The 144179-nt window shown below is 42.9% G+C and overlaps 4 protein-coding genes across 16 annotated transcripts in view; 2 read left to right on the forward strand and 2 right to left on the reverse strand.

Moving 5' to 3' along the window:
* Positions 1-4149: 4149 nt before the first annotated feature.
* si:ch211-152p11.4 (uncharacterized) lies at positions 4150-17407 on the forward strand. The gene is made up of 6 exons (XM_036971670.2): positions 4150-4814; positions 5926-6727; positions 7612-7661; positions 8649-8779; positions 14436-14602; positions 15464-17407. Exons 2-6 carry the CDS (start codon positions 6203-6205, stop codon positions 15632-15634), a joined length of 1044 nt encoding a protein of 347 aa, XP_036827565.2. The 5' UTR covers positions 4150-4814; positions 5926-6202; the 3' UTR covers positions 15635-17407.
* Positions 17408-21609: 4202 nt separating this feature from the next.
* Positions 21610-72006, reverse strand: LOC110487864 (alpha-tubulin N-acetyltransferase 1). Of its 13 annotated transcripts, none has more exons than XM_036971679.2 (13): positions 71381-72006; positions 65945-66005; positions 65752-65843; positions 65052-65109; positions 45129-45242; positions 43133-43234; positions 42026-42071; positions 37765-37810; positions 33197-33271; positions 27851-28070; positions 23538-23641; positions 23200-23272; positions 21610-22596 (listed from the first exon to the last, which is right to left on the reverse strand). In XM_036971679.2, the coding sequence occupies exons 1-12, from the start codon at positions 71470-71472 to the stop codon at positions 23239-23241; spliced, it is 1044 nt and encodes a 347-aa protein (XP_036827574.1). In that variant the 5' UTR covers positions 71473-72006; the 3' UTR covers positions 21610-22596; positions 23200-23238. The 13 variants fall into 13 exon arrangements, with proteins under 13 accessions (XP_036827574.1, XP_036827573.1, XP_090083584.1 ...); XM_036971678.2 differs by having other exon boundaries at positions 21610-22617; XM_090227458.1 differs by lacking the exon at positions 37765-37810.
* A 24495-nt stretch (positions 72007-96501) lies between these two features.
* Positions 96502-99769, forward strand: tnfa (tumor necrosis factor a (TNF superfamily, member 2)). Its single transcript, XM_036971683.2, has 4 exons — positions 96502-96919; positions 97314-97341; positions 97722-97781; positions 98254-99769. The coding sequence occupies exons 1-4, from the start codon at positions 96761-96763 to the stop codon at positions 98727-98729; spliced, it is 723 nt and encodes a 240-aa protein (XP_036827578.2). The 5' UTR covers positions 96502-96760; the 3' UTR covers positions 98730-99769.
* Positions 99770-108042: 8273 nt separating this feature from the next.
* The window catches only part of LOC110487865 (gamma-aminobutyric acid type B receptor subunit 1), a 198377-nt gene continuing 162240 nt past the window's right edge, over positions 108043-144179 (reverse strand). Inside the window, exons 16-23 of the mRNA XM_090227436.1 lie at positions 134941-135073; positions 134337-134453; positions 126367-126474; positions 121813-121906; positions 113892-114019; positions 111615-111743; positions 110721-110867; positions 108043-108713 (exon numbers count right to left, since the gene is read on the reverse strand). Of these exons, the coding sequence (XP_090083562.1) occupies positions 108429-108713; positions 110721-110867; positions 111615-111743; positions 113892-114019; positions 121813-121906; positions 126367-126474; positions 134337-134453; positions 134941-135073 (1141 nt within the window). The 3' untranslated portion in view covers positions 108043-108428. The remainder of the gene's footprint in view (positions 108714-110720; positions 110868-111614; positions 111744-113891; positions 114020-121812; positions 121907-126366; positions 126475-134336; positions 134454-134940; positions 135074-144179) is intronic.

Here is a 144179-nt window from a genome sequence, read left to right on the forward strand (position 1 = left end):
TTCTGAAACACGTCAGTCTATTCTTATTCTGAGAAATTAAGGCTATTCCATGCGAGAAATTGCCAAGAAACTGTAGATCTTGTACAACGTTGTGTACTACTCCCTTCACAGAACAGAGCAAAACTGGCTCTAACCAGAATAGAAAGAGGAGTGGGAGGCCCAACTGAGCAAGAGGACAAGTACATTAGAGTGTCTAGTTTGAGAAACAGACACCTCACAAGTCCTCAACTGGCAGCTTCATTAAATAGTACCTGCAAAACACCAGTCTCAAGGTCAACAGTGAAGAGGCGACTCCGGGAAGCTGGCCTTCTAGGCAGAGTTCCTCTGTCCTGTGTCTGTGTAATTTTGCCCATCTTAATCTTTTATTAGCCAGTCTGAGATATGTTTTTTTCTTTGCAACTCTGCCTAGAAGGCCAGCACCCCGGAGTCGTGTTCCTGGAAGAGATCCCAGACCAGCAGCTCTCTTCTTACCACCGCATGAGGAGGCAGCTGAAGAAACCGACCTACCTGATCTGGCTCAGAGCTGGGGAGCACACCGGGATCTTCTGGCAGAAACTCTGGGTGGCCATGGAAACCAGGGACTCTATCTTCACCGGGGTGGAGAGACAGTGACAGACATTAACTAAATGTAATAACCTTTTTAACCTAGATGTTCTGAACTTTATCAGAAAAGTTATGATATTAACATGACAACATTATAGACAAATGTCCTTCCATTTTATATTTATTCTGAATTTAAAATTAATTAGTTAATAACATTTTATTTTTGTGTCAAATTGTCAATTCATCCCTTATGGGCTTAATTGCCACATAAACAAACATTACAATAATTCACTATGGAAATTAAATGATAATTCTCTATAATTAGAAATTCAGCTAATATCCTTGAATTAGGTTACATGCCTACCCATCTAGGTAAATATTGAACAACATGTGAGTAGGCAACTGGAATTGTTTTTATACATTTGCTTAGCTTTGCCTAATATCATTGGTGTTTTTTTCTTCATGTATAATTATTTATGTATAATTACAGAGTTCTACCTTATTTTCGGTTGTTAATTTGTGGAGGGAAATCCCTTTTGACTTGTAATGTTCATGACGAATAAAAGTTTGTAAAAAGTTTGTCATTTATGCTTCATTTGAACTAGCAAGCCACTTAGCTAGCTAATACTCGCTAGCTGACAAGCTAATGAAGATAACAAATGAACGCTAAGCTAGTTGACAAGCTAATGAAGATAACAAACGCTAAGCTAGTTGACAAGCTAATGAAGATAACAAACGCTAAGCTAGTTGACAAGCTAATGAAGATAACAAACGCTAAGCTAGCTGACAAGCTAACAACGCAAAACACTCAGAGGAAGATAGGTCACTAAACTATCAAATCAAATTGTATTTGTCACATGCACCGAATACAACAGGTGTAGGTAGACCTTACAGTGAAATGCTACCTTACAAGCTCTTAGCCAACAATGCAGTTTTAACAAACCCCCCCCACCCCCCAAAAAATAAGAAATAAAGTAACAAATAATTAAAGAGCAGCAGTAAATCAACAATATCTAGCTAGTTTGCTAGGTTAAATCCACGTGATGATCTTGATGTCATTTTAACTACACACACTATCCGGTTCAGCCTCAATGATAACAACAAAGGCAAGCATAACGATGCAGAACAGACCTCCTCCAAACGACAAAAGCGCCCTCTGACATCACGATTTCAGTGTGTAGAGTGGCCAGTCTACCACTAGAGGGAACGCCATCTCTATACATGTCAAGTTCACCACACTCTGTAACTTCAAAAGCCTGTCTGCTTTGGAAACGTAAACCCCCAAGTACAGTGATTGTAGACTTGGAAACAGTTATGAACACTGTCGTGTTGCCTGTGTTGTCGATGTTGAAAGACTCTCAGAGAGGGTAGCTACCTCCTGTGGCTCCCTCTGCTCATCCACCTGCCACAGAACCTCAGATATGCACACAACACAATGATTATGCAACTCCATTTTTCCCCCCTTCGAAGATGGTTTAAATATTTACATTACCTTGAATTATATTATGTGAAATAATTAATTTGTCTAGGGTGGTAGTTGGATAAGGAGCATCAGCGTTGAGCTCACTGAACTGTTGGATAGACACTACCAGAGATGTGCTGTTGAATAGACACTACCAGAGATGTGCTGTTGAATAGACACTACCAGATATGTGCTGTTGAATAGACACTATCAGAGATGTGCTGTTGAATGGACACTACCAGATATGTGCTGTTGAATAGACACTATCAGAGATGTGCTGTTGAATAGACACTACCAGAGATGTGCTGTTGAATAGACACTATCAGAGATGTGCTGTTGAATGGACACTACCAGATATGTGCTGTTGAATAGACACTACCAGAGATGTGCTGTTGAATAGACACTATCAGAGATGTGCTGTTGAATGGACACTACCAGATATGTGCTGTTGAATAGACACTACCAGAGATGTGCTGTTGAATAGACACTATCAGAGATGGGCTGTTGAATAGACACTATCAGAGATGGGCTGTTGAATAGACACTACCAGATATGTGCTGTTGAATAGACACTACCAGAGATGGGCTGTTGAATAGACACTACCAGAGATGTGCTGTTGAATGGACACTACCAGAGATGTGCTGTTGAATAGACACTACCAGATATGTGCTGTTGAATAGACACTATCAGAGATGTGCTGTTGAATAGACACTACCAGATATGTGCTGTTGAATAGACACTATCAGAGATGTGCTGTTGAATAGACACTATCAGATATGTGCTGTTGAATAGACACTATCAGAGATGTGCTGTTGAATAGACACTATCAGAGATGTACTGTTGAATAGACACTATCAGAGATGTGCTGTTGAATAGACACTATCAGAGATGTGCTGTTGAATAGACACTATCAGAGATGTGCTGTTGAATAGACACTACCAGAGATGTGCTGTTGAATAGACACTACCAGAGATGTGCTGTTGAATAGACACTACCAGAGATGTGCTGTTGAATAGACACTATCAGAGATGTGCTGTTGAATAGACACTACCAGAGATGTGCTGTTGAATAGACACTACCAGAGATGTGCTGTTGAATAGACACTATCAGAGATGTGCTGTTGAATAGACACTATCAGAGATGTGCTGTTGAATAGACACTATCAGAGATGTGCTGTTGAATAGACACTATCAGAGATGTGCTGTTGAATAGACACTATCAGAGATGTGCTGTTGAATAGACACTACCAGAGATGGGCTGTTGAATAGACACTACCAGAGATGTGCTGTTGAATAGACACTACCAGAGATGTGCTGTTGAATAGACACTACCAGAGATGTGCTGTTGAATAGACACTATCAGAGATGTGCTGTTGAATAGACACTATCAGAGATGTGCTGTTGAATAGACACTATCAGAGATGTGCTGTTGAATAGACACTATCAGAGATGTGCTGTTGAATAGACACTACCAGATATGTGCTGTTGAATAGACACTACCAGAGATGTGCTGTTGAATAGACACTATCAGAGATGTGCTGTTGAATAGACACTACCAGAGATGTACTATTGAATAGACACTATCAGAGATGTGCTGTTGAATAGACACTATCAGAGTAGTCTAGTCCACCACCCATCTCTTTTCTCCTCCCTCTCTCTCTCTCTCTCTCTCTCTCTCTCTCTCTCTCTCTCTCTCTCATGGTTGGTTTAGGGCCAGGGAACTCAGGGATAGCGGAATACTGATTGTAGCAGAGAATTGGCATGTAGTGGGATGAACATGATATCTGTGTAGTTATCATGCTCTTGAGTGGTGTATGCCTGAGTATGTCTGCTGGATAATTGCATTACTCAATCAGGAATGTCTTTGAAAGCATTACAGGCATTGCAGCAATAGATTGTGCGCTACAGACGACCATAGAACAGATCTACCATTTCTTAGATTTGATTTCAATGAGAATGACAGATCTATAACCCACATTTCTATGTGAATTTGTCCAAAAAGGTACACATTTCAGCTGTTAATGGAACCGCACCCTAGCAGGCTATTGTTGCATCTATTTTCTATGCAAACTTTCTAAATGTCGACAACAACAAAAAAAAAATCACTGGACAAGTTACCCGGAAACATAGCTAATGATTCCACCCATAGCAAGCCCACCCCAGTGAGTTCCTCCTAAGTGGTTTATTGCGGTTTTCCTGGACACACCTACAATTATGCTCCAAGTGACAACGGCAAACTGAGACGGAGTTTTTGGTGGCGACACAGACAAGAGGCGCTTCTGGGTCATTCACGTGTGAAATAATTACAAAACAGCTCTGCGTGTGAAGTTTGAGGTAGAGAAACTTTCTCGGTGCTAGTAATTTCCTTCGTGTGTCGGTCCGCTTGTTATTTATTTGCAGCTATTCGGTAACACATGGAGCGTCAGGACACTGTTAACGATTGAGAGTACTTGGTGGAGGGAGAGAGAGAGTGGGCGTCCGCGAATCCGCTTCTTGCCAGGGGTGTAATGATTAGTCCAAAACGTTTTGGAACGAAAATCGTTTATTCCAAACGGGAAACGGGAGTTTCTCAATAGGCACATTTAGGAAGGTCCTTCCCCTTTTCGTTCCATTTTCTTCCGTTTGGTTTCTAGTGAATACACCCCTGGCAACGCTCCGAAATCACAAGTGAGACGCTCAAGCTAAACCAAACGTAATCGAACTGAGACTTAACATATGGTTCAAACAGAGGACTTACTTCCCGGGACAGAGAACCCTTTGGAGCCGAAGTCATGAAAGCACAGGTGGCAGAGTAACCGCAGGACATCGAGGTAATACATTTTACCCCCCCGGATCTTTTTTTGTTTGTTTACACTGTAGTGTTTACAAGAGGGAATTAATAAACTCCCCTTCCGGTGGGATTGAGATAGAGATACGACTTCTGTGTAAAATAGTCAGCAGCAGTAGTCAACAGTTATGTTACATACACTGGATAGGTGCAGTGAAATTTAGCTTTACAGAGTCAGTCAGCCATAGTACAGTACCTCTGGAGCAAATGATGGTAGATGCCTTGCTCCAGGGCATATCGACAGACTCCCCCCTCCCCCACAACCCTTGTGGGTTCGGGTATTCGAACTCGCGACTTTTTGGTGACTGCCCAATGCTCTAACCGCTAGGCTACCTGACACTCATGTAATGCCTTATCGGCAGCCCAGGTTTTAAAGATTTTATTTATACCCAAGATAAACACGGAATGTTTAGCAGATGTTACCGCAATAACATCTGCTAAACACGTGTATGTGACCCAATACAATTTGATTTGAGAGTTATTACTTTAATACACAATGTTGAAAACATGTTGCTGTTTAAATAAAATCAGTCTCACTCACACGTGATCTTTTGTCACAATACTGTATGTCATTTAGATGTGGGTCAAGTTGGAGGGAGACGATGCACTCAAATCAGTACAAATCTGAACACGCATCAGTAGACGGCTACAGTGTATCTAATTATTGCAGCCAAGGGGCCAACACATTTATGTTGAGGTCTTTTCATTTCAGTTGAAAACTAATAGGTGCTTTCAATATGTCACGTGAATATCACGGGAGGGGGGGCAACGACAGCAACGGACATGGTACTCCTGATCATACATACTCATGATCTCTGTTCAAAAGTAGAACACTATTTTAGGGAATAGGGTAGCTTTTGGGATTCGGCCCTGTGTTTCTACCTGTAGCTGTACAGACTTGTGAGCATGTCAGAGTGGCTGGCTTTGACTCAGCAGCTTGCAGACATAACTCTGTAAAAGTGTACCTTAACTCTGTAAAAGTGTACCAATGATATGAAACGGTAGACCCTGATGAATTTCTACATTTTCTGTGATTGTCCGATTTGATCTTCCTCCCGTCTCTGTTTTCTTTTAAACACTGTTCTTTGCTGCAGTCTTTCCTCCAGTGTCTCTCCTCTCTCTCTCTCTGTCTCTGTCTCTCTCTCTGTTGCTCTCTCTGTCTCTCTCTCTGTGTCGCTCTCTCTCTCTCTCTCTGTCTCTGTCTCTGTCTCTCTGTCTCTGTCGCTCTCTCTGTCTCTCTGTGTCGCTCTCTCTCTCTGTCTCTCTCTGTCTCTCTCTCTCTTCCATTTCCCATACCCGCTTGGCTTCCCTTCTGTGGTTCCCTACCTGCACCTATATCCCTCCTTCCCTCCATCCGGCGGCGCTGCCATCATGCGTCGGTTCAGCTCCGAGGGGTCCCTATTGAATATGGACTTCCTGCCGTGGAAGAAGGTGGAGCTTAAGGACCAGAACTACCACAGCCGGGACGGGGAGTCAGGCACCTACACCCCACACCTGGGAGAGGACACACTGGATGGGCGAACCACCTCTCTCCCCCCCACGCCCATCATCCTGGAGCCTGAGGCCAGCCCTGGGAGGACACCGAGGAGGGGGGAGCTGGGCAAGGAGCACAGCGTCAGCGTGGAGAACGTCACAGAACTGGGGAGGCCAGAGGGTAAGGGTCATCTGAGAGTGGTGAACCTCAGCGAAGGATGCAGGGCGTACAGTGACGGCCAGTTGGCGCCGGCGACTTCGGGTAGCAGCACAGAGAGCGTGGGCAGGCACGACCGGCCTCCGCCCTCTCCCTCGTACTCAACCTTTGACTCCAGCCCCTTTTCCTTCAAGTCACAGCAACGGTCCCACGCCAGAGCCAAGCTGTCAGCAGCCAAGCTACATCTGAAGAGCCTGTTTGGGCAGGTAAAGAGTGACGTGGGAGGTCAGGGTCACTAGAGGAGTGGTCTCTGACAGTGTGTTTGGTATTGGATGTGTTAGGCTGGATGTGTGGGAATGAATAGCTTGTGTGTGTGATGACTTTTGACTACTTTAGTTCTAGCTTAGTTCTACATTAGTTCTAGATCAGTTCTAGATTAGTTCTACATAAGTTCTAGTCCCCTGTAGTGTCCTGCACCCCCTGTAGTGTCCTGCACCCCCTGTAGTGTCCTGCACCCAGTGGTGGAAAAACTACCCAATTGTCATACTTGAGTAAAAGTAAAGATACCTTAATAGAAAGTTACTCAAGTAAAAGTGAAAGTCACCCAGTAAAATACTACTTGAATAAAAGTCTAAAAATATTTGGTTTTAAATATACTTAAGTATCAAAAGTCAAAGTAAGACATAATTAAGGATTTCATATTCAATCACATTTACATTTTTAGTCATATATTCAAAATTTGATTGAGATTATGCGTAACTCATTAAGCACTCTTAAAATCCATAATTTTATCCTTTGTATAATAGCATCTGATCTGCTAAATGGCAAAAGCAATGAATACCAAGTTTGGTGGTGACAAGTCCTTCTCCTATTGGCACACACATTGAGTTCAACCACAGTCTTTCCCGGAGGCAACGTTGTTTTCTTATGGCGACGATGACGGAAAAATATTGCTCAAACAGAACTTCCTTAAATTATATATTACGATTGGGCCTAAAACCAAGGTCATACCGCTGAGGTGTGTGTGTGTGTGTGTGTGTGTGTGTGTGTGTGTGTGTGTGTGTGTGTGTGTGTGCTGCCTGCCTGTTAGTGTGTGACACATGCCGATGATTTAAATTTGGAAATAAACTAATCGTGTCTCTATTTTCAGAGTCCCCATTCGTCACACTCCAACCTGTTTAACCCAGAGCAGAAAGACCGGTAAGCTCATCAATGTGCCTGGGCATTGCATTCCGATGGTCATCCAAAGTCCGTTTGGGGGGGGGGGGGATGTTTTGATCTTCAACGCTGATGTCACACGGATATACTAAAATATCCTCGTCACTTCATTGGTATTCAGTAACTGTCTTAGCAATCGCTCCGTACATTTCCTCCACTGTGGCCAATAGCATGGGGACGAGGTTTCTTTCAAAGAGGAAACGACATAGGGAATAGGGTGCCGTCTGGAACGACATAGGGAACAGGGTGCCTGTCTGGAACGACATAGGGAATAGGGTGCCATTTGGGATGTACAGTAAGAAGTTCCGTTTGGAAGAATGCCACCCTTGAGGTTGTAATGATACTGAGCCAACCAGTTGTGGAAATGAGGGTGGTGTCGTCATGGAATCAGATCCAACCACACCAAAACATACTCTTATCTTGTCATCCATCGCCTTGTCTCTCTGTCTGTCCTCATCTCTCTGTCTGTCCTCATCTCTCTGTCCTTGTCTCCCCCTCTCTCCTTACCCCCCCTCTCTCCCTGTCTCTCTCGCTCTCCCTGTCTCTCTCTACTTCTCATTGTCTCTCCCTTTCCCTGTCTCCCCCTGTCTCCTTACCCCTCCTTTCTCTCTTTCCCTCTCTCTCATTCTCTTTCCCTGTCTCCCCCTCTCTCCATGTCTCTCCCTGTCTCCCCTCTTTCCATGTTTCTCCCTGTCTCCCCCTCTCTCCATGTTTCTCCCTGTCTCCCCCTCTCTCCATGTTTCTCCCTGTCTCCCCCTCTCTCCATGTCTCTCCCTGTCTCCCCCTCTCTCCATGTCTCTCCCTGTCTCCCCCTCTCTCCATGTCTCTCCCTATCTCCCCTGTCTCTCCATGTCTCTCCCTATCTCCCTATCTCCATGTCTCTCCCTCTCTCCCCCTTCATGTCTCTCCCTCTCTCCCCCTTCATGTCTCTCCCTCTCTCCCCTCTCTCCCCTGTCTCTTCCTCTCCAGTGTTAAAGAGCAGCGGTCCCGCCTCCCGTTCCTTCGCCAATGGAGTCAGGTGGGCCACAGCAAGGTCCAGTTCAGCCGGGAGGAACTGGATAAGTGGGCTGAGTCGCTGGACGCCCTCCTGGCTAGTCGGAGTAAGTAGACCAGGCCACCCTCCTGGCTAGTCGGAGTAAGTAGACCAGGCCACCCTCCTGGCTAGTCGGAGTAAGTAGACCAGGCCACCCTCCTGGCTAGTCGGAGTAAGTAGACCAGGCCACCCTCCTGGCTAGTCAGAGTAAGTAGACCAGGCCACCCTCCTGGCTAGTCGGAGTAAGTAGACCAGGCCACCCTCCTGGCTAGTCGGAGTAAGTAGACCAGGCCACCCTCCTGGCTAGTCGGAGTAAGTAGACCAGGCCACCCTCCTGGCTAGTTGGAGTAAGTAGACCAGGCCACCCTCCTGGCTAGTCGGAGTAAGTAGACCAGGCCACCCTCCTGGCTAGTTGGAGTAAGTAGACCAGGCCACCCTCCTGGCTAGTTGGAGTAAGTAGACCAGGCCACCCTCCTGGCTAGTCGGAGTAAGTAGACCAGGCCACCCTCCTGGCTAGTCGGAGTAAGTAGACCAGGCCACCCTCCTGGCTAGTTGGAGTAAGTAGACCAGGCCACCCTCCTGGCTAGTTGGAGTAAGTAGACCAGGCCACCCTCCTGGCTAGTCGGAGTAAGTAGACCAGGCCACCCTCCTGGCTAGTCGGAGTAAGTAGACCAGGCCACCCTCCTGGCTAGTTGGAGTAAGTAGACCAGGCCACCCTCCTGGCTAGTTGGAGTAAGTAGACCAGGCCACCCTCCTGGCTAGTCGGAGTAAGTAGACCAGGCCACCCTCCTGGCTAGTCGGAGTAAGTAGACCAGGCCACCCTCCTGGCTAGTCGGAGTAAGTAGACCAGGCCACCCTCCTGGCTAGTCGGAGTAAGTAGACCAGGCCACCCTCCTGGCTAGTCGGAGTAAGTAGACCAGGCCACCCTCCTGGCTGGTAGACCAGGCCACCCTCTACTGTGAAATAACTTGTAAATGGGACTTTCTCCATTCTGATTGTGTGAGAATGTAATGGGGCTTTCTCCATTCTGATTGTTTGAGAATGCAATGGGGCTTTCTCCATTCTGATTGTGTGAGAATGCAATGGGGCTTTCTCCATTCTGATTGTGTGAGAATGCAATGGGGCTTCCTCCATTCTGATTGTGTGAGAATGCAATGGAGCTTTCTCCATTCTGATTGTGAGAATGCAATGGGGCTTTCTCCATTCTGATTGTGTGAGAATGCAATAGGGCTTTCTCCATTCTGATTGTGTGAGAATGCAATGGGGCTTTCTCCATTCTGATTGTTTGAGAATGCAATGGGGCTTTCTCCATTCTGATTGTGTGAGAATGCAATGGGGCTTTCTCCATTCTGATTGTGTGAGAATGCAATGGGGCTTTCTCCATTCTGATTGTTTAATACTGTTCAATCAAACTTCAACCAAACGTTGATCTAAAACGAGATCATTTCTACATTGCCACGTAAAGGCTGCATGATATTTTTAACCAAGTGTTGCAATTGCGATTTGCCAGCTCCACTTTGATTTAGAAGATACTGATACACAAACATGCTGATTTAGGCCTCCACCAGTACCAGTATCAGGCTGTATTAGCTAGCTACATTTACTCTGACTCAGTACATTTTATTAGCTAGTCAGCTAACTAGCGATTAACATTAGCTGCTAACATGATTTAGTGACAATTTGCAAAGAAAGTGTAAACTAGCTGTAAGAAATACAAACTAATATTTTAATTATAGAAGCAAAGTGGATTTATATTAAGAAGCAAAGTGGATTTATATTAGGAAGCAAAGTGGATTTATATTAGGAAGCAAAGTGGATTTATATTAGGAAGCAAAGTGGATTTATATTAGGAAGCAAAGTGGATTTATATTAGGAAGCAAAGTGGATTTATATTAGGAGGCAAAGTGGATTTATATTAGGAGGCAAAGTGGATTTATATTAGGAAGCAAAGTGGATTTATATTAGGAAGCAAAGTGGATTTATATTAGGAAGCAAAGTGGATTTATATTAGGAAGCAAAGTGGATTTATATTAGGAAGCAAAGTGGATTTATATTAGGAGGCAAAGTGGATTTATATTAGGAAGCAAAGTGGATTTATATTAGGAAGCAAAGTGGATTTATATTAGGAAGCAAAGTGGATTTATATTAGGAAGCAAAGTGGATTTATATTAGGAAGCAAAGTGGATTTATATTAGGAGGCAAAGTGGATTTATATTAGGAGGCAAAGTGGATTTATATTAGGAAGCAAAGTGGATTTATATTAGGAAGCAAAGTGGATTTATATTAGGAAGCAAAGTGGATTTATATTAGGAAGCAAAGTGGATTTATATTAGGAAGCAAAGTGGATTTATATTAGGAAGCAAAGTGGATTTATATTAGGAAGCAAAGTGGATTTATATTAGGAAGCAAAGTGGATTTATATTAGGAAGCAAAGTGGATTTATATTAGGAAGCAAAGTGGATTTATATTAGGAAGCAAAGTGGATTTATATTAGGAAGCAAAGTGGATTTATATTAGGAAGCAAAGTGGATTTATATTAAGAAGCAAAATTGATTTATATTAGGAAGCAAAGTGGATTTATATTAGGAAGCAAAGTGGATTTATATTAGGAAGCAAAGTGGATTTATATTAGGAAGCAAAGTGGATTTATATTAGGAAGCAAAGTGGATTTATATTAGGAAGCAAAGTGGATTTATATTAGGAAGCAAAGTGGATTTATATTAGGAGGCAAAGTGGATTTATATTAGGAGGCAAAGTGGATTTATATTAGGAAGCAAAGTGGATTTATATTAGGAAGCAAAGTGGATTTATATTAGGAAGCAAAGTGGATTTATATTAGGAAGCAAAGTGGATTTATATTAGGAAGCAAAGTGGATTTATATTAGGAAGCAAAGTGGATTTATATTAGGAAGCAAAGTGGATTTATATTAGGAAGCAAAGTGGATTTATATTAGGAAGCAAAGTGGATTTATATTAGGAAGCAAAGTGGATTTATATTAGGAAGCAAAGTGGATTTATATTAGGAAGCAAAGTGGATTTATATTAGGAAGCAAAGTGGATTTATATTAGGAAGCAAAGTGGATTTATATTAGGAAGCAAAGTGGATTTATATTAGGAAGCAAAGTGGATTTATATTAGGAAGCAAAGTGGAACTTTACTACTTTACTTCTGCCGGTGAATTATTTGTTACTTTTATTCACAATGCTTTAAGAAGTTAAGATATTAAGGGCTTGTAAGTAAGTATTTCACTGTAAGGGCTACACATGCCCCACGCACCATACATTGATAGGTATATGGGGCTCCCGAGTGGTGCAGCGGTCTAAGGCACTGCATCTCATTGCAAACGGTGTCACTACAGTCCCTGGTTCGAATACAGGCCACATGTCTATTAGAAATATAAACTCCTATCTGAGGGATTGAATGTCATATAGATCAACTGAAAGTAGTTTCTTTATTTGATTTACATTCGCGCGCACACACACGCACGCACATACACGCACACACACACACACACATACACACATATACACACACACACACGCACAAACACACACATACACACATTCACACACACACGCGCACATACACACACACACACACATACACACACACACACACACATACACACATACACACACACACACACACACACACATACACACACACACACGCACACACACACACGCACATACACACCACTCTAATGTTAGTAATATGTATACAAGAGCCGAGTACACAATCTTGAATACGTAGTGTAAACACATTGTGAACTTTAAAAGGTTGCTCAAGCACTTAGTTAAAGGTCAATAGCTAGAGGTTTTGGAAAGCATGCAGTGATTGTGGTGGCCAAGCTTAGTCTGACAGTCTGCACAACTTTAACACCACGTACAGCCTGTTTTGAGAGGATAACTTTAACATAGAGGCTGTTTACGAGGATAACCACTGTATAATAACCACTGTGTCCGCAATCTGCTGCCCTCTTATATTTCCTCTTTGCACAAAAATATGTTGTAACCCAGTGTCTAAGCAAAAACAAGAAGTGAATGAGAGAGAGAAAGAAGTGGGGGAGGGAGAGAGGGAGGGGAGGGAGAGAGAAAGAAGTAGGGGGGAGGGGGAGAGAAAGTAGGGGGGAGGGGGAGAGAAAGTAGGGGAGGGAGGGAGAGAAAGTAGGGGAGGGGGGAGAGAAAGTAGGGGAGGGGGAGAGAGAAAGAAGTAGGGGGAGAGAGAAAGAAGTAGGGGAGGGGGAGAGAGAAAGAAGTAGGGGGGAGAGAAATAAGTAGGGGAGGAGAGAAAGAAGTAGGGGAGGAGAGAAAGAAGTAGGGGAGGGGGAGAGAGAAAGAAGTAGGGGAGGGGAGAGAGAGAAAGAAGTAGGGGAGGGGAGAGAGAGAAAGAAGTAGGGGAGGGGAAGAGAGAAAGAAGTAGGGGAGGGGAGAGAGAGAAAGAAGTAGGGGAGGAGGGGGGAGAAAGAAGTAGCGGAGGGGGAGAGAAAGAAGTAGGGGAGGGAGAGAGAGAAGTAGGGGAGGGAGAGAGAGAAAGAAGTAGGGGAGGGAGAGAGAGAAAGAAGTAGGGGAGAGAGAGAAAGAAGTAGGGGAGGGAGAGAGAGAAAGAAGTAGGGGAGGGAGAGAGAGAAAGAAGTAGGGGAGGGGGAGAGAAAGAAGTAGGGGAGGGAGAGAGAGAAAGAAGTAGGGGAGGGAGAGAGAGAAAGAAGTAGGGGAGGGGGAGAGAAAGAAGTAGGGGAGGAGGGGGAGAGAAAGAAGTAGGGGAGGAGGGGGGAGAAAGAAGTAGCGGAGGGGGAGAGAAAGAAGTAGGGGAGGGAGAGAGAAGTAGGGGAGGGAGAGAGAGAAAGAAGTAGGGGAGGGGGAGAGAGAAAGAAGTAGGGGAGGGGGAGAGAAAGAAGTAGGGAAGGGGGAGAGAGAGAAAGAAGTAGGGGAGGAGGGGGGAGAAGTAGGGGAGGGGGAGAGAAGTAGGGGAGAGGGGGGAGAGAAGTAGGGGAGAGGGGGGAGAGAAGTAGGGGAGGGGGGAGAGAGAAGTAGGGGAGGGGGGAGAGAGAAGTAGGGGAGGGGGGAGAGAGAGAAGTAGGAGGGGGGAGAGAGAGAAGTAGGAGGAGGGGAGAGAGAGAAGTAGGAGGGGGGGAGAGAGAGAAGTAGGAGGGGGGGAGAGAGAGAAGTAGGAGGGGGGGAGAGAGAGAAGTAGGAGGGGGGGAGAGAGAGAAGTAGGAGAGGGGGAGAGAGAGAGTAGGGGAGGGGGAGAGAGAGAGTAGGGGAGGGGGAGAGAAAGAGAAGTAGGGGAGGGGGAGAGAAAGAGAAGTAGGGGAGGGGGAGAGAAAGAGAAGTAGGGGTGAGAGAGAAGTAGGGGAGGGGGAGAGAGGGAGTATGGAGGGGATGTATATATGACAGATTTTAGATGGCAATAATGAAAATGTAGTGAAAAAAATCCTATGATTTGATTTTAGGACTTTTACAGTCTGTGCATATTTACGTGCTGTATCTATGTAAATATTTCTAAGTGTGTGTTTGCATGTCACTGTATTGGCCAATAGTGTGTACGTGTGTGTGTGTGCAGTATGTACGTGTTTGTTTGCATGTCACTGTATTGGCCAAGTGTGTGAACATCCCATCTGTCTCCTCTTCCTCTCTAGTGACGTCCTAAATGTGGTGTATTTTCATAAACCCTAATACTCCTCCCCCTCTCTCTCGTCTTCAACCCCCCCTCCCCCTCTCCAGTGGGCGTGTCTGTGTTTGGAGCATTCCTTCGCTCAGAGTTTAGTGAGGAGAATCTGCAGTTCTATCTGGCCTGTGAGCAGTACAGAAACTCCTCCAACAACTTCAGCCTGCACAGACGGGCCAAGGAGATCACTGTCACCTATATCGAGGCGGGGGCACCGCGAGAGGTATACAGACTTTGTCTATGCATTGACTTGGGCTGGCTTGCGGGCTGGCTGGCTGGCTGGCTGGCTGGCTGGTGGACGGGCCTGTTTCTGTCTGTGGTCCTCCCTGCCTGGCTGGCTGTCCGTCTATCAGACTTTGTCTATACATTGACTTGGGCTGGCTGGCGGGCGGGCCTGTTTCTGTCTGTGGTCCTCCCTGCCTGGCTGGCTGTCCGTCTATCTGTTGTTCCGGCTGGCTTTTATATCTGTCAGTGTCTCCATCCATCTACCAGGATTATGTTGCCATGGTTATCTTTCCTATCTACTACAACCTGCATGGAAGTTTATTAATCAGTGTCTTTTTAACTTATCTGGACCCAGTTCATTCTCGCTCTCTTTTCTCTCTCACTCTCTTTTCTCTCTCGCTCTCTTTTCTCTCTCGCTCTCTTTTCTCTCTCGCTCTCTTTTCTCTCTCGCTCTCTTTTCTCTCTCGCTCTCTTTTCTCTCTCGCTCTCTTTTCTCTCTCGCTCTCTATTCTCTCGCTCTCTATTCTCTCTCTATTCTCTCTCGCTCTCTATTCTCTCTTTTCTCTCTCGCTCTCTATTCTCTCTCGCTCTCTATTCTCTCTCGCTCTCTATTCTCTCTTTTCTCTCTCGCTCTCTATTCTCTCTCGCTCTCTATTCTCTCGCTCTCTATTCTCTCTCTATTCTCTCTCGCTCTCTATTCTCTCTTTTCTCTCTCGCTCTCTATTCTCTCTCGCTCTCTATTCTCTCGCTCTCTATTCTCTCTCTATTCTCTCTCGCTCTCTATTCTCTCTCGCTCTCTATTCTCTCTGCTCTTTTCTTTTTTCTCTTTTCTCTCTCGCTCTCTTTTCTCTCTTCTCAGGTGAACTTGGACAGTAAGACCAGAGATCTAACCACACAGCTCCTACAGGCCCCATCACACACCTCCCTGTCTCACGCCCAGAAACGCATCTACTCCCTCCTGGATACAGACTGCTACCCTCGCTTCCTCCAGTCCACCATCTACCTCACCTTGCTGGGCCAGGCTGACTAGAGACTAAGGACTCCAGTCAATCCATATCGCAGAAGTTCAGCACTATAGTGCAATTTGACATTTTTAATGGCAATGTTCCTACGTTCGCGGAGAATTCACGTTAAACGCTACTGCACATTTTGTCTCAATCTCTGAACTTCCACAATACAAAATGAATGGAGACCTAAAGGCCGCATCCCTGTGGCTGCATCCTTATTCTCCGCTCTTCATCCTTTCTCCCAAAGTACTTTTGTAGATACGGAGCAGTGGTGGGGACAGTTACAATGCAGAGTTAAAGAGGGTTTAAAGGGGTTTAAATGCCAGTAGATGAGCAGGCTGGTGTTTCATTCATTAGGGAACAGAAGCACTTGACATTTTTTGTTTGTTTTGCAACAGAAGACAAGAGTGTTTTTTTTAATTGGACAAGTCCAGATAGTCCCTCCACTGTTTCAGTCAGGTTTTCTTAATTCGATGCCTAATGAACATGACCCAGGTGTTTGTACTGCTTGGGGTGTGAAAGGGGCTTAAGGGAGGTAAAAGCAGGGAAAGGGGTTTGGATGGATGGAAGGAGCTTGCCAAGCGATAAACTCGGGTTACGAGACAGGGGTCTGTTTTTTTCCATGACTTAGAGAGGTGCAACCCGAGGTGGCGTGAAACTATGCAGATCTCAATGTTTGTAATCATTAAACGTCCTCTTTTTAACTCGATAGGTCCCCCACGGTCCAATGAGCACGTACGGAAAAGCGCCAACAGAAAGGAAAAAAAACAGCCAAGACGGAGCTCTAGTTAAAGAACTGAGTTACTTGCAGTGCCTTCAGAAAGTATTCATACCCCTGTCTCTCTGTCTCTCTCTCTCTGTTTGTCTGTCTCTCTCTGTCTCTCTCTCTGTCTGTCTGTCTCTGTCTGTCTCTCTCGCTCTCTCGCTCTCTCTGTCGCTCGCTCTCTCTCGGTCTGTCTCTCTCTCGCTCTCTCTTGCTCTCTCTCTCGCGCTCTCTGTCTCTCTCTCGCTCTCTCTCTCTCGCGCTCTCTGTCTGTCTCTCGCTCTCTCTCTCATGTTGTTGTTACAACCTGACTTGAAAATGTATTAAATAACTTTAAAAAAAATTCTAACCCATGTACACACTATCCCATAATGACAAAGTAAAAACAAATATTTTTTTAATTATTTTTTTTACATAAGTGTTCACACACCTGAGTCAATACTTTGTAGAAGCACCTCTGGCACCTCTCTGTGTAAATCTCTAATAGTTTTCCACACCTGGATTGTGCAACATTTGCCCATTATTCTTTTTAAAATTCTTCAAGCTCTGTCATCCTTGCTAGACAAACATGTTCAGGTCTTGCTGTAGATTTAAGTCAAAACTGTAACTCGGCCTCTCAAGAACATTCACTGTGGCTTGGTAAGCAACTCCAGTTTAGATTTGGCCTTGTGTTTTATGTTATTATCCTGCTGAAAGGTGAATTCATCTACCAGTGTCTAGTGGAAAGCAGACTGAACAAGGTTTTCCCTCTAGGATTTTGTCTGTGCTTAGCTCGATTCCATTTTATTTTTTTTTTATCCTGAAAAACTCCACAATCCTTAATGATTACAAGCATACACATAACATGATGCAGCAACCACTTTGCTTGAAAATCTGGAGAGTTTATCCCGAACATATCACTTTGTATTCCGGACAAAACGTTATTTTCATTCTGTCAATTAGGTTCGTTTTGTGGAGCAACAACAATGTTGTTGATCCATCCTCCGTTTTCTCCTATTAAAGCCATTAAACTCTTTAACTGTTTTTAAAGTCACTGGTCTCATAGTGAAATCCGTGAGTGGTTTCCTTCCTCTCTGGCAACTGAGTTAGGTAGGACACCTGTATCTTTGTAGTGACTGGGTGTATTGATACACCATCTGAAGTGTATTTTAACAACTCCACCATAACTCAAACAGATATTCAAATGTCTGAGTTTTAAAAACATTTTTAACCCATTTACCAATAGGTGCTGTTTGAGGCATTGAAAAACCTCCCTGGTCTTTGTGATTGAATCTGTTTTGAAATTCACTGCTGGACAGAGGGACCTTCCAGTTATGTGTATGTGTGGGGTACAGAGATGAGGTAGTCATTTAAAAAATAATGTTAGTCTCTACTTGGGTACAAAGTTATGTGACTTCTTAAGCACATTTTTTACTCCAGAACCTATTTAGGCTTTTCCATAACAAAGGGGTTGAATACTTATTAACTAAAGACATTTCAGCTTTTCATGTGTAATTCATTTAAAAAAAACATAATTCCACTTTGACATGATGGGGTATTTTGTCAGTGGCCAGTGACAATTAATTATTTATTTTTTTCATCTTAATTGAATCCTTTTGAAATTTCAGGCTCTAACAACAAAATGTGGAAAAAGTCTAGGTGTGAATACTTTCTGAAGGTGCCGTTTTGTGTGTAGTGTGTAGTGCATGTGAAACCCAACGCAGTTCACACTGATAGAGGCCCGCTCAAGGAAGTAGCCTTTTTAAAGACTCTGGGGGGGGGGGGGGGGGGGGGGGGGGGGAAGAGCAGGAGCAGTTTCCTTCAAATACATCCCTCAGATGAATGGTTTTTATTAACACATCAAGACAGATCATTTGTTGCTAGATCGTAAATAATTTGGCACTACTAGATAATTCAAAAGCTGTATCGCTTCCAAGTAGGCCATCTCACCGTAACGTTGTACCCAAGTAGGCCATCTCACCGTAACGTTGTACCCAAGTAGGCCATCTCACCGTAACGTTGTACCCAAGTAGGCCATCTCACCGTAACGTTGTACCCAAGTAGGCCATCTCACCGTAACGGTGTACCCAAGTAGGCCATCTCACCGTAACGTTGTACCCAAGTAGCCCATCTCACCGTAACGTTGTACCCAAGTAGGCCATCTCACCGTAACTTTGTACCCAAGTAGGCCATCTCACCGTAACGTTGTACCCAAGTAGGCCATCTCACCGTAACTTTGTACCCAAGTAGGCCATCTCACCGTAACTTTGTACCCAAGTAGGCCATCTCACCGTAACGTTGTACCCAAGTAGGCCATCTCACCGTAACTTTGTACCCAAGTAGGCCATCTCACCGTAACGTTGTACCCAAGTAGGCCATCTCACCGTAACTTTGTACCCAAGTAGGCCATCTCACCGTAACTTTGTACCCAAGTAGGCCATCTCACCGTAACGTTGTACCCAAGTAGGCCATCTCACCGTAACGTTGTACCCAAGTAGGCCATCTCACCGTAACGTTGTACCCAAGTAGGCCATCTCACCGTAACGTTGTACCCAAGTAGGCCATCTCACCGTAACGTTGTACCCAAGTAGGCCATCTCACCGTAACGTTGTACCCAAGTAGGCCATCTCACCGTAACGTTGTACCCAAGTAGGCCATCTCACCGTAACTTTGTACCCAAGTAGGCCATCTCACCGTAACATTGTACCCAAGTAGGCCATCTCACCGTAACTTTGTACCCAAGTAGGCCATCTCACCGTAACGTTGTACCCAAGTAGGGAATGCCCCATCAGGCCTTGGCAAACAAAACTCAGTGTTGGTTTGATGCTGTTCTTTATGACTGCAGTGTTCTGAACAGTATATGACAACAGACTCCATTTAATTGTGGGAAACCGAGAGAGACCCTTACACTTCATGCTACATTTGTAAATATTTTAAACAGAAATCTGAAGAGAATCCAACAGATAAACAAAGGATATATGATTTATTTCAAGTGTATCATTTGTTTGTACTGAACCTCATGTTAAATGTTGGTTGTCAGACTATTTTAAAGAAAAATAAATCCAGATTTTTGTACATAATGACAGTAGTCCTTGGACATTAAGCGTTGGTGCGGTTGTTCAGTGAGAACAATAACTTAACACGCTGTGTTCTATATGTTCTATGCCATGCTGTGTGACCCATTACAAATAGAACCTTTAGAATGAACCACGCTGTGTTCTATATGTTCTATGCCATGCTGTGTGACCCATTACAAATAGAACCTTTAGAATGAACCACGCTGTGTTCTACATGTTCTATACCATGCTGTGTGACCCATTACAAATAGAACCTTTAGAATGAACCACGCTGTGTTCTACATGTTCTATGCCATGCTGTGTGACCCATTACAAATATAACCTTTAGAATGAACCACGCTGTGTTCTACATGTTCTATGCCAAGCTGTGTGACCCATTTACAAATAGAACCTTTAGAATGAACCACGCTGTGTTCTACATGTTCTATGCCATGCTGTGTGACCCATTACAAATAGAACCTTTAGAATGAACCACGCTGTGTTCTACATGTTCTATGCCAAGCTGTGTGACCCATTACAAATAGAACCTTTAGAATGAACCACGCTGTGTTCTACATGTTCTATGCCATGCTGTGTGACCCATTACAAATATAATCTTTAGAATGAACCACGCTGTGTTCTATGCCATGCTGTGTGACCCATTACAAATAGAATCTTTAGAATGAACCGCCCCATTCAAGCTGTGTGACCCATTACAAATAGAATCTTTAGAATGAACCGCCCCATTCAAGCTGTGTGACCCATTACAAATAGAATCTTTAGAATGAACCGCCCCATTCAAGCTGTGTGACCCGTTACAAATAGAATCTTTAGAATGAACCGCCCCATTCAAGTCAATGATGGCATAATGGGATGGAGGTTCCTAAGCCCTTTCTATAGATTATACTTATATGGTGTGACCCCCCCCCTCTTAGCTTGTGGAAGTGTTGCCGGGATACCAAGCCTGTCTGTACAGTACGTGTCATGACAAGGGGAAAGAGCCAGATGGACGGGACGTGCTGTACGCATCATCATGGAACACGACTCCTAGACAAAAAAAACAAATAGCAAGAAAGCCTTGGAGTCAGTTTCGATGGTGATCGTGAGCAGTCTGTGTTGGTCTTTCTGTCTGGCTGGTTAATGATACAGTCATCGTGAGCATTCTGTGTTGGTCTTTCTGTCTGGCTGGTTAATGATACAGTCATCGTGAGCAGTCTGTGTTGGTCTTTCTGTCTGGCTGGTTAATGATACAGTCATCGTGAGCAGTCTGTGTTGGTCTTTCTGTCTGGCTGGTTAATGATACATGTTGACATACGCCGATTGTATAAAACATTAAGAACATCTGCTCTTTCCATGACAGCTTTCACCTGGATTCCCCTAGTCAGTCTATGATCCCTTATTGATGTCACTTTGTTAAATCCACTTTAAATCAGTGTAGATGAAGGGGAGGAGACGGGTTAAAGATGAAGGGGAGGAGACGGGTTAAAGGTGAAGGGGAGGAGACGGGTTAAAGATGAAGGGGAGGAGACGGGTTAAAGATGAAGGGGAGGAGACGGGTTAAAGACGGATGTTTAAGCCTTGAGACAATTGAGACATGGTTTGTGTCGTTCAGAGGGTGAAAGGGCAAGACAACTCAATATCAGGAAGGTGTTCTTAATGTTTTGTCCACACAGTGTACGTCTATCCCCTCTATCCCCTCTATCCATGAATTAGTAATAGCCATAATTCAAAACTTTCATTGGGTCGTACCATTCCAAAGCCGAGGAAAGGGAACTTTTAATTGGGTCGTACCATTCCAAAGCCGAGGAAAGGGAACTTTTAATTGGGTCGTACCATTCCAAAGCCGAGGAAAGGGAACTTTTAATTGGGTCGTACCATTCCAAAGCCGAGGAAAGGGAACTTTTAATTGGGTCGTACCATTCCAAAGCCGAGGAAAGGGAACTTTAATTGGATAAATCCAAGTAGTTCCTCCCTGTTTTTTCAAAATGTTCTTCCATTTGGTACCTAATGAACACAACCCTGCTTTGTACTGACATGTCTGAGGTTTTAGTGGTAGTACTGGACCCACCCAGCCAGTAAAGAGCGCTGCAGCTGGTTCAACAGACTATTATTGTGGAGGGGATTTGATTGATTCTGATTCATAATACATAACACAGGGCTAACTCATAATGCTATTCCATCAACATTAGGGACGAGTCCGTTTCTGTGATCGTCTGTGTAGCCAATTTATTTATAGAAAAAAAAAAACATTCATAGCATAGTACTTTCTCTTCAGATGTAAAAAAAAAAAAAAAACATTTGAATGAAATAGTTACAACAAAATTAATTAAAGTGCCATAAAATATGTCTGGTAAACTCAAGTCTAATGGAATTTCAAGCATGGCTCCATTGCCTTTGCAGATTTTAGGAGGTGTGTAAAACTTCGCCATTCACTGCCACATTCTGATCATTGTGCTGTAACCCCATCATGTTACACTCTCGCACGGTCTATGTACATCCCAAATGGCACCCTACGACCTTGGCTCTGGTAGAAAGTAGTGCACTAAAAAGGGTGCCATTTGGGACAGATACAACACTCAGTGATAAGAGACATCTGGCTGACTATTGCTGCGTACCGACCAAACCCCTCACTCATTCTGTCTTGTTATAAACATAGTACCACTAATTAGTGATCAGGAAAGAGGGATGAAGGGAAGTGGAGAATTGGATTTCTTCTCTTTTTATCTCTCTTTTCTCTTCATCTGTATGCATATGTGGCTTTCTTCTCTCATCTCTTTTCTCCCCAATCATCAGTCTGTTTGTCCATGTGCGTCACCAGGGTCTGGTGTTTCTATAGTCCTGCCTGGCCCACTGGGCTGTGTTACAGCAGCTCTCTCCCAGCATCCACGACCACCCTCCTGTCCCCATGTCCCTCTCAGGCTTTGATGGTCCCTTCTCAACCACCACCAGGGGCCCTCCTCCTACTCCCCAGGAGCTTCCTCCTCTACCTCGGTCCCGCTCAGGCTCCGATGGTCCCTTCTCAACCACCTCCAGAGGCCCACCTCCTTCTCCCCTACCCCTTCCTGGAAAGGGCTCTCCTGCTAACCCCTTCCGGAGCCCCTTCTCCAGCACCCTGGTCTCCGTCTCGGCCTGTCTGTCTGGTTCTCTGGTGGTCATCATGATGGTCTGGGAACGGAGCGGCTCCTTCCTGGATGGGGGCGGCTCCTTCCTGGATGGGAGAGACACGTGAGGTCCAAAATTATTGGGACAGTGACTTTGCACATTAATACACAACTGAATTTGTCCGAATAGTTTTGGTCCCCTAAAATAGGGGGACTATGTACAAAAAGTGGTGTAATTTCTAAACAGTTCACCCCGGTATGGATGAAAATACTATAAAATTGAAGCTGACAGTCTACACCTTAACCTCATAGTCATTGTATCATTTCAAATCAAAGTGCTGGAGTCCAGAGCCAAAACAACAAATGTGTCATTGTCCCCATACTTTTTGTAGCTCAGGCAGGGACCTGGTTGAAACGGAGGGATGAAGAGAGAAGAAGAGGCGATGAGTGTGATAGAGAAACAGAGAGAGTGAAGAAGGAAGATAAATAATTTGTGTGCCGCAGAGGGAGAACAAAGAAGAGGTCATTGTCAAAACACAGGTCTTCTGCCATTCTGTCATTTGTATCCGCCCACTATTCAATGCCTTTCCAATCCACTACATACATTTATGATGTACAGTCTGTGAGATGTATAACCTTCTAGTAGTGTTTCTATGTGAGGGTGAGTTAGGACTCCTTGGCTGTCAAACCTGTCTCTGTGTCCCAGTGGCTCTCTCTGTCCTCCTATGTCAGTCTCTCTGTCTCTCAACACTGGTCTCAAACCTGAGGAGACACACAGCACTAACAGGTCAGAGGTCAGAATGGACCACGCAGTACATCCATGGGCATGCTGTGTAATGTAGTTTGTCCCAAATGGCACCCTATTCCCTATGTAGTGCACTACTTTTAACCAGGGTCCCTAGGGCTCTGGTCAAAAGTAGTGCGCTATATCTGGAATAGGGTGCCTTTTGGGATATAACCCATAGTTCTTAATGGCGTGTTCTTACGGTGTACTACACACGTCCCGTAGCCAATCAAATCTGATTACCTGGCAGTTTGAAGATGTTCGGCTGTGTCTCCAACAACTGCCCAAAGCCCCGGGTGTTGACGTGGCGGCTGTAGAGGTTGCCCCTGGCAACCAGGCCCTGTTGGCTACCACGGCGATGGGAGCAGGGAAGAGCAAGGGAATGTAAAAAAAAAAGAAAAGACCAGGGGTAGAGGAGAGAACAGGGCACAGAGAATGATGTGGGAGAAATGAGGTAGGGGAGAGAACAGGGCACAGAGAATGATGTGGGAGAAATGAGGTAGGGGAGAGAACAGGGCACAGAGAATGATGTGGGAGAAATGAGGTAGGGGAGAGAACAGGGCACAGAGAATGATGTGGGAGAAATGAGGTAGGGGAGAGAACAGGGCACAGAGAATGATGTGGGAGAAATGAGGTAGGGGAGAGAACAGGGCACAGAGAATGATGTGGGAGAAATGAGGTAGGGGAGAGAACAGGGCACAGAGAATGATGTGGGAGAAATGAGGTAGGGGAGAGAACAGGGCACAGAGAATGATGTGGGAGAAATGAGGTAGGGGAGAGAACAGGGCACAGAGAATGATGTGGGAGAAATGAGGTAGGGGAGAGAACAGGGCACAGAGAATGATGTGGGAGAAATGAGGTAGGGGAGAGAACAGGGCACAGAGAATGATGTGGGAGAAATGAGGTAGGGGAGAGAACAGGGCACAGAGAATGATGTGGGAGAAATGAGGTAGGGGAGAGAACAGGGCACAGAGAATGATGTGGGAGAAATGAGGTAGGGGAGAGAACAGGGCACAGAGAATGATGTGGGAGAAATGAGGTAGGGGAGAGAACAGGGCACAGAGAATGATGTGGGAGAAATGAGGTAGGGGAGAGAACAGGGCACAGAGAATGATGTGGGAGAAATGAGGTAGGGGAGAGAACAGGGCACAGAGAATGATGTGGGAGAAATGAGGTAGGGGAGAGAACAGGGCACAGAGAATGATGTGGGAGAAATGAGGTAGGGGAGAGAACAGGGCACAGAGAATGATGTGGGAGAAATGAGGTAGGGGAGAGAACAGGGCACAGAGAATGATGTGGGAGAAATGAGGTAGGGGAGAGAACAGGGCACAGAGAATGATGTGGGAGAAATGAGGTAGGGGAGAGAACAGGGCACAGAGAATGATGTGGGAGAAATGAGGTAGGGGAGAGAACAGGGCACAGAGAATGATGTGGGAGAAATGAGGTAGGGGAGAGAACAGGGCACAGAGAATGATGTGGGAGAAATGAGGTAGGGGAGAGAACAGGGCACAGAGAATGATGTGGGAGAAATGAGGTAGGGGAGAGAACAGGGCACAGAGAATGATGTGGGAGAAATGAGGTAGGGGAGAGAACAGGGCACAGAGAATGATGTGGGAGAAATGAGGTAGGGGAGAGAACAGGGCACAGAGAATGATGTGGGAGAAATGAGGTAGGGGAGAGAACAGGGCACAGAGAATGATGTGGGAGAAATGAGGTAGGGGAGAGAACAGGGCACAGAGAATGATGTGGGAGAAATGAGGTAGGGGAGAGAACAGGGCACAGAGAATGATGTGGGAGAAATGAGGTAGGGGAGAGAACAGGGCACAGAGAATGATGTGGGAGAAATGAGGTAGGGGAGAGAACAGGGCACAGAGAATGATGTGGGAGAAATGAGGTAGGGGAGAGAACAGGGCACAGAGAATGATGTGGGAGAAATGAGGTAGGGGAGAGAACAGGGCACAGAGAATGATGTGGGAGAAATGAGGTAGGGGAGAGAACAGGGCACAGAGAATGATGTGGGAGAAATGAGGTAGGGGAGAGAACAGGGCACAGAGAATGATGTGGGAGAAATGAGGTAGGGGAGAGAACAGGGCACAGAGAATGATGTGGGAGAAATGAGGTAGGGGAGAGAACAGGGCACAGAGAATGATGTGGGAGAAATGAGGTAGGGGAGAGAACAGGGCACAGAGAATGATGTGGGAGAAATGAGGTAGGGGAGAGAACAGGGCACAGAGAATGATGTGGGAGAAATGAGGTAGGGGAGAGAACAGGGCACAGAGAATGATGTGGGAGAAATGAGGTAGGGGAGAGAACAGGGCACAGAGAATGATGTGGGAGAAATGAGGTAGGGGAGAGAACAGGGCACAGAGAATGATGTGGGAGAAATGAGGTAGGGGAGCGAGACAGAAACAGGGTCAAGGAAAAATATAAAAAGAGAAGGAATTGTGTTTTGAATGGAAGAAGAAAAAAAAGCAACAGAATTCAACATAAGAAAAACACAAAATGAAAACATAATTAGCTAAAACAAAGGTATAAGGGAATGCTTGACAACTCATACATACAATAACAAAAAGGTCAATAACCACGTGATGTCAGAATAGATGCTTAGAGTCATGGGGGAGGAGTTAGTGGAACAAGTAGTGGCTGATAGAAAAAAACATGTTCTGGTCAATATCAAATTCTAGGTAATGTTTCTTATTGGCCACATGCTTTTCATGACAATGTGTCAAGTTTTATATATAAAAAAAAAAGACTATTGTGAGAAAAATTGTAATTAATAAATAAACACGTTAACTGCTGTACAATGAATATGACTACGAAAGTCTTTGTGTTATTTTAGTAGCCTCATACATTGTTATTGAGAGTATTGAAGGTTGAAAGGTGAATTAGTGAAATACAAGCTCCAAAATGGCGGGACCAGGTTGAACAGAAAGAAATCTCACTTTTCTCATTTTGTTGGGAGATAAGTTTTAATAACTTCTTCTAGAAAACGTCAGGCGAAAAGGTACAGGCAGCATCATAAGTCCCTCAACGGGACGACCAACGCAACTGGGAAAGGTTGAACGACTTCTAACAGACATAGGGAGTCATATCCCTTCTGTTTCATAGTAAATTCATCATCTGAAATAATACTAAACTCCCTCAGGGGGCCATGACAGACAGATCGGTAGGTTGCATCCTGATCGTGTACACTTCCCGTCATGGATTTATCAATGGTGTAAACATCGTGGGGGGGGGGGGGGGGGGGGGGGTTCCACCGTTGTTAAATCCATGATGGGATGTGTGCAAGTACACACTTCAAGAGGAGGGTGGAGAATTGGGATGCAGACACAGGCTAGCTAACAGGCTAAAAACCACAGTCCTTCCTTTAAAAAAGGCGCAAACTGTGGTGGGGGGAGTCAAAAGGTGGTCAATGGAAGCTGAGCTGCGATCGGTTAAGGGAACTGTCCTCATGTTAACGATGGAGGAGGAGGAGGCAGAGAGAGGAGGATGTGAGGAAGGAGGAGGATTAGATGATTGTATTTGTGAGAGTGGACAAATGAAATAAAAGGGGATGGTGAACACAATTGAGAGAACAAGAGAAAGACAGACAGAGAAACAGTGTTTAGAAAGACAGGCCAAAGAGAGAGAGCACTTCTGGTCACACAGGACAATTAGAGAAGAGAGAGAGAGAGAGAGAGAGAGCACGTCTGGTCACACAGGACAATTAGAGAAGAGAGAGAGCACTTCTGGTCACACAGGACAATTAGATAGGAGAGAGAGAGAGAGAGAGAGAGCACTTCTGGTCACACAGGACAATTAGAGAGGAGAGAGAGAGAGAGAGAGAGAGCACTTCTGGTCACACAGGACAATTAGATAGGAGAGAGAGAGAGAGAGAGAGAGAGCACTTCTGGTCACACAGGACAATTAGATAGGAGAGAGAGAGAGAGAGAGAGAGCACTTCTGGTCACACAGGACAATTAGATAGGAGAGAGAGAGAGCACTTCTGGTCATGCAGGACAATTAGAGAAGAGAGAGAGCACTTCTGGTCACACTGGACAATTAGAGAGGAGAGAGAGAGAGAGAGAGAGAGCACTTCTGGTCACACAGGACAATTAGATAGGAGAGAGAGAGAGCACTTCTGGTCATGCAGGACAATTAGAGAAGAGAGAGAGCACTTCTGGTCACACTGGACAATTAGAGAGAAGAGATATACACACAGTGCCCTGAGGCTGGCTCTTTTGCATGGAACAATACTCTTAATGAGAGGAATGCTGTGTCCCACTGCCAAGCCTTCCAACCCTGGCAGAGACAGACAGGCCCTCAGCATAGAACACACTCTGCCATTCAGATATACTGCTGTAGCACCTCTCCCACAATCCTGGGTTCCGTTACATAGAGTTTTCAGTCAAGTAGTAGAAGTAGGGTTGCAAATTTCACGCAACGTTCCCAAAAATTCCCACGTCGGATGATTCCCTCTGCTTCTTCCCTCCTGATTCCCATGAATCAGGAATCACTCCAACCTAGATTCCTGGAAAACCAGGACATTTCGGGACCTATTCTCGGGAATACCATACCTGGTGCGCTTTGCCCTGCAGTTGAGGCTGTTGATGAGTGGAGGGTGGGGGTTCGGGCCCCTGTTGGCCCCAGGGGCAGGTGCCGGGGCCAGGGCCGGATCGGGACGCTGGCGGCCCCTGCTTGGGGAGCACGGGGAGGATACCGACAATGGGGGAGAGAGGGGAGGAGCCGCGTGGCGACACAAAGGCCAGGGAAGAGCCCTCTGCTCCTCTCGCACAGCTGTAGACAAAACCACAAGGGAGAGGGGGAGACAATACCACGAGGGAGAGGGGGAGACAATACCATGAGGGGGAGACAATACAATGAGGGGGAGACAATACCACGAGGGAGAGGGGGAGACAATGCCACGAGGGACAGTGGGAGACAATACCACGAGGGAGAGACAATACCACGAGGGAGAGGGGGAAACAATACCACGAGGGAGACAATACCACGAGGGAGAGGGGGAGACAATAACACGAGGGAGAGGGGGAGACAATACCACGAGGGAGAGGGGGAGACAATACCACGAGGGAGAGACAATACCACGAGGGAGACAATACCATGAGGGAGAGGGGGAGACAATACCATGAGGGAGAGGGGGAGACAATACCACGAGGGAGAGACAATACCACAAGGGAGACAATACCATGAGGGAGAGGGGGAGACAATACCATGAGGGAGAGGGGGAGACAATACCATGAGGGAGAGGGGGAGACAATACCACGAGGGAGAGGGGGAGACAATATGACGAGGGAGGGACAATACCACGAGGGAGACAATACCATGAGGGAGAGGGGGAGACAATACCACGAGGGAGAGGGGGAGACAATACGACGAGGGAGAGACAATACCACGAGGGAGACAATACCATGAGGGAGAGGGGGAGACAATACCATGAGGGAGAGGGGGAGACAATACCACGAGGGAGAGACAATACCACGAGGGAGACAATACCATGAGGGAGAGGGGGAGACAATACCATGAGGGAGAGGGGGAGACAATACCACGAGGGAGAGACAATACCACGAGGGAGACAATACCATGAGGGAGAGGGGGAGACAATACCATGAGGGAGAGGGGGAGACAATACCATGAGGGAGAGGGGGAGACAATACCACGAGGGAGAGGGGGAGACAATACCACGAGGGAGAGGGGGAGACAATACCACGAGGGAGAGGGGGAGACAATACCACGAGGGAGAGGGGGAGACAATACCACGAGGGAGAGGGGGAGACAATACCACGAGGGAGAGGGGGAGACAATACCACGAGGGAGAGGGGGAGAAACAGTGATGACTGTCAAACAGAGTACCACTGCTACTACATTATTCAGAATCTAACACAAACTGATCTCTGTACAGTGCATCATCACTAGGCTGACTAGTGTCTCTGACAGACATTCATAAACAGCAAGATTTGATTAAGGCTTCGTGAATTTCACTGCTCCACTCATAAACAATGGTTATATAAACTCTATCCAACTATGGTGACATTTTACTGAGGCCAGAAGACGAACCAACCAACTGCACAGAGACACTATGAAATGTGACTGGACAGAGAGGTTCTACAGTACATTTTACTGAGGCCAGAAGACGATCCAACCAACTGCACAGAGACACTATGAAATGTGACTGGACAGAGAGGTTCTACAGTACATTTTACTGAGGCCAGAAGACGAACCAACCAACTGCACAGAGACACTATGAAATGTGACTGGACAGAGAGGTTCTACAGTACATTTTACTGAGGCCAGAAGACGAACCAACCAACTGCACAGAGACACTATGAAATGTGACTGGACAGAGAGGTTCTACAGTACATTTTACTGAGGCCAGAAGACGATCCAACCAACTGCACAGAGACACTATGAAATGTGACTGGACAGAGAGGTTCTACAGTACATTTTACTGAGGCCAGAAGACGAACCAACCAACTGCACAGAGACACTGTGAAATGTGACTGGACAGAGAGGTTCTACAGTACATTTTACTGAGGCCAGAAGACGATCCAACCAACTGCACAGAGACACTATGAAATGTGACTGGACAGAGAGGTTCTACAGTACATTTTACTGAGGCCAGAAGACGAACCAACCAACTGCACAGAGACACTATGAAATGTGACTGGACAGAGAGGTTCTACAGTACATTTTACTGAGGCCAGAAGACGAACCAACCAACTGCACAGAGACACTATGAAATGTGACTGGACAGAGAGGTTCTACAGTACATTTTACTGAGGCCAGAAGACGAACCAACCAACTGCACAGAGACACTGTGAAATGTGACTGGACAGAGAGGTTCTACAGTACATTTTACTGAGGCCAGAAGACGATCCAACCAACTGCACAGAGACACTATGAAATGTGACTGGACAGAGAGGTTCTACAGTACATTTTACTGAGGCCAGAAGACGAACCAACCAACTGCACAGAGACACTGTGAAATGTGACTGGACAGAGAGGTTCTACAGTACATTTTACTGAGGCCAGAAGACGAACCAACCAACTGCACAGAGACACTGTGAAATGTGACTGGACAGAGAGGTTCTACAGTACATTTTACTGAGGCCAGAAGACGATCCAACCAACTGCACAGAGACACTGTGAAATGTGACTGGACAGAGAGGTTCTACAGTACATTTTACTGAGGCCAGAAGACGAACCAACCAACTGCACAGAGACACTATGAAATGTGACTGGACAGAGAGGTTCTACAGTACATTTTACTGAGGCCAGAAGACGAACCAACCAACTGCACAGAGACACTATGAAATGTGACTGGACAGAGAGGTTCTACAGTACATTTTACTGAGGCCAGAAGACGAACCAACCAACTGCACAGAGACACTGTGAAATGTGACTGGACAGAGAGGTTCTACAGTACATTTTACTGAGGCCAGAAGACGAACCAACCAACTGCACAGAGACACTATGAAATGTGACTGGACAGAGAGGTTCTACAGTACATTTTACTGAGGCCAGAAGACGAACCAACCAACTGCACAGAGACACTATGAAATGTGACTGGACAGAGAGGTTCTACAGTACATTTTACTGAGGCCAGAAGACGAACCAACCAACTGCACAGAGACACTGTGAAATGTGACTGGACAGAGAGGTTCTACAGTACATTTTACTGAGGCCAGAAGACGAACCAACCAACTGCACAGAGACACTATGAAATGTGACTGGACAGAGAGGTTCTACAGTACATTTGACCATGAGTGTCGGCGGTATATCCTAATGTTTACAAAGCTGTTATCAATGCTTACCCTGGTGAATGGCTCAGTGGCTTTCAAACCTAAACTGACCTAACCAGGCAGAATAGATGCCACACAGATGCCAACAGCCCTACAGCACTGTGTTTACAATGGGTGCAATGAAGTGGGAAACATCTCTACAAGTAATGATGTTTACTCCAGAGAAAATAATATGAATCTTCATCGAGCTGTCATACGATGTCACGACTGTGTATTTTAGTACAACGTAAATTGTGTCACGCTGCTACACTATATATACAAAAGTATGTGGACACCCCCTTCAAATTAGTGGCTATTTCAGCCATACCCGTTTGCTGACAGGTGTATAAAAATCGAAGCACACAGCCATGCAATCTCCATAGACAAACATTGGCAGTAGAATGGTCTTACTGAAGAGCTCAGTGACTTTCAACGTGTCAACGTGTCACCGTCAACGTGTCAACGTGTCACCGTGTCAACGTGTCACCGTCAACGTGTCAACGTGTCACCGTGTCAACGTGTCACCGTGTCACCGTCAACGTGTCACCGTCAACGTGTCAACGTGTCACCGTGTCACCGTCAACGCGTCACCGTCAACGTGTCAACGTGTCACCGTGTCACCGTCAACGCGTCACCGCGTCAACGTGTCACCGTGTCACCGTCAACGCGTCACCGTGTCAACGCGTCACCGTGTCAACGCGTCACCGGCAACATGTCAACGTGTCACTGTGTCAATGTGTCAACGTGTCACCGTCAACGCGTCACCGTGTCAACGCGTCACCGGCAACATGTCAACGTGTCAACGTGTCACTGTGTCAATGTGTCAACGTGTCACCGTCAACGTGTCACCGTGTCACCGTGTCAACGTGTCACCGTCAACATGTCACCGTCAACGTGTCACCGTCAATGTGTCACCGTCAGCGTGTCACCGTCAACATGTCAACGTGTCATCGTGTCACCGTCAATGTGTCACCGTCAGCGTGTCACCGTCAGCGTGTCACCGCCAATGTGTCACCGTCAATGTGTCACCGTCAACGTGTCATCGTGTCACCGTCAACGTGGCGTAGCGCATAAAAATAATCAGTCCTCAGTTGTAACAATCACTACCGAATTCCAAACTGCCTCTGGAAACAATGTCATGAAATGGGTTTCCATGGCCGAGCACATAAGATCACCACCGTCATTGGACTTTGGAGCAGTGGAAACTCGTTCTCTGGATTGATGAATCCCGCTACACCATCTGGCAGTCCGACGGACGAATCTGGGTTTGGTGGACGCCAGGAGAACATTACCTGCCCGAATGCACAGTACCAACTGTAAAGTTTGGTGGAGGAGGAACATTGGTGTGGGGCTGTTTTCATGGTTCAGGCTTGGCCCCTTAGTTCCAGTGAAGGGAAATTTCAACAAAAGCATTACATTTGAGATGATTCTGTGCTTCCAACTTTGTGGCAACATTTTTGGTACTGGAAGGTCCTTTCCTGTTTCAGCATGACAATGCCCCCATGCACAAAGTGAGGTCCATACAGAAATGGTTTGTCGAGATTGGTGTGGAAGAACTTGACTACCTGCACAGAGCCCTGATCTCAACCCCATCGAACAACTTTGGGATGAATTGGAACACCGACTACAAGCCAGGCCTAATTGCCCAACATCAGTGCCCAACCTCACTAATGCTCTTGTGGCTGAATGGAAGCAAGTCCCCGCAGCGATGTTCCAACATCTAGTGGAAAGCCTTTCAAGAAGACTGGAGGCTGTTATAGCAGCAATGTTCCAACATCTAGTGAAAAGCCTTCCCAGAAAACTGGAGGCTGTTATAGCAGCAAAGGGTGGACCAACTCCATATTAATGCCCATAATTTTAGAATGAGATGTTTGACGAGCAGGTGTCCACATACTTTTGGTCATGTAGTGTATGTTCCAGCTACAGTTTACTATGTACTGTACATGGGCTGGATTCCTGTTTTTTTTCTGGTTTCCTGGACACAGGTTATGCCTAGTCCTGGACTAAGAAGAATCTCAATGACATGGGTTTTAATCCAGGACTAGCCTTAATCTGGGTCTGGGAAACTGGCCCATTAGGGTTTAGCCTGTATGTGTTCCTGTCCATAGGTCAATGGTGTCTCACCTTCTCTCTCCGTTAGTGAGTAGGGCTTGATCTCTCCGTCCGGCTTTTTGGGGGGAACCTTTCTCAACTGGGCCGCTGTTGAAGAATACAGTCAGCAATGGGGAAAACATTATGGCAACATTATGGCAACCTTATGGCAACATTATGGCAACCTTATGGCAACCTTATGGCAACCTTATGGCAACCCTGGGTACAAAGTGAGTAGACCTAAACATGCCGTCTTACCTTCATATAAACAAGCATCCTACTGGACTATACCTAAACTCAGCAAAAAAAGAAACGTCCTCTCATTGTCAACTGTGTTCATTTTCAGCACACTTAACATGTGTAAATATTTGTGTGAACATAACAAGATTCAACAACTGAAACATAAACTGAACAAGTTCCACAGACATGTGACTAACAGAAATGGAATAATGTTTCCCTGAACAAAGGGGGGGTCAAAATCAAAAGTAACAGTCAGTATCTGGTGTGGCCACCAGCTGCATTAAGTACTGCAGTGCATCTCCTCCTCATGGACTGCACCAGATTCATTCATTGCACAATTCATTGCACTGGCCACATCTGCATGCTTCATGCCTCCTTGCAGCATGCCTAAGGCATGTTCACGCAGATGAGCACGGACCCTGGGCATCTTCCTTTCAGTGTTTTTCAGAGTCAGTAGAAAGGCCTCTTTAGTGTGCTAAGTTTTCAGAACTGTGACCTTAATTGCCTAGCGTCTGTAAGCTGTCAGTGTCTAAACGACCGTTCCACAGGTGCATGTTCATTAATTGTTTATGGTTTATTGAACAAACATGGGAAACAGTGTTTAAACCCTTTACAATGAAGATCTGTGAACTGATTTGGATTTTTACGAATGATCTTTGAAAGACAGGGTCCTGAAAAAGGGACGTTTCTTTTTTTGCTGAGTTTACTATAATCCTGAGCAAATGTTTTTGTCCAAGAGCATTATGGTGGGCATTTTGATGAGACATTGAATTATAGTGGGTAGAGCCATATATACACAGGTAGGTAGAGCCATATACACACAGGTAGGTAGAGCCATATACACACAGGTAGGTAGAGACATATACACACAGGTAGGTAGAGACATATACACACACACACAGGTAGGTAGAGCCATATACACACACACACACAGGTAGGTAGAGCCATATATGCACACATGTAGGTAGAGCCATACACACACACACACACACACACACACACACAGGTAGGTAGAGCCATATACACACACACAGGTAGGTAGAGCCATACACACACACGGGTAGGTAGAGCCATATACACACACACACACACAGGTAGGTAGAGCCATATACACACACAGGTAGGTAGAGCCATATACACACACAGGTAGGTAGAGCCATATATACACACACACACACACACACACACACACACAGGTAGGTAGAGCCATATACACACACACACAGGTAGGTAGAGCCATATACACACACAGGAAGAGCCATCAATACAAACATATCTCTACTAGTCTCATATGTGTGTATATGGCTCTGGTAGTGGGTGGGACTACAAACAGGTCTATTACTATCAGTGGTGTGGGGAAGGCAGCCAGGGACATTGTTAGGGGCAGTGTATCTGATATCAGGGTAACCATAGCAGCCTGGTACCTGGGAGGCTAGCTCCAATATATGATCATATATCTACAGTATATTATAGATTGTGTCATATATTGGACCCAGCATGGGAGAGAAGCAGGGTAGTGATACACGAGAGAAAACAAAGAGAGACGAGAGAGAAAGAGAGAGCGAGAGAAAGAGAGAGGTAGAAAGAGAGAGAGAGAGGTAGAAAGAGAGAGAGAGAGAGGTAGAAAGAGAAAGAGGTAGAAAGAGAGAGAGAGAGAGGTAGAAAGAGAAAGAGGTAGAAAGAGAGAGAGAGAGAGGTAGAAAGAGAGAGAGAGAGAGGTAGAAAGAGAGAGAGAGAGAGGTAGAAAGAGAGAGAGAGAGAGGTAGAGAGAGAGCGAGAGAGGTAGAAAGAGAGAGAGAGAGGTAGAAAGAGAGAGAGAGAGAGGTAGAAAGAGAGAGAGAGAGAGGTAGAAAGAGAGAGAGAGAGAGGTAGAAAGAGAGAGAGAGAGAGGTAGAAAGAGAGAGAGAGAGAGGTAGAAAGAGAGAGAGAGAGGTAGAAAGAGAGAGAGAGAGGTAGAAAGAGAGAGAGAGAGAGAGAGAGAGAAAGAGGTAGAAAGAGAAAGAGGTAGAAAGAGAGAGAGAGAGCGAGAGAAAGAGAGAGGTAGAAAGAGAGAGAGAGAGGTAGAAAGAGAGAGAAAGAGCGAGAGAAAGAGAGAGGTAGAAAGAGAGAGAGAGAGAGGTAGAAAGAGAGAGAGAGAGAGCGAGAGAAAGAGAGAGGTAGAAAGAGAGAGAGAGAGGTAGAAAGAGAGAGAAAGAGCGAGAGAAAGAGAGAGGTAGAAAGAGAGAGAGAGAGGTAGAAAGAGAGAGAGAGAGGTAGAAAGAGAGAGAGAGAGGTAGAAAGAGAGAGAGAGAGAGGTAGAAAGAGAGAGAGAGAGGTAGAAAGAGAGAGAGAGAGAGAGAGAGAGAGAGGTAGAAAGAGAGAGAGAGAGAGAGAGAGAGAGAGGTAGAAAGAGAGAGAGAGAGGTAGAAAGAGAGAGAGAGAGGTAGAAAGAGAGAGAGAGAGGTAGAAAGAGAGAGAGAGAGGTAGAAAGAGAAAGAGGTAGAAAGAGAGAGAGAGAGAGGTAGAAAGAGAGAGAGAGGTAGAAAGAGAGAGAGAGGTAGAAAGAGAGAGAGAGAGAGAGGTAGAAAGAGAGAGAGAGAGGTAGAAAGAGAGAGAGAGGTAGAAAGAGAGAGAGAGGTAGAAAGAGAGAGAGAGGTAGAAAGAGAGAGAGAGAGGTAGAAAGAGAGAGAGAGAGAGGTAGAAAGAGAGAGAGAGGTAGAAAGAGAGAGAGAGAGAGGTAGAAAGAGAGAGAGAGAGAGGTAGAAAGAGAGAGAGAGGTAGAAAGAGAGACGAGAGAGAAAGAGAGAGAGAGAGAGGTAGAAAGAGAGAGAGAGAGGTAGAAAGAGAGAGAGAGAGAGGTAGAAAGAGAGAGAGAGAGAGGTAGAAAGAGAGAGAGAGAGGTAGAAAGAGAGAGAGAGAGGTAGAAAGAGAGAGAGAGAGGTAGAAAGAGAGAGAGAGAGAGAGAGAGAGAAAGAGGTAGAAAGAGAAAGAGGTAGAAAGAGAGAGAGAGGTAGAAAGAGAGAGAGAGAGCGAGAGAAAGAGAGAGGTAGAAAGAGAGAGAGAGAGGTAGAAAGAGAGAGAAAGAGCGAGAGAAAGAGAGAGGTAGAAAGAGAGAGAGAGAGAGGTAGAAAGAGAGAGAGAGAGAGCGAGAGAAAGAGAGAGGTAGAAAGAGAGAGAGAGAGGTAGAAAGAGAGAAAGAGCGAGAGAAAGAGAGAGGTAGAAAGAGAGAGAGAGAGAGGTAGAAAGAGAGAGAGAGAGGTAGAAAGAGAGAGAGAGAGGTAGAAAGAGAGAGAGAGAGGTAGAAAGAGAGAGAGAGAGGTAGAAAGAGAGAGAGAGAGGTAGAAAGAGAGAGAGAGAGAGAGAGAGAGAAAGAGGTAGAAAGAGAAAGAGGTAGAAAGAGAGAGAGAGGTAGAAAGAGAGAGAGAGAGAGAGAAAGAGAGAGGTAGAAAGAGAGAGAGAGAGGTAGAAAGAGAGAGAAAGAGCGAGAGAAAGAGAGAGGTAGAAAGAGAGAGAGAGAGAGGTAGAAAGAGAGAGAGAGAGAGCGAGAGAAAGAGAGAGGTAGAAAGAGAGAGAGAGAGGTAGAAAGAGAGAGAAAGAGCGAGAGAAAGAGAGAGGTAGAAAGAGAGAGAGAGAGAGGTAGAAAGAGAGAGAGAGAGGTAGAAAGAGAGAGAGAGAGGTAGAAAGAGAGAGAGAGAGGTAGAAAGAGAGAGAGAGGTAGAAAGAGAGAGAGAGAGAGGTAGAAAGAGAGAGAGAGAGGTAGAAAGAGAGAGAAAGAGAGAGAGAGAGGTAGAAAGAGAGAGAGAGAGAGAGAGAGGTAGAAAGAGAGAGAGAGAGGTAGAAAGAGAGAGAGAGAGGTAGAAAGAGAGAGAGAGAGGTAGAAAGAGAGAGAGAGAGGTAGAAAGAGAGAGAGAGAGGTAGAAAGAGAGAGAGAGAGGTAGAAAGAGAGAGAGAGAGGTAGAAAGAGAAAGAGGTAGAAAGAGAGAGAGAGAGAGGTAGAAAGAGAGAGAGAGGTAGAAAGAGAGAGAGAGGTAGAAAGAGAGAGAGAGAGAGGTAGAAAGAGAGAGAGAGGTAGAAAGAGAGAGAGAGGTAGAAAGAGAGAGAGAGAGGTAGAAAGAGAGAGAGAGAGAGGTAGAAAGAGAGAGAGAGAGAGAGAGAGAGAAAGAGCAAAAGAGAGAGAAAGAGAGGTAGAAAGAGAGAGAGAGAGGTAGAAAGAGAGAGAGAGGGGAAAGAGAGGTAGAAAGAGAGAGAGGACAAGAGAGAGACAGGAGGAACAGGGGCCCTGAGATCAACAAAGGGACAGAGCAGCTAAAGGAGAACATAAAGAGGAAGTGGATGCGAGAAAGGAGGAGAAGAAGAAAAGAAAGAGATTGAGAGTTCCTTACAAAAAGCCATACATTCCCTGATCCGTCGGAGGAGAGGGAGTCGAGCCTGTGAAAGTTTGGTGAAACAAAAGCCGCGTTTGGAAACCGGAATAACAGAAAATTTAATTGGGAAATAGTGTCACAGAACAGCCCTTTCCAGGGATAGTGACTCTCCAAAAAAATGTACATTGTCCTGGAGGAGGGTGCAAATGGGGAATTGGGACGTTTTTGTTGTTGTAGCCTACTCGTGTTCATTTAATGAAAATATTACAATATAGTATAACAATATCCCAGAAAAAAGTGTTTTTCCAGCTCCTCATACTATGGAGTTCAGATCGACATGCTTCTGGGGACTGAAATACGAAATGTCTGCTACATGCTTGTATTGGCAATGTACATAAAGACAGTATTATCAAATCATAAACACGCTGCTACAGGTTTGGGTCTGGTATGAAACCTTTGAGTGGTTTAAGACCAAATACATACATTGACAGGATTATGTCAAATCTCTCTATCTGCGATGCCTTCGGAAAGTATTCAGACCCATGGACTTAAAATTGATTTGTTTTTTAAATAATACAATCCTTAATCTACACACAAAATCCTATAATGACAAAGCAAAAACAAGTTAAGAAATGTTTGCAAATTTATACAAATAAAAATGATATCACATTTACATAAGTATTCAGACCCCTTTACTCAGTACTTTGTTGAAGCACCTTTGGCAGCGAGTACAGCGTCGAGTCTTCTTGGGTATGACGCTACAAGTTTGGCACACCTGTATTTGGAGGAGTTTCTTCTCTGTAGATCCTCACAAGTTCTGTCAGGTTGGATGGGGAGCGTTGCTGCACAGCTATTATCAGGTCTCTCCAGAGATGTTCGGTCGGGTTCAATCTGGACTCTGGCTGGGCCATTCAAGGACGTTCAAAGACTTCTCCCGAAGCCACTCCTGCATTGTCTTGGCTGTGTGCTTAGGGTTGTTGTCCTGTTGGAAGGTGAACCGTCACCCCAGTCTGAGGTCCTGAGAGCTCTGGAGCAGGTTTTCATCAAGGATCTCTGTACTTTGCTCCGTTCATCTTTCCCTCGATCCTGACTAGTCTTCTATCCCCTGCCACTGAAAAATATCCCCACAGCATGATGCTGACACCACCACCATGCTTCACTGTAGGGATGGTGCCAGGTTTCCTCCAGATGTGAAACTTGGCACTCAGGCCAATGTTTTCAATCTTGGTTTCATCAGACCAGAGAATCTTGTTTCTCATGCTCTGAGAGTCTTTAGGTGCCATTTGGCAAACTCCAAGTGGGCTGTCATGTGTGGCTTCTGTCTGGCCACTTTACCATAAAGGCCTGATTGGTGGAGTGCTGCAGAGATGGTTGTCCTTCTGGAAGGTTATCCCACCTCCACAGAGGAACTCTGGAGCTTTGTCAGAGTGACCATCGGGTTCTTGGTCACCTTCCTGACCAAGGCCCTTCTACCCTGATTGTTCAGTTTGGCTGGGCGGCCAGCTCTAGGAAGAGTATTGGTGGCTTCCATTTAAGAACGATGGAGTCCACTGTGTTCTTGAGGACCTTCAATGCTGTTGAAATATTTTGGTACCCTTCCCCAGATATGTGCCTTGACAAAATCCTGTCTCATAGCTCTACGGACAATTCCTTCAACCTCGTGGTATGGTTTTTGCTCTGACATGCACTGTCAACTATGGGACCTTTATATAGACAGGTGTGTGCCTTTCCAAATCATGTCCAATCAAGTTGTAGAAACATCTCAAGGATGATCAATGGAAAACAGGATGCACCTGAGCTCAATTTCGAGTCTCATATCAAAGGGTCTGAACACTTACGTAAATAAGATATGTCTGTTTTTTATATTTTGATACATTTGCACAAAAAAAATCCCCAAAACAGTTTTTGCTTTGTTATTATGGGGTATTGAGGATAAAAAAAATTAAAAAAACATTTAATCAATTTTAGAATAAGGCGGTAATGTAACAAAATGTGGAATAAGTCAATGGGTCTGAATACTTTGCGGAGGCCCTGTATCTACCCATCTTTCTATCTACAGAAAGTATTCACACCCCTTGACTTGTTCCACATTTTGTTGTGTTACAGCCTGAATTTAAAAATGGATTCAATATTATTATTTTTTCACACCCATCTACACAGAATACCCCATAATGAAAAAGTGAAAACATTGTAGGTTTCCAAACTTTTGACTGGTACTGTGAGTATTCACACCTCTTTGCTATGACACTCCAAATTGAGCTCAGGTGCATCCAATTTCCTTTCGCCATCCTTGAGATGTCATTACATCTTGATTGGGGTCCACCTGTGGCAAATTCCATTGCTTGGGCATGATTTAGAAAGAAACACACCTGTCTATATAAGGTCCCACAGTTGACAGTGCATGTTAGAGCAGAAACTATACCATAAGATCTCAGATATAGAATTGTGATGAGGCATATATCTGGGGAAGGGTATAAAACAATTCTGTGTATGTTTCCAAGATCACAGTGGTCTCCATTATTGGGAGAGCTGGCCGTGCGACCAAACTGAGCAACTGAGCAAGAAGGACCTTGGTCAGGGAGGTGACCAATAACCATTTGACCACTCTGACAGAACTACAGAGTTCCTTGGCTGAGATGGTAGAACCTGCCTTGAAGGACACAGTCTCTACAGCACTTCACCAATAAGGACTTTATGGGCGAGTGGCCAGACTGAAGGCACTCCTGAGAAAAAGACACGACAGCACACCTGCAGTTTGCAAAAAGTAATTTGAAAATATTCTGTGGCCTGATGAGACAAACATTTAACTCTTTGGCCTGATTGCAAAGTGCTATGTCTGGAGAAAACCGGGCACAGCTCATCACCTGTCTAACACCATCCCTACCGTGAAGCATGGTGGTGGTGGCAGCATCATGCTATGGGGAAGCTTTTCAGTGCCAGGGACTGGGAGACTGGTAAGGATAGAGGGAACAATGAATGGAGCCTAATACAGGCAAATCCTTCACGAGAACCTGCTTCAGAGTTCAAACAACCTTAAATTGGGTCAAAGCAATGCTGGAATGGCTTCAGAACAGCCAAAACCCAGACTTGAATACCATTGAAAATATATGGAAAGACTTGAAGATTGCTGTTCACCACCACTCCCCATCTAATTTTAACAGAGCTTGAGAAAATATGCAAGGAAGAATGGCAGAAAATCCTCAAATCCAGATGTCCAAAGTGGTTACAGACATACCCAAGACGACGCAAAGCTGAAATCGCTGCCAAATGTGCTTCTACAAAGTATTGACTCAGGGGTATGAACACTTATGTAAATTAGATATTTAATTTTCAATACATTTGCAAACATTTCTAAAAACCTGTTTCACCTGTCATTATGGGGTAGTTATGTAGATGGGAGAAGAACAAAAAATATTTAATACATTTTGAATTCAGGCTGTAAAAAGTCAAGGGGGTATAAAGGCCTCTGCAAGCTTCAGTTCGGCTGGCCCCTATCGAAACTCGGCTTGATGAACCGAACGAGTGTGCTCGCATTCTCCATTAAAAGACCTTCGCTTGAAAAACAAGGAAAAAAAACAGTAATATACTGTTTGTCCATTTTGAGACTACATAGCTAGACGTCACTTCCTCAAAAAAGTCAGAAATCTGTTTTTGCAGAGGAGATATTAGGTGTGTAATTTTACATTAACTAAGATGTTTGGTGCAGTGTTTCTCAATGAAACAATGTGCATGAAAACGAGTCGTCTCTCGTTGAATGACAACAAAGACTTTATTGAAGAATCCCTACTGTTGACCAATCACCAACGAAGGGGCGTAGACTTCGGCTTGCCTCCAGAAAATGTTTTGCGTGCGCGAACACCCGAAAAAAAAAGTTCAAAAATCGTCATAAAATGGCATCATAATACATGCAAACTCTTCTGAACTGTTTTGGAAGAATCCGGAAGCCATAAGTCAGCTGAAAACACTCGGGTGTCTGTTTTAATGGGAACAGAGAGAGGCAGCCTACTACACATTAGACGTGCCACTAGAAGGCACCTGTGAGGGTGTGGATGCCGACGCTAGTCCAAACCATACTCCTATTACCACACCACCACAGGCATGAAGAGACAACTGTTTGTGCGGCCAAATGGCACTCTATTTCCTATTTAGTGCACAGGGCTCTAGTATAAAGTAGTGCACTGTATAGGGAAATGAGAACCATTTGGTACACAGACAGTTACACAACACTATTCATCCAAAACAACACAGATAGAATTGAGATATATAGGCAGAATATTACCTGATTTTTTGGCGAAGAAACCGTCAAACACCACAAAGTTATTGACCTAGAAAGAGAGAGGGAGGGGGGTCAGAAGAGAGAGAGAGAGAAAGAGAGAGAGAGAGAGAAAAGGGGACAGGGTCAGGAAGAGAGAGAGAGAGAAAAGAGAGAGAGAGAGAGAAAAGAGAGAGAGAAAAGAGAGAGAGAAAAGAGAGAGAGAGAGAGAGAGAGAGAGAGAGAGAGAGAGAGAGATGTGAGATGAGAGAGATGAGAGAGACTGATGACATGAAGGAAGATCAATAAATCACCAGGTAGATGATAGATACATGACATCCTGGTAATGTATTTAGTCTGTTTAACATAATCATTAACCATAGGGCCAGCATGATGAGTAAGGCTTTGGAGGTTATTAACAGAATCGTTAACCATAGGGCCAGCATGATGAGTAAGGCTTTGGAGGTTATTAACAGAATCGTTAACCATAGGGCCAGCATGATGAGTAAGGCTTTGGAGGTTATTAACAGAATCATTAACCATAGGGCCAGCATAATGACTGTATCCCAGTTTGATGGCTGACTGTATCCCAGTTTGATGGCTGACTGTATCCCAGTTTGATGGCTGACTGTATCCCAGTTTGATGGCTGACTGTATCCCAGTTTGATGGCTGACTGTATCCCAGTTTGATGGCTGACTGTATCCCAGTTTGATGGCTGACTGTATCTCAGCTTGATGGCTGACTGTATCCCAGTTTGATGGCTGACTGTATCCCAGTTTGATGGCTGACTGTATCTCAGCTTGGCGGCTGACTGTATCCCAGTTTGACGGCTGACTGTATCCCAGTTTGATATGCCCAGGGGACTAATGGAAATCTACATGTACTTTTATCTAATAGTACCATCCTGCCTGCGTCATATCCATATCAAATCATATCTTAATTGCACCAGTCATGCTTTCTATATTTAGCCCATACCCCCTTCACCTCCTGTCTTATCTCAGTCTGAAACCGTTCGTTTATGATATTTTCATAGCTATTTTCATTATATTAGGCTGTTGGTGTCAGGCCTGTATAATCATTTACCAGAGTGACGATAAGGTGTTGGGGTCGGAGAGACCGCCCCGAAATCATACCTGAGGTACACTGTTTTTCAGACAGTAATGCTTCTCCAGGAAAGAGAGGAACTTAGGGGAGGGCCTGTCGTAAGCCATCATCACTGGCTCTACCTTTTTGTGCTGAACATGGAGGGGGGGGGAGAAAACAAACGGAGCAATTACCACACGTCTCAACGAGCAAACAGACATTTGGGAAAACACCCTCTTGACAACCCTCTGTAATCTCTAGCAATATCACTTCTAGTGTAGCGACTCTGCCTCCAACACATTCCAGTCTGTGTGCTCTAGTTTTCATAGCCTGGGGTGTGTTCATTACACTGATTCTGTTGCAAAAAAAAATGTCATCTGTTGCAAAAAAAACTAAAACGTTTTGCAACAGAGACCGTTTACTCCCAAACGCTCTTCAACACGACATAAAAGCTGCTGTGTTCTTAAAGTGGAAGTGGTAGTTTAATTTTAATTGTATGGTTTCCACAAGCTGCCATTCCAATCTGAATAGTCTACAAAGTACTTGGCACAAGTTGCACATCTATAAATGATAGATTCTTCCACGGGGTTCCTTCCGAACTTCTTCCAGACCCTTATTTTTTTTTTTTTTTAAGAGAGACACGACTGAACTACAACTTCCCTTTAAGAACAAAACGGAACTCAGCGTTTACATTAAAAGGTTTCTGTTGCAAAATGTTTTGTAAAAGAATCGGCGTAATCAATACACCCCGAGTCAAACCAGACTGAGTGCTCCACTCAACATACATGAGAGCAGGGGTGTATTCATTAGTGCAAACTGTAGGAAAAAGCTTTGTAACAAAAAACTTCTAATGAAAACAAGTTTCTTATCGGACAAATTCAGGTAGGTCCCTTGCCGTTTGCTTCCTAGTGAATATACCCCAGCATTCAGTCAGGCGTAACCATTCAGTATTCATCTCTTCTGTCCAGGGTTGGAGTCAATTTGAATTGAAACATCTCAATTCAGGAAGTGATTTGAATTTACAATGGACAAATTTAAAACATTTAAAAATAAATATCTCCTTCACAGTTTATTGAGAAATCATTACTGACAAATGCAATTTTTCAATTATTGAATTGGATTTCAGTTTACTCCAATTCGAATTGACCCCGTCCCAGGTGAACCCCACCCCTGCTTCCATCCCAGGTGAACCCCACCCCTGCTTCCATCCCAGGTGAACCCCACCCCTGCTTCCATCCCAGGTGAACCCCACCCCTGCTTCCATCCCAGGTAAACCTCAACCCTGCTTCCGTCCCAGGGAAACCCCACCCCTGCTTCCATCCCAGGTAAACCTCAACCCTGCTTCCGTCCCAGGTAAACCCCAACCCTGCTTCCGTCCCAGGTAAACCCCAACCCTGCTTCCTTCCCAGGTAAACCCCAACCCTGCTTCCATCCCAGGTAAACCCCAACCCTGCTTCCGTCCCAGGTGAACCCCACCCCTGCTTCCATCCCAGGTGAACCCCACCCCTGCTTCCATCCCAGGTAAACCTCAACCCTGCTTCCGTCCCAGGTAAACCCCAACCCTGCTTCCGTCCCAGGTAAACCCCACCCCTGCTTCCGTCCCAGGTAAACCTCAACCCTGCTTCCGTCCCAGGTAAACCTCAACTCTGCATCTGTCCCAGGTAAACCTCAACCCTGCATCCGTCCCAGGTAAACCTCAACCCTGCTTCCGTCCCAGGTAAACCCAGCCTGCATCTGTCCCAGGTAAACCTCAACCCTGCTTCTGTCCCAGGTAAACCTCAACCCTGCATCTGTCCCAGGTAAACCTCAACCCTGCATCCGTACCCAGGTAAAGCTCAACCCTGCTTCCGTCCCAGGTAAACCCAGCCTGCATCTGTCCCAGGTAAACCTCAACCCTGCTTCCGTCCCAGGTAAACCTCAACCCTGCATCTGTCCCAGGTAAACCTCAACCCTGCTTCCGTCCCAGGTAAACCTCAACCCTGCATCTGTCCCAGGTAAACCCCAACCCTGCATCTGTCCCAGGTAAAGGCGTGGTGTCTGTCTCACCTGCAGCATGAAGCTAAACAGCTCCAGTCCGTAGCCGTGCCTCTGAAGGTTCTCTTTCACAAAGAAATCCAAGACACACAGAGGCTCTGTCTCGACATGCGCCCCCTGCTGGTCCTAGGGAGACATTACAATGAATTAGATTCAACACAATGTCATGCAATTTATAATTCAAGTCAATTCTCAACTGAATCTAATTCAGCTTTGACTAATCCCTTCAGGGGCAATTAGGAGTAATCAAAAGCATTATACATAGGGAAACTAGTACATTTGAATAGGCCTGTCACAATTATGGTTCTGGATGAAGACTCATGAAAATAAAATAACCGTCATAACAGGTTAAAAAAAAAAAATATATATATATACATATATATATACACACGTTTAGTTGTTTTTTGGCCACAAAGCAGCAGCACACATACAAATTGAATGAATAGAACCTCTAACCCTGGTAATATGACTGGTAAATAGAATTAATAGAACAGTCTTGGAACCTCTAACCCTGGTAAATAGAATGAATAGAACCTCTAACCCTGGTAATATGACTGGTAAATAGAATGAATAGAACCTCTAACCCTGGTAATATGACTGGTAAATAGAATTAATAGAACCTCTAACCCTGGTAAATAGAATGAATAGAACCTCTAACCCTGGTAATATGACTGGTAAATAGAATTAATAGAACCTCTAACCCTGGTAAATAGAATGAATAGAACCTCTAACCCTGATAAATAGAAATCAAATCAAATCAAATTTTATTTGTCACATACACATGGTTAGCAGATGTTAATGCGAGTGTAGCGAAATGCTTGTGCTTCTAGTTCCGACAATGCAGTAATAACCAACAAGTAATCTAACTAACAATTCCAAAACTACTGTCTTGTACACAGTGTAAGGGGATAAAGAATATGTACATAAGGATATATGAATGAGTGATGGTACAGAGCAGCATAGGCAAGATACAGTAGATGGTATCGAGTACAGTATGTACAAATGAGATGAGTATGTAAACAAAGTGGCATAGTTTAAAGTGGCTAGTGATACATGTATTACATAAGGATACAGTCGATGATATAGAGTACAGTATATACGTATGCATATGAGATGAATAATGTAGGGTAAGTAACATTATATAAGGTAGCATTGTTTAAAGTGGCTAGTGATATATTTACATCATTTCCCATCAATTCTCATTATTAAAGTGGCTGGAGTTGAGTCAGTGTCAGTGTGTTGGCAGCAGCCACTCAATGTTAGTGGTGGCTGTTTAACAGTCTGATGGCCTTGAGATAGAAGCTGTTTTTCAGTCTCTCGGTCCCAGCTTTGATGCACCTGTACTGACCTCGCCTTCTGGATGATAGCGGGGTGAACAGGCAGTGGCTCGGGTGGTTGATGTCCTTGATGATCTTTATGGCCTTCCTGTGACATCGGGTGGTGTAGGTGTCCTGGAGGGCAGGTAGTTTGCCCCCGGTGATGCGTTGTGCAGACCTCACCACCCTCTGGAGAGCCTTACGGTTGAGGGCGGAGCAGTTGCCGTACCAGGCGGTGATACAGCCCGCCAGGATGCTCTCGATTGTGCATCTGTAGAAGTTTGTGAGTGCTTTTGGTGACAAGCCAAATTTCTTCAGCCTCCTGAGGTTGAAGAGGCGCTGCTGCGCCTTCTTCACAATGCTGTCTGTGTGAGTGGACCAATTCAGTTTGTCTGTGATGTGTATGCCGAGGAACTTAAAACTTGCTACCCTCTCCACTACTGTCCCGTCGATGTGGATAGGGGGGTCCTCCCTCTGCTGTTTCCTGAAGTCCACAATCATCTCCTTAGTTTTGTTGACGTTGAGTGTGAGGTTATTTTCCTGACACCACACTCCGAGGGCCCTCACCTCCTCCCTGTAGGCCGTCTCGTCGTTGTTGGTAATCAAGCCTACCACTGTTGTGTCGTCCGCAAACTTGATGATTGAGTTGGAGGCGTGCGTGGCCACGCAGTCGTGGGTGAACAGGGAGTACAGGAGAGGGCTCAGAACGCACCCTTGTGGGGCCCCAGTGTTGAGGATCAGCGGGGAGGAGATGTTGTTGCCTACCCTCACCACCTGGGGGCGGCCCGTCAGGAAGTCCAGTACCCAGTTGCACAGGGCGGGGTCGAGACCCAGGGTCTCGAGCTTGATGACGAGCTTGGAGGGTACTATGGTGTTGAATGCCGAGCTGTAGTCAATGAACAGCATTCTCACATAGGTATTCCTCTTGTCCAGATGGGTTAGGGCGGTGTGCAGTGTGGTTGAGATTGCATCGTCTGTGGACCTATTTGGGCGGTAAGCAAATTGGAGTGGGTCTAGGGTGTCAGGTAGGGTGGAGGTGATATGGTCCTTGACTAGTCTCTCAAAGCACTTCATGATGACGGAAGTGAGTGCTACGGGGCGGTAGTCGTTTAGCTCAGTTACCTTAGCTTTCTTGGGAACAGGAACAATGGTGGCCCTCTTGAAGCATGTGGGAACAGCAGACTGGTATAGGGATTGATTGAATATGTCCGTAAACACACCGGCCAGCTGGTCTGCGCATGCTCTGAGGGCGCGGCTGGGGATGCCGTCTGGGCCTGCAGCCTTGCGAGGGTTAACACGTTTAAATGTCTTACTCACCTCGGCTGCAGTGAAGGAGAGACCGCATGTTTTCGTTGCTGGCCGTGTCAGTGGCACTGTATTGTCCTCAAAGCGGGCAAAAAAGTTGTTTAGTCTGCCTGGGAGCAGGACATCCTGGTCCGTGACTGGGCTGGATTTCTTCCTGTAGTCCGTGATTGACTGTAGACCCTGCCACATGCCTCGTGTCTGAGCCGTTGAATTGAGATTCTACTTTGTCTCTGTACTGACGCTTAGCTTGTTTGATAGCCTTGCGGAGGGAATAGCTGCACTGTTTGTATTCGGTCATGTTACCAGACACCTTCCCCTGATTAAAAGCAGTGGTTCGCGCTTTCAGTTTCACGCGAATGCTGCCATCAATCCACGGTTTCTGGTTAGGGAATGTTTTAATCGTTGCTATGGGAACGACATCTTCAACGCACGTTCTAATGAACTCACACACCGAATCAGCGTATTCGTCAATGTTGTTGTCTGACGCAATACGAAACATGTCCCAGTCCACGTGGTGGAAGCAGTCTTGGAGTGTGGAGTCAGCTTGGTCGGACCAGCGTTGGACAGACCTCAGCGTGGGAGCCTCTTGTTTTAGTTTCTGTCTGTAGGCAGGGATCAACAAAATGGAGTCGTGGTCAGCTTTTCCGAAAGGGGGGCGGGGCAGGGCCTTATATGCGTCGCGGAAGTTAGAGTAACAATGATCCAAGGTCTTTCCACCCCTGGTTGCGCAATCGATATGCTGATAAAATTTAGAATGAATAGAACCTGTAACCCTGGTAAATAGAATTAATAGAACCTCTAACCCTGGCAAATAGAATGAATAGAACCTCTAACCCTGGTAATATGACTGGTAAATAGAATGAATAGAACCTCAAACCCTGGTAAATAGAATGAATAGAACCTCTAACCCTGGTAAATAGAATGAATAGAACCTGTAACCCTGGTAATATGACTGGTAAATAGAATGAATAGAACCTCTAACCCTGGTAATATGACTGGTAAATAGAATGAATAGAACCTCTAACCCTGGTAATATGACTGGTAAATAGAATGAATAGAACCTGTAACCCTGGTAATATGACTGGTAAATAGAATGAATAGAACCTCTAACCCTGGTAAATAGAATGAATAGAACCTCTAACCCTGGTAATATGACTGGTAAATAGAATGAATAGAACCTCTAACCCTGGTAATATGACTGGTAAATAGAATGAATAGAACCTGTAACCCTGGTAATATGACTGGTAAATAGAATGAATAGAACCTCTAACCCTGGTAATATGACTAGTAAATAGAATGAATAGAACCTGTAACCCTGGTAATATGACTGGTAAATAGAATTAATAGAACCTCTAACCCTGGTAATATGACTGGTAAATAGAATGAATAGAACCTCTAACCCTGGTAATATGACTGGTAAATATAATGAATAGAACCTCTAACCCTGGTAAATAGAATGAATAGAACCTCTAACCCTGGTAATATGACTGGTAAATAGAATGAATAGAACCTCTAACCCTGGTAATATGACTGGTAAATAGAATGAATAGAACCTGTAACCCTGGTAATATGACTGGTAAATAGAATGAATAGAACCTCTAACCCTGGTAAATAGAATGAATAGAACCTCTAACCCTGGTAATATGACTGGTAAATAGAATGAATAGAACCTCTAACCCTGGTAATATGACTGGTAAATAGAATGAATAGAACCTGTAACCCTGGTGAATAGAATGAATAGAACCTCTAACCCTGGTAATATGACTGGTAAATATAATGAATAGAACCTCTAACCCTGGTAATATGACTGGTAAATATAATGAATAGAACCTCTAACCCTGGTAATATGACTGGTAAATATAATGAATAGAACCTCTAAACCTGGTAATATGACTGGTAAATAGAATGAATAGAACCTCTAACCCTGGTAAATAGAATGAATAGAACCTGTAACCCTGGTAAATAGAATGAATAGAACCTCTAACCTTGGTAATATGACTGGTAAATAGAATGAATAGAACCTCTAACCCTGGTAATATGACTGGTAAATAGAATGAATAGAACCTCAAACCCTGGTAAATAGAATGAATAGAACCTCTAACCTTGGTAATATGACTGGTAAATAGAATGAATAGAACCTCTAACCCTGGTAATATGACTGGTAAATAGAATGAATAGAACCTCAAACCCTGGTAAATAGAATGAATAGAACAGTCTTGGAACCTCTAACCCTGGTAAATAGAATGAATAGAACCTCTAACCCTGGTAATATGACTGGTAAATAGAATGAATAGAACCTCTAACCCTGGTAATATGACTGGTAAATAGAATGAATAGAACCTCTAACCCTGGTAAATAGAATGAATAGAACCTGTAACCCTGGTAAATAGAATGAATAGAACCTTTAACCCTGGTAATATGACTGGTAAATAGAATGAATAGAACCTCTAACCCTGGTAATATGACTGGTAAATAGAATGAATAGAACCTGTAACCCTGGTAAATAGAATGAATAGACCCTCTAACCCTGGTAAATAGAATGAATAGAACCTGTAACCCTGGTAAATAGAATGAATAGAACCTGTAACCCTGGTAATATGACTGGTAAATAGAATGAATAGAACCTCTAACCCTGGTAATATGACTGGTAAATAGAATGAATAGAACCTATAACCCTGGTAAATAGAATGAATAGAACCTGTAACCCTGGTAAATAGAATGAATAGAACCTCTAACCCTGGTAATATGACTGGTAAATAGAATGAATAGAACCTCTAACCCTGGTAATATGACTGGTAAATAGAATGAATAGAACCTGTAACCCTGGTAAATAGAATGAATAGAACCTGTAACCCTGGTAAATAGAATGAATAGAACCTCTAACCCTGGTAATATGACTGGTAAATAGAATGAATAGAACCTCTAACCCTGGTAATATGACTGGTAAATAGAATGAATAGAACCTCTAACCCTGGTAATATGACTGGTAAATAGAATGAATAGAACCTGTAACCCTGGTAAACAGAATGAATAGAACCTCTAACCCTGGTAATATGACTGGTAAATAGAATGATTAGAACCTCTAACCCTGGTAAATAGAATGAATAGAACCTCTAACCCTGGTAATATGACTGGTAAATAGAATGAATAGAACCTCTAACCCTGGTAAATAGAATGAATAGAACCTCTAACCCTGGTAATATGACTGGAAAATAGAATGAATAGAACCTCTAACCCTGGTAATATGACTGGTAAATAGAATGAATAGAACCTCTAACCCTGGTAATATGACTGGTAAATAGAATGAATAGAACCTCTAACCCTGGTAATATGACTGGTAAATATAATGAATAGAACCTGTAACTCTGGTAATATGACTGGTAAATATAATGAATAGAACCTCTAACTCTGGTAAATATAATGAATAGAACCTCTAACCCTGGTAAATAGAATGAATAGAACCTCTAACCCTGGTAATATGACTGGTAAATAGAATGAATAGAACCTCTAACCCTGGTAATATGACTGGTAAATAGAATGAATAGAACCTGTAACCCTGGTAATATGACTGGTAAATAGAATGAATAGAACCTGTAACCCTGGTAATATGACTGGTAAATAGAATGAATAGAACCTCTAACCCTGGTAAATAGAATGAATAGAACCTGTAACCCTGGTAATATGACTGGTAAATAGAATGAATAGAACCTCTAACCCTGGTAATATGACTGGTAAATAGAATGAATAGAACCTCTAACCCTGGTAATATGACTGGTAAAATTTAGAATGAATAGAACCTCTAACCCTGGTAAATAGAATGAATAGAACCTCTAACCTTGGTAAATAGAATGAATAGAACCTCTAACCCTGGTAATATGACTGGTAAATAGAATGAATAGAACCTCTAACCCTGGTAATATGACTGGTAAATAGAATGAATAGAACCTGTAACCCGGGTAAATAGAATGAATAGAACCTGTAACCCTGGTAATATGACTGGTAAATAGAATGAATAGAACCTCTAACCCTGGTAATATGACTGGTAAATAGAATGAATAGAACCTCTAACCCTGGTAATATGACTGGTAAATAGAATGAATAGAACCTCTAACCCTGGTAAATAGAATGAATAGAACCTCTAACCCTGGTAAATAGAATGAATAGAACCTCTAACCCTGGTAATATGACTGGTAAATAGAATGAATAGAACCTCTAACCCTGGTAATATGACTGGTAAATAGAATGAATAGAACCTGTAACCCGGGTAAATAGAATGAATAGAACCTGTAACCCTGGTAATATGACTAGTAAATAGAATGAATAGAACCTCTAACCCTGGTAATATGACTGGTACATAGAATGAATAGAATAGTCTGTAATGATTGATGTATTGTAACAGTCTGTAATGATTGATGTATTGTAACAGTCTAATGATTGATGTATTGTAACAGTGTGTAATGATTGATGTATTGTAACAGTCTAATGATTGATGTATTGTAACAGTCTGTAATGATTGATGTATTGTAACAGTCTAATGATTGATGTATTGTAACAGTCTGTAATGATTGATGTATTGTAACAGTCTGTAATGATTGATGTATTGTAACAACAGTCTGTAATGATTGATGTATTGTAACAGTCTGTAATGATTGATGTATTGTAACAGTCTAATGATTGATGTATTGTAACAGTCTAATGATTGATGTATTGTAACAGTCTGTAATGATTGATGTATTGTAACAACAGTCTGTAATGATTGATGTATTGTAACAGTCTGTAATGATTGATGTATTGTAACAGTCTGTAATGATTGATGTATTGTAATATAAACTACAGCCACAGCTAATATAAACTACAGCCACAGCTTATATAAACTACAGCCACAGCTAATATAAACTACAGTCACAGCTAATATAAACTACAGCCACAGCTAATATAAACTACAGCCACAGCTAATATAAACTACAGCCACAGCTAATATAAACTACAGCCACAGCTAATATAAACTACAGCCACAGCTAATAAACACTACAACTAATAAACACTACCGCTACAACTAATAAACACTACAACTAATAAACACTACAACTAATAAACACTACAACTAATAAACACTACAACTAATAAACACTACAACTAATAAACACTACCGCCACAACAACTAATAAACACTACCGCTACAACTAATAAACACTACCGCTACAACTAATAAACACTACCGCCACAACTAATAAACACTACCGCTACAACTAATAAACACTACCGCTCCAACTAATAAACACTACCGCTCCAACTAATAAACACTACCGCCACAACTAATAAACACTACCGCTACAACTAATAAACACTACCGCTCCAACTAATAAACACTACCGCCACAACTAATAAACACTACCGCCACAACTAATAAACACTACCGCTACAACTAATAAACACTACCGTCACAACTAATAAACACTACCGCTCCAACTAATAAACACTACAACTAATAAACACTACCGCCACAACTAATAAACACTACCGCTCCAACTAATAAACACTACAACTAATAAACACTACCGCTACAACTAATAAACACTACCGCTACAACTAATAAACACTACAACTAATAAACACTACCGCCACAACTAATAAACACTACCGCTCCAACTAATAAACACTACAACTAATAAACACTACCGCTCCAACTAATAAACACTACAACTAATAAACGCTACCGCTACAACTAATAAACACTACCGCTCCAACTAATAAACACTACCGCCACAGCTAATAAACACTACCGCTCCAACTAATAAACACTACCGCTACAACTAATAAACACTACCGCTCCAACTAATAAACACTACAGCTAATAAACACTACCGCTACAACTAATAAACACTACCGCTACAACTAATAAACACTACCGATCCAACTAATAAACACTACAACTAATAAACACTACCGCCACAACTAATAAACACTACCGCTACAACTAATAAACACTACCGCTACAACTAATAAACACTACCGCTCCAACTAATAAACACTACAACTAATAAACACTACCGCCACAACTAATAAACACTACAACTAATAAACACTACAACTAATAAACACTACCGCTCCAACTAATAAACACTACAACTAATAAACACTACCGCCACAACTAATAAACACTACCGCTACAACTAATAAACACTACAACTAATAAACACTACCGCCACAACTAATAAACACTACAACTAATAAACACTACCGCTACAACTAATAAACACTACCGCCACAGCTAATAAACACTACCGCTACAACTAATAAACACTACCGCTACAACTAATAAACACTACCGCTCCAACTAATAAACACTACCGCCACAACTAATAAAAACTACAACTAATAAACACTACAACTAATAAACACTACCGCTCCAACTAATAAACGCTACAACTAATAAACACTACCGCCACAACTAATAAACACTACCGCTACAACTAATAAACACTACAACTAATAAACACTACCGCCACAACTAATAAACACTACCGCCACAACTAATAAACACTACAACTAATAAACACTACCGCTACAACTAATAAACACTACAACTAATAAACACTACCGCCACAACTAATAAACACTACCGCTCCAACTAATAAACACTAACGCTACAACTAATAAACACTACAACTAATAAACACTACCGCCACAACTAATAAACACTACCACTACAACTAATAAACACTAACGCTACAACTAATAAACACTACCGCTACAACTAATAAACACTACAACTAATAAACACTACCGCCACAACTAATAAACACTACCGCCACAACTAATAAACTCTACCGCCACAACTAATAAACACTACCGCTACAACTAATAAACACTACCGCTACAACTAATAAACACTACAACTAATAGACACAACCGCTACAATTAATAAACACTACCGCTCCAACTAATAAACACTAACGCTAATAAACACTACAACTAATAAACACTACCGCTACAACTAATAAACACTACAACTAATAAACACTAGCGCCACAACTAATAAACACAACTGCTACAACTAATAAACACTACCGCTACAACTAATAAACACTACAACTAATAAACACTACTGCTACAACTAATAAACACTACCGCTACAACTAATAAACACTACAACTAATAGACACTACCGCTACAACTAATAAACACTACCGCTCCAACTAATAAACACTAACGCTAATAAACACTACAACTAATAAACACTACCGCTACAACTAATAAACACTACAACTAATAAACACTACCGCCACAACTAATAAACACTACTGCTACAACTAATAAACACTACCGCTACAACTAATAAACACTACAACTAATAAACACTACTGCTACAACTAATAAACACTACTGCTACAACTAATAAACACTACTGCTACAACTAATAAACACTACCGCTACAACTAATAAACACTACAACTAATAAACACTACCACTACAACTAATAAACACTAACGCCACAACTAGTAAACACTACAACTAATAAACACTACCGCCACAACTAATAAACACTACCGCCACAACTAGTAAACACTACCGCCACAACTAATAAACACTACCGCCACAACTAATAAACACTACCGCCACAACTAATAAACACTACAACTAATAAACACTACCGCTACAACTAATAAACACTACCGCCACAACTAATAAACACTACAACTAATAAACACTACTGCTACAACTAATAAAAACTACCGCTACAACTAATAAACACTACAACTAATAAACACTACCGCTACAACTAATAAACACTACCGCTACAACTAATAAACTACAACTAATAAACACTACAACTAATAAACACTACAGCTAATAAACACTACAACTAATAAACACTACAGCTAATAAACACTACAGCTAATAAACACTACAGCTAATAAACACTACCGCTACAACTAATAAACACTACAACTAATAAACACTACAACTAATAAACACTACCACTCCAGCTAATAAACACTACAACTAATAAACACTACAACTAATAAACACTACCGCTACAACTAATAAACACTACCGCCACAACTAATAAACACTACAACTAATAAACACTACCACCACAACTAATAAACACTACAACTAATAAACACTACAACTAATAAACACTACCGCCACAACTAATAAACACTACAACTAATAAACACTACCGCTACAACTAATAAACACTACAACTAATAAACACTACAACTAATAAACACTACAACTAATAAACACTACAACTAATAAACACTACCGCTACAACTAATAAACACTACCGCTACAACTAATAAACACTATAACTAGTAAACACTACAACTAATAAACACTACAACTAATAAACACTACAACTAATAAACACTACAACTAATAAACACTACCGCCACAACTAATAAACACTACAACTAATAAACACTACCGCCACAACTAATAAACACTACAACTAATAAACACTACCGCTACAACTAATAAACACTACAACTAATAAACACTACAACTAATAAACACTACCGCTACAACTAATAAACACTACCGCTACAACTAATAAACACTATAACTAGTAAACACTACAACTAATAAACACTACCACTACAACTAATAAACACTACCGCTACAGCTAATAAACACTACCGCTACAACTAATAAACACTACAACTAATAAACACTACAACTAATAAACACTACCGCTACAACTAATAAACACTACAACTAATAAACACTACCGCTACAACTAATAAACACTATAACTAGTAAACACTACAACTAATAAACACTACCACTACAACTAATAAACACTACCGCTACAGCTAATAAACACTACCGCTACAACTAATAAACACTACAACTAATAAACACTACAACTAATAAACACTACCGCCACAACTAATAAACACTACAACTAATAAACACTACCGCTACAACTAATAAACACTACAACTAATAAACACTACAACTAATAGACACTACCGCTACAACTAATAAACACTACCGCTCCAACTAATAAACACTAACGCTAATAAACACTACAACTAATAAACACTACCGCTACAACTAATAAACACTACAACTAATAAACACTACCGCCACAACTAATAAACACAACTGCTACAACTAATAAACACTACCGCTACAACTAATAAACACTACAACTAATAAACACTACTGCTACAACTAATAAACACTACCGCTACAACTAATAAACACTACAACTAATAGACACTACCGCTACAACTAATAAACACTACCGCTCCAACTAATAAACACTAACGCTAATAAACACTACAACTAATAAACACTACCGCTACAACTAATAAACACTACAACTAATAAACACTACCGCCACAACTAATAAACACTACTGCTACAACTAATAAACACTACCAGTACAACTAATAAACACTACAACTAATAAACACTACTGCTACAACTAATAAACACTACTGCTACAACTAATAAACACTACTGCTACAACTAATAAACACTACCGCTACAACTAATAAACACTACAACTAATAAACACTACCACTACAACTAATAAACACTAACGCCACAACTAGTAAACACTACAACTAATAAACACTACCGCCACAACTAATAAACACTACCGCCACAACTAGTAAACACTACCGCCACAAATAATAAACACTACCGCCACAACTAATAAACACTACCGCCACAACTAATAAACACTACAACTAATAAACACTACCGCTACAACTAATAAACACTACCGCCACAACTAATAAACACTACAACTAATAAACACTACTGCTACAACTAATAAAAACTACCGCTACAACTAATAAACACTACAACTAATAAACACTACCGCTACAACTAATAAACACTACCGCTACAACTAATAAACTACAACTAATAAACACTACAACTAATAAACACTACAGCTAATAAACACTACAACTAATAAACACTACAGCTAATAAACACTACAGCTAATAAACACTACAGCTAATAAACACTACCGCTACAACTAATAAACACTACAACTAATAAACACTACAACTAATAAACACTACCACTCCAGCTAATAAACACTACAACTAATAAACACTACAACTAATAAACACTACCGCTACAACTAATAAACACTACCGCTACAACTAATAAACACTATAACTAGTAAACACTACAACTAATAAACACTACCACTACAACTAATAAACACTACCGCTACAGCTAATAAACACTACCGCTACAACTAATAAACACTACAACTAATAAACACTACAACTAATAAACACTACCGCTACAACTAATAAACACTACAACTAATAAACACTACCGCTACAACTAATAAACACTATAACTAGTAAACACTACAACTAATAAACACTACCACTACAACTAATAAACACTACCGCTACAGCTAATAAACACTACCGCTACAACTAATAAACACTACAACTAATAAACACTACAACTAATAAACACTACCGCCACAACTAATAAACACTACAACTAATAAACACTACCGCTACAACTAATAAACACTACAACTAATAAACACTACAACTAATAGACACTACCGCTACAACTAATAAACACTACCGCTCCAACTAATAAACACTAACGCTAATAAACACTACAACTAATAAACACTACCGCTACAACTAATAAACACTACAACTAATAAACACTACCGCCACAACTAATAAACACAACTGCTACAACTAATAAACACTACCGCTACAACTAATAAACACTACAACTAATAAACACTACTGCTACAACTAATAAACACTACCGCTACAACTAATAAACACTACAACTAATAGACACTACCGCTACAACTAATAAACACTACCGCTCCAACTAATAAACACTAACGCTAATAAACACTACAACTAATAAACACTACCGCTACAACTAATAAACACTACAACTAATAAACACTACCGCCACAACTAATAAACACTACTGCTACAACTAATAAACACTACCAGTACAACTAATAAACACTACAACTAATAAACACTACTGCTACAACTAATAAACACTACTGCTACAACTAATAAACACTACTGCTACAACTAATAAACACTACCGCTACAACTAATAAACACTACAACTAATAAACACTACCACTACAACTAATAAACACTAACGCCACAACTAGTAAACACTACAACTAATAAACACTACCGCCACAACTAATAAACACTACCGCCACAACTAGTAAACACTACCGCCACAACTAATAAACACTACCGCCACAACTAATAAACACTACCGCCACAACTAATAAACACTACAACTAATAAACACTACCGCTACAACTAATAAACACTACCGCCACAACTAATAAACACTACAACTAATAAACACTACTGCTACAACTAATAAAAACTACCGCTACAACTAATAAACACTACAACTAATAAACACTACCGCTACAACTAATAAACACTACCGCTACAACTAATAAACTACAACTAATAAACACTACAACTAATAAACACTACAGCTAATAAACACTACAACTAATAAACACTACAGCTAATAAACACTACAGCTAATAAACACTACAGCTAATAAACACTACCGCTACAACTAATAAACACTACAACTAATAAACACTACAACTAATAAACACTACCACTCCAGCTAATAAACACTACAACTAATAAACACTACAACTAATAAACACTACCGCTACAACTAATAAACACTACCGCCACAACTAATAAACACTACAACTAATAAACACTACCACCACAACTAATAAACACTACAACTAATAAACACTACAACTAATAACCACTACCGCCACAACTAATAAACACTACAACTAATAAACACTACCGCTACAACTAATAAACACTACAACTAATAAACACTACAACTAATAAACACTACAACTAATAAACACTACAACTAATAAACACTACCGCTACAACTAATAAACACTATAACTAGTAAACACTACAACTAATAAACACTACAACTAATAAACACTACAACTAATAAACACTACAACTAATAAACACTACCGCCACAACTAATAAACACTACAACTAATAAACACTACCGCCACAACTAATAAACACTACAACTAATAAACACTACCGCTACAACTAATAAACACTACAACTAATAAACACTACAACTAATAAACACTACAACTAATAAACACTACCGCTACAACTAATAAACACTACCGCTACAACTAATAAACACTATAACTAGTAAACACTACAACTAATAAACACTACCACTACAACTAATAAACACTACCGCTACAGCTAATAAACACTAACGCTACAACTAATAAACACTACAACTAATAAACACTACAACTAATAAACACTACCACTAATAAACACTACCGCCACAACTAATAAACACTACAACTAATAAACACTACCGCTACAACTAATAAACACTACAACTAATAAACACTACAACTAATAAACACTACCGCTACAACTAATAAACACTACCGCTACAACTAATAAACACTATAACTAGTAAACACTACAACTAATAAACACTACAACTAATAAACACTACAACTAATAAACACTACCGCCACAACTAATAAACACTACAACTAATAAACACTACCGCCACAACTAATAAACACTACAACTAATAAACACTACCGCTACAACTAATAAACACTACAACTAATAAACACTACAACTAATAAACACTACAACTAATAAACACTACCGCTACAACTAATAAACACTACCGCTACAACTAATAAACACTATAACTAGTAAACACTACAACTAATAAACACTACCACTACAACTAATAAACACTACCGCTACAGCTAATAAACACTACCGCTACAACTAATAAACACTACAACTAATAAACACTACAACTAATAAACACTACCACTAACAAACACTACCGCTACAACTAATAAACACTACCGCTACAACTAATAAACACTACCGCTACAACTAGTAAACACTACAACTAATAAACACTACCACTACAACTAATAAACACTACCGCCACAACTAATAAACACTACCACTACAACTAATAAACACTACAACTAATAAACACTACCACTACAACCAATAAACACTACCGCCACAACTAATAAACACTACCGCTCCAGCTAATATACACTACTGCCACAACTAATAAACACTACCGCCAGAACTAATAAACACTACCGCCACAACTAATAAACACTACAACTAATAAACACTACAACTAATAAACACTACCACTCCAGCTAATAAACACTACAACTAATAAACACTACCGCTACAAGTAATAAACTACAACTAATAAACTACAACTAATAACAGATGACACAAACAACGGGATTTGTTAGCCTTTTCATGCCCTGCCTCCTCTCCACTTACTGATATCTGAACAAGAGAGCCTCATCGAAATTGCAACAAGTGGTTTTGTGAAAATTGAATTTAAATCAGAAGCCACTGCCATATTTCTGGATAGGGCTGCACTCAGAGTATCCTGCCTTGGCAAATCGCTCTGTTAAGACACTGATGCCCTTTACAACCACGTTCCTATGTGAGAGTAGATTCTCAGTTCTCACTAGCATGAAAACTAAATACAGGCACAGACTGTGTGTGGAAAATGATTTAACACTGAGACTCTCTCCAACACAACCCAACATTGCAGAGTTATATGCATCCTTTCAAGCACACCCTTCTCATTCACCTGTGGTGAGTTGTTCACAATTTTTGATTAACAAATAAGGTTTTATAAGTATAATATATTATTTGTGCCCTGGTCCTAAAAGAGCTCTTTGTCACTTCCCACAAGCCGGTTTGTGACAAAAACTCACACTCATTCTTATGTTTAATAAATGTATTGTATAGTGTGTGTGTGTGTGTGTGGCAGGCTTATAATGATGGGGAAAAACAACATTTGAGAGTCCGCTGCTCCTGGTACCACTGTGCTAGAGGTAATAACATTAGTAGTAGAGGTAATAACATTAGTAGACCACTTTATACATGTGGGTTCCAGTCCATCTAGACCTGCTCCTGTAATTCATTTTCATTGAGGAGATGCAGTACAGTGCCTTGCAAAAGTATTCATCCCTCTTGTTGTTTTTCCTATTTTGTTGCATTACAACCTGTAATTTAAATTGATTTTTATTTGGATTTCATGAAATGGACGTACACAAAATTGTCCAAATTGGTGAAGTGAAATGAAAAAAAGACTTGTTTCATAAAATGTGAAGAAATTTAAAAAAGGAAAAGTGGTGTGTACATATGATGTATTTCCACATTCAATGTTTAAAAATATATATATATAAAATCGGGGAAAAAAAGCATGATTGTTTTTAAATAATTCAAACGGAAATCGAACCAACTAAGAAAAGCACTAATCGCTCAGCACTATGACTGAGTTGTTTAAACACCATCCAAAGTGTAGTTAATAACTTCACCATGCTCAAAGAGATATTCAATGTCTGCTCTTTAAAAATGTTTACCCATATACCAACAGGTTCCATTCTTTACGAGGCATTGGAAAAACCTCCCTGGTCTTTGTGGTTGAATCTGTGTTTGAAATTCACTACTCGACTGAGGGACCTTAGAGATAATTGTATGTGTGGGGGCACAGAGAAGAAGCAGTCATTCAAAAAATCACGTTAAACACTATTATTGCACACAGAGTCCATGAAACTTATGTGACTTGTTTAAGCACTGTTTTACTCCTGAACTTATCCAGGCTTGCTATAACAAAGGAGTTGAACGCTTACTGACTTAAAGACATTTCATCTTTTCATTTGTAACAAAATAATAATAATAATAACATAATTCCTCTTTAACATTATGGGGCATCGTGTGTAGGTCAGCGATTCCAAATGTCAATTGAATCCATTTTATATTCAGGCCATAACACTACAAAAAATGTGTGTAAAGCCAAGGGGGTGTGACTACTTCCTGAAGGCACTGTATACCCCAGCATTGGTGGAATTGTGGGTGAAATGATTATCTGATGTAACATATTGATGTAATAGATTAAAACATCAGCTATATCTGCCGGTTCTTAAATGACCCGGCGGTTTAGGATTATTTCGCTGAATAGGTTGATTATTTAAACGTATTTAAAAGTTATTTGTGTATTTCCAGAACTGCTGTGGATTTCTTTGTTATTTTATTTTGTGAGACTATCTATAGGAGCTGGGTTTATGTGTTGTCTGTCAAGGCTTGTTTTTACTTGTTTTGTACACTAGAGGGCACTCACTATATGTTGGGGTCAAGGGTCGCTGGTCGTCGTGTGTGTGTGTGTGTGTGTGTGTGTGTGTGTGTGTGTGTGTGTGTGTGTGTGTGTGTGTGTGTGTGTGTGTGTGCGCGTGTGTGTGTGTGTGTGTGTGTATGTATGTATGTATAGGACGGGTTTAGCACAGGTGAGAGGAGAGCACATGCAGAGACAGAGACAGAGACAGAGAGAGAGACAGAGACAGAGACAGAGACACAGACAGAGACAGAGACAGAGACAGAGACAGAGAGAGAGACAGAGAGAGAGACAGAGAGAGAGACAGAGAGAGAGACAGAGACAGAGACACAGACACAGACAGAGACACAGACAGAGACAGAGAGAGAGACAGAGAGAGAGACAGAGACACAGACACAGACAGAGAGAGAGACAGAGACAGAGACAGAGACAGAGACAGAGACAGAGACACAGACAGAGACAGAGACAGAGACAGCTTATAGAACGTACCTTTTCTAATATGAATATGTGTTTTGGAGCTATTTATATTTTATATACGCAATAAATGGGAAGTTCACCTGAAAAGAATAACGTTTGGAAAGCTGATTCTTGTGGCCGTGTTATGGACAGCTCTCTCCTGTGCCAGTGGCTTTTCATAGGACAATCACCACTACATTATCTTTGCCAGTTTATGGATATCAAGTCCTCAATATTTACATTTTTACATTGTCTTAAATAAATCAATAATTTGGGTGGTGCTTTAGGTATGTTAATTTTCTATATATAGTAGATGATGGAATGATCACTGAAGCAGTCTGGAGGAACACCTGAATTTTGAATCCTGACAGGACGTGTCACCAAGAGCCAACAGAGGCAAAGTCCCATTAGAAATTTGTTGGTTGATTCTCGTTGGTTCTTCAATTAATTGAGTAAAATACATATTTTCAGTCGTTTTTCTATCCTTAGCAGAGGATTTATCTAGCCAATTCTTATTAAAGTCACCTGAAATAATACAATCATTTGACCAATGGATTGAATTAACAGTGGTGATAATATTGTAATGGAGTCTACTAGGGCTATGGTTATGTTATGTCTTTTCTGAGTATTTAGCTAAAATTCACTATGATTGTGTTTACTTTTCACTTTGAAGGTAAACTTTCTGTACTGATACAATTCCCTCCCCAGTCATTCCAAATGCGGAAGCTTATCCCTTGTAGTGATGAACGATTGGTTATTTCTGAACGTTCGCTTGACCTGCTAGTCAGTCCAAAGCGGACATATTTGTATGCCTGGCAATCAACAAATGTTTAAAACACACGTTTACAAGTCTAATTTCTGGCAGCTGCAATAAGTCCCCTACGCAGAACGAGACGTGAATGAGAGGCTTGTAGAATCTTGACTCTTTCATGTTTTCAGTTGATCGTTCGCCGGTAGGGAGTCCTGCGTGCTCGGGGCATTACCGACTCAAATGACAGCCTCAAATGTACTAAATGAGTCAAAAGATTAGTCATTTTGACTGAACGATTGGAAAAGATCAGAGTCAGGAAAAAGAGAGACTTCCATCACTAGTCCCTTGTTGAATAGTGGCACAAAGGGTTATGGGATATTAGAATCCTTGTCTTAACCTGTATATTATTAACCTAGATCTATTGCTGCCTGGTATTGTGATGCAATCATTTCCATGGTAATGTAGAATGTTCATTTAAAATGATCATGCAACGGAATGCATTTCGGTTGAATCAACAAATCACAGCACATGTTTTAATTCCTGCTTTGTTGCTATGGGTGTACTTGCAATGACCGCCAGTCCACCCATTATGCCATCATTGACTTGAATGGGGACTCCCATTCTATTCATTCTATTTCTATGGCAGCACATGCTCCAATCAGGAGTGGAGGACATATGCTTATTTGTTTTGCTATTTTAGCTGGCCAATTGCCATCATCCAAAATTCCAAGACTGTCACAGTCCTACACTTGAATGAACTGATCACTCCCTCTTACTGAGTAAACGTTGCAAACAGGCAACAACACACTTTTGCGTTAATAGAAACAAACCGTTTGCCTATGTTGCATCAAATACATTGTGGAAAAACCAAATGAAGAAAGTGGGACTCACAAGCAGAAATAACTTCTTATAGCCAACCTTCAGAAACCCCACCGCAAGTCCCCTTCCTCTGTGTGCGTGGGGGGGAGGAGGAAGAGAGAGAGAGAGAGAGAGAGAGAGAGTCAAGCTGCTACATTGGAAGCAAGAGGAAGGCAGAAGTCATAAAATGACTCACTTAGTTTTCCATTGGAGTGAATTCCACTGACAGAAAGCAGAAGTAGTAAACAGGTAGTGTTGGTTTCAGCACCATACCGTTTATCTACTAACTGCACCCTCTTCGTCACCTCACAACTCATTACAGAAACGAGGAAGTAAAGAAAGGAAAACATTCTGTGACAGTAGTGGACATGCCAAGGTGGCCTTGAAAAGCTCTTGCTACTGTATCAGTGAACATTAGCTCATTCTTGAAACGACTTCCAAAAAGAGAGGTCTGAACAGAAACAGATGTGCATGCATGTTCTGTTGTCGGATTCTGTTTGAATGCTGGACAAAATGTCCTCAATAGTAGATGATTACGTTTTCTAATGCAATCTGTGATGGGGAATGAGGCTTTAGGAGGCTTTTTCCCATTCTAGTAATACTATTTCTATGTTCCAGAAGAGGATAGAAACAGAGAGCTGTGCATGCATGTTCTGTGATGAGTGAGTGAGTGAGTGAGTGAGTGAGTGAGTGAGTGAGTGAGTGAGTGAGTGAGGTAGGTAGGTAACGGTACCCATTGCTTTCTCCGTCCTTAAGCAGGTAGAGATGGTGCTTGTTGGTCTGCAGCTTGGATGCACTTGTGATTGGGGCTGTCAAGTATTGGGCCTGGGGGAAAGACAATAGAGTGAATGAAACCAGAGCCTACGGCAACACCACAAATAGGACACAGCACGAACCCAACCACCCACAGTAGCTTGGCTACACACCTTGGCTGAGGCTCGTCCAAGTTCATCAATGACTGCTGCAATTTGGGGTTGTGGATCCGACCTATATTAAAGAATTTTCAAAAAAAGAAAAAGAGGAGAAATGTGAAGAGAGGAGATGGGGAGGTTTGATTCATTTCATACTGTAACAGCCAACCAATCAGGGACAGCTTTCCACACAGCGATGGAACTTCTCTAGGCTTCCGAGTGCTTTATAAACACTCCTCTTTCCTACAACGGCCGAAGACGTAACATGCTTTTCCCCAAAAAAACACCAAGCAGGGAGAACAGTCACTAACTGTGTCGTTGAGGCGTGTGTTGATACTGATTGGAACGAAAGGAAGAAAAAAAAAGGCATCGCTGCTCTCAGATCAGCTTTCTCCATTCAAAGTATTACCTTAACATTAGAATTATTCCACAATACTGACGACGGATCAGCTCCTAGAGAGTTATTATCACCTCATGGCTTATATTCTTGTTCGGTATATATACACGGGAGAAGGCAGAATGGCCTTCGGAAAGTATTCAGCCCATTGACTTTTTTACACATTTTGTTAGGTTACAGCCTTATTCTAAAATGGATTAAATCATTTTATTCCCTCATCAATCCAGACACACACACAATATAATAACAAATATAATGACAAAGCATAGACTGTTATTTTTTTATACTAATTCATTAAAAATACAACATCTGAAATATCACATTTACATAATTATTCAGACCCTTTGCTCAGTACTTTGTTGAAGCACCTTTGGCAGCGATTACAGTGGCGAGTGTTCTTGGGTATGACCCTACAAGCTTGGCACGCCTGTATTTGTGGAGTGTCTCCTATTCCTCTCTGCAGATCCTCTCAAGCTCTGTTAGGTTGGATGGGGAACGTTGCTGCTCAGATATTTTCAGGTCTCTTCATAGATGTTTGATAGGGTTCAATTCCGGGCTCTGGCTGTGCCACTCGAGGACATTCAGAGACTTGTCCAGAAGCCACTCCTGCGTTGTCTTGGCTGTGTGCTTAGGGTCGTTGTCCTGTTGGAAGGTGAACCTTCGCCCCAGTCTGAGGTCCTGAGCGCTCTGGAGAAGCTTTTCATCAAGGATCTCTGTACTATGCTCCGTTCATCTTTGCCATGATCCTGAGTAGTCACCCAGTCCCTGCTGCTGAAAATCATCCCCACAGCATGATGCTGCTACTACCATGCTTCACCGTAGGGATGATGCCAGGTTTCCTCCAGATGTGACACTTGGCATTCAGGCCAAAGAGTTCAATCTTGGTTTCATCAGACCTGAAAATCTTGTTTCTCATGGTCTGAGAGTCTTTAGGTGCCTTTTGGAAAACTCCAAGCGGGCCAACATGTGCCTTTTACTGAGGAGTGGCTTCCGTCTGGCCACTCTACCATAAAGGCCTGATTGGTGGAGTTCTGCAGAGATGGTTGTCCTTCTGGAAGGTTCTCCCATCTACACAGAGGAACTCTGGAGCTCTGTCAGAGTGACCATAGGGTTCTTGGTTGCCTCCCTGACCAAGACCTTTCTCCCCCGACTGCTCAGTTTGGATGATCAAGCTCTAAGAAGAGTCTTGTTGGTTCCAAACTGCTTCCATTAAACTGCTTCCATTAAAGAATGATGGAGGCCACTGTGTTCTTGGAGAACTTCAATGCTGCAGAAATGTTTTGGCACCCATCCCCAGATCTGTGCCTCAACACAATCCTGTCTTGGAGGTCTACGGACAATTCCTTCGAACTCATGGCTTGGTTTTTGCTCTGACATGCACTGTCAACTGTGAGACCTTATATAGACAGCTGTGTGCCTCTCCAATTAAGTTGTAGAAACATCAAGGATGATCAAAGGAAACAGGATGCACGTGAGCTCAATGTCCTGTCTCATAGCAAAGGGTCTGAATAATTATGTAAATAAGGGTATTTCTGTTTTTTTTTATCTTCTAAATGTAATTATGGGGTATTGTGTGCAGATTGCTGAGGATTTTTTATTTATTTAATCAACTTTAGAATAAGGCTGTAACGTAACAAAATGTGAAAAAAGTCAAGGGGTCTGAATACTTTCCGAAGGCATTGTTGGTAGGCTATTTATCTTTTAATGCAGTCATTTCAGTTTCATTTGAAGCATCTCTTTAACCTTTGCTTGTTTGTAATAATTGCAAAGACATTGGCAACTTCGTATTTGTGGTCAACTTCATTGTGAAGTTATCGGCCGTCACAGAGAGACAGATAAACATCTTGAGTCTATGTTTAGCGGAGATCTTCGGTGTATAAAGTGACTCAATAGGGAGGAAAAAAAACATCAACAACGCACATAACTGTTAAACATCTTGATTCTATGTTTAGCGGAGATCTTCGATGTATAAAGTGACTCAATAGGGAGGAAAAAAACATAGTGACTCAGTAGCTGTTCTATGCGTGGTCTGAGGCAGTCGGTAAATAACGAGCGTTTCAAAGTACCATTTTAGTATTGACGGTTTCGGGAAAACAGCTCTGAGATTCAACAATATGTAACAGTATAACTTTAGACCGTCCCCTCGCCCATACCCGGGCGCGAACCAGTGACCCTCTGTACACATCAACAACAGTCTCCCACGAAGCATCGTTACCCATCGCTCCACAAAAGCCGCGGCCCTTGCAGAGCAAGGGGAACTACTACTTCAAGGTCTCAGAGCAAGTGACGTCACCAATTGAAACGATATTTAGCGCGCACCGCTAACTAAGCTAGCCGTTTCACATCCGTTACAAATGCTCCTGTGAAGGTTATAACGATTAACTCAGTGCTAAGATGATTTTGGGAAACCAGGCCCTGTGCCTCAGGATCTGTGCGTTTAGAGATGTCGACGATGAGTAATGACGGGTCTGCTCTCCGAACGCCTCGATCACACCGACAGCATCATTGCATTTTTTTGGTACACCAGAATTACATTCGTTTCCAATGAAACGTTGCGTTTGCCTCGCAGCATTACGTTGCAATGCGTTCTTTGTGGTGTTGGATTTATGGAACGTATGCATCAGACTGTATGTGTAGACGGGCTTGACAGAAATGGTAGCAGAAGGTGAATGTTGAACTGTTGTTGCACACACATCAAGATGACGCTGCGTCCTGTTTGGTGCCGCTGTCGGTGTGCTTGAGGCGTAACGCCCAGGAAGCTCAGATTCAAATTCCCATTAAACAGCTTTGCAAGCGTTTCAATAATGTCAAAATAAGTTATTTTCACACCAAATATGGAGTTTCGCTGAGCAACTTTCTTAAATGTATCCCCGTTACGGCCGGTATGTACTTCCAATTTATACCTTTTTTTAGAAGTGAATAATGGCAGTAAATGAAAATAGTTGCTCAGCAAAACTCCATATTTGGTGAGAAACATATTTTGACATTAAAACGCTTGCAGAGACGTCTAATGGGAGTTTGAATTGGAGCTTCCTTGGGCATTAGAGACATCTGGGCGGCAGGTAGCCTAGTGGTTAGAGCGTTGGACGGTTGCAAGATCGAATCCCCGAGCTGATAAGGTCTGTCGTTCTGCCCCTGAACAAGGTAGTTAACCCACTGTTCCTAGGCAGTCATTTGAAAATAAGATTTTTTTCTTAACTGACTTGCCTAGTTAATTAAATAAAGGAGAAAAAAACTCAGGCATAGATACTGGGACAGGTCCCTGGAGATCTATAGACAGGTTGGCTGACACCAAAATGATGCTTGCTCATTGGTGTGGCCGGAAGCCGTGCGTCGTTATGATTCTGAACCGTCAGATAGCTACCAACAATGACAAGAAGCTGCTGCTCGTTGTATCTTGTTATTGATACCCATAAAACCTAGCTGTCAAACAAGGAAATGGTTCCAATAATTTTTCCCATAGGGGACTTTAGAAACGCTTAAAATAAGGTCTGTGTTTGGTGTAGTTTTACCCTGGCGTGACGTTTTGATAACAGTGTAAATCAATTTAGGACAAGAAAAAAAAAAAGGAAACGCTAATTAGCTGCTAATGTGGCTTTCATAAAGAACTACAAATCCCATGATGATCTGGATGAGAGACTACCGAATGAGGTAAAGGGAGGTAACTATCTAATGTTAGCTACATTTTTGTAATTAGTAAATTGGCTACACTTCTTTAAATTGACAATTCCGTGAACTGTCTTGTGCATGTTTTATATTGACAATACCTGTTAACAAAGGTGCCAGCAAAAGATGACGTGCTAGAGCTTGCAGGGATTTTTTTTGTCTTGTGTAGCCGATGTGAAATGGCTAGCTAGTTAGCGGTGGGGCGCGCTAGTAGCGTTTCAATCGGTGACGTCACTTGCTCTGAGACCTTGAAGTAGTTGTTCCCCTTGCTATACAAGGGCGGCGGCTTTTGTGGAGCGATGGGTAACGGTGCTTTGAGGGTGACTGTTGACGTGTGCAGAGCGTCCCTGGTTCGCGCCCAGGTCGGGGCGAGGGGACGGACGTAGAAGTCTGTACTGTTACACTTGCATGATGTCTACTTTGGTTATAATTAGCATTTTCAAATCAGGGAGTAAATAGAGCCAAATTTATTGTTAAGTCACCTTGTCCAAGAGAGATTTCCATGGTTATCAAAATGTCACTCCGGGGTAAGCCTACACGAAACACAGCCCTTATTATAAGTGTTTTTAAAATTCCCTTTTGGAAAAATGAATAATGGGAAAACGCTTGGAACCATTTCCTTGTTTGACCGCTAGGTTTTATGGGCATTATGACACCTCCACTGTGGGGCTCTATTGATCTCAAGTGTATTTTAAAGTATTGGTCTGATATGGTAGCCTAGTGTTTCATACTGCTTAGTGATCTTTTATCCAAAATGTTAGAATATAAATGTTGGTTACATATAGGCTTTATAGCCAGTGTGTCACTTTGCATTAGCATGCTGGGGAAGGGATTGAATGATTAGTAGAAACTCGGACATTTCTGACATGCTAACTTTTTGAATGCGGCATGTGTATTACAAGCAGTTCAGCGAGTCTGAAATGTCCTTTTCTTGTGGTGCTTTCAAGACAACTGGGAACTCGAGAGAAAACATTAGGTTAAATTCACATTGTATCTTCAGTTCGGAAAGTCAGTTTTATATAAGATGCACAAGTTTCTGACTTGGAATTCCCGAATTGCTGACAATTCAAAACGATTTTTCACAGTTGTCTTAAAACACACTGAAGTCTAAAGTCTGAGATTTCCTAAATCCCAGTTGTTTTTAACGCTCCACTAGTTCAGACTAGCACATGAACACCGCATATCGATACACTATTGACGTCATGCACAACTGTATTGGGTTGACAGGGCGGATGCTCTCTGCAATCATGTTGTAAAGAACATCACATGTAGCCAGAGGTCGTAAACTTTGCTTCAAAACATTTTTTTGCATATAATCTGCCAAATGAAAATAATTATGCTAAATGAAAAGCTGTTCTGGCTGCTGAAAACGATAAGCATAACGTTACCTTCCCAGCGATTTTCCACCTGCAATTAGGTTTTGGTCCAAAACTGTAATCGTTTCAGGGAAAAGATGGTTTACATCAAAAGTGGTTTCCATATTCTTTGAAAGGCGGCTATCTCGGAGTATAAAAACAGTTTTCCCGCAGGTCTTACTGCTCGCTAACGTGGGGGTAGGCTAGACAGCTAGAGATTTCGGCTAAACAATATCACTGCTGTTAGCAAAGCTAACTAACGACGATAGCAACATTGGCCACTGAAGACACACTGTAATTGCAAGATGATTTTACAGTCACTAAAAACCATGTTATCAATTGCCTACGAGCTACAGTATCAAAAGGCCGACCAAGCAGTGGTAATAATGTATCAATCCTGTCCGTCTATCCATTGTGTGTCTGTTGTGGACTGGAGCCACTCCCAGGTTACCCAATACCATAGTACAACCAAAAACACGGCCCACCATTTTCTGAAAACCTAGTCTACTAAAACGTTCAAAATTCAAAACATGTACATTTAACAATCGCAACATACACAATACTTTAAAATGCTTCGATTGAAAATCCGTATTAGTTCGTGTGACGCAGCCTGAAATTAAACGTGTGCATTTATACATTGCACTACGGTAAATGTTTCCGGGCTCTCTTTTTTTCCGATAACGTGGTTAGGAAAGCCAATGTGAACAAGCCCAGAGCATTCTAACATTCGCACATGTTCTCTGTCGTCAAAGGTCGCTGCAAGATGCTATTTTTTGTTGTTGTTGATAGACTGTCGGGTAAGGGGTTTTTGTCTGTCCACAAAAAAAAAACATTATAATACAGTAGCATTATAATACAGTTTTTTGTCAAACAGTTTTGTTCTATTTCAGTCTTCTTTTATATAAAGTGTAATATCAGGATACAAACTCAAAATGTAATACATTTCAACTCTATATCTGACATGGTACAGGTGTCTTCTTCTTTTTTAAGCCCATAACCATGTGTCTGAGGTGTATACTTTTGTTTCAAACTAGATTTGTTTAAGACTACCAAGAAACACTCTTGTGTGACCATGATTTAGCCCACTGCAGTAGACGGTTAAAATATAACATGTATTAATTTATGCATGGTAGGGAACGTTTTAGCATGTAGTGCTAACTTTTCACTTCCTCCTTAGTCGGTGTGCAAAATTGTGTGTTAGTGTCAACTCACAATTGGGCATAATTCAGAGATAAAATGTTCTAAATATCTAGAATATTCTCAGGTTTGGACAAAATTATAATAATTGCACATACAAAATAAAAACATTAAGTCAGTTTCCAATTTTGGATTTCACAGCATTGCAATAGTTAAGTTTAACGTTGTAATGTCAGTTGCACAAGTACAGTGAAATGTCTTTCTTGCAGCTCTAAACCCAACAACGCAGCAATCATTAACAATGTAGTATAGTGGTGACGTGTCATTCAGGGAAGGTGGGGCAAAGCCTGTTTAGTTAAACATATACATATATACATATACACATATATACACATACATATGCATGTTATTTTGGCATTAATATGTGTCACATATCAGTTTGCAAGCAAAATGGCTGCACGGGCTATATACAGTAGAAGTCGAAAGTTTACATACATTTAGGTTGGAGTCATTAAAACTCGTTTTTCAACCACTCCACAAATTTCTTGTTAACAAAGTATAGTTTTGGCAAGTCGGTTAGGACATCTACTTTGTGCATGACGCAAGTAATTTTTCCAACAATTGTTTACAGACAGATTATTTAACTTATAATTCACTGTATCCCAATTTATGACCCCCTGGAATTTACATACACTAAATTGACTGTGCCTTTAAAAATTCCAGAAAATGATGCCATGGCTTTATAAGCTTCTGATAGGCTAATTGACATCATTTTAATCAATTGGAGGTGTATCTGTGGATGTATTTCAAGTCCTACCATCAAACGCAGTGCGTCTTTGCTTGACATCATGGGAAAATCAAAAGAAATCACCCAAGACCTCAGAAAACAATTGTAGACCTCCACAAGTCTGGTTCATCCTTGGGAGCAATTTACAAATGCCTGAAGGTACCACGTTCATCAGTACAAACAATAGTACGCAAGTATAAACACCATGGGACCACGCAACCGCCATACCGCTCAGGAAGGAGACGCATTCTGTCTCCTAGACATGAACGTACTTTGGAGCGAAAAGTGAAAATCAATTCCAGAACAACAGCAAAGGACCTTGTGAAGATGCTGGAGGAAACAGGAGCAAAATTATCTATATCCACAGTAAAACGAGTCCTATATCGACATAACCTGAAAGGCCGCTCAGCAAGGAAGAAGCCACTGCTCCAAAACCGCCATAAAAAAAGCCAGACTACGGTTTGCAACTGCACATGGGGACAAAGATCGTACTTTTTGGAGAAATGTCCTCTGGTCTGTTGAAACAAACATAACTATTTGACCATAATGACCATCGTTATGTTTGGAGGAAAAAGGTAGAAACTTGCAAGCCGAATAACACCATCCCAACCGTGAAGCACGGGGGTGGCAGCATCATGTTGTGGGGGTGCTTTGCTGCAGGAGGGACTTGTGCACTTCACAAAATAGATGGCATCATGAGGGAGGGAAATAGGTGGATATATTGAAGCAACATCTCAAGACATCAGTCAAGTTAAAACTTGGTCTCAAATGGGTCTTCTAATTGGACAATGACCACAAGCATACTTCCAAAGTTGTGGCAAAATGGCTTAAGGACAAGAAATTCAAGGTATTGGAGTGGCCATCACAAAGCCCTGTCCTCAAGCTTATAGAAAATGTGTGGGCAGATCTGAAAAAGCGTGTGCGAGCAAGGAGGTCTACAAACCTGACTCAGTTTCAACAGCTCTGTCAGGAGGAATGGGCCAACATTCACCCAACTTATTGTGGGAAGCTTGTGGAAGGCTACCAAAAACGTTTGACCCAAGTTAATCAATTTAATGGCAATGCTACCAAGTACTAATTGAGTGTATGTAAACTTCTGACCCACTGGGAATGTGATGAAAGAAATAAAAGCTGAAATAAATCACTCTCTCTACTATTATTCTGACATTTCACATTCTTTAAATAATGTGGTGATCCTAACTGACCTAAAACAGGGAATTTTTACTCGGATTATATGTCAAGAATTGTGAAAAACTGAATTTAAATGTATTTGGCTGATGTATATGTAGACTTCTGACTTATATGCCTAGTCACCTTACCCCTATACATATCTACCTCCACTCCAGTATCCCTGTACATATCTACCTCCATCACTCCAGTATCCCTGTACATATCTACCTCCATCACTCCAGTATCCCTGTACATTGTTAATATGGTGCTGACCCTGTATATAGTCACCTTCCCCCTATGGGACTCCCAGAGTCACGGCCGGTTGTGACACAGCCTGGGATCAAACCTGGGCCTTAGAGTGCTGCGCGGCTCGGGAGGTCTGACCTAACCTAACCTTAAACCACTAGTGGACCAAAACTTGCCACTCACACCTTCCACTACCACCACCAGCAGCGTAACGGATACTAAAGAGAGGAAGGAGGGAAGCCACAGAGTTTCACTTAGTCAGAGTTCTGAATGCCCCTCTTATCCTCCTCCTCTCTGTCAGTTTCACTTGTCATACCATTATACCTGTGATCACCTTCCTCTCACTCCTTCCATCCTCTCTCACTCCTTCCATTCTCTCACTCCTTCCATCCTCTCACTCCTTCCATCCTCTCTCACTCCTTCCATCCTCTCTCACTCCTTCCATCCCCTCTCACTCCTTCCATCCCCTCTCACTCCTTCCATCCCCTCTCACTCCTTCCATTCTCTCTCACTCCTTCCATTCTACTTTTTCTCAAGACACAGTCATGTAAATAGTCTCAACACTGGGCTTTAGGACAGGAAGGGCTTACCGTGTCACCTTCAGGCCAACACCAAGAACAATAAAAATAGAAATGGGGGGGGGGGGGGGGGGGGGGAGAAAGGAAACACCAATACTCCACAATAATGTCTGTTCCTTCCTGCCGTGATTTCACAGTGTTGCATCTTACTGCCTAGAATGGCCTTCTATCTTTCAATTCCCCTTTTGGTTTAATGCGGTTTTAGGTTTTACTTCCCTGTCAACTCTCCTTAAATGGTCTTTTAAAAAAAGTAAGTGACATGACATGACATTGAATAAAACTTACTTAGGTTATTGGAAGTACATTTAATACCATAAATGACCATAAATGCCATAAATGACAACTGTTTCAGTTGATATCGATTTTTTGGGGGGGTAGTTTTGTATTTTTGTTATCAATGTTGAGGCACCTGACAATTATGTACATGATTTCAAGACCCAATTTTTAAATAGAGATTGAAACAGCCACTAAAAACCTCTCATGGTTCAAGTTGAATCAAAGGTAAAAAGATGGGACTTCCCCTTGTACTTATGGTGGCTTTTTGTTTTGTTAAAGCCTTATTCTAAAATGGATTTAAATATATATATTATATCACCAATCTACACATAATACCCCATAATGACAAATCAAAAACAGGTTTTTAAAAATGTTTGCAAATGTAAAAAAAAAAATACATAACTGAAATATCATATTTACGTAAGTATTCAGTACCTTGTTGAAGCATCTTTGGCAGCGATTACAGCCTTGGGTCTTCTTGGGTATGACGCTACAAGCTTGGCACACCTGTATTCGGGGAGTTTCTCCATTCTTCTCTGTAGATCCTCTCAATCTCTGTCAGGTTGGATGGGGAGCGTCACTGCACAGCTATTTTCAGGTCTCTCCAGAGATGTTCGATCAGGGTCAAGTCCACGATCTGGCTGGGCCACTCAAGGACATTTCGAGAGCTTGTACCGAAGCCACTCCAACGTTGTCTTGACTGTGTGCTTAGGGTCGTTGTCCTGATGGAAGGTGAACCTTCGCCCCAGTCTGAGGTCCTGAGTGCTCTGGAGCAGGTTTTCATCAAGGATCTCTCTGTACTTTGCGCCGTTCATCTTTCCCTCGGTCGGTTGCTGCTGAAAGACATCCCCACAGCATGATGCTGCCACCACCATGCTTCATTGTACAGATGGTGCCAGGTTTCCTCCAGATGTGACACTTGGCATTCAGGCCAAAGAGTTCAATCTTGGTTTCATCATACCAGAGAATCTTGTTCCTCGTGGTCTGAGAGTCTTCAGGTACCTTTTGGCAAACTCCAAGCGGGCTGTCATGTGCTTTTTACTGAGGAGTGGCTTCCATCTGGCCACTCTACCATAAAGGCCTGATTGGTGGAGTGCTGTAGAGATGGTTGTCTTTCTGGAAGGTTCTCCCATCTTCACAGTTAACTTTGGAACTCTGTCAGAGTGACCATCGGTTTCTTAATCCCCTCCCTGACCAAGGTCTTTCTTTCTCTCCGCTGATTACTCAGTTTGGCCGGGCGCCCAGCTTGGTGGTTCCAAACTGCTTCCGTTTAAGAATGATCGAGGCCACTGTGTTCTTGGGGACCTTCAATACTGCAGACATGTTTTGCTACTCATCCCCAGATCTGTGCCTCGACAAAATCCTGTCTCTGAGTTCTACGGACAATTCCTTCCACCTCATGGCTTGGTTTTTGCTCTGACATGTATTGTCAACTGTGGGGCCTTATATAGACAGGTGTGTGCCTTTCCAAGTCATGACCAATCAATGTAATTTATGACAGGTGGACTCTAATCAAGTTGTAGAACTTCTCAAGGATGATCAAGGGAAACAGGATGCGCCTGACTCAATTTCGGGTCTTTTAGCAAAAAGTCTGGCTACTTATGTAAATAAGGTATTTCTGTTTTTTGTTTTGTAATACATTTGTAAACATTTGTAAAAACCTGTTTCGCTTTGTAATTTGGGGTATTGTGTTTAGACTAATAAGGATGTGCTGCCATCCTGTCAGAAGGTAACAGATTATTTTATTACAATGGTTAAAAATGGATTTTCATGGAGCTTTCTGGTACCTAGAAAGACTGTAAGGAAACAGGAAGAGACACGCAGAGAAGCAGCTAAAAACAACGCTACGGTGACGGTCTTTCGGTGCAGATATTTCACGATTCAGCCTCTGAAAACATTTGTTTTTTCACAACAAACATTTTCAATATATTCATTCAAGAAAAGTCACACCTTGGGAGGTTTATTGGAGACTTCGTTGTCTAGTTTTGCATTGTAACGCGATTCCAGGACAGAATAGTGAAAGAGAAAAAAAAATCCCCACGGCGGGCTCAAGCACAAGAATAACTGCACACGGTGCTTATGTTTCTACGTTCATCAGCCAACAAAGCTTCTGATCCTAGGGAAGACCAGCAGTCTACCATGCAACAACCAGAGCCAAGTGTTCGACAGAGAGAGATGGAGGAGCCTCTTCAGCACATTGGGACCAAGTTTCAGTCTACAAGATCAAGGTCATCAAAACAGTCAAGCAGATCCTCAACGGTGAGTTCTGCAGCCGTCAAAGCACGCGACAAGGCGGACACAGCACATGCACAAGTCTCCTATGCTGAGGAAGCTTCTGTGATGAAACAAAAGGCAGAAATAGAGGCCAGCTTGTTGAAGCAAAAAGCTGACCTCGAGGCAAGTTTATATGTTCTCCAAGTTGAGAGAGCAGCTGCTGCTGCGTTGGCTGAAGCTGCTGCTGCGTTGGCTGAAGCTGCTGCTGCGTTGGCTGAAGCTGCTACGTTGGCTGAAGCTGCTGCTGCGTTGGCTGAAGCTGCTGCTGCGTTGGCTGAAGCTGCTGCTGCGTTGGCTGAAGCTGCTGCTGCGTTGGCTGAAGCTGCAGCCTTTGAAGAAGCTGTAGGATCAGAAAGCATTGAGCTTCGCGAAGAACTAGACACAGGGACACAGCCCTTAAGTCCAGTCCAACGTACTTGTGAATATGTGCAACAACATGCTAGGCCCTACTTTGCTGAACTTCCATTTGAAGTAGAGAAACAAGAGCTTAGTGTTGACCCAGCTACATGCCATAATCCAGAAAGTAGCAAACAACGGAGCATAAGCAGAGACTCTCCGTTCAAAAGGAATGAACAGCAGCATGGTGGAAATGGAAAACAAGCCCACTTCCAGTCACACACACAAAGCTTCCCTGAGTCACAAGTGTCACCAGACATCATCTAGTACCTCCTACGCCGTGAGATGGTGAGTTCAGGACTCCTGAAGTTTGATGATCGCCCTGAAAATTATTGGGCATGGAAAGCATCCTTTCTTAATGCGACCAGAGACTTGAATTTATCAGCCAGGGAAGAGTTAGATCTAATTACTAAGTGGCTTGGGGCAGAGTCGTCTGAGCAAGCAAACAGAATTAGATCTGTCCATATTTTCAACGCAACAGCAGGGCTTAACATGGTCTGGCAACGACTAGAAGAGTGCTATGGTACACCCGAAGTGATCTAGAATGCACTGTTGAAGAAAATTGATGATTTTCCAAAACTGGCTAACAAAGACAATCACAAACTAAGAGAACTAGGTGACATTCTTCTCGAACTGGAGAGTGCTAAAGTAGAAGGGTACCTGCTCACCGACCAGCCAGGTTCAACGTGTTCCGACAAACAGACTTCAAAATTCCTTCACACATCCTATCTGAGCCCTTGCCCTGACATCATCCAGGTGAAAGAGAACTAGCTCAGAAATACATCTCTCTCTCTCTACAGTGCACTCAAGAGATCCAAGCACAACTGGGATGTTCTGTGTTCGAGGACGAGACGAGGATAAACCAGCACCATCAGTGGAGGACAAAGCCTTCTTGGACATTATGGACAAACAGGTTTTCCAGGATGATGGAAACAACTGGGTGGCTCCACTACCCTTTCGCCCCGCTAGACGTCGCCTTCCTAATAACAGGGAGCAGGCCATGAACCGTCTCACATCACTTCCTAATAACAGGGAGCAGGCCATGAACCGTCTCACATCACTTACTAATAACAGGGAGCAGGCCATGAACCGTCTCACATCACTTCCTAATAACAGGGAGCAGGCCATGAGCCGTCTCACATCACTTCCTAATAACAGGGAGCAGGCCATGAACCGCCTCACATCACTTCCTAATAACAGGGAGCAGGCCATGAACCGTCTCACATCACTTCCTAATAACAGGGAGCAGGCCATGAACCGTCTCACATCACTTCCTAATAACAGGGAGCAGGCCATGAACCGTCTCACATCACTTCCTAATAACAGGGAGCAGGTCATGAACCGTCTCACATCACTTCCTAATAACAGGGAGCAGGCCATGAACCGTCTCACATCACTTCCTAATAACAGGGAGCAGGCCATGAACCGTCTCACATCACTTCCTAATAACAGGGAGCAGGCCATGAACCGTCTCACATCACTTCCTAATAACAGGGAGCAGGCCATGAACCGTCTCACATCACTTCCTAATAACAGGGAGCAGGCCATGAACGTCTCACATCACTTCCTAATAACAGGGAGCAGGCCATGAGCCGTCTCACATCACTTCCTAATAACAGGGAGCAGGCCATGAACGTCTCACATCACTTCCTAATAACAGGGAGCAGGCCATGAACCGTCTCACATCACTTCCTAATAACAGGGAGCAGGCCATGAACCGTCTCACATCACTTCCTAATAACAGGGAGCAGGCCATGAACCGTCTCACATCACTTCCTAATAACAGGGAGCAGGCCATGAACCGTCTCACATCACTTCCTAATAACAGGGAGCAGGCCATGAACCGTCTCACATCACTTCCTAATAACAGGGAGCAGGCCATGAACCGTCTCACATCACTTCCTAATAACAGGGAGCAGGCCATGAACCGTCTCACATCACTTCCTAATAACAGGGAGCAGGCCATGAGCCGTCTCACATCACTTCCTAATAACAGGGAGCAGGTCATGAGCCGTCTCACATCACTTCCTAATAACAGGGAGCAGGTCATGAACCGTCTCACATCACTTCCTAATAACAGGGAGCAGGTCATGAACCGTCTCACATCACTTCCTAATAACAGGGCGCAGGCCATGAACTGTCTCACATCACTCCCTAATAACAGGGAGCAGGCCATGAACCGTCTCACATCACTTCCTAATAACAGGGAGCAGGCCATGAACCGTCTCACATCACTTCCTAATAACAGGGAGCAGGCCATGAGCCGTCTCACATCACTTCCTAATAACAGGGAGCAGGTCATGAGCCGTCTCACATCACTTCCTAATAACAGGGAGCAGGTCATGAACCGTCTCACATCACTTCCTAATAACAGGGAGCAGGCCATGAACCGTCTCACATCACTTCCTAATAACAGGGAGCAGGCCATGAACCGTCTCACATCACTTCCTAATAACAGGGAGCAGGCCATGAACCGTCTCACATCACTTCCTAATAACAGGGAGCAGGTCATGAGCCGTCTCACATCACTTCCTAATAACAGGGAGCAGGCCATGAACCGTCTCACATCACTTCCTAATAACAGGGAGCAGGCCATGAGCCGTCTCACATCACTTCCTAATAACAGGGAGCAGGTCATGAGCCGTCTCACATCACTTCCTAATAACAGGGAGCAGGTCATGAACCGTCTCACATCACTTCCTAATAACAGGGAGCAGGCCATGAGCCGTCTCACATCACTTCGCAGGACTTTAGACAAAAAGACTGGCATGAAGCGTCATTTTATTGACTTCACGCAAAAGATGCTGGATAACGAACAAGCCGAACCTTCTCCGCCACTAGAGAGAGACGAAAAACTCTGACATCTGCCCATATTTGGTGTTTACCATCTACAAGAGCCTGAGACCATATATTTTTACCTTTGTAGAGCCTTTAGCAGACACAGAGATTTGACCAGACGTCACTGCCTTCGTCACTAAGGTTTCTGGAGCTCAACTCGGCTCTCATTGCTTTGAGAGGTTCTCAAACTGGAAAGCTCTCAATTGAGTCACAGCACGACTCATTCATGTTTCCAGATCCTTCCATGAAGGTGCGGACAACCCCACCTGCAGAGGCTGGCATGACTGTAATAAACCATGCAGTACAAGTGAGTTGTCACAAGCCATCAACAGCAATCATTCACTGTGTGCAACATGAAGCCTTTAAAAGAGGAATTCAAATGCATTGAAAAAAGGAAAAGAGTTCCCAAAACAAAGTACACTCAAAAAGCTGAACCCAGTGATTGATGAGGATGGGTTGCTGAGGGTGGGAGGCCGCTTATCCTCCGCCGACATGTTACAAGACGAAAAACACCCTCTCATCATCCCACGGACACATCATGTCGCAACTCTGCTGGTAAGACATTATCACGAGAAAGTGGCTCACCAGGGCCGTCATTTTTCAGATGGAGCTATTCAAGCAGCAGGCTTCTGGATTATTGGGAGCAAACGTCTGGTCTCTGGTATCATTCACACGTGTGTCACCTGCCGCAATGTTAGAGGGTGGTTAGTTGACCAAAAGATGGCTGACTTGCCTGCAGACAGACTCACATCTGAACCACTATTCACCAGCGTTGGACTTGATGTGTTTGGACCATGGAATGTCATCACTCATCTCACTAGAGGTGGTAGTGCAGACTCCGAGCGCTGGACGGTGCTCTTTACATGTATGTCTACTAGAGCAGTCCCATATTGAGCTCATCGAATCCATGTCCACATCCAGCTTCATCAACGAGGCGTTTTTTTTCTCTGTCCGTGGTCCAGCAAAAGTGCTACGCTCTGATCGAGGTACAAACTTTAAAGGTGCCTGCAGGGAACTGGGTATCGACACAAATGACTCAGAACTGACTAAATACCTCTCAGACAAGGGATGTACTTGGATATTTAAACCCCCACATTCATCTCATATGGGTGGTTCTTGGGAGAGACTCATTGGGGTTGCCAGACGTATCCTAGATGTTCGGTCTACAATCATTGGGGTTGCCAGACGTATCCTTGATGCTTTGCTGTTTCAGACGGGCTCCACTCGTCTCACACATGAGGTCTTGAGCACTCTTATTGTCACGCCCTGGTCTTAGTATTTAGTGTTTTCTTTATTATTTTGGTCAGGCCAGGGTGTGACATGGGTTATTATGTGGTGTGTTTTGTCTTGGGGTTTTAGTAGGTATTGGGATTGTGGTTTAGTGAAGTAGTCTAGGTAAGTCTATGGTTGCCTAGAGTGGTTCTCAATCAGAGGCAGGTGTTTATCGTTGTCTCTGATGGGGAACCATATTTAGGCAGCCATATTCTTTGTGGGTGATTGTTCCTGTCTCTGTGTTTGTTGCACCAGATAGGGCTGTTTCGGTTTTTCACGTTTATTATTTTGTATTATACATTGTCCAAGTTATCATATTTTATTAAATATGTATAAAAATAATCGCGTTGCGTTTTGGTCCGCCTCTCCTTCCCAGGAAGAACAGCGTTACACTTATGTCTGAAGTTATGGCAATAATCAATGCGAAACCCCTAGTGTCAGTGTCAACCGACCCTGACATGCCTGCCATTCTCACCCCATCCATGTTACTGACACAAAAGACCAGCGCTACCTTCAGCCCCTTCTGGATACTTCAGCATGAACGACCTTCATGGAAAACAGTGGAATCAAGTCAGCGAGACATTGGACACCTTCTGGTAAAGGTGGAGACGGGGGTACCTGACAACGCTGCAGAGACGCAGAAAATGGACAGCAGAAAAGCCAAATGTAAAAGTGGGAGATGTTGTCTTATTGAAAGACAGTCAGGCGCACAGAAATGACTGGCCAGTCGGGCTTGTGGTAAAAACCTTTCCCAGTACTGATAAAAAAGGTTAGGAAAGTAGAACTAAAAATGGTCAAGCAAGGAGCTGCTAAGGTGTTTCTGAGACCAATCTCAGAGATTGTTGTTCTTCTTTCTGAAGCATCCTAGAGACAAAATATAAAAAGGACATTATTTGTTTTCTGGACACATGTTTTATTTCATAGTGGCACAATTTCATTATACCAAGCGGGGAGTGTGCTGCCATCCTATTAGAAGGTATCAGATTATTTTATTACAGTGGTTAAAATGGATTTTCATTGTGTTCCATTGTTATTTATCGCCCCCTAGTGGATCTTTCTGGTACTTAGAAAGACTGTAAGGAAACAGGAAGAGACACGCAGAGAAGCAGCTAAAAACAACACTGAGGTGCCGGTCTTTCAGTGCAGTTAATACATGTCACGCTTCAGACTCGGAAAACATTTGTTTGTAAGTTCGATTCAAGCATATTGCTAGCGATGATAATATTGTTATTGATAGAATTGCTTACTTATCAATGTTAGTTGGTTGCATTTACTCATACAAATTGCCTTTCCTTTCATGTACGCCGTTAGCTGTATTACTTTGCTCTTCGAGTGTAATATGCTTTGTTATTGTACAGAGGTGGTTGCACATTATTAGCGTAATGAAATGAGTTAGCCAATTACCATATGAGTCACAATTAGTTATATGGTTTGGCATCGTGCCCGATACATGGTACCTTGGCACGTTCTTTGTATTTATGCAACTTCAATTTGAAATGTATAATGTACAGCTACAGTATGTCGACGTAAACTGAATACTAAAGTATATTATTTTCTGTATTTTTGCAGTTAATAAACAACAAACGTTTTCAATATATTCATTCAAGAAAAGTCATGCCTTTGTGAGTTTTATTGAAGACTTAGATAACAACTATCTGTCTAGTTTTGCATGGGAACGCCATTCCAGGGCAGAATAGAGGATTTCATTTTTTTTAAATCCATTTTAAAATAAGGCTGTAAGTAACAAAAAGTCGAGGAGTCTGCATACTTTACCAATGCACTGTATGTGAAGCTCTCTCTTTGTCCTTTCATATTGTCAGATTAGTCACCTAGAAATGCCCCACCTTCATCCCCGTTTCACCTTTCTGGTGAAGCCCACCTCAGTGGGTAATCACCTCAAGCCGTGTTCCAGCCCAGTGGTGGCCTTGATGTGGTCGGTCTGGAGCAAAACCACACCCTAGAATCATATATTACTACATTCCACTGAACTGGCAATGAAATGACGCCGTGCGTCTGCACTACATCTGGACTCTCATTTGATCCCGCACTACAACTAATGTAGGCCTACGACACAATGGTTGTGATATTTCACCAATATTTCTGTGGAATAATGGAGTTTGTCTGTACAAATTGTTTTCCACAACCAGTGTGTTGTGCATTGTCTCCACAACACTTTACAACCAGTGTGTTGTGCATTGTCTCCACAACACTTTACAACCAGTGTGTTGTGCATTGTCTCCACAACACTTTACAACCAGTGTGTTGTGCAGTGTCTCCACAACACTTTACAACCAGTGTGTTGTGCAGTGTCTCCACAACACTTTACAACCAGTGTGTTGTGCATTGTCTCCACAACACTTTACAACTAGTGTGTTGTGCATTGTCTCCACAACACTTTACAACTAGTGTGTTGTGCATTGTCTCCACAACACTTTACAACCAGTGTGTTGTGCATTGTCTCCACAACACTTTACAACCAGTGTGTTGTGCAGTGTCTCCACAACACTTTACAACCAGTGTGTTGTGCATTGTCTCCACAACACTTTACAACCAGTGTGTTGTGCAGTGTCTCCACAACACTTTACAACCAGTGTGTTGTGCAGTGTCTCCACAAACTTAAGCTCACTCCTTCCAATATTTGCCACTCACACCTTCCACTACCACCACCAGCAGCGTAACGGATACTAAAGAGAGGAAGGAGGGAAGCCACAGAGTTTCACTTAGTCAGAGTTCTGAATGCCCCTCTTATCCTCCTCCTCTCTGTCAGTTTCACTTGTCATACCATTATACCTGTGATCACCTTCCTCTCACTCCTTCCATTCTCTCACTCCTTCCATCCTCTCTCACTCCTTCCATTCTCTCACTCCCGAGTGGCGCAGCGGTCTAAGGCCACAAGCGCTGAGATTCAGTGCGTCACTACAGACATCCTGGTTCGATTCCAGGCTGTATCACAACCGGCTGTGATTGGGAGTCCCATAGGGCGACGCAAAATTGTTCCAGCGTCGTCTGGGCTTGGCCGGTCTAGGCCGTCATTGTAAATAAGAATTTGTTCTTAACTGATTTGCCAAGTTAAATAAAGGTAAAATTAATTCTACTTTTTCTCAAGACACAGTCATGTTAATAGTCTCATAACACTGGGCTTTAAGACAGGAAGGGCTTACCGTGTCACCTTCAGGCCAACACCAAGAACAATAAAAATAGAAATGGGGGGGGGAGAAAGGAAACACCAATACTCCACAATAATGTCTGTTCCTTCCTGCCGTGATTTCACAGTGTTGTATCTTACTGCCTAGAATGGCCTTCTATCTTTCAATTCCCCTTTTGGTTTAATGCGGTTTTAGGTTTTACTTCCCTGTCAACTCTCCTTCATGGGCTTTTCCAGCTAACGTGACTTTCACATTGAATAAAACTTTCTTTAGTCTGTTGAAGTACCTCCTTTTAATATCATATGACTACTGTTGTATTTGATATGGGATTTTTTGTTGTTGTCATTTTTATTTTTTGTTATCAATGTTGAGGTTATAGCATCTGGGAATGGAGGCGGAGGGGGGTGGCTGCCATTTTATGGGCTTCTAACCAACTGTGCTATTTAGTTAGCTTTTTCACATTGTTTGTGTCCACATCACCAACAAACTATCGTGGTCCAAACACACCAAGACAGTCGTGAAGAGGGCACGACAACACCTTTTCCCCCTGAGGAGACTGAAACATTTTGTCATGGGTCCTCAGATCCTCAAAAAGTTTGACCCCTAGTCATAGACTGTTCTCTCTGCTACCGCACGGCAAGCTGTACCGGAATGCCAATTTTAGGACCAAAGGGCTCCTTAACAGCTTCTACCCCCAAGACATAAGACTGCTGAACAATTAATCAAATGGCCACCAGACTATTAAATTGACCCCCCCATTTGTTTTGTACACTGCTGCTACTCACTGTTTATTATCTATGCATAGTCACTTCACCCCTACCTACATGTACAAATTACCTCAATTAACCTGTACCTCTGCACATTGACTCTGTACCGGTACCCCCTGTATATAGCCTCCATATTGACTCGGTATCGGTACCCCCTGTATATAGCCTCCACATTGACTCTGTACCGGTACCCCCTGTATATAGCCTCCACATTGACTCTGTACCGGTACCCACTGTATATAGCCTCCACATTGACTCTGTACCGGTACTCCCTGTATATAGCCTCCACATAGACTCGGTACTGGTACCCACTGTATATAGCCTCCATATTGACTCGGTACCGGTACCCCCTGTATATAGCCTCCACATTGACTCGGTACCGGTACCCCCTGTATATAGCCTCCACATTGACTCTGTACCGGTACCCACTGTATATAGCCTCCACATTGACTCTGTACCGGTACCCCCTGTATATAGCCTCCACATAGACTCGGTACCGGTGCCCCCTGTATATAGCCTCCACATTGACTCTGTACCGGTACCCCCTGTATATAACCTCCACATTGACTCGGTACCGGTACCTCCTGTATATAGCCTCCACATTGACTCTGTACCGGTACCCCCTGTATATAGCCTCCATATTGACTCTGTACCGGTGCCCCCTGTATATAGCCTCCATATTGACTCTGTACCGGTACCCCCTGTATATAGCCTCCACATTGACTCGGTACCGGTACCCCCTGTATATAGCCTCCATATTGACTCTGTACCGGTGCCCCCTGTATATAGCCTCCATATTGACTATGTACCGGTACCCCCTGTATATAGCCTCCACATTGACTCTGTACCGGTACCCCCTGTATATAGCCTCCACATTGACTCTGTACCGGTATCCCCTGTATATAGCCTCCACATTGACTCTGTACCGGTACCCCCTGTATATAGCCTCCACATTGACTCTGTACCTTTACCCCCTGTATATAGCCTCCACATTGACTCGGTACCGGTATCCCCTGTATATAGCCTCCACATTGACTCGGTACCGGTACCCCCCTGTATATAGCCTCCACATTGACTCTGTACCGGTACCCCCTGTATATAGCCTCCACATTGACTCTGTACCAGTACCCCCCTGTATATAGCCTCCACATTGACTCTGCACCGGTACCCAATGTATATAGCCTCCACATTGACTCTGTACCGGTACCCCCTGTATATAGTCTCCACATTGACTCTGTACCGGTACCCCCTGTATATAGTCTCCACATTGACTCTGTACCAGTACCCCCCTGTATATAGTCTCCACATTGACTCTGTACCAGTACCCCCCTGTATATAGTCTCCACATTGACTCTGTACCAGTACCCCCCTGTATATAGTCTCCACATTGACTCTGTACCAGTACCCCCCTGTATATAGCCTCCACATTGACTCTGTACCAGTACCCCCCTGTATATAGCCTCCACATTGACTCTGTACCGGTACCCCCTGTATATTGCCTCCACATTGACTCTGTACCGGTACCCCCTGAATATAGCCTCCACATTGACTCTGTACTGGTACCCCCTGTATATAGCCTCCACATTGACTCTGTACCGGTACCCCCTGTATATAGCCTCCACATTGACTCTGTACCAGTACCCCCCTGTATATAGTCTCCACATTGACTCTGTACCAGTACCCCCCTGTATATAGCCTCCACATTGACTCTGTACCAGTACCCCCCTGTATATAGCCTCCACATTGACTCTGTACCGTTACCCCCCTGTATATAGCCTCCACATTGACTCTGTACCGGTACCCCCTGTATATAGCCTCCACATTGACTCTGTACCGGTACCCCCTGTATATAGCCTCCACATTGACTCTGTACCGGTACCCCCTGTATATAGCCTCCACATTGACTCTGTACCGGTACCCCCTCTATATAGCCTCCACATTGACTCTGTACCGGTACCCCCTGTATATAGCCTCCACATTGACTCTGTACCGGTACCCCCTGTATATAGCCTCCACATTGACTCTGTACCGGTACCCCCTGTATATAGCCTCCACATTGACTCTGTACCGGTACCCCCCTGTATATAGCCTCCACATTGACTCTGTACCGGTACCCCCTGTATATAGCCTCCACATTGACTCTGTACCGGTACCCCCTGTATATAGTCTCCACATTGACTCTGTACCGGTACCCCCTGTATATAGCCTCCACATTGACTCTGTACCGGTACCCCCCTGTATATAGCCTCCACATTGACTCTGTACCAGTACCCCCCTGTATATAGCCTCCACATTGACTCTGTACCGGTACCCCCTGTATATAGCCTCCACATTGACTCTGTACTGGTACCCCCTGTATATAGTCTCCACATTGACTCTGTACCGGTACCCCCTGTATATAGCCTCCACATTGACTCTGTACCGGTACCCCCTGTATATAGCCTCCACATTGACTCTGTACCGGTACCCCCTGTATATAGCCTCCACATTGACTCTGTACCGGTACCCCCTGTATATAGCCTCCACATTGACTCTGTACCGGTACCCCCTGTATATAGTCTCCACATTGACTCTGTACCGGTACCCCCTGTATATAGCCTCCACATTGACTCTGTACCGGTACCCCCTGTATATAGCCTCCACATTGACTCTGTACCGGTACCCCCTGTATATAGCCTCCACATTGACTCTGTACCAGTACCCCCTGTATATAGCCTCCACATTGACTCTGTACCGGTACCCCCTGTATATAGTCTCGTTATTGTTATTATCACGTTATTTTATTGTATTGCTTTTTCTTATTTAAAAAAAATATATATTTGATAAATATTTTCTTAACTCTATTTCTTGAACTCCGTTGTTGGTTAATTAAGGGCTTGTAAGTAAAGCATTTCATTTTAAAGTCTGCACTTGTTGTATTCGACGCATGTGATAAATAAAGTTTTTCATTTGACAATTATGTACATGATTTCAGAACCAGCTTTTAAATAGAGGTTGAATAAAGGCCACTAAAAAGCTCTGATGGTTCAAGTTGATTCAAAGCTAGTCGGTAAAAATATGGGTCTTCCCCTTGTTCTTATGTGAAGGTGACGCTCTCTCTTTGTCCTTTCACGTTGTCAGATTAGTCACCTAGAAATGCCCCACCTTCATCCCCGTTTCACCTTTCTGGTGAAGCCCACCTCCTCAGTGGGTAATCACCTCTGCCGTGTTCCAGCCCAGTGTTGGCCTTGATGTGGTCGGTCTGGAGCAAAACCACACGCTAGAATCATGTATTACTACATTGATGAGGAAAATATGTGTATTTAATTCATTGGAGAATAAATATAGAAAAAAGGGGAAGGGGTCTGAATATTTTCAGAATGCACTGTAAATTCTCACATGCAAATTTCCTCATTTGCCAAATATGGGCCAAAAGATACGTGTCATGGCTGCTGTTTGTAATGGTGTATCAGTCACTTCCTTCCATCTCTTTAAACTAGGCCAAGCACACAGGGGGAGGGGGAGGGGTGGGGGGAGAGTCCTCATCAAATTTTAAGTCACCATCTCCCCTCCTCTCTAAGTATTTAATGCAAATGTATATATATAAGGCATGAGATATACTTATTTTCTTATTTATGAATTAATCATTTGTTTTTATAATCTATATCTTTGTATAGGGGAACTATAAGAAATAAAACATTTTCACTTTACTATGATATAACGTTGCTGACCGTAAAGTGTGATGTTTTGTGTCCATATTAGGACTGCCACAGTTTCATCCTGTTCTGTTTTGCCTCATCCATCTCGCAGTCACTCAGTGTAGTATTCAGAGATTATACTATAAGTGTATGTAGTATTCAGAGATTATACTATAAATGTATGTAGTATTCAGAGATTATACTATAAGTGTATGTAGTATTCAGAGATTATACTATAAGTGTATGTAGTATTCAGAGATTATACTATAAGTGTATGTAGTATTCAGAGATTATACTATAAGTGTATGTAGTATTCAGAGATTATACTATAAGTGTATGTAGCCTCGCTACTTTTATAGCCTGTCTTTTTACTGTTGTTTTATTTCTTTATCTACCTATTGTTCACCTAATACCTTTTTTACACTATTGGTTAGAGTCTGTAAGTAAGCATTTCACTGTGAGGTCTACTACACCTGTTGTATTCAGCATTTCACTGTAAGGTCTACTACACCTGTTGTATTCAGCATTTCACTGTAAGGTCTACTACACCTGTTGTATTCAGCATTTCACTGTGAGGTCTACTACACCTGTTGTATTCAGCATTTCACTGTAAGGTCTACCTACACCTGTTGTATTCAGCATTTCACTGTAAGGTCTACTACACCTGTTGTATTCAGCATTTCACTGTAAGGTCTACTACACCTGTTGTATTCAGCATTTCACTGTAAGGTCTACTACACCTGTTGTATTCAGCATTTCACTGTGAGGTCTACTACACCTGTTGTATTCAGCATTTCACTGTAAGGTCTACCTACACCTGTTGTATTCAGCATTTCACTGTGAGGTCTACTACACCTGTTGTATTCAGCATTTCACTGTAAGGTCTACCTACACCTGTTGTATTCAGCATTTCACTGTAAGGTCTACCTACACCTGTTGTATTCAGCATTTCACTGTGAGGTCTACTACACCTGTTGTATTCGGCATTTCACTGTAAGGTCTACCTACACCTGTTGTATTCAGCATTTCACTGTAAGGTCTACCTACACCTGTTGTATTCAGCATTTCACTGTAAGGTCTACCTACACCTGTTGTATTCAGCATTTCACTGTAAGGTCTACTACACCTGTTGTATTCAGCATTTCACTGTAAGGTCTACTACACCTGTTATATTCAGCATTTCACTGTAAGGTCTACTACACCTGTTGTATTCGGCATTTCACTGTAAGGTCTACCTACACCTGTTGTATTCAGCATTTCACTGTAAGGTCTACTACACCTGTTGTATTCAGCATTTCACTGTGAGGTCTACTACACCTGTTGTATTCAGCATTTCACTGTAAGGTCTACTACACCTGTTGTATTCAGCATTTCACTGTAAGGTCTACTACACCTGTTGTATTCAGCATTTCACTGTAAGGTCTACTACACCTGTTGTATTCGGCATTTCACTGTAAGGTCTACTACACCTGTTGCATTCAGCATTTCACTGTAAGGTCTACTACACCTGTTGTATTCAGCATTTCACTGTAAGGTCTACTACACCTGTTGTATTCAGCATTTCACTGTAAGGTCTACTACACCTGTTGCACTCAGCATTTCACTGTAAGGTCTACTACACCTGTTGTATTCAGCATTTCACTGTAAGGTCTACTACACCTGTTGTATTCAGCATTTCACTGTAAGGTCTACTACACCTGTTGTATTCAGCATTTCACTGTGAGGTCTACTACACCTGTTGTATTCAGCATTTCACTGTAAGGTCTACTACACCTGTTGTATTCAGCATTTCACTAAGGTCTACTACACCTGTTGTATTCAGCATTTCACTGTAAGGTCTACTACACCTGTTGTATTCAGCATTTCACTGTAAGGTCTACTACACCTGTTGCACTCAGCATTTCACTGTAAGGTCTACTACACCTGTTGTATTCAGCATTTCACTGTAAGGTCTACTACACCTGTTGTATTCAGCATTTCACTGTAAGGTCTACTACACCTGTTGTATTCAGCATTTCACTGTAAGGTCTACTACACCTGTTGTATTCAGCATTTCACTGTAAGGTCTACTACACCTGTTGTACTCAGCATTTCACTGTAAGGTCTACTACACCTGTTGTACGTGACAAATAAACTTTGATTTGATTTGAAGTGTATGTAGTATTCAGAGATTATACTATAAGTGTATGTAGTATTCAGAGATTATACTATAAGTGTATGTAGTATTCAGAGATTATACTATAACAACGTGAACAAAACACAAAAGTCCACAATCAGAAGTCTCCGCAGTAAAGATGATAAATAGCGACTGTGTATTATATCAATGAAACAATATATTTGCACATTTGTGACACAGTTACTCAGATGGCTGTCAGTCTGTGTGAACGTTAGCAATTTATTTCTTCACAATAACAATAATATCCCTAACCCTAACCCTAACCCTAACCCTAACCCTAACCCTAACCCTATGTGAGTCAGTGTCTGACTAGCCTCAGAAGCCCACACAAAAGATGGGATTTGGAAAGGAAGTGTTGTCATCGACATTACTCAACATATACATACGCAGGTAGAATATGTAAACAAAGAGCTATATTTAGTGCCTTTTGTATTTTTAGTGTGAGGATGTTTTGAGTAGATGAGTACTAATAATGAGTTAGCAATATTATGTCACACACAGGATGGAAACAGGAACCATAAGCATCCCATGTGACCACAGAACTACAATCTAACAGAAATCGATACTAATTTACACGAGTCATTCATTTAACAGATTGCAATGCCATACTGTTTTGTCTGTATGAGCAAAATCTTAAGATACTAAACAAGGTATATCTACACTATATCACGCATCGTATGGTGTGTATATATATATTTTTTAGGTTCAATAAAAACATATTTGAAAACAAATAAATCACACACGCACAAAAAAAAAAACATTGACGTAAACAGCCACTGGAGAATGTGCGCTATAGACAGATGTATAGATGTCACTATATAGGCATTGAAGCTCACTGTTAAATTTAAATCTCCCTGTCATCATGTCTAGGCCAATATGACACCAATCTCAATGAAAAATGTGAAAATCAACTTGATCGGAGGTACACAATTACACTCCCCGCCTGCCTCTCGTCATGAGCCGTCTGTTACGGAGATCCACATACCAGATTTTTTATTTTTTTTACAGGATCAATAGCAATTGAGTTTTAAGAGTATTTCTTACAGCTACCTAGCTCAAATTCTAGACATCAGATTAATTACAACACTTCCTGTGTGTTTTCACCTGCCATCTTATTCTGAGACACTGAAATGTAAAGTTTTTTTTTTTTTTTAGGTATCACTTTTTCCGTACACTTAACCTCTGAAAGAGGGGTGTTTTACATGTTGGATAATGTAATCCACTTTCATTATGAATAGACTGTGCTGTTATATAAAGATGAAACATCCCACTGCCATAACACCTGCTCCTATCCTTGCCAACGTTATTATCAGTTGATGAGAAAAGGAATTTTTTTTTAAAATAAAAAAAACCACCTTCCCCCGTCTTTCTTTCTTTCACATCCTTCTCTCCCTCCATACCTTTGCTAATCTGTGGGTGAACGGGCTCTGTCACTCACACAGTACAGCGCTGAGTGTTGTCGAGACGTTGGCCCCGTCCACACTTCACGTTGTACACAACTGATGTACAATGCAGTCGGCACAACAGATGTGATACAACGAAGATAAAATAAATATGAAATGACTACGTAAGTGTAGTGGAGACACGGGTTTGGGGTGTGGGGGGGGGGGGGGGGGGTTGTGCAGACAAACTCTTATTTCACAGAAATATATGTGAAATATCACAACCATTGTGTCAAACGTGTTGTAGGCCTACATTAGTTGTAGTACGGGATCAGTGAGAGGCCAAATCTAGTGCCGATGCACGGTGCAATTTCATTTCCAGTTCAGTGGAAAAAACATGAAACATGAACGGCCAGAGAGAGAGAGAGAGGGACAACTTCACATACAGTGCAATCAGGGAGTATTCAGACCCCATGACTTTTCCCACAATTTGATATACGTTACAGCCTTATTCTAAAATGTATTAAATAAAAATAAAATCCTCATTAATCTACACACAATACCCCATAATGACAAAGCAAAAACAGGTTTTTCAAAATGTTTACAAATAAAAAAAACTGAAATACTACATAAGTATTCAGCTCAGGTGCATCCTGTTTCCATTGATCATCCTTGAGATGCATCTAGGTGGAGTCCACCTGTTGTAAATTGAATTGGACATGATTTAGAAAGGTAAACACCTGTCTATATAAAGGTCCCACAGTTAACAGTGCATTTCAAAGAAAAGAACAAGTCATGAGGTGGAAGGAATTGTCCGTAGAGCTCAGAGACAGGATTGTGTCGGCACAGATCTGGGGAAGGGTACCAAAACATTTCTGCAGCATTGACGATCCCCAAGAACACAGTGGCCTCCATCAATCTTAAATGGAAGCCACCAAGACTCTTCCTAGAGCTGGCCACCCAGCCAAACTGAACAATCAGGGGAGAAGTGCTTCGGTCAGGGAGGTGACCAAGAACCCGATGGTCACTCTGACAGAGCTCCAGAGATCCTCTGTGGAGATGGTTGTCCTTCTGGAAGATTCGCCCATCTCTGCAGCACTCTACCAATCAGACCTTTTACGTTAGAGTGGCCAGATGGAAGCCACTCCTCAGTAAAAGTGTAAGGCTTGTGTATGGCAGGCAAAGTCAAGTGCAGGAGAGCGGAGTATAGTAAACAGGCGCACTGTAATACCGGTCAACAGCGACAGCACATAAAACATACTAGTGCCAAAAACACGGTCTATAACAAAAGTGCAGCGACAAACATCCACGTAACAGATAACAATCACTCACAAATATAACATGGGGGAACAGAGGGTTAAATAATAAACAAGTAATTGGTTGAGTGAAACCAGGTGTGTAAGACAAAGACAAAACAAATGGAAAATGAAAAGTGGATCGGCGGTGGCTAGAAAGCCGGGGACGTCGACCGCCGAACTCCGCCCGAACAAGGAGAGGGACTGACTTCGGCGGAAGTCGTGACAGAATGGCACATGACAGCCCGCTTGGAGTTTGCCAAAAGGCACATGACAGCCCGCTTGGAGTTTGCCAAAAGGCACATGACAGCCCGCTTGGAGTTTGCCAAAAGGCACATGACAGCCCGTTTGGAGTTTGCCAAAAGGCACCTAAAGGACTCAGACCATGAGAAACAATATTCTCTGGTTTGATGAAACCAAGATGGAACTCTTTGGCCTGAATGCAAAGAGTCACGTTTGGAGGAAACCTGGCACCATCCCTACGGTGAAGCATGGTGGTGGCAGCGTCACGCCTTGGGGATGTTTCTCAGCAGATCCTTGATGAAAACCTGCTCCAGAGAACTCAGGACCTCAGACTGGGGTGAAGGTTCACTTTCCAACAGGACAACAACCCTAGGCACACAGCCAAGACAATGCAGGAGTGGCTTCGGGACCCGTCTCTGAATGTCCTTTGAGCCAGAACTTGAACCCGATCGAACATCTCTGGAGAGAACTGAAAATGTCTGACAGAGCTTGAGAGGATCTGCAGAGAAGAATGGGAGAAACTCCCCAAATGCAGGTGTGCCAAGCTTGTAGTGTCATACTCAAGAAGACTCAAGGCTGTAATCCCTGCCAAAGGTGCTTCAACAAAGTACTGTGTAAAGGGCCTGAATACTTATGTAAATGTGATATCAGTTTTTTATTTTTTTAAACATTTGCCGAAATTTCTAAATCTGTATTTGCTTCGTCATTATGGGATATTGTGTGTAGATTGAGGCGGGAAAAAAACTATTTAATCCATTTTGGAATAAGACTGAAACTTAACAAAATGTGGAAAAAGTCAAAAGGTCTGAGTACTTTCCTAAGTGAAAAATGCAACATTAACATAATGAAAATGATACCATTGCAGAGAGCAGCCATGACACATCTTTCTTTGCCCATATGGCAAACGAGTATGTTTGCTTGTGAGAATGTATAGTCCAAATTAACATACAAGTGTACTTCAGCATAAGTGATAATTTACATACACAAACACATTTACTTTCATCCTTTTATATATATATATATATATATATATATATAAAAACATCATACTAAAATGATACCACAACATTGTCTGTTGCTCAATAGACTGCTTTGTCCTTAAAACCAGCCACCAGTGCTGATACTGATGGACATGCAAAAGATGAAGGCAGAAAATGTAAATGCCAAGAAAGAGAGACAAGAAAATCCCATAAAGTAAAACCCAATATGGAACAGAGTAAAAAATGAAGTTTGAGAGATACGCTTTGGTGTCACTTGAGATATGTGTGTGAGAGAGAGTTAGTGGAAGATAGCTGTGTGTGCATGCAGAGTTTTTAGTTTTGTTTATTAGGATCCCCAGTAGCTCTTGCATGCAATAGCTACTCTTCCTGCGTGTGGGTGTGAAACTTTTTTTTTTCAAGTGTGAAAAACGCCACAGGTTCCCCCAGCCATTACACCAGTCCCCATGCCTCCTCCCCTCAACTCTCTGTTCCTCTGCTTGCCTCCACTCTGACTGACATCACTGGAGTTTCCCAGAAGCTACATGTGTATATAACAGCAGCGCTCAGAGTATCAGTCCATCAAACACAGCAGGAGCATCACTACCTTCAAAACAACCTCTAATAAGACTGCTGGAGTTTAGCACTACATTTTTATAAACTTCTAGACCGCAAAAGAGCTGAACTGGTACTTGAACTCTCTTCGAATACTGCCTTGGGTTAAGTAGGTAAAGGAAGTCTCTACTCCGGGATCCGCAGAAAGTTCTAGTAAAACGATGGAAGGTGATTGCAGCAGAGTGACGGTGGACTTGGAGAATGGCCCTGTGTCACCGACCGTGACCCTGGTGCGGGAGAAGTCCACACAACGTTGGAGGCTGTGTGGTGCCCTGCTGGCCATGGCGCTGTGTGTCTCAGCTGCACTCTTCTTTACCAAGGTAAGAACTTACATCCCATTATATCTTATCTTTTATCATCATTTATCATTTATTATAAATTATTATTAACGGCACAATGTCTAGTGAAATCGATCTGGATCTGAACTCATTTGATGTGCTAATATCAAGAGTATTTCATCAGCAATTTGATCAAATAAAAATTTACTTTCATTTTACATGTATTTTTACCTTGCAATTATTTATATGTATTTATTCACTATACAGCTATATCACTATGTATCTAGGCATAACTTTTGCATTTATTTGTATCCTCTGTAAACCTCTGTATGTCTCTGCATTAGCTCGGTATATTTCATATCTCCTGTTGAGCATCGATACGAAACCTGATCGCAGGACTAACTCTTTCTTTTATCTCTGTTTCGCGTTTCCTCAGAAACAAGATCACATCGAGAAAGCTGATGGTGAGTTCATGTCCCTTTTTTCTGTCAGGTTCTACTGTAATATATATATTTATATGTGTATATATATATATATATATATCTATATATATATATATTTACATGCATATACATGCATATGCTGCTACTCCCTTGACAAAGCGTGCATTCTAAATAGCATCCTATTTGTATTTTAGTGCACTACATATGACCAGAGCCCTATCGCCCCCCCTCCTATCGGCCCTGGTCAAAAGTAGTGCACTATATAGGGAATAGGGTGCAATTTGAGATACATTCTTGCAAGCTCTTAAAAACCTCTCGCACATGTAGTTGGTTTGAGAAGATTCCCGGCTTGTGAAGATGTCCCCGTTTCTAATTCTCCATCTCCTTCCTTCCCTCCTCAGAAATTCAGCATACCCTGAGACAACTCTCTGGAAACATAAAGGCTGCCATTCATTTAGAAGGTAAGAGCACACTATCCAGGAATGCATTCGATGCCTGTCTGTACCCCCTAAATAATACCCTATTCCCTATTATAGTGCACTAGTTTTGACCAGGGCTCATATGTAACAGGGATCGAGTGCCATTTGAGACACAATGCATTCAGCACAATAGCGTTCGTCATTTCAACAGCACTGTAGAACTGGAAAGAACTTCTCTGCATGTTGAATAGTCTGGAAAAACACTATGTAAATGTAGTATATGCAAATCAATTCACACTTGACCCTTGACTTTGAAATGGGATAAGATGCTGTGAATGAATCAAGCCTGTTTGACATACGATATAAGTCAAGACAATAACCTTCATCTCTTTTTGAAACTGCTCATTTACAACTTGCCTCAATAGAAGGTGTGTCGTAGTGCTCCATGAGTCAATATCTACAGTGAATTCTATTCATGTCCGACCCCTCTCTCTCTCCTCCCTTCCCCTTTTAGGTGAATACAACACCTATGGTGATTACAAGTCCTCAGTGGAGTGGACAGATGACGAGGGCCAGGGATTCTCACAGGGGGGTCTTAAACTCAACAACAACGAAATTGTTATTCCCCAGATGGGCCTCTACTTTATCTACAGCCAGGTCTCTTTCCACGTCAGCTGCAAGGCCGACCCCAAGCACCCTAACAACCAGGACATGGTTCACCTGAGTAACACGGTCACGCGCTGGTCCCCAAGCTACGGCACCGAAGACAACAAGGAGTACCAGCCGCTGCTCAACTCTGTACGCACCGTGTGTAAGAAGTCTTCCAACGGCGAGGCTGCGAGTGAAGGAAAATGGTATAACGCCGTGTACATGGGAGCCGTGTTCAGCCTGGAGAAGGGAGACAGGCTCCGGACAGTCACAGAGAACAGGCTTCTGCCCCATCTGGAGAGTGGCGCTGGGAAGAACTTCTTTGGCGTGTTCGCCTTGTAAAGACAGACAAAAATGGCTGACGACAGAGGGGGGGGGGGGTAGGCTATGTCCCAAATGCCAACCTATTCCCTACACTTTGTTGACAAGAGCTCTATGGGTGAATTATATACAGGGAATAGGCCACCATTTGGGATGCAGGCCACAGTGTGAAGGGAAAGATTCAACTTTTGGAGGGGGGGGGGGGGGAAGGAAAGCTAATGACATGACGAATATACGGGAAGGTTACCTGATAGGAGTCACAGGGCGTTTCATCTATTGAAGTTGACTGAGGTTAAGGCATTGTTGTTTTATGTTAAAGCCAATGCTTTTATACTCTTCTGTCAAAGATGAGGAATCATAGCCTGGGTACCTGTCTGTTTGTGCCATCATGCCACTTCTTGCCACCCGTTGACATGCCAAACATTGGCTTGCACGACAGCATGGAGTAGTCAAGAGCACAAACAGATCTGGGGACCAGGCTAGAGGAATTATACCAACCTATATAAACTGTAGCAGTTTATATATACTTGGGGTTTGTTGTACAACAGATGTGTTGCCGTGGTGTTACCACGGCAACATATTTCTATAATGTTAAAGTACTATGTACTTGAACTAGTGTTTACTCTCAGAACCTGCTGCTGAACTGCCACCCACAGCACCCGAAACCCAACCGCGCCACATCCTTCTATCCGAAAGATTTCTGACGACGATTCCACGTATTTTTAGCATTTTGATATACGCTGCTAGATCTTATTGAGAAGTTAAAATACGCTTCTAATTGATTCTGAATTAATCATCATCAATCTCTTTTTATTTTTTATTAACACAGCTATTATTATTTATTATTTATTTGTTCATTATAGTTGTATTGTTGTCTAATAATAATGTTATTTAAATGGGATTTGACCATATTTATTTAATTTATTTGAAGTGTCTAATACCTAATTGTTATGTTATTTAATTGCATTTTATAGAGTAATTTTTATTGTATTTATTTATTTATTTATTTAACTTGTGCTGTTGAGTCAACATCTCAATAAAATTATACAAAAAGGACAAAACATTTATTGTACGTGAATCAATTATTATATCAATTAACAGTTTATGCAATATTGACTTCACTTACCGATAGTCACTATTTTGAGATTCTACATTGTATTGGATTACTGGATTGGATTTTTAACAAAAGGAATTTCATAACTGGTCAGGTGACCGTACTCTGAGCGTCTTTAACTGATGCTGAACTGGTTCTAGCACTGGGAAAAACCTTGTAAATCGTGTTCGAGTCACAGTAGCTATTTCTATCAGCACAACTTCCTAAAAATAGTTATCTCTCTGCTTTCATGGAATGATTAACACTTCTGTTGATCTTATCTCCTTTGTATTAGCATACATTTGCAACGGGCACCTTGCCTAAAATAAACTCACTGGTTGTTTCCATTGCAGTCACTTCCTCAACAGCAAATGTGGTTAGTGACAAGGGTAACTCCCTCTCCAAACGGAGCCATGACTGATAAGCGTAGGAGTTAGCAACAACGACATCACAAGCAGAGTGGGGCTACTGGGCTTCTTTTGCTGGTAATTATCCCACGCTTTCCCTCCTGCTCCGACCCATCTCCTCCTGCTCAAACCCATCTCCTCCTAATCCGACCCATCTCCTCCTGCTCAAACCCATCTCCTCCTGCTCCGACCCATCTCCTCCTGCTCAAACCCATCTCCTCCTAATCCGACCCATCTCCTCTTGCTCAGACCCAGCTCCTCCTAATCCGACCCATCTCCTCCTAATCCGACCCAGCTCCTCCTAATCCGACCCAGCTCCTCCTAATCCGACCCATCTCCTCCTAATCCGACCCAGCTCCTCCTAATCCAACCCAGCTCCTCCTAATCCGACCCATCTCCTCCTAATCCGACCCAGCTCCTCCTAATCCGACCCATCTCCTGCTCCGAACCATCTCCTGCTCCTACGCATCACATCAAACACACCATAACCACTTTCATCCCTGTTTCCATGTATATATTACCATTAGTATTATACCATAAGTACAGTGCCTTGCGAAAGTATTCGGCCCCCTTGAACTTTGCGACCTTTTGCCACATTTCAGGCTTCAAACATAAAGACATAAAACTGTATTTTTTTGTGAAGAATCAACAACAAGTGGGACACAATCATGAAGTGGAAAGACATTTATTGGATATTTCAAACTTTTTTTAACAAATCAAAAACTGAAAAATTGGGCGTGCAAAATTATTCAGCCCCTTTACTTTCAGTGCAGCAAACTCTCTCCAGAAGTTCAGTGAGGATCTCTGAATGATCCAATGTTGACCTAAATGACTAATGATGATAAATACAATCCACTTGTGTGTAATCAAGTCTCCGTATAAATGCACCTGCACTGTGATAGTCTCAGAGGTCCATTAAAAGCGCAGAGAGCATCATGAAGAACAAGGAACACACCAGGCAGGTCCGAGATACTGTTGTGAAGAAGTTTAAAGCCGGATTTGGATACAACAAGATTTTCCAAGCTTTAAACATCCCAAGGAGCACTGTGCAAGCGATAATATTGAAATGGAAGGAGTATCAGACCACTGCAAATCTACCAAGACCTGGCCGTCCCTCTAAACTTTCAGCTCATACAAGGAGAAGACTGATCAGAGATGCAGCCAAGAGGCCCATGATCACTCTGGATGAACTGCAGAGATCTACAGCTGAGGTGGGAGACTGTCCATAGGACAACAATCAGTTGTATATTGCACAAATCTGGCCTTTATGGAAGAGTGGCAAGAAGAAAGCCATTTCTTAAAGATATCCATAAAAAGTGTTGTTTAAAGTTTGCCACAAGCCACCTGGGAGACACACCAAACATGTGGAAGAAGGTGCTCTGGTCAGATGAAACCAAAATTAAACTTTTTGGCAACAATGTAAAATGTTATGTTTGGCGTAAAAGCAACACAGCTGAACACACCATCCCCACTGTCAAACATGGTGGTGGCAGCATCATGGTTTGGGCCTGCTTTTCTTCAGCAGGGACAGGGAGGATGGTTAAAATTGATGGGAAGATGGATGGAGCCAAATACAGGACCATTCTGGAAGAAAACCTGATGGAGTCTGCAAAAGACCTGAGACTGGGACGGAGATTTGTCTTCCAACAAGACAATGATCCAAAACATAAAGCAAAATCTACAATGGAATGGTTCAAAAATAAACATATCCAGGTGTTAGAATGGCCAAGTCAAAGTCCAGACCTGAATCCAATCGAGAATCTGTGGAAAGAACTGAAAACTGCTGTTCACAAATGCTCTCCATCCAACCTCACTGAGCTCGAGCTGTTTTGCAAGGAGGAATGGGAAAAAATGTCAGTCTCTCGATGTGCAAAACTGCTAGAGACATACCCCAAGCGACTTACAGCTGTAATCGCAGCAAAAGGTGGCGCTACAAAGTATTAACTTAAGGGGGCTGAATAATTTTGCACGCCCAATTTTTCAGTTTTTGATTTGTTAAAAAAGTTTGAAATATCCAATAAATGTCGTTCCACTTCATGATTGTGTCCCACTTGTTGTTGATTCTTCACAAAAAAATACAGTTTTATATCTTTATGTTTGAAGCCTGAAATGTGGCAAAAGGTCGCAAAGTTCAAGGGGGCTGAATACTTTCGCAAGGCACTGTATATATACTGTATATATTACCATTAGTATTATACCATAAGTATATATACTGTATATATTACCATTAGTATTATACCATAAGTATATATACTGTATATATTCCATTTGGGAGGCAGAGGCCCTGGGGAATCCAGGCAGAGGCCCTGGGGAATCCAGGCAGAGGCCCTGGGGAATCTAGGCAGAGGCCCTGGGGAATCTAGACAGAGGCCCTGGGGAATCCAGGCAGAGGCCCTGGGGAATCCAGGCAGAGGCCCTGGGGAATCTAGGCAGAGGCCCTGGGGAATCCAGGCAGAGGCCCTGGGGAATCTAGGCAGAGGCCCTGGGGAATCTAGGCAGAGGCCCTGGGGAATCTAGGCAGAGGCCCTGGGGAATCCAGGCAGAGGCCCTGGGGAATCTAGGCAGAGGCCCTGGGGAATCTAGGCAGAGGCCCTGGGGAATCCAGGCAGAGGCCCTGGGGAATCTAGGCAGAGGCCCTGGGGAATCTAGGCAGAGGCCCTGGGGAATCCAGGCAGAGGCCCTGGGGAATCTAGACAGAGGCCTTGCGAAATCCAGGCAGAGGCCTTGTGGAATCCAGGCAGAGGCCCTGGGGAATCAAGGCAGAGGCCTTGTGGAATCCAGGCAGAGGCTGACTCAGGGACAATCTTCATAAGAAAGAAGGAAGGAGTGAAAGACAAGAGGAGTGGAAGAAGTACAACAGGTAAGAAGACAAGACGTCATCTAGTGGTGATATTATTGATGTGTGTGTGTGTGTGTGTGTGGGTGTGTGTGTGTGTTTGGTGTATGTGTGTGTGTGTGTGTGCGTGTGCGTGTGTGTGTGGTGTGTTAATGTGTGTGTGGTGTGTGTGTGCATGTGTGGTGTGTGTGTGTTTGGTGTGTGTGTGTGTGTGTGTGTCTGGTGTGTTAATGTGTGTGTGTGTTTGGTGTGTGTGTGTGCATGTGTGGTGTGTGTGTGTTTGGTGTGTGTGTGTGTGTGTGTGTGTGTGTGTGTGTGTTTGGTGTGTGTATGTGTGTGTGTGTGTATGTGTGTGTGTGTGGTGTGTGTGTGTGAAGGTAGCATACGTCCTTTGTGATTCATGATCTGTCCTTTAATCTGTAGTTGTTGATGCTCTGTACATCTGGACGTATTTATCTATCAGTCTGCAGGCAATGAACTATTAGGACTTAATAAACACAATCTCCGTTATTGGATTGACACTCCGACCAAAAAAGACCACAACATGTCCAACATCGCATACAACACAATGTGAATATATTATGTTATAATACATAACATTATGTATAATGTTATATTTATTATTATTATCCAACATCATATATTATGCAAATAAAAACATACTTTATTTTTCATATAATCACTCCTTTTGCATTTCACATCTCAAATGTTAACCAGTCGTGTGTATATATATATAATTCAAATACCATATGTATATATATATGTATATATGTATATATATATATGTATATATGTATATATATATATGTATATATGTATATATATATGTATATATGTATATAATTCAAATACCATATGTATACTACGTATGTATGAGCAAGATAATACATTTATCATAATAATCATTTTACACAATGTCAATATTGTCCATATCCTCGTTTTGTATAAACATCACTGGTATCATTACAGTATTCCCGACTACACAGAGCTCGCTATACATTATATATTTACATACAGAATACTGACAACCATATGTACAGACGGGCATGAGGACTGGGTTGTACAATGTTCTCGTTATAACGCGTACATAAACAGCTTCATAAGTACTACTCAGAGATTCATAGGTGCTTCACAACAAGACAACTCATATCACAGTCATTTAACAAGCTGGATACTGTACCACACTAGGGTCTAGTGAATGAACACGAGGGTAGAGGTGCTGTTACTAGAATTGAGCAGGTGCCGTTACTAGAACTGTCAAGAGGTGCTGTTACTAGAACTGAGCAGAGGTGCTGTTACTAGAACTGAGCAAGTGCTGTTACTAGAACTGAGCAGGTGCCGTTACTAGAACTGAGCAGGTGCCGTTACTAGAACTGAGCAGGTGCCGTTACTAGAACTGAGCAGAGGTGCTGTTACTAGAACTGAGCAGGTGCTGTTACTAGAACTGAGCAGGTGCCGTTACTAGAACTGAGCAGGTGCCGTTACTAGAACTGAGCAGAGGTGCTGTTACTAGAACTGAGCAGGTGCTGCATCGTACTGGTCCAGAGAGGGAGATGCGCTGTACGCCGTATGCCTGTCTAAATTAACATTGTTTTTCCTCATCATCACAAAGCTGATAATCAAGTCCACCCTAGGGACCTTGGTCTAAAGTAGTGCACTACTACCCTGGTCTAAAGTAGTGCATTACTACCCTATAGACCCACCCAGTCACCCACCCACCCAGTCACCCACCCACCCACTCACCCACCCACCCATTCACCCACCCACTCAGTCACCCACCCAGTCAGTCACCCACCCACCCAGTCACCCAGTCACCCACCCACCCAGTCACCCAGTCACCCAGTCACCCACCCAGGCACTGAGAAAGGTACCCGAAAACACATACAGGGTATGGTCTCACTTTGTGCTAGTGGCATCACGTTGGACTAAAATATTTAGGGGAAGTGTTACTTTCTGTCTGTCTCTAAAAACTACAGCGCTAAAAATTCCTTCCTCTTTGACATTGTTTTACAAGAAAAAAGATGAAACCATATAGCAGAACCAGCAAAAAAACAAGAAAACAAAACAGAGAACTGCTGATGACAGGGTTTGGAGATTTGACCGTTGATATTGTTTGAGGAGTTTAGTACATGTCAGGAACTACGTTTCACGTAATACTGGGTTTACGGTGAACAAAAATGAACAGCTAGGAAGAATATCCTAAGTGTTGTCAATGCGGTTAGCAATTTGCTAAAGCACAGTTAAAGTGACGGTTCAGACATAGCAAGTGTAGGGGTCATTGAGGAAGCAGGGGTCATTGATCAGGGGTCATAGCAGGGGTCATTGAGCAGGGGTCATTGAGGAAGCAGGGGTCATTGAGGAAGCAGGGGTCATAGCAGGGGTCATTGAGGAAGCAGGGGTCATTGAGCAGGGGTCATATCAGGGGTCATTGAGCAGGGGTCATTGAGCAGGGGTCATTGAGCAGGGGTCATAGCAGGGGTCATTGAGCAGGGGTCATTGAGGAAGTAACTGGATCATCAGTGAATCAATTTAAACGGTGTCCCAAATGGCACCCTATTCCCTACATAGTACACTACTTTTGACCAGAACCCAATGGGCCCTAGTGCACTAAATAGGGAATAGGGAGCCACTTGGGACACACTTAAAGCTTATAGCCGGAGCTGGGGGAAAAAAATAAAAAGAAGTTGGATAAATGTATGTATACACTTATACGGCTTGTCCAGCATAACATATGGGCTTCCGAGTGATGCTTAAGGTCACTACAGACACCCTGGTTCGAATCCAGGCTGTAATCACAACCGGCTGTGATTGGGAGTCCCATAGAGTGACGCACAATTGTCCCAGCGTCGTCCGGGTTTGGCCGGGTGTAGGTCGTCATTGTAAATAAGAATTTGTTCTGACTTCCCTAGTTAAATAAAAGGTAAAACAATAAACAAATGATTATTTTTTGACACAATCTTAAAAAGTACTACCTCCTCCAAGCTCTAAACATTGGAGCCCAACTAATGCCAAATGTTCAGAAGGGCTCAAATAGAATGAATTGTACTTGACTGTTAGTTGTATTGTATAACACATTAATCATATTATGTTTTGGTTATAGGGTTGCAAAACAATGGTAATTTTCCCCAAATTCCCAGGTTTTCCAGAAATTCCAGTTGTAGGATTCTAAATTTCCAGTTTATTCCTTCCTGATTCCGGGAATTTTCCAACCAGGATTGCTGGAAACCTGGGAATTTTCCAGTTAAAACCTGTTTTCTCCAGTTTACATTCCCTATCTGGGGCTTGTCGTTTTGGACACCTCTGTCTGTCTCATCATCTGTGAAATCTCTTCCGACAACAGCTGTGGTCGAATATTACAACAAACTGTTTCAGTGTTGCTCAGGCTCAGCTTTATGAATTACCCAGTCAGGCAACGCTTCATTTGCTGCAATCAGGACAATTTAAACACTTTCTAGTGAAGGACGAAAAGCCTGCAGCCCACACACAAACAGATGATCTTGCAGCTGGAATACATCCCAACTCTAAAGCAGTGTCTTGAAAAGAGAAATAGGATCCTCTAAAACATAAAGACATTGCATGGGATGGAAAAATAGATTGGAAATTTACGTTGAAGTTGATCTGGTAAATGTTTTTGACAAACAGGTCAGTCCTGATGTCTCTGTACAATCACAAGCAGAATTACAGATTCTCCTGTAATGTACAAGGCACTGCTGCAGTATACACATATTATTGGTACATAATACATTTTTTAAATTTTACCTTTATTTAACTAGGCAAGTCAGTTAAGAACAAATTCTTATTTTCAATGACGGCCGAGGAACAGTGGGTTAACAGCCTTGTTCAGAGGCAGAATGACAGATTTGTACCTTGTCAGCTCGGGGGTTTCGAACTTGCAACCTTCCAGTTACTAGTCCAACGCTCTAACCACTAGGCTACCCTGCCACCCATAACATTAGCACCTCTCTTCTATTCCTCTCTAGACACCTTAAATATATACACACCAAATCCCCTTGTGGCTGATTTATGCATCAGGCTCTAAGGTTTAGAAGACACACAACTGTTTACTGTATTTGAAATTATAGACCGTGGGTTGTTCTTATTTCTCAACAAATAAATATGGAATGATTGCATTTATTGGACACCAGGGGGAGGGAGAGACAGAAGGACGGAGAGCGTGATAGAGCCAGAGAGAGTGAGAGCGAGAGAGAGTGAGAGAGCGAGAGAGCAAGAGAGAGAGTGAGAGAGCGAGAGAGAGTGAGAGAGAATGTGAGAGAGAGAGTGCGAGAGAATGAGAGTGAGAGAGCCAGAGAGAGTGAGAGCGCGAGAGAGAGTGAGAGAACGAGAGAAAGTGAGAGAAGAGAGAGAAGAGAGAGAGAGAGAGCTCAATTTCAATTGGTCTCTTCAGAAGCTATCCCCCTCTCTTTAAGTTGTCTTCAGGTACGGCCTCTCTGATCTTTCTCATTTAATAAATTTGATCACCGTTTGACTCCTGTTGCCCCCTCTACCTATCACTAACCCTAACCCTCTGATCACTACCGTACCTATCACTAACCCTCTGATCACTGCCCTGCCTATCACTAACCCTCTGATCACTACCTTACCTATCACTAACCCTCTGATCACTACCCTGCCTATCACTAACCCTCTGATCACTGCCCTGCCTATCACTAACCCTCTGATCACTACCCTGCCTATCACTAACCCTCTGATCACTACCCTGCCTATCACTAACCCTCTGATCACTGCCCTGCCTATCACTAACCCTCTGATCACTACCTTACCTATCACTAACCCTCTGATCACTACCCTGCCTATCACTAACCCTCTGATCACTGCCCTGCCTATCACTAAGCCTCTGATCACTACCTTACCTATCACTAACCCTCTGATCACTACCGTACCTATCACTAACCCTCTGATCACTACCTTACCTATCACTAACCCTCTGATCACTACCCTGCCTATCACTAACCCTCTGATCACTGCCCTGCCTATCACTAACCCTCTGATCACTACCTTACCTATCACTAACCCTCTGATCACTACCCTGCCTATCACTAACCCTCTGATCACTGCCCTGCCTATCACTAAGCCTCTGATCACTACCCTGCCTATCACTAACCCTCTGATCACTACCTTATCTATCACTAACCCTCTGATCACTACCGTACCTATCACTAACCCTCTGATCACTACCCTGCCTATCACTAACCCTCTGATCACTACCCTGCCTATCACTAACCCTCTGATCACTACCTCACTTAGTTACTGCCTCTCTGCCTTCCTCTACCCCGTCTCTTACCCCCTCACCTGATTACTTGGCATTCATTCTTCATTCACTAACGTATACCCCCTTTCAAACACTCTTCCTCTCCTCCTATAGATCACTTGTAGAGGAGCTGTAACCGGCTGGTGTGGCAGTTGTTTCTACTGATCTTCCCATCGGGCTGATAGAGGTTGGAGGAGTTGGAGAATGATGGAGGGAGGGAGTGGTTGTCTGAGGTGGGGTTGGGGTACCCCGGTGGGGGAATGAGGGATTTGGGGTCATTCGAGGGGACAGGGAGAAGGGGCGTGCTGTGGTTCAGGTTGACTGTGGAGGGTCGTCTTCGGGAGCGGAGGGCTTGTCGCTCCACCAGCTGGTTTCGCAGCTCTGACACCCTCTCTTCTTTCTGTGATTGAGAGAAAGAGAGAAAGAGAGAGAGAGAGAGGGTGGAGGAGAGAGAGAGAGAGAGAGAGAGAGAGAGAGGGGGGGGGAGAGAGAGAGAGAGAGAGAGAGAAGAGAGAGAGAAGAGAGAGAGAGAGTGAGAGATAGAGAGAGGAGAGCGAGAGAGAGAGAGAGAGAGAGAGAGAGAGAAGAGTGTGAGAGAGAGAAGATAGAGAAGAGAGAGAGAGAGAGAGAGAGAGAGAGAGAGAGAGAGAGAGAGGAGAGCGAGAGAGAGAGAGAGAGAGAAGAGTGTGAGAGAGAAGATAGAGAAGAGAGAGAAGAGTAGAGAGTGTGTAACATTCAAAGTTAATGGTGACCTATCTTTAATCAGGTTGATGTTTATTATCATGAGTGTTGTACTGGAGGCAGAACTCAAGGGGCCAGCTGCAAAGTCAAATTGTCTGTATCGTAAAAACGAATTAGAATAAAAAATGAGTTTTTATATCTTCATTTAAGGTTACGGTAAGGCATTAGGTTTAGCAATGTGGTTAAGGTTAGGGTTAAAATAGGGTATGCCAGCTAGTGACCACCATGCAGAGATGGCTCCAGTACATGAGTCGACTCAATAAATTATAACCTGCTATCCTTTAACTAGGGCAAGGTGTTGTTCTGACCATATGATCTGACTAAGCAAAGCTCTGGTCTCTACTCATCACCTAAAACTAGGCCCTGGGCTTTCCCCTGAGTGCCCTGGTACATCATGTGGCCAGGAAAAACTCCTGGCCAAAACAGTAAAACACAGACCTAAAGAAAGAACGGATATATCGCAAAGAAAGACTCTTTACCTACTGTATAACATAACTGATCCTATACCTACTGTATACCCTAACTGATCCTATACCTACTGTATACCCTAACTGATCCTATACCTACTGTATAACATAACTGATCCTATACCTACTGTATACCACAACTGATCCTATGCCTACTGTATAACATAACTGATCCTATACCTACTGTATACCATAACTGATCCTATGCATACTGTATACCATAACTGATCCTGTGCCTACTGTATATCATAACTGATCCTATACCTACTGTATACCCTAACTGATCCTATACCTACTGTATACTCTAACTGATCCTATACCTACTTTATAACATAACTGATCCTATACCTACTGTATAACATAACTGATCCTATACCTACTGTATACCATACCTGATCCTATACCTACTGTATACCATAACTGATCCTAAACCTACTGTATAACATAACTGATCCTGCGCCTACTGTATACCATAACTGATCCTATACCTACTGTATACCATAACTGATCCTATACCTACTGTATACCATAACTGATCCTATACCTACTGTATACCATAACTGATCCTATGCCTACTGTATACCATAACTGATCCTATACCTACTGTATACCATAACTGATCCTATACCTACTTTATAACATAACTGATCCTATACCTACTGTATAACATAACTGATCCTATACCTACTGTATACCATAACTGATCCTATACCTACTGTATACCATAACTGATCCTAAACCTACTGTATAACATAACTGATCCTATACCTACTGTATAACATAACTGATCCTATACCTACTGTATAACATAACTGATCCTGCGCCTACTGTATACCATAACTGATCCTATACCTACTGTATACCATAACTGATCCTATACCTACTGTATACCATAACTGATCCTATACCTACTGTATACCATAACTGATCCTATGCCTACTGTATAACATAACTGATCCTATACCTACTGTATACCATAACTGATCCTATACCTACTGTATAACATAACTGATCCTATACCTACTGTATACCATAACTGATCCTATACCTACTGTATATCATAACTGATCCTATACCTACTGTATAACATAACTTATCCTAACCCTACTGTATACCATAACTGATCCTATACCTACTGTATAACATAACTGATCCTATGCCTTCTGTATACCTACTGTATAACATAACTGATCCTGTACCTCCTGAATGATCTTCTGAAGTTCCTTATTCTCTCTCTCCAGCTGTCTGGACTTCTCCTCATCGTTGTTGTTGGTGGATGAGCCCTGTGTCTTCACGGTCTCCTGGGTGTCTGACTGCCACTCCCCTCGGGTGATCAAACGACGCATCTACAGTATCACCATGGAGATAAACAATCTGTACTGAAACATCTACAGAGTATCACCATAGAGATAAACAATCTGTACTGAACCATCTACAGAGTACTACCATAGAGACAAACAATCTGTAGTGAACCATCTACAGTATCACCATGGAGACAAACAATCTGTACTGAACCATCTACAGAGTACTACCATAGAGACAAACAATCTGTAGTGAACCATCTACAGTATCACCATGGAGACAAACAATCTGTACTGAAACATCTACAGTATCACCATGGAGATAAACAATCTGTACTGAACCATCTACAGTATCACCATGGAGACAAACAATCTGTACTGAACCATCTACAGTATCACCATGGAGACAAACAATCTGTACTGAAACATCTACAGAGTATCACCATAGAGATAAACAATCTGTACTGAAACATCTACAGTATCACCATGGAGATAAACAATCTGTACTGAAACATCTACAGAGTATCACCATAGAGATAAACAATCTGTACTGAAACATCTACAGTATCACCATGGAGATAAACAATCTGTACTGAAACATCTACAGTATCACCATGGAGATAAACAATCTGTACTGAACCATCTACAGAGAACCATAGAAATGCATACACAGTGCTTGAATTGAGCTGGTGCTCACTGGTACACAATATGTTAACACAGGTACTGTAACAGACAGACTGTAGTTACTGACTGAAGCTGTTACTGTACCACAGAGACAGACTGTCATTCTACCTTGGGGACAAAGAGCACCACCAGGGTGATGTAGACGGAGAAGACGATGGCCAGGGAGGCGAAGGCAAACGAGGCGTCCTGCTGCGACGACAAGATCATGGTGACAGGAGCCGTGATCATACACAACACCTGTAGGGAGGATGGGGGAGAGATAGAGGGGAGAGACACAGAGGAGGGGGTAGGAGGAGAGAGATAGATGGAGTGAGAGGGAGAGAGTTAGAGAGAGAGAGAGAGAGAGAGAGAGAGAAGGGAATGAAACATGGGAGTGTGAAAAATGAGGGAAGAGAGACAGGACAGAGAGGGGGATAGTAATCGATATGTATTGACCAACAGTCATCTCTCCTCCAAAACCTGCAAAATCTCATCCAGACTGGCAAATGGAAAAACTAACCCTGCCGTCAAACTGATGCGATTATTTTCTCTGTCGAGTCATTAATCACAGCGGACAGGTCACAGAAGGAAAGGACGACAATCTCAGGGTACAAATACAATCCACAGTGCACCCTATTCCACATAGAGGCCTGGTAAAAAGTAGAGCACAATACATTGGGAATAGGATGCCATTTGGGAAGCAAATTTAGATTCTTCCAGAATTGTTCCAATTAATTTCACCTTGATTCCTCCTTGGTCTCATTTCCTATTTTTCCCCTCCGCTTGTTATTTTTTAGGGGGGAGAGAGGAGTTGATTAGCCCTGACTGCTCCTCTTTGATTCATCTTTAATTAATTTTATCGTCTTCATTTAGTTCCAGAAATGAGCAGGTGGGCACCTCTCTTTGCTCCCATTCATGTAGGGTCTACGATAAATAGATGTGAGTGCCTGGCCACTTCAGCAGATGGTGGTGGTGGTAGGAATCAGTCTCATTAGTTTGTACATAGAAGGGGGATCACCGGGACACCATTCATCACAAGGCCAGAGAGAGAGCGAGAGAGAGAGAGCGAGAGAGAGAGAGAGAGCGAGCGAGAGAGAGGGAGAGGGGGGGAGAGAGAGAGAGAGAGAGAGGGAGAGGGGGGGAGAGAGAGAGAGAGAGAGAGAGAGAGGGGTAAGAGAGGAGAACAGGATTCTCTTCTCCATTTTCTCTCCAGCGCCAATTTGCATTTCTCTCAGTCAGCTTGAGCTTAAATTGGGTTCAATACATAATGGGTAATCCTCGGAGATGAATTAAAATACAACGATGGAAATTGGAAAACAGGAAATCCGCCACAGAGGGGACAACAGTCTTGATGAAAATGCTGTGTCACCGTCGTGGTGCAGTTCTGAACTGGCAGGAGGGACAGTGGTTTTCTATGTCTAGACTCAATACCAAACAGTGAAAGACAACACTTAAGTCTTCCAAAATTGGCACACATGTTAGTAGTATTTATTTTGTATTTATTTGCATTTATTTTTTGTTTTAGGACAGAAACGGTTGTATTAATAGAGAGATAAATATGAGTTATTTGAAGATCACTGGAGGAGGAGAATGTCTGTCGAGAGGGATTCACACAGTACGGGCCAGATGATTATACCCTCCAGAGACATGAATCTCTCTCTCTTGCTCTCTCTCGCCCTCTCGCCCTCTCTCTCTCTCTCTCTCTGTCTCTCTCTCTCTGTCTGTCTCTCTATGTCTGTCTCTCTCTCTCCCCCCTCTCTCTCTCTCTCTCAAGTGTTACAGTAGAGGGATAGAGGGTTAGACAGACACACACACAAAACACAGAAGACCTGACGTGTGACTTTATTCCCCCTGATGAGGAAGGGAAGAGGCCCTAGTTACTACCTTCTACCGCCCATCCTCTCTGCTGCCTCTCCTCTGTTTTCTGTTAACAGATACTGTACATCATAACACACACAGCACATAGGGTGCACACACACACACACGCACACGCACACACACACACAGTTTTCTAGGCCACTTTCAGATGGCAGATACTGTCTCCATGCATACAGCGTCATGGCTGTGCTGTCATTTAGGACAGCTCCCATGCTGAAATCCCCACTAGCCAGCTCCAGCTCCTCATTAGGGGTGAGCGGTAGGGCTGGAGGTGAGCAGAGCCAAAGGGGACCACCAAGGACAGAGAGCCAGGCATTGTCACATCATTAAACAAAGGGTGGGGGGAGAGAGAGAGAGAGTCATGGAGAGAGAGAGAGAGAGAGAGAGAGAGAGCGAGAGAGCGAAAGAGCGAGAGAGCGAGAGAGAGAGAGAGAGAGAGAGAGAGATACAAGAGAGCACGGTGGTCGTTGATCTTCTCTGTTGATATAGACACTGGCCAAAGACACACACAGACACAGAAAGACTTACTGAGACGTTGTAGATGGCCATGCCCACAGCACGGTGGTCGTTGATCTTCTCTGTTGATATAGACTTGGTCTCATAAGCCAGAAAAATCCCCAGGAGCAGCAGCAAGCCCTTATAACCATACACCACCCCTAGGGAGGGAGAGAGATATATATATATATAACCATACACCACCCCTAGGGAGGGAGATATATATATATATATATATATATATATATATATATATATATATATATATAACCATACACCACCCCTAGGGAGGGCGAGAGATATATATATATATATAACCATACACCACCCCTAGGGAGGGAGATATATATATATATATATATATAACCATACACCACCCCTAGGGAGGGAGAGAGATATATATATTTAACCATACACCACCCCTAGGGAGGGAGAGATATGTATATATATATAACCATACACCACCCCTAGGGAGGGAGAGAGATATATATATATATATATAACCATACACCACCCCTAGGGAGGGAGAGAGATATATATATATATATAACCATACACCACCCCTAGGGAGGGAGATATATATATATATATATATATAACCATACACCACCCCTAGGGAGGGAGAGAGATATATATATAACCATACACCACCCCTAGGGAGGGAGATATATATATATATATATAACCATACACCACCCCTAGGGAGGGAGAGATATATATATATATATAACCATACACCACCCCTAGGGAGGGAGAGAGATATATATATATATAACCATACACCACCCCTAGGGAGGGAGAGAGATATATATATATATAACCATACACCACCCCTAGGGAGGGATATATATATATATATATATATAACCATACACCACCCCTAGGGAGGGAGACAGATATATATAACCATACACCACCCCTAGGGAGGGAGGGAGAGATATATATATAACCATACACCACCCCTAGGGAGGGAGAGAGATGTATATATATATAACCATACACCACCCCTAGGGAGGGAGATATATATATATATATATATATATATATATAACCATACACCACCCCTAGGGAGGGAGAGAGATATATATATATATAACCGTACACCACCCCTAGGGAGGGAGAGAGATATATATATATATATATCCATACACCACCCCTAGGGAGGGAGAGAGATATATATATATATATATATATATAACCATACACCACCCCTAGGGAGGGAGAGAGATATATATATATATAACCATACACCACCCCTAGGGAGGGAGAGAGATATATATATAACCATACACCACCCCTAGGGAGGGAGATATATATATATATATATAACCATACACCACCCCTAGGGAGGGAGAGAGATATATATATATATAACCATACACCACCCCTAGGGAGGGAGATATATATATACATATAACCATACACCACCCCTAGGGAGGGAGAGATATATATATATATATATAACCATACACCACCCCTAGGGAGGGAGAGATATATATATATATATAACCATACACCACCCCTAGGGAGGGAGAGATATATATATATATATATATATATAACCATACACCACCCCTAGGGAGGGAGAGAGATATATATATAACCATACACCACCCCTAGGGAGGGATATATATATATATATATATATATATATATAACCATACACCACCCCTAGGGAGGGAGAGATATATATATATATATATATATATAACCATACACCACCCCTAGGGAGGGAGATATATATATATATATATATATATATATAACCATACACCACCCCTAGGGAGGGAGATATATATATATATATATATATATATATATATATAACCATACACCACCCCTAGGGAGGGAGAGATATATATATATATATATATATATATAACCATACACCACCCCTAGGGAGGGAGAGAGATATATATATAACCATACACCACCCCTAGGGAGGGAGATATATATATATATATATATATATATAACCATACACCACCCCTAGGGAGGGAGAGAGATATATATATATATATATAACCATACACCACCCCTAGGGAGGGAGAGAGATATATATATATATAACCATACACCACCCCTAGGGAGGGAGAGAGATATATATATATATAACCATACACCACCCCTAGGGAGGGATATATATATATATATATATATAACCATACACCACCCCTAGGGAGGGAGACAGATATATATAACCATACACCACCCCTAGGGAGGGAGGGAGAGATATATATATAACCATACACCACCCCTAGGGAGGGAGAGAGATGTATATATATATAACCATACACCACCCCTAGGGAGGGAGATATATATATATATATATATATATATATATAACCATACACCACCCCTAGGGAGGGAGAGAGATATATATATATATAACCGTACACCACCCCTAGGGAGGGAGAGAGATATATATATATATATATCCATACACCACCCCTAGGGAGGGAGAGAGATATATATATATATATATATATATAACCATACACCACCCCTAGGGAGGGAGAGAGATATATATATATATAACCATACACCACCCCTAGGGAGGGAGAGAGATATATATATAACCATACACCACCCCTAGGGAGGGAGATATATATATATATATATAACCATACACCACCCCTAGGGAGGGAGAGAGATATATATATATATAACCATACACCACCCCTAGGGAGGGAGATATATATATACATATAACCATACACCACCCCTAGGGAGGGAGAGATATATATATATATATATAACCATACACCACCCCTAGGGAGGGAGAGATATATATATATATATAACCATACACCACCCCTAGGGAGGGAGAGATATATATATATATATATATATATAACCATACACCACCCCTAGGGAGGGAGAGAGATATATATATAACCATACACCACCCCTAGGGAGGGATATATATATATATATATATATATATATAACCATACACCACCCCTAGGGAGGGAGAGATATATATATATATATATATATATAACCATACACCACCCCTAGGGAGGGAGATATATATATATATATATATATATATATAACCATACACCACCCCTAGGGAGGGAGATATATATATATATATATATATATATATATATAACCATACACCACCCCTAGGGAGGGAGAGATATATATATATATATATATATATATAACCATACACCACCCCTAGGGAGGGAGAGAGATATATATATAACCATACACCACCCCTAGGGAGGGAGATATATATATATATATATATATATATAACCATACACCACCCCTAGGGAGGGAGAGAGATATATATATATATATATAACCATACACCACCCCTAGGGAGGGAGAGAGATATATATATATATAACCATACACCACCCCTAGGGAGGGAGAGATATATATATATATATATAACCATACACCACCCCTAGGGAGGGAGAGAGATATATATATATATAACCATACACCACCCCTAGGGAGGGAGAGAGATATATATATATATAACCATACACCACCCCTAGGGAGGGAGAGATATATATATATATAACCATACACCACCCCTAGGGAGGGAGAGAGAGATATATATATAACCATACACCACCCCTAGGGAGAGAGATATATATATATATATATATATATATATATATAACCATACACCACCCCTAGGGAGGGAGAGAGAGATATATATAACCATACACCACCCCTAGGGAGAGATATATATATATATATATATATATAACCATACACCACCCCTAGGGAGATATATATATATATATATATATATATATATATATATATATATAACCATACACCACCCTTAGGGAGGGAGGGAGAGATATATATATAACCATACACCACCCCGAGGGAGGGAGATATATATATATATATATATAACCATACACCACCCCTAGGGAGGGAGAGAGAGATATATATATATAACCATACACCACCCCTAGGGAGGGAGATATATATATATATATATATATAACCATACACCACCCCTAGGGAGGGAGAGAGAGATATATATATATAACCATACACCACCCCTAGGGAGGGAGAGATATATATATATATATATATAACCATACACCACCCTTAGGGAGGGAGGGAGAGATATATATATAACCATACACCACCCCTAGGGAGGGAGAGAGATATATATATATATATAACCATACACCACCCCTAGGGAGGGAGAGAGAGATATATATATATAACCATACACCACCCCTAGGGAGGGAGGGAGAGATATATATATATAACCATACACCACCCCGAGGGAGGGAGAGAGATATATATATAACCATACACCACCCCTAGGGAGGGAGGGAGAGATATATATATAACCATACACCACCCCTAGGGAGGGAGAGAGATATATATATATATATAACCATACACCACCCCTAGGGAGGGAGAGAGAGATATATATATATAACCATACACCACCCCTAGGGAGGGAGAGAGATATATATATAACCATACACCACCCCTAGGGAGGGAGGGAGATATATATATATATATATATATAACCATACACCACCCCTAGGGAGGGAGGGAGAGATATATATATATATAACCATACACCACCCCTAGGGAGGGAGAGATATATATATATATATATAACCATACACCACCCCTAGGGAGGGAGAGAGATATATATATAACCATACACCACCCCTAGGGAGAGAGGGAGAGATATATATATATAACCATACACCACCCCTAGGGAGGGAGAGAGATATATATATAACCATACACCACCCCTAGGGAGGGAGAGAGAGATATATATATATATAACCATACACCATCCCTAGGGAGGGAGAGAGATATATATATATAACCATACACCACCCCTAGGGAGGGAGGGAGAGATATATATATATATATAACCATACACCACCCCTAGGGAGGGAGAGAGAGATATATATATATATAACCATACACCACCCCTAGGGAGGGAGAGAGATATATATATATAACCATACACCACCCCTAGGGAGGGAGAGAGATATATATATATATAACCATACACCACCCCTAGGGAGGGAGAGAGATATATATAACCATACACCACCCCTAGGGAGATATATATATATATATATATATATATAACCATACACCACCCCTAGGGAGGGAGAGAGAGATATATATATATATATATATAACCATACACCACCCCTAGGGAGGGAGAGATATATATATATATATAACCATACACCACCCCTAGGGAGGGAGATAGATATATATATATATATAACCATACACCACCCCTAGGGAGGGAGAGAGATATATATATAACCATACACCACCCCTAGGGAGGGAGATATATATATATATATAACCATACACCACCCCTAGGGAGGGAGAGAGATATATATATATATATAACCATACACCACCCCTAGGGAGGGAGAGAGATATATATAACCATACACCACCCCTAGGGAGAGAGATATATATATATATATATATAACCATACACCACCCCTAGGGAGGGAGATATATATATATATATAACCATACACCACCCCTAGGGAGGGAGAGATATATATATATATATAACCATACACCACCCCTAGGGAGGGAGAGAGATATATATATATACATAACCATACACCACCCCTAGGGAGGGAGATATATATATATATATATATATCCATACACCACCCCTAGGGAGGGAGAGAGATATATATATATATATAACCATACACCACCCCTAGGGAGGGAGAGAGATATATATATATATATATAACCATACACCACCCCTAGGGAGGGAGATATATATATATATATATAACCATACACCACCCCTAGGGAGGGAGAGAGATATATATATATATATATAACCATACACCACCCCTAGGGAGGGAGAGAGATATATATATATATATAACCATACACCACCCCTAGGGAGGGAGATATATATATATATATATAACCATACACCACCCCTAGGGAGGGAGAGAGATATATATATATATATATAACCATACACCACCCCTAGGGAGGGATATATATATATATATATATATATAACCATACACCACCCCTAGGGAGGGAGAGATATATATATATATATATAACCATACACCACCCCTAGGGAGGGAGATATATATATATATATATATATATATATATATATATATATATATATATAACCATACACCACCCCTAGGGAGGGAGAGAGATATATATATATATATAACCATACACCACCCCTAGGGAGGGAGAGAGATATATATATATATATAACCATACACCACCCCTAGGGAGGGATAGATATGTATATATATAACCATACACCACCCCTAGGGAGGGAGATATATATATATATATAACCATACACCACCCCTAGGGAGGGAGAGAGATATATATATATATATAACCATACACCACCCCTAGGGAGGGAGAGATATATATATATATATAACCATACACCACCCCTAGGGAGGGAGAGATATATATATATATAACCATACACCACCCCTAGGGAGGGAGAGAGAGATATATATATATATAACCATACACCACCCCTAGGGAGGGAGAGAGATATATATATAACCATACACCACCCCTAGGGAGGGAGAGAGATATATATATAACCATACACCACCCCTAGGGAGGGAGAGAGATATATATATAACCATACACCACCCCTAGGGAGGGAGAGAGAGATATATATATATATATATATATATAACCATACACCACCCCTAGGGAGGGAGAGAGATATATATATAACCATACACCACCCCTAGGGAGGGAGAGATATATATATATATATATATAACCATACACCACCCCTAGGGAGGGAGAGAGATATATATATATATAACCATACACCACCCCTAGGGAGGGAGAGAGAGATATATATATATATATATATATATATATATATATATATATATATATATATATATATATATATATAACCATACACCACCCTTAGGGAGGGAGAGAGATATATATATAACCATACACCACCCCTAGGGAGGGAGAGATATATATATATATATATAACCATACACCACCCCTAGGGAGGGAGAGATATATATATATATATAACCATACACCACCCCTAGGGAGGGAGAGAGATATATATATATAACCATACACCACCCCTAGGGAGGGAGATATATATATATATATATAACCATACACCACCCCTAGGGAGGGAGAGAGATATATATATATAACCATACACCACCCCTAGGGAGGGAGATATATATATATAACCATACACCACCCCTAGGGAGGGAGAGAGATATATATATATATAACCATACACCACCCCTAGGGAGGGAGGGAATGAAAGAAAGAAAGAAAGAAAGAAAGGAGAAAGAACATTTATTCAATCGGTTTGTAGTATTCAATGTACTAGCAGTAGCTCCAGCACAGGTCTAATGTCCTAGGTAAGATGACTGACAGATGGGTTTAATGTACAGGAGTAGTCTCCCCCCCCCCCCCCCCTCTCTCTCCCTCCCTCCCTCTCTCCCCTCCCCTCCCTCCCTCCCTCCCTCCCTCCTTCCTTACCAAGCCAAGTATTCATCTTGTCTGAGCTGCAGTGTTCCAGCAGAGGTTGGATCAGAACATCCAGGTCTCCTTTAGGGGCCTCTCTCCCCTCCCTCCCTCACTCACCTCCCTCCCTCCCTCCCTCCTTACCAAGCCAAGTATTCATCTTGTCTGAGATGCAGTGTTCCAGCAGAGGTTGGATCAGAACATCCAGGTCTCCTTTAGGGGCCTCTCTCACTCCCCTCCCTCCCTCACTCCCCTCCCTCCCTCCCTCCCTCCCTCCTTCCTTACCAAGCCAAGTATTCATCTTGTCTGAGCTGCAGTGTTCCAGCAGAGGTTGGATCAGAACATCCAGGTCTCCTTTAGGGGCCTCTCTCCCCTCCCTCCCTCACTCACCTCCCTCCCTCCCTCCCTCACTCCCCTCCCTCCCTCCCTCCTTCCTTACCAAGCCAAGTATTCATCTTGTCTGAGCTGCAGTGTTCCAGCAGAGGTTGGATCAGAACATCCAGGTCTCCTTTAGGGGCCTCTCTCACAAACTTCTACTCAGACAAAATAGAAGAAGAAGAATATTTCCCTCAACTTACTTTAAATATCAGACGCATAAAACAGTAACAAACAGTGATAGTACAGGTTGAATTCTGATTACTTTCCTCTCTCTATTCAGCCACGGTTTCATAGATTAATGGAAAAACTAAGAGAGGGATACTGCGCTATTGTCATGTCTACAGTATACACATGCCTCGTGGACACATACTATATCCTTAGGTCGATAATGAACACACACATACACATACCAGTCAAAAAGTTTAATTCACACCTACACATTTCAAGGTTTTTTTTTCTTTTCTTTTTTTTACTATTTTCTACATTGTAGAATAATAGTGAAGACATTAAAACTATGAAATAACAAACATGGAATCATGTAGTAACCCCCCAAAAAGTGTTAAATAAATCAAAATATATTTTCTATTTTAGATTCTTCAAAGTTGACACCCTTTGTCTTGATGACAGCTTTGCACACTCTTTGCATTTTCTCTCAACCAGCTTCATGAGGATGGCTTTTCCAACAGTCTTGAAGGAGTTCCCACATATGCTGAGCACTTGTTGGCTGCTTTTCCTTCACTCTGTGGTCCAACTCATCCCAAACCATCTCAACTGGGTTGAGGTCAGGTGATTGTGGAGGCCAGGTCATCTGATGCAGCACTCCATCACTCTCCTTCTTGGTCAAATAGCCCTTACACAGCCTGGAGGTGTGTTTTGGGTCATTGTCCTGTTGAAAAACAAATGATAGTCCCACTAAGCCCAAACCAGATGGGATGGTGTATCGCTGCAGAATGCTATAGTATCCATGCTGGTGTTAAGGATATGGCAGACATATGCCCCCTTTGGAGAGATTGGGTACCCCTAGTAAACTGAAAAAAAAATCTGTCAAAAATTGCTAATATATGCAAATAAAATAAAATTATTATTGGATAGAAAACACTCTAAAGATTCTAAAACCGTTGGAATTATGTCTGTAAGTATAGCAGAACTCACAGGGCAGGCATTCTTCCAAACTAGTTTTTGTGGCCATGAAAGTTGGAGCAACTTTGACGTCATGGCCCCCACCCTTCCCAACCAGTTATGATTCTGGGGAGTTTTTCTATCTCTTCCGCTAGATGTCCTCTTTCAGTAGAGCTTTGAATCGTTCAAATCCCGCGAGAATTGACCCTATGGGAGTGAAATTAGTGCGTGCCACGAGAAAATAGGCTGTGCGTAGGGGCGCGAATTGGTCCCAGCCATTCCTTTGTTCCAGCACTCAAGAGAAGGGCAGACGATGGCCGATTGAATTGAAGTTTGTTTTGCGTGTCTAAAACATCATAAAGCTTGCTTCTGCACTTAGTTTGACCTGTTTAGTCGACATATAATATGTAATTTTGAAGTTTTGATGCGCAACTTTTCCGGACCAGAGGGCGTTTTGGGTGCATTTCAGCTGATGTTATTAGCAGTAGCTAATACAAAGACGCAAGACTTGAAACCAAACGATGTATTGGGTAAGTATGAAGCCTTCCAGAACATTCTGAACGAAGACCATCGAAGGTAAGGGAATATTTATGCTTAAATCTGTGTTTCTGTTGACTCCAACATTACGTAGAAATGTAGCTTGGAACTGAGTGCCGTCTCAGCATATTGAATAGTGTGCGATTTCTGTAACGTTAAAAATAAATCTAACAAAGCGGTTGCATAAAGAAGCAGTGTATCTTTCTAACTATATGTAGAACATGTATATTTAGTCAAAGTTTATGATGTCTATTTACGTTATCTTGCCGCGCTACCTAGATTTCCTGCGGGCATTTTTGAGTAATTTCTGAACGTGAACTCACTGTAAATGGACATTTATGGATATAAATGGCATATTATTGAAAAAAAAATGTACTGTGTAACATGTCATATCACTGTCATCTGATGAAGATTTTCAAAAGGTTAGTGAGCGATTTATTTTTTAATCCTGCGTTTGTTGATTGCATGTTTTGGCTATTCAAATGAGCTGTGTCTGGTGGTGGTTTTACATATATATGTGCTATGTTTTCGCCGTAAAACATTTTAGAAATCTGACTTGCTGGCTAGATGAACAAGGTGTTTATCTTTCATTTGAGCTATTGGACTTGTTAATGTGTGGAGGTTAAATATTTTTAAGAATATTTTTGCGTTCCATGCGCCGCCGTTTCAGCTGAACGTGGGAGGGTTGATTCCCAATTGGGAACCAATATCGTAGACAGGTTAAGTGTGCCTTGAATTCTAAATAAATCACTGACAGTGTCACCAGCAAAGCACCATCACACCATCACACCTCCTCCATGCTTCACTGTGGGAACCACACATGCGGAGATCATCTGTTCAACTACTCTACGTCTCACAAAGACACAGAGGTTGGAACCAAACATCTCAAATTTGAATTCATCAGACCAAAGTACAGATTTCCACTGATTTCCACATTTCCTGGTTTCTTGGCCCAATCAAGTCTCTTGTTCTTATTGGTGTCCTTTAGTAATGGTTTCTTTGCAGCAATTCGACCATGAAGGCCTGATTCACACAGTTTCCTCTGAACAGTTGATGTTGAGATGTTTCTGTTACTTGAACTCTGTGAAGAGTTTATTTGGGCTGCAATTTCTGAGGCTGGTAACTCTAATGAACGTATCCTTTGCATTAGAGGTAACGCTGGGTCTCCGTCCCTGTGGCGGTCCTCATGAGGGACAGGTAACTCTAATGAACGTATCCTCTGCATTAGAGGTAACGCTGGGTCCTCCGTCCCTGTGGCGGTCCTCATGAGAGACAGGTAACTCTAATGAACGTATCCTCTGCATTAGAGGTAACGCTGGGTCCTCCGTCCCTGTGGCGGTCCTCATGAGAGACAGGTAACTCTAATGAACGTATCCTCTATATTAGAGGTAACGCTGGGTCCTCCGTCCCTGTGGCGGTCCTCATGAGAGACAGGTAACTCTAATGAACGTATCCTCTATATTAGAGGTAACTCTGGGTCCTCCGTCCCTGTGGCGGTCCTCATGAGGGACAGTTTCAACATAGAGCTTGAAATTTTCCGGATAAACTGACCTTTATGTCTTAATGTAATGGTGGACTGTTATTTGTCTTTGCATATTTCAGCTGTTCTTTCTATAATATGGACTTGTTTTTTTTACCAAATAGGGTTATGTTCTGTATACCACCCCTACCTTGTCACAACACAACTGATTGGCTCAAACGCATTATTAAGGAAAGAAAATTGACAAATGAACTTTTAACAAGGCACACCTGTTAATTGAAATGCATTCCAGGTGACTACCTCGTGAATCTGGTTGAGAGAATGCCAAGAGTGTGCAAAGCTGTCATCAAGGCAAAGGGTGGTTACTTTGAAGAATCTCAAATATAAAATATATTTTTTAGCACTTTTTTGGTTACTTCATGATTCCATATATGATGTCTTCACTATTATTCTACAATGTAGAAAATACTAAAACAAAAAAGGAAAACCCTGGAATGAGTAGGTGTGTCCAGTTTTGACTGGTAGTGTATATATACACATTTTTATAGATTCATTATACATTCAGTACAGATTATCCAGAGCATTGATTGTAAACACATACACTCTATCCTGCCCATTGTAGTTGAGGTATGATTACAATATTCTTTATATGGAACACATTTTCTCTCATCCTAATATTTAAAAATATGAATTTTATAAATTCACAATAAACTCATTCTTCGACTAATCTTGATATAGTAAGGAGCTAATCGATGCTGATGCATCTCCGAAAACAAACAGGAAGAGGAAGAGACCAGCGAAGAGAAAAGAGGAGACAGAGAGGAGGAAGAGAGGACCCATCGAGATAGAGAGAGAGCGAAAGCGAGAGAGAGAGAGGAAGCGAGAAGAGAGGACCCATCGAGATAGAGAGAGAACGAAAGAGAGAGAGAAGAAGAGAGAAGAGAGGACCCATCGAGATAGAGAGAGAACGAAAGCGAGAGAGAGAGGAAGCGAGAAGAGAGGACCCATCGAGATAGAGAGAGAACGAAAGAGAGAGAGAAGAAGAGAGAAGAGAGGACCCATCGAGATAGAGAGAGAGCGAAAGAGAGAGAGAAGAAGAGAGAAGAGAGGAACCATTGAGATAGAGAGAGAATGAAAGAGAGAGAGAAGAAGAGAGAAGAGAGGACCCATCGAGATAGAGAGAGAGCGAAAGAGAGAGAGAAGAAGAGAGAAGAGAGGAACCATTGAGATGGAGAGAGAACGAAAGAGAGAGAGAAGAAGAGAGAAGAGAGGAACCATCGAGATAGAGAGAGAACGAAAGAGAGAGAGAAGAAGAGAGAAGAGAGGAGCCATCGAGATAGAGAGAGAACAAAAGAGAGAGAGAAGAAGAGAGAAGAGAGGCGCCAGCGAAAGAGAGAGAGAAGAAGAGAGAAGAGAGGCGCCATCGAGATAGAGATAGAGAAAGAGGAGGACATTGAGACATTGAGTCATGACTCATACCTCCACAGTGATATGTAGAGGATCCACTATTTGCCAGATCATGAGTGACAGGACGTCGATGACCAGCAGCACCCCCACGGTGGCGTAGAGTTTCCACGGTTCCAGGTGCTGCAAGGAATCATGGGATACAGGAGGACTTGTCAGTTAGGCCGTGTCTTAAATGACACCTTATTGGCTCACTAGACCACTACTTTGGTACCCTATATAGACCTGCTAAACCACCCCTCTACCTCACTAGACCACTACTTTGGTACCCTATATAGATCTGCTAAACCACCCCTCTACCTCACTAGACCACCCCTCTACCTCACTAGACCACTCCTCTAGACCACCCCTCTACCTGACTAGACCACTACTTTGGTACCCTATATAGACCTGCTAAACCACCCCTCTACCTCACTAGACCACTACTTTGGTACCCTATATAGACCTGCTAAACCACCCCTCTACCTCACTAGACCACCCCTCTACCTCACTAGACCACTCCTCTAGACCACCCCTCTACCTCACTAGACCACCCCTCTAAACCACCCCTCTACCTCACTAGACCACCCCTCTAAACCACCCCTCTACCTCACTAGACCACTCCTCTAGACCACCCCTCTACCTCAATAGACCACCCCTCTAAACCACCCCTCTACCTCACTAGACCACCCCTCTAAACCACCCCTTTACCTCACTAGACCAACTCTCTACCTCACTAGACCACTACTTTGGTACCCTATATAGACCTGCTAAACCACCCCTCTACCTCACTAGACCACCCCTCTACCACACTAGACCACTCCTCTAGACCACCCCTCTACCTCACTAGACCACCCCTCTAAACCACCCCTCTACCTCACTAGACCACCCCTCTAAACCACCCCTCTACCTCACTAGACCACTCCTCTAGACCACCCCTCTACCTCACTAGACCACCACTCTAAACCACCCCTCTACCTCACTAGACCACCCCTCTAAACCACCCCTCTACCTCACTAGACCACCCCTCTAAACCACCCCTCTACCTCACTAGACCACCCCTCTAAACCACCCCTCTACCTCACTAGACCACTCCTCTAGACCACCCCTCTACCTCACTAGACCAACTCTCTACCTCACTAGACCACTCCTCTAGAGTCAGTACACTACTGTTGACCAGGGGTATAGTCAGTACACTACTGTTGACCAGGGGTATAGTCAGTACACTACTGTTGACCAGGGATATAGTCAGTACACTACTGTTGACCAGGGATATAGTCAGTACACTACTGTTGACCAGGGTTATAGTCAGTACACTACTGTTGACCAGGGATATAGTCAGTACACTACTGTTGACCAGGGATATAGTCAGTACACTACTGTTGACCAGGGATATAGTCAGTACACTACTGTTGACCAGGGGTATAGTCAGTACACTACTGTTGACCAGGGATATAGTCAGTACACTACTGTTGACCAGGGATATAGTCAGTACACTACTGTTGACCAGGGATATAGTCAGTACACTACTGTTGACCAGATATGTAGTCAGTACACTACTGTTGACCAGGGATATAGTCAGTACACTACTGTTGACCAGGGGTATAGTCAGTACACTACTGTTGACCAGGGATATAGTCAGTACACTACTGTTGACCAGGTTTATAGTCAGTACACTACTGTTGACCAGGCGTATAGTCAGTACACTACTGTTGACCAGGGTTATAGTCAGTACACTACTGTTGACCAGGGATATAGTCAGTACACTACTGTTGACCAGGGATATAGTCAGTACACTACTGTTGACCAGGGATATAGTCAGTACACTACTGTTGACCAGGGGTATAGTCAGTACACTACTGTTGACCAGGGATATAGTCAGTACACTACTGTTGACCAGGGATATAGTCAGTACACTACTGTTGACCAGGGATATAGTCAGTACACTACTGTTGACCAGGGGTATAGTCAGTACACTACTGTTGACCAGGGATATAGTCAGTACACTACTGTTGACCAGGGATATAGTACGTACACTACTGTTGACCAGGGATATAGTCAGTACACTACTGTTGACCAGGGGTATAGTCAGTACACTACTGTTGACCAGGGGTATAGTCAGTACACTACTGTTGACCAGGGGTATAGTCAGTACACTACTGTTGACCAGGGATATAGTCAGTACACTACTGTTGACCAGGGGTATAGTCAGTACACTACTGTTGACCAGATATATAGTCAGTACACTACTGTTGACCAGGGATATAGTCAGTACACTACTGTTGACCAGGTTTATAGTCAGTACACTACTGTTGACCAGGGGTATAGTCAGTACACTACTGTTGACCAGGGGTATAGTCAGTACACTACTGTTGACCAGGGATATAGTCAGTACACTACTGTTGACCAGGGATATAGTCAGTACACTACTGTTGACCAGGGATATAGTCAGTACACTACTGTTGACCAGGGGTATAGTCAGTACACTACTGTTGACCAGGGGTATAGTCAGTACACTACTGTTGACCAGGGATATAGTCAGTACACTACTGTTGACCAGGGATATAGTCAGTACACTACTGTTGACCAGGGATATAGTCAGTACACTACTGTTGACCAGGGATATAGTCAGTACACTACTGTTGACCAGGGGTATAGTCAGTACACTACTGTTGACCAGGGGTATAGTCAGTACACTACTGTTGACCAGGGATATAGTCAGTACACTACTGTTGACCAGGGATATAGTCAGTACACTACTGTTGACCAGGGGTGCTATATAAGGAACAGGGTGCCATTTTGGAAGCACATTTGGCTGGATGAACACAGGGGATAAAGTCCCACACCTGCATCTGTTTGGTTTGACTGTGAGAGATTAACAACGACATAAATAGACTGGAGCCTGAGCTTGACGAGAAAACAATGATCCATCACTAAGAGGCCAATTCTATCTGCCCCCAAAAAAGCAACCTGGTTGAACCGCACCATTGAAATAGACAACGAGGTTGTGTCTCGACTCAACACCCACAACCAGCGCTCTATTGGCAGTACTGATGGAAAAATAAGAAATATATTTATTGAAAACGTTTGAAACCAAAAAAAAACAAAGCAAGGAGAGACAAAGAACGAATAGCGTAAATGTAATATTGATTTTGGTGCATTTATACAAGAGGATTAAAGCTTCGTAGCGAATACTATTTATCACCCTCATAGTAAGCAGAGCGATAAAGAAGAGGAGGTATATGAAGTCCACACCAGATAACAAGATTTTGGAGTCAATCTTCTATTTTTTTATCTTTCTTTAAATAGGCAAGTCAGTGAAGAACAAATTCTTATTTTACAATGACGGCCTAGTTAAAGTGCCTTGTTCAGGAGCAGAAAGACATATTGTTACCTTGTCAGCTCGGGGATTTGATCCAGCAACCTTTTGGTTACTAGTCCAAAGCTCTAACCACTAGGTTACCTGCCGCCCCCAGCTTGTTGTCTAGTAGATAACAAGATGTGTGAGTCAATCTTCTACGTAGTAGATAACAGGATGTGTGAGTCAATCTTCTATCTAGTAGATAACAAGATGTGTGAGTCAATCTTCTATCTAGTAGATAACAATATGTGTGAGTCAATCTTCGATCTAGTAGATAACAAGATGTGTGAGTCAATCTTCTATGTAGTAGATAACAAGATGTGTGAGTCAATCTTGTATCTATTTGTCATGACGTTGCCCTGTTGGGTGAGGTTCATGACCCCCCATAAATACCTTTCCCACTTTTCTCTCCACTCTACAGAATGGACTTTTAGAAAGCCCTTTGGTAACATAGAGAGAGTCTGGTAACATCAAAAGGTTGGGGAAAGGTGCAATATTTCTGTAATCCAACCAGTTGAAAGTGTCCGTTGGTACGTAAAGAATGATGTCAGATCAGTTGTCGTCTGAGACATTATTACTGATGACAGGACGACATAAATTGTATGTTGGAAAGTCTACACATTATAGTTATCAGACTCACATGGAATTGGTGTACAATTTAAATGTTTAAATATGAAACTATTGTTGAAAATATTAAATGTAATTTTAGCTTCTAAATGAGAGAATTGTTTTCATAAGTAAACTATGCTCACTAAGTGGCCACGCACAAGTGAACAGACATTGGTTGAGAACTATGAAACACGCCCTTCTCTCCCCCAATACAAGCCCATTGACTGAAGTCAACCTCAGTTCCCGAAGACGTGAGGACTGGTGTCCATACGTTTAAAAGGGCTAATGTCAACGTGGAGGTGACGATCACCACGCTGGAAGGATGAATTTCGACTAGACCAGCCAGAATACAACACGAGCAGAGTATGGCAACTTGTTATGAACTTTGAACTCTTATTCATCAAAAAAGTGATACATCCTAGGCGCTGAGTTTATCAGCTCCAGCTGTAAACGTACGTGGCCTAAGAAAGGACAGACAATCCTATGAGAAGACAGGATACTTCAACGTATCCACTCTACAACACTACGACCCAAAATATTCTACAAAGGACAAGGGTGATCTCTGCTGGGCAAACCAGTCTTCCATTTTCGACCCATCTATCGAAGAGCAGCTCAGTGTAAATATAAATCTTGCATTTTCCTTTTACAAATGGGCGGTTATTAGAATGCATAAGATTCTGTATTTACGTCAGCATAGCTTCTCACAGTCCGATAGAGACCCAATCCCCTTTGTCCCTCAGTCTTCCCGCTCTTTCATTCATACCCAACCACCTTTCTTTGTGTAACCAGCCATCATATCGGTTTCGTCCGCTAGGGACTTTTTCTTTTATGACATGATTAGTAATCGATGTATGATCCATCCTGTGTATATGTAATTCTGTGTGATTATTTAGGTATTTAGTAAACAAATAAGGCATTTTTTGTATTGCTGATTCAACTTGTTAGCCAGGGTTCGTGAAGATAAGCAAGAATTTTACGATGTTCAGATGAGACTGAATAAGGTGACAATTAATAATTGACTGCTGTTGATAAAAATCCTGTTAAGGATTTTTGCCTAAAATATCATACCCAAATCTAACTGCCTGTAGCTCAGGACCCAAATCTAACTGCCTGTAGCTCAGGCCCTGAAGCAAGGATATGCATATTCTTGGTACCATTTGATAGGAAACACTTTGAAGTTTGTGGAAATGTGAAAGGAATGTTGGAGAATATAACACAATAGATTTTGTAAAAGATAATACAAAAAAATGAACCGTTCTTTTGTATTTTTTTTGTACCATCATCTTTGAAATGCGAGAGAACGGCCATAATGTATTATTCCAGCCCAGGTGCAATTCAGGTTTTGGTCACTAGGTGGCAGCAGTGTATGTGCAAAGTTTTAGACTGATCCAAAGAACCATTGCATTTCTGTTCAAAATTGTGTATCAAGACTGTCCAAATGTGCCTAATTTGTTTATTAATAACTTTTCATGTTAAAAAATGTGCACTCTCCTCAAAAAATAGACTGGTATTATTTCACTGTAAAAGCTACTGTAAATTGGACAGTGCAGTTAGATTAACAAGAATTTAAGCTTTCTGCCAATATCAGACATGTCTATGTCCTGGGAAATGTTCTTGTTACTTACAACCTCATGCTGATCCCTTTAGCCTACTTTAGCTCAAGTGTCCCTTGGAAGGGACACCGATACCGAAGAAGGTGGCAAGATTTTTAAAATGTATTATTTTTATTTAACCTTTATTTAACCAGGTAGGCCAGTTGAGAACAAGTTCTCATTTACAACTGCGACCTGGCCAAGATAAAGCATGTATGAGTCATTATTTTATCTAGTAAATAACACTATGTACTGTATCAGTAATTGTCCTATGAAGTAGATAACAGTATGAGTAATTCTTCTATCTAGTAGATAACAAGATCAGTCATTCAGTCCCGTTGGAAAACACTGAAGTAGAGGTCGATTTGAATCTTTAAAGGTGCCTCACATCTAAGATACGGTGTAAATGTATGGAACTTTGCAAGCGCAGAGGATCACCTAGCACGAGAAGAAATTCATTTTGAACCTATTATCTACTAGAAATAAAAACATATTTATCCCACGCACTCAATTTTCCATGAGCATAATATCCTTTTACAGAAGGTTCCTTAAATCCCAAAGCCTTTCCCGATAATTATCTTACGCAACGCCCCAAAAAAATAAAAAGAATAACAACGCCGTTGTTGAATGGGGAGGGAACACACATCGTCAAAGGCACAAAGGAATTCAAAGTCACAACGTTTCAATAACAGAGAGCATCAATCGGCGTCCGCAGCGCTAGGCAGAACATCTCTCTCTAGCCTTCTGCCTACGTCCCATATGGCACCCTATACTCTTAGTGCACTACTTTGTGGGACACCCTATGGGACCTGGCCAAAAGTAGTGCACTATATAGGGAATAGGGTGCTATTTGGGACGCAACCTCTGAGTAGGTGGCCTGTCTGGCTGAATGGCTGGCTGGTTGCTGGCTGACTGGCTAGCTGAATGGCTGGCTGGTTGCTGGCTGACTGGCTGGCTGAATGGCTGGCTGGTTGCTGTCTGACTGGCTGGCTGAATGGCTGGCTGGTTGCTGGCTGACTGGCTGGCTGAATGGCTGGCTGACTGGCTGGCTGGCTGGCTGAATGGCTGGCTGAATGGCTGGCTGGCTGACTGGCTGGCTCTCTCTCTTTCTCCCTCGGTCTCTCTGTCTGTCTCTCTCTCTTTCTCTCTCTGTTTCTCTGTCTGTCTTTCTCTCTTTCTCTGTCTCTCTCTAACTTTCTCCCTCGGCCTCTCGGTCTGTCTCTCTCTCTCTCTTTGTCTCTGTCTGTCTTTCTCTCTTTCTCTCTTTCTCTCTCTCTCTCTTTCTCCCTCTGTCTCTCTCTCTCTCTCTTTCTCTCTCTGTCTCTCTGTCTCCCTCTGTCTCTCCCCCTCTCTGTCTGTCTCTCTCTTTCTCTCTCTGTCTCTATTTCCTCTGTCTCTCCATCTGTCTCTCACTCTTTCTATAGGTCTCTCTCTTTCTCTCTGTCTCCCTCTGTCTCTCCATCTGTCTCTCACTCTTTCTGTATGTCTCTCTCTCTCTCTCTCTATCTGTCTCTCTCTCTTTCTCCTTCTGTCAGTCCATCTGTCTCCCTCTGTCTCACTCTCTTTCTCCCTTTGTCTCTCTGTCTCTCTCGCCTTCTCCCTTTGTCTCTCCGTCTGTCTGTCTCACTCTCTGTCTCTCTGTCTCTCTGGTCTGTCTGTCAGAGAGAGAGAGAGAGAGAGAGAGAGAGATAGAGAGAGGTAGGAGAGAGAGGTAAGAGAGAGAGAGAGAGAGAGAGAGAGAGAGAGAGAGAGAGCGGTAGTAGAGAGAGAGTGAATGTGAAATGATAATGCCACGTTGGGAAATACATTATTTCCAGCGCATATAGGGCACCCTTGACTGAGAGGATGATGAAGTAAAAGGCCCTTTAGAGAGCAGCCAGGACACTACATGGGGACGCAACCCAGGAATAGAGTTAGTAGTAGTTCAGAGTTTGGACCGTATCCCAGCCTCCACAGCCTCCCAGCCTCCACAGCCTCCACTGCCTCCACAGCCTCCACAGCCTCCACAGCCTCCACAGCCTCCACAGCCTCCACAGCCTCCCAGCCTCCACAGCCTCCACTGACTCCCAGCCAGAAAGCCTCTCAGCCTCCACAGTCTTCCCAGCCTTTCAGCTTCCCCATCTCAACTGCCTCCACTGCCTCCCAGCCTCCACGTATCCCAGACAGAATACCTCCCAGCCTCCCTGCCTCCAAGCCAGGCAGCCTCCCAGGCTCCCAGCCTCCACAGCCTCCCAGCCAGGAAGCCTCAAAGCCTCTCAGCCTCCACAGGCTCCACAGCCTCCCAGCCAGGCAGGTACTCTTGTTTCTCTTTTTCATTCACCTTCCTTTCTTCTTTCCTTCCTTCCTTCCTTCCTTCCTTCCTTCCTTCCTTCCTTCCTTCCTTCCTTCCTTCCTTCCTTACCTTTTTTATGTTTCTTTCGCCAGTCATTCTCCTCTTTATTTACCTTCCTCTTCTCCTTCTTGTCGTCCTTCTTGGTGAAGACGGTGTGGACCCACCAGATCTTCGTGAACATAGAACCGTACGCCAGGCTGAAGCCCAGGCCAAGCAGCCACAGACGGAACTGGCCAGGGGGAATAGGGGAAAGAAATATCAATAATGAATTGTGTCTGTGCATTTATTAAACAATAACGATGCCCTTACGTAACTGGTGTGGCAAAACAAATACAAATACATTGTCAAATGTATTAATGTGTTAAATATAATAGTTATTAAAGAATTATTCATTTTCAAAAGTCTAAGTCAATACTTTCATTTGGCATTTACTGATAATGACCTAAACTACCCTCCTACAAGAATTCTACCATAAAACTCAATCCCCTATAATGCCTCAGTGGCAGGGCTCACTTCCTGTTAGCTGTAGGTGTAGTGTGAAGTTGCCCCCCGGATGCTGATCTTGGGTCAGTTTTACATTTTCCTTACTATTGATTACGGTTAGGATCTGTACCTAGGGGAACACATCACCCCAGAGCTTTCCTGTACCCTTAAAACTCAAATCCGCCACACTGCTTTAGTGGTATGTCTCCACTTCCTGTGTACTTCCTGTGTACCTGGCAGACCACGGGGAACTGCTTCCTGTGCACGTGGTGTCCATCGAGGCCCAGAGGGAAGACAGCAGCCAGAGCCATCATACACCCCACTGCCGTCATGTTGTTCAGGTAGGGCTGGGAGTTCTGGATGTACCTGTCATAGACATACACACACACAAACACACACACACACGCGCACGCATGCACGCATGCACGCACACACACACACACACACTGATATTTCTGTCTGTCAGGCTCTATATCTCCCTCTACACGCATGCATGGTGACACACACACACACACACACACAATCTTCCTCTACACAATACCTCTGTCAGTCAGCCTCTTTATCTCTGAGACATTCACAGCATGCAGAAAGCCCAGACTGCCACACAGTGCAGGAAGATATTAGTTGTCTGTCACAAATGCAAACAAAGTTTGGGATTTAACTGTCAAAGCTCGCACACCGAGATGTGAATATCCTTGTTAAGAGTCACGCAGAAGAACATATACGCAGGATGTGTCAAGAAGAAGTGGGAATATTGGATAGCTCTGCCATGCTGATCATAAAAACAGCATAGACCAGTATAAATGTCATTTTGGTCCATGCTGGTTTAGGCAGGTCAGTGCTGGTCGGATAATGGTCACGCAGGTCTGACCAGCATTGTCTGCCCAGCATGGTCTAACTGGTTCTGCTGGCAGACCAACATGGTCTAGCTGGTCTAGCTGGACTGACCAGCATAGTCTAGCTGGTTATGCTGGCAAACCAGCCTTCATTGTGTTTTCTTTCACAGCTTTCACTGTGTTTTTTGCTGGTGACCAACCTTCGCTGTGTTTTGGACACTGGTGAACAGCCTTCGCTGTGTTTTGGACACTGGTGACCAGCCTTCGCTGTGTTTTGGACACTGGTGACCAGCCTTCGCTGTGTTTTGGACACTGGTGAACAGCCTTCGCTGTGTTTTGGACACTGGTGAACAGCCTTCGCTGTGTTTTGGACACTGGTGAACAGCCTTCGAACAGCCTTCGCTGTGTTTTGGACACTGGTGAACAGCCTTCGCTGCACAATGATACCACACGGGACCAGACCCGTAATCACCTGCACAATGATACCACACGGGACCAGACCCGTAATCACCTGCACAATGATACCACACGGGACCAGACCTGTAATCACCTGCACAATGATACCACACGGGACCAGACCCATAATCACCTGCACAATGATACCACACGGGACCAGACCTGTAATCACCTGCACAATGATACCACACGGGACCAGACCCGTAATCACCTGCACAATGATACCACACGGGACCAGACCCGTAATCACCTGCACAATGATACCACACGGGACTAGACCCGTAATCACCTGCACAATGATACCACACGGGACGAGACCCGTAATCACCTGCACAATGATACCACACGGGACCAGACCCGTAATCACCTGCACAATGATACCACACGGGACCAGACCCGTAATCACCTGCACAATGATACCACACGGGACCAGACCCGTAATCACCTGCACAATGATACCACACGGGACTAGACCTGTAATCACCTGCACAATGATACCACACGGGACGAGACCCGTAATCACCTGCACAATGATACCACACGGGACGAGACCCGTAATCACCTGCACAATGATACCACACGGGACCAGACCCGTAATCACCTGCACAATGATACCACACGGGACGAGACCCGTAATCACCTGCACAATGATACCACACGGGACCAGACCTGTAATCACCTGCACAATGATACCACACGGGATCAGACCCGTAATCACCTGCACAATGATACCACACGGGACCAGACCTGTAATCACCTGCACAATGATACCACACGGGACCAGACCTGTAATCACCTGCACAATGATACCACACGGGACCAGACCCGTAATCACCTGCACAATGATACCACACGGGACCAGACCCGTAATCACCTGCACAATGATACCACACGGGACGAGACCCGTAATCACCTGCACAATGATACCACACGGGACGAGACCCGTAATCACCTGCACAATGATACCACACGGGACCAGACCCGTAATCACCTGCACAATGATACCACACGGGACCAGACCCCGTAATCACCTGCACAATGATACCACACGGGACCAGACCCGTAATCACCTGCACAATGATACCACACGGGACCAGACCCGTAATCACCTGCACAATGATACCACACGGGACCAGACCCGTAATCACCTGAACAATGATACCACACGGGAGCAGACCCGTAATCATCTGCACAATGATACCACACGGGACGAGACACGTAATCACCTGCACAATGATACCACACGGGACGAGACCCGTAATCACCTGCACAATGATACCACACGGGACCAGACCTGTAATCACCTGCACAATGATACCACACGGGACGAGACCCGTAATCACCTGCACAATGATACCACACGGGACCAGACCCGTAATCACCTGCACAATGATACCACACGGGACCAGACCCGTAATCATCTGCACAATGATACCACACGGGACCAGACCCGTAATCACCTGCACAATGATACCACACGGGACCAGACCCGTAATCACCTGCACAATGATACCACACGGGACCAGACCCGTAATCACCTGCACAATGATACCACACGGGACCAGACCCGTAATCACCTGCACAATGATACCACACGGGACGAGACCCGTAATCATCTGCACAATGATACCACACGGGACAAGACCCGTAATCACCTGCACAATGATACCACACGGGACGAGACCCGTAATCACCTGCACAATGATACCACACGGGACCAGACCCGTAATCATCTGCACAATGATACCACACGGGACGAGACCCGTAATCACCTGCACAATGATACCACACGGGACTAGACCCGTAATCACCTGCACAATGATACCACACGGGACTAGACCCGTAATCACCTGCACAATGATACCACACGGGACTAGACCCGTAATCACCTGCACAATGATACCACACGGGACCAGACCTGTAATCACCTGCACAATGATACCACACGGGACGAGACCCCGTAATCACCTGCACAATGATACCACACGGGACCAGACCCGTAATCACCTGCACAATGATACCACACGGGACGAGACCCGTAATCACCTGCACAATGATACCACACGGGACCAGACCCGTAATCATCTGCACAATGATACCACACGGGACTAGACCCGTAATCACCTGCACAATGATACCACACGGGACGAGACCCGTAATCACCTGCACAATGATACCACACGGGACCAGACCCGTAATCATCTGCACAATGATACCACACGGGACTAGACCCGTAATCACCTGCACAATGATACCACACGGGACCAGACCCGTAATCACCTGCACAATGATACCACACGGGACCAGACCCGTAATCACCTGCACAATGATACCACACGGGACCAGACCCCGTAATCACCTGCACAATGATACCACACGGGACTAGACCCGTAATCACCTGCACAATGATACCACACGGGACTAGACCCGTAATCACCTGCACAATGATACCACACGGGACCAGACCCGTAATCACCTGCACAATGATACCACACGGGACGAGACCCGTAATCACCTGCACAATGATACCACACGGGACCAGACCCGTAATCACCTGCACAATGATACCACACGGGACCAGACCCCGTAATCACCTGCACAATGATACCACACGGGACCAGACCCGTAATCACCTGCACAATGATACCACACGGGACCAGACCCCGTAATCACCTGCACAATGATACCACACGGGACCAGACCCGTAATCACCTGCACAATGATACCACACGGGACCAGACCCGTAATCACCTGCACAATGATACCACACGGGACTAGACCCGTAATCACCTGCACAATGATACCACACGGGACCAGACCCGTAATCACCTGCACAATGATACCACACGGGACCAGACCTGTAATCACCTGCACAATGATACCACACGGGACCAGACCCGTAATCACCTGCACAATGATACCACACGGGACCAGACCCGTAATCACCTGCACAATGATACCACACGGGACCAGACCTGTAATCACCTGCACAATGATACCACACGGGACCAGACCCGTAATCATCTGCACAATGATACCACACGGGACCAGACCTGTAATCACCTGCACAATGATACCACACGGGACCAGAACCGTAATCACCTGCACAATGATACCACACGGGACCAGACCCCGTAATCACCTGCACAATGATACCACACGGGACCAGACCCGTAATCATCTGCACAATGATACCACACGGGACTAGACCCGTAATCACCTGCACAATGATACCACACGGGAGCAGACCCGTAATCACCTGCACAATGATACCACACGGGACCAGACCTGTAATCACCTGCACAATGATACCACACGGGACCAGACCCGTAATCACCTGCACAATGATACCACACGGGACCAGACCCGTAATCACCTGCACAATGATACCACACGGGACCAGACCCGTAATCACCTGCATAATGATACCACACGGGACCAGACACGTAATCACCTGCACAATGATACCACACGGGACCAGACCCGTAATCACCTGCACAATGATACCACACGGGACCAGACCTGTAATCACCTGCACAATGATACCACACGGGACCAGACCCGTAATCACCTGCACAATGATACCACACGGGACCAGAACTGTAATCACCTGCACAATGATACCACACGGGACCAGACCCGTAATCACCTGCACAATGATACCACACGGGACCAGACCTGTAATCACCTGCACAATGATACCACACGGGACGAGACCCGTAATCACCTGCACAATGATACCACACGGGACCAGACCTGTAATCACCTGCACAATGATACCACACGGGACCAGACCTGTAATCACCTGCACAATGATACCACACGGGACCAGACCCGTAATCACCTGCACAATGATACCACACGGGACCAGACCCCGTAATCACCTGCACAATGATACCACACGGGACCAGACCCGTAATCATCTGCACAATGATACCACACGGGACTAGACCCGTAATCACCTGCACAATGATACCACACGGGAGCAGACCCGTAATCACCTGCACAATGATACCACACGGGACCAGACCTGTAATCACCTGCACAATGATACCACACGGGACCAGACCTGTAATCACCTGCACAATGATACCACACGGGACCAGACCCGTAATCACCTGCACAATGATACCACACGGGACCAGACCCGTAATCACCTGCACAATGATACCACACGGGACGAGACCCGTAATCACCTGCACAATGATACCACACGGGACCAGACCCGTAATCACCTGCACAATGCACGCTGCACAAAAGCCAAAACGCAGCACAGGTACTCACACGACCAACAGGCATTGTAACAATAATCAACAGCCCAATGGTGAACTAAAGGGCACATTTATGCAAATTACAATCAGTGGGAATGGGGACCAGGTGTGTGTAATGACACAGTTCCAGAAGGATCCGTGACAGGGTCAGCTGTTATAAAGTTGCCTTAATGTTGCTTTGCTTCTCACTTCTCCGATTTTTATAAAATGTATTTCTTTATTTTTTTAGCAAGGAAACAAAATGTTTCTGCCTTCATATAAGTACTATATAAGGAAACAATGTGCCTAGCAATAAACTGAGACAAAAAAAAATGTTGTTATGCCTAACATGACAATTCATATCATTTTTCCAAAATGAATTATTGTTAACTTAGATTTCAAAGCTATAAAAACTAAGCTACATATGTTTAACCTCCCAGTAATTTATAGGGTAAATAAAAACACCAACGTTTCGGCATCACTGTGCCTTCTTCAGGATAATGTCGTGAATTCTTGAACCAGGTTATGTAGATCAACAGTGTAATAATTAGTGCAACCGATGACAATAGAGAGGGGTGTGTCGTAATTACTAGGTTGATGAGAATGAATTGATCGAAAACTGTTAAGACAACAGTCCACAGTATTTTGAATATATTATTCCATTGTTATCATTAGCATTAGCATGACATTATTATCAACATACTTTATTGTTTCAATTAATTTCACCTATTTAAATATTTCCAAATTTCCTACAAATATTTTATATCTTTTTTTTAAAATGTAATCTCATGGCAGTGGATTTCTTGTTCCCCCCGACGTTTGCGTTACTTACTGGGGGTGTTGTCCTCGACGTTGGCCCCGGTGTCTCCGCCCCCTCTGTTGTATAAAAAACGCTCACTGTTGGTAGAGGAGCCAGAGGTAGCGCTGTCTGTGGATAGATGGTCTGACAGAGGGACTCTGCGTCTGTCAACGGCTTGTCTCTTCCTGTTTGGTGGTTACTTCAGGATCTCGCCGGAGGTATATTAATCCAGCACTACTAATAAGATCATCCGGTTCGATAGGATCATTAAGCTCGTCTCGTCGGTCGCAGTTGTAAATGAGAACTTGTTCTCAACTGGCCTACCTGGTTAAATAAAGGTGAAATTAAAAACAAATTAAAAAGTAGAGCTTACTGTGAATTGTGTCGATCTCTGTAATATCCTTTTTTTTTTTTTTTAAGTTGTTCAATGATCAAAGTCATCAGGTCCAGTGAACATCCGAAAACATCCCATCTTCTCCCTCAAATATACAGGCATTGAGCATGTTGCTCTACCAAGGAGAGGAGGTAACATGGAGATCCTACTACTGCAGAGGGAGGCCTACAGGATATCCAATTTAAAAACATTGACCCCTAGTGGTCTGAATATGGACTTTTGATCTCATGCCCATGCTCTTGTGACCAATTATATTTTCAGTAAACAGGTCTTGTAAATGAATGTATTCTTTCTATAGCTTATCAGAGTACACCAAATATGTTCCCCCTGGTTGATGATGCTTACTATGCATTATGGTTGAACCAAAAGATGACATGTAACATGTTTTTTGTTGTTGTAAGGAACTGGAAATATTTAAATATATTCACTACCGGTCGAAGGTTTTAGCATACCTACTCATTCAAGGGTTTTTCTTTATTTTTTTTTACTATTTTCTACATTGTAGAATAAACTCCTTCAAGGCTGTTGGAAAAGCATTCCAGGTGAAGCTGGTTGAGAGAATGCCAAGAGTGTGCAAAGCGGTCATCAAGGGAAAGGGTGGCTATTTGAAGAATCTCAAATAGAAAATATATTTCTGATTTGTTTAACACTTTTTTTGGTTACTACATGAACCCATGTTTGTTATTTCACAGTTTTGAGGTCTTCACTATTATTCGCTTTGTCATTATAGGGAATAAGAATAAGGCTGTAACGTAACAACATGTGGAAAAAGTCCAGTGATCTGAATACTTTCCTAATGCTCTGTATGTTCTGTTAAAGGGACTGAACATAGGATATTCACGTACATATTGTTTTATGCAGACTGATATTTTTCTTTTGATAATGAGAAGTGTGAATTTATATTTTTCTACAAAGAAATTATAATGAACCAGATAATTGACCGTTGGAAAAAATATGTTTATTAAATTCTATTGAGAGAACCAGCCAACATTCTCATGTCTCATAAGTTCTCCTATTTTACAGGAAACACATAATTTGTTTTCCTTATCTCAATCCTGAGACCTGTAACAAACACGTCATAAAACCATGAATTTTGTTTTTTTTAATTACAGTAACGTTTTATCCTAAGCCTCAAATAAAACGAGGTTAGCTACAAAACTGTAAATGTTTCTCTCTAACCAATTTGTGCTTTTTGAGGTTGTTTCGGGGTTTTTTTTAAATCATTTTTTTTCCATTTTAGGTTTAAAAACATTATTTATTTTTTTTTACATTAAATGCACTATGTGGGTTGAATTCTGTAACAACACAGAATTTAACAATTAATAAGAGTCCCATGATGGTAGTGACTGCCCATTACTGCTTATCATTTATTAACCATCATTTATACACAGTATGACTTTAATTAAATATTTCAGTTGTTGTGTATATTACATTGGTTTTAGGCCAATTTCATTACTTTATTATTTCATTCCCAGTCATCATCTCACCTCAAGTCAAAATGTATTTGTCACGTCGAACATAACAGGTGTAGTTTCATGACTTCCGCCGAAGTCGGTCCCTCTCCGTGTTCGGACGGCGTTCGGCGGTCGACGTCACCGGCCTTCTAGCCGTCGCCGATCCACTTTTCATTTTCCATTTGTTTTGTCTTTGTTTTACACACCTGGTTTCAATTCCCCAATTACCTGTTCATTATTTAACCCTCTGTGTTTTCCCCGTGGTTTTTGTGCATGTTTGTTTATTGTAAGTTCGGTCCGTTGTTTGTGGGCCTGGTGTTACTTCATGTATTTTGATATTTTGAGTAAAGTTCCTTGCGTTACTCATCTCTGCTGTCCTGCGCCTGACTCCTCTGCACCAGCTACACCCAGATCCTTACATGTAGACCTCACCGTGAAATGACTACTTACAAAGCCCCTAACCAACAATGCAGTGACTCCTCTACACCAGCTACACCCAGACCACTACATGTAGACCTCACCGTGAAATGACTACTTACAAAGCCCCTAACCAACAATGCAGTTCAAGAAATAGAGTTAAGAAAATATTTACTAAAACTAAAGTATAAAATAAAATAAAAAGTAACACAATAACATAACAATAACGAGGCTACAGTGCCTTGCGAAAGTATTCGGCCCCCTTGAACTTTGCGACCTTTTGCCATATTTCAGGCTTCAAACATAAAGATATAAAACTGTATTTTTTTGTGAAGAATCAACAACAAGTGGGACACAATCATGAAGTGGAACGACATTTATTTGATATTTCAAACCTTTTTAACAAATCAAAAACTGAAAAATTGGGCGTGCAAAATTATTCAGCCCCCTTATGTTAATACTTTGTAGCGCCACCTTTTGCTGCGATTACAGCGTAAGTCGCTTGGGGTATGTCTCTATCAGTTTTGCACATCGAGAGACTGACATTTTTTCCCATTCCTCCTTGCAAAACAGCTCGAGCTCAGTGAGGTTGGATGGAGAGCATTTGTGAACAGCAGTTTTCAGTTCTTTCCACAGATTCTCGATTGGATTCAGGTCTGGACTTTGACTTGGCCATTCTAACACCTGGATATGTTTATTTTTGAACCATTCCATTGTAGATTTTGCTTTATGTTTTGGATCATTGTCTTGTTGGAAGACAAATCTCCGTCCCAGTCTCAGGTCTTTTGCAGACTCCATCAGGTTTTCTTCCAGAATGATCCTGTATTTGGCTCCATCCATCTTCCCATCAATTTTAACCATCTTCC

This window comes from Oncorhynchus mykiss, chromosome 30 (assembly GCF_057628025.1).
Source record: "Oncorhynchus mykiss isolate SJ-2025 chromosome 30, ASM5762802v1, whole genome shotgun sequence".
In the NCBI taxonomy this organism is placed as follows: Eukaryota; Metazoa; Chordata; class Actinopteri; order Salmoniformes; family Salmonidae; genus Oncorhynchus; species Oncorhynchus mykiss.

Coding starts and splice junctions, on each gene's coding strand:
- si:ch211-152p11.4 (XM_036971670.2), top strand. CDS start 6,203: ATGCGTCGGTTCAGCTCCGAGGGGTCCCTATTGAATATGGACTTCCTG. Junction 7,662..8,648: donor AACCCAGAGCAGAAAGACCG/GTAAGCTCATCA, acceptor CTTCCTCTCCAG/TGTTAAAGAGCAGCGGTCCC. Junction 8,780..14,435: donor CGCCCTCCTGGCTAGTCGGA/GTAAGTAGACCA, acceptor CCCCCTCTCCAG/TGGGCGTGTCTGTGTTTGGA.
- LOC110487864 (XM_036971673.2), bottom strand. CDS start 25,806: ATGTTTTCATTTTGTGTTTTTCTTATGTTGAATTCTGTTGCTTTTTTT. Junction 22,618..23,537: donor GAACATCTTCAAACTGCCAG/GTAATCAGATTT, acceptor TCTCCCATCCAG/GAAGGAGCCGCCCCCATCCA.
- tnfa (XM_036971683.2), top strand. CDS start 96,761: ATGGAAGGTGATTGCAGCAGAGTGACGGTGGACTTGGAGAATGGCCCT. Junction 96,920..97,313: donor CTGCACTCTTCTTTACCAAG/GTAAGAACTTAC, acceptor GCGTTTCCTCAG/AAACAAGATCACATCGAGAA. Junction 97,782..98,253: donor GGCTGCCATTCATTTAGAAG/GTAAGAGCACAC, acceptor TTCCCCTTTTAG/GTGAATACAACACCTATGGT.